The 143,041-nt window shown below is 33.5% G+C and overlaps 7 protein-coding genes, 1 long non-coding RNA gene and 2 pseudogenes across 14 annotated transcripts; 3 read left to right on the forward strand and 7 right to left on the reverse strand.

Annotated features, from left to right (window-relative positions):
- Nucleotides 1–1,330: 1,330 nt before the first annotated feature.
- On the reverse strand, nucleotides 1,331–7,053 carry LOC132045295 (agamous-like MADS-box protein AGL15). The gene is made up of 8 exons (XM_059435854.1): nucleotides 6,507–7,053; nucleotides 4,727–4,793; nucleotides 4,542–4,594; nucleotides 3,220–3,319; nucleotides 3,044–3,085; nucleotides 2,553–2,594; nucleotides 2,352–2,427; nucleotides 1,331–1,542 (listed from the first exon to the last, which is right to left on the reverse strand). Exons 1-7 carry the CDS (start codon nucleotides 6,686–6,688, stop codon nucleotides 2,386–2,388), a joined length of 528 nt encoding a protein of 175 aa, XP_059291837.1. The 5' UTR covers nucleotides 6,689–7,053; the 3' UTR covers nucleotides 1,331–1,542; nucleotides 2,352–2,385.
- A 10,265-nt stretch (nucleotides 7,054–17,318) lies between these two features.
- Nucleotides 17,319–37,878, reverse strand: LOC132045297 (uncharacterized). 2 transcript variants are annotated; one of them, XR_009412394.1, is made up of 7 exons: nucleotides 37,482–37,878; nucleotides 22,298–22,350; nucleotides 18,894–18,992; nucleotides 18,729–18,770; nucleotides 18,275–18,316; nucleotides 18,111–18,193; nucleotides 17,319–17,600 (listed from the first exon to the last, which is right to left on the reverse strand). It is a non-coding gene; the product is annotated as an uncharacterized LOC132045297 (long non-coding RNA). The 2 variants fall into 2 exon arrangements; XR_009412393.1 differs by lacking the exon at nucleotides 37,482–37,878 and adding an exon at nucleotides 22,489–22,553.
- Nucleotides 37,879–42,726: 4,848 nt separating this feature from the next.
- LOC132045290 (kinesin-like protein KIN-14L) lies at nucleotides 42,727–52,926 on the forward strand. Of its 2 annotated transcripts, none has more exons than XM_059435846.1 (20): nucleotides 42,727–42,823; nucleotides 44,065–44,152; nucleotides 44,581–44,738; nucleotides 44,825–44,971; nucleotides 45,076–45,331; nucleotides 45,897–45,988; nucleotides 46,071–46,142; nucleotides 46,644–46,736; nucleotides 47,122–47,196; nucleotides 47,873–47,954; nucleotides 48,078–48,173; nucleotides 48,860–49,033; nucleotides 49,125–49,231; nucleotides 49,375–49,553; nucleotides 49,661–49,825; nucleotides 49,933–50,183; nucleotides 50,349–50,512; nucleotides 50,889–51,892; nucleotides 52,316–52,491; nucleotides 52,579–52,926. In XM_059435846.1, exons 2-20 carry the CDS (start codon nucleotides 44,086–44,088, stop codon nucleotides 52,644–52,646), a joined length of 3,426 nt encoding a protein of 1,141 aa, XP_059291829.1. In that variant the 5' UTR covers nucleotides 42,727–42,823; nucleotides 44,065–44,085; the 3' UTR covers nucleotides 52,647–52,926. The 2 variants fall into 2 exon arrangements, with proteins under 2 accessions (XP_059291829.1, XP_059291830.1); XM_059435847.1 differs by lacking the exon at nucleotides 42,727–42,823 and adding an exon at nucleotides 43,278–43,378.
- Nucleotides 52,927–53,928: 1,002 nt separating this feature from the next.
- LOC132045275 (F-box/LRR-repeat protein At5g63520) lies at nucleotides 53,929–61,192 on the reverse strand. Its single transcript, XM_059435829.1, has 10 exons — nucleotides 60,936–61,192; nucleotides 58,626–58,733; nucleotides 57,703–57,795; nucleotides 57,484–57,609; nucleotides 57,160–57,258; nucleotides 56,808–56,847; nucleotides 56,521–56,673; nucleotides 56,252–56,433; nucleotides 55,015–55,133; nucleotides 53,929–54,759 (listed from the first exon to the last, which is right to left on the reverse strand). The coding sequence occupies exons 1-10, from the start codon at nucleotides 61,128–61,130 to the stop codon at nucleotides 54,300–54,302; spliced, it is 1,575 nt and encodes a 524-aa protein (XP_059291812.1). The 5' UTR covers nucleotides 61,131–61,192; the 3' UTR covers nucleotides 53,929–54,299.
- Nucleotides 61,193–64,452: 3,260 nt separating this feature from the next.
- Nucleotides 64,453–77,547, reverse strand: LOC132045303 (F-box/LRR-repeat protein At5g63520-like). Its single transcript, XM_059435858.1, has 13 exons — nucleotides 77,391–77,547; nucleotides 76,258–76,548; nucleotides 74,460–75,088; nucleotides 73,191–73,325; nucleotides 72,352–72,459; nucleotides 70,357–70,449; nucleotides 70,140–70,268; nucleotides 69,833–69,922; nucleotides 69,032–69,071; nucleotides 68,744–68,896; nucleotides 66,604–66,788; nucleotides 65,758–65,876; nucleotides 64,453–65,208 (listed from the first exon to the last, which is right to left on the reverse strand). Exons 1-13 carry the CDS (start codon nucleotides 77,545–77,547, stop codon nucleotides 64,749–64,751), a joined length of 2,589 nt encoding a protein of 862 aa, XP_059291841.1. The 3' UTR covers nucleotides 64,453–64,748.
- Nucleotides 77,548–83,157: 5,610 nt separating this feature from the next.
- On the reverse strand, nucleotides 83,158–86,189 carry LOC132045288 (xylan glycosyltransferase MUCI21-like). Its single transcript, XM_059435845.1, has 3 exons — nucleotides 85,546–86,189; nucleotides 85,377–85,448; nucleotides 83,158–84,595 (listed from the first exon to the last, which is right to left on the reverse strand). The coding sequence occupies exons 1-3, from the start codon at nucleotides 85,775–85,777 to the stop codon at nucleotides 83,340–83,342; spliced, it is 1,560 nt and encodes a 519-aa protein (XP_059291828.1). The 5' UTR covers nucleotides 85,778–86,189; the 3' UTR covers nucleotides 83,158–83,339.
- An 18,747-nt stretch (nucleotides 86,190–104,936) lies between these two features.
- Nucleotides 104,937–107,716, forward strand: LOC132045281 (glycine-rich RNA-binding protein 4, mitochondrial). 5 transcript variants are annotated; one of them, XM_059435836.1, is made up of 5 exons: nucleotides 104,937–105,139; nucleotides 106,453–106,521; nucleotides 106,601–106,707; nucleotides 106,763–106,862; nucleotides 107,148–107,716. In XM_059435836.1, the coding sequence occupies exons 1-5, from the start codon at nucleotides 105,046–105,048 to the stop codon at nucleotides 107,162–107,164; spliced, it is 387 nt and encodes a 128-aa protein (XP_059291819.1). In that variant the 5' UTR covers nucleotides 104,937–105,045; the 3' UTR covers nucleotides 107,165–107,716. The 5 variants fall into 5 exon arrangements, with proteins under 5 accessions (XP_059291819.1, XP_059291821.1, XP_059291820.1 ...); XM_059435838.1 differs by having other exon boundaries at nucleotides 104,942–105,139; nucleotides 106,799–106,862; nucleotides 107,129–107,716; XM_059435837.1 differs by having other exon boundaries at nucleotides 104,942–105,139; nucleotides 106,799–106,862.
- A 7,095-nt stretch (nucleotides 107,717–114,811) lies between these two features.
- On the reverse strand, nucleotides 114,812–116,457 carry LOC132045280 (zeatin O-glucosyltransferase-like). Its single transcript, XM_059435835.1, has one exon. The coding sequence runs from the start codon at nucleotides 116,449–116,451 to the stop codon at nucleotides 115,024–115,026; it is 1,428 nt and encodes a 475-aa protein (XP_059291818.1). The 5' UTR covers nucleotides 116,452–116,457; the 3' UTR covers nucleotides 114,812–115,023.
- Nucleotides 116,458–134,430: 17,973 nt separating this feature from the next.
- Nucleotides 134,431–136,546, forward strand: LOC132045278 (zeatin O-glucosyltransferase-like; annotated as a pseudogene).
- Nucleotides 136,547–137,399: 853 nt separating this feature from the next.
- Nucleotides 137,400–141,492, reverse strand: LOC132045283 (uncharacterized; annotated as a pseudogene).
- Between the last annotated feature and the right edge of the window lie 1,549 nt (nucleotides 141,493–143,041).

The raw sequence follows: 143,041 nt of genomic DNA on the forward strand, positions 1-143,041 counted from the left end.
CCAAGAAATGAGAGTCTAATAAAAAGAATGGTAATCTCCGATTGAATTAACTAAGTCTCTGTTTATTCAAAATAATAATATCATAAGTAATGTAATTAAGAAAAACTTGGATATATTTGAATTGCAAAGTTTTTGTTAAAAAAAAACAGGGATCAATATAATAAAGTGGGCATGCAACCATTATAAGAGAATTATTATTAAATTAGTGAACAATTGTATGGAACGTTTCGTCATTTGTTTGACTAACAAAGTTATGATTAGACTAATGCATGCTAATTCTTAATTTAGAAAATAATCGTTACTAAAGGGTGATATGTCTTAAAAAGAACGGGAGACCACAAAAATAACATTGTTTTGGGGGTGTTCTTTTTTCTAAAAAAAGTTTATAAATACAACGTCAAGCTAATAGGAGAAAGATGACACTTATTAGACCAACTCACAATATTAAGCCATCTAAAGATGACATAAATTGTGGATTAGTTAATAAAATGACGTCCTTTTATTATTTTATATTTGTTTTATGAATATATTTCCGTGTAAAAATAGGATTTGATTGGTAAGAGATGGGGTAATTTTATTTGGAATCCACATATTATTTATTAAGTTCCATATTTTCTTAAATGATGACTAATAATATGGAGAAAGTATATAATCTACAAAACAAAATATAAACTTATTTTATCCAACACCTTTTACAATACTTTCAATTAACATGAAATTATAAAATGGATAAGCTGCCTCAATTGAAAAGTAAATTCTCTAAGCAAGAAAGACCTTAAATCCTTAATAGGTGGATTGTATTATATCAAAATTGTTGAACCTTTATAAACTAAAAATCATATATTAAACGGTGATTTTTTTTTTCACTTGACCATTCGGTATCCAAAACTCATTGACAAACTATCCGAATTCGCTTCAAAGCATATTAAAGGAATAACATGCTCTATACCAAGAAGTTGTTCATTCCCAATATTGAATAAGTGGCCTCGAATTCAAGCCTTGTGTGTATGGTAAAATTCTTAATAGGGAGCGCTTTTCCTTTTAATAGATCTTATAAATGAGACACAATTCCGATAAGTGTGGGTCCCAATACAGCACGGAACATCGATAGGGACAAAAAAAGTGACCATTGCACAACCACAAAGATCATTTCAAACATAAGGCAAAAAAGTTGACTTGAAAGAGTCAAAAAATTAAAAACAAGAAGATTAATTTAAGTCCAATTTAAGTCCTTTCAATTCTTTATAGGTTCGAAACCAAACCAGCTTCTACAACAAGATGAAGTCATACATTGACTTTGCATAAGAAGAAATGAGTGAAAGACAAAACAAAATCATCGTTTGACTTGATAAAAAGTTAGCTAAATCTAAGCTAAGCAAACATTAATATAATGTAAAAATTAAAGAGTCTCGATTTCAAAATCTGATAACGAAATGTCTTATGCAAGAAAATATATCACTCCAAAACCATTGGATTTTGAGCATCATTGGAAGTGATTTCCACTTTTGGTATTATCATCTCCTGACTTGTATCAACTGGTAGCTGTAAGGAAAAAAAATAATGTTAAATATGTCCTCTAAGTTAATTTTCATTTAAGGAGGAAATCATATTTTATGAAGTTTTTACAAATTTTAGTTCAACATGATAATTTGGAGTAGAAAATTTAGAAATGAGTAACATTAAGGGTCGTTTAGTTCATAGACTAGTTATACAGAAATTACTACAGTAATTGCTAGACGAAGATTAACCCGTAATATAACTAGGTTGAGGTATATTAGTTATACAATATTAGTTATACAGGAAACAATGATGTTATGTTGTCAGGACTCTCTAAAAATATTACAGCTCCTGAGTTGAATCCTCCAAAATTTTAGTACTTTTGGAAGATCCGACGCACATCCATCTACATTTTTTAAAAGTCCGAGCAACATAACATAAATGACCACGGGACAAAGCAGAAAAATTATCAATTCTTGAATTTAATATGGGGGTTTAGGAAAAAAGGGATGTGTTTTTAGTAGGTGTTTGGACATAATTAGAAAAGATAACATTTGAAAAAAAATATGAAAAAGGGTATTTGGAAATCGGGTTGTGTTTGAATATGTATTTAACTTGAAAAAAAGGTGAAATTCTGTGAGTGGAAAAAAAACAAAACATGCTTGAAAAACTGGTCAAGATCATATTTTTAAATTTGAAACTCATCTTCAATAAAAACAAGTCAGTCCAATATATAACCAAACGTTTTTTTTTTTTGAGGGGGGGGGGGGGGTTGGAGTGGGGGAAGGTGAAAAATTTGAAAGATAATAATTCAATTAAATAAAAAAAATTAATTGCAGTTTATAATTTCTTACCCTAAGCGCAAGCGTCTGAGTCACGATCACCAACTCAATTCATCTTCAAAGCGGAGCTGCGTTTTAGTTCATCAATCTGAACAAACAAAAATAATTTTGAATATTTTAATAAATAATAAGGTAAATCTTATACCAAAATTAGGAAAAACAATTATAATACTGGAATACAATTATTAAAGAATTGGATTTAAGGCTACTTACTTGTTCACGTAGGGCTTCATTTTCAAGCCTGACCTTTTCCACCTGCCCAAAAAAAAAAAAAAAAAACCAAAGCGCCAGCTTTAATTGACAAAATTTAGGTTTCTCTGTTTCAATGGAGAACTATTTCTTTCACTAGATTAGAAAAACATTTGTTATTAGTTGAGAAGCAAATGAGAATTTCCATTCATTTCCTCAAAACTCACTTTAGATATTTTGAAAGAATTTTCCTCTCAGAGGCTAGGGCGTGTTACAGCCAACAAACGATGATCAACTAAATATCCTTCGAAGAAAATAATGTTGTATAAAATATTCTTAGCGAAATTCATGGCTTTGTCATAGTAAAGCTCACAAGCTAGAGATAAGCGGACTTGAACCTTTACCTTCATAGAAAATTGGTGAAAATTATTTGTGAAAAATACACTTATATTGGTAATAAAGGATTTTTATAACAATAAAAAAGGAGGATTTTTAACAAAAAATTAATAATATACCTGCAGCAGTGATTTTTCAAGTTTTTGCATCAGTTCTTGTTCCTAAAATAAAAAAATAAAAATAAAAAAACAGCTTAGTAATAACGATCAGGAAAATGCTTCCTTTTTTCTTTCTAAATTTTAAATAGGTATTTAACTACATGTACTAATAACTAATTAGCAAAAGTAATATATACCTTTCTATCCTTCACAGCTAAAATGGCTTCAGTCATTTGATGTTCTAAGTGCTGCAACTCTTTGAAGTTCAAGCCTTCAAGTTCCTCCCCCATCAATCGACTTCACATTATATTATAGCATGCAAAAACATATAACATATCATTAAATTCTTTACCAATATCATCAATAATAAATCTTTTCAATAATACTTATTAGATATTTTAGTAAATATGGTTTATAAGTAAATTCGATAACATATAAGTTCTTTAAAATGTCAGTGTGTATAATTAACCCTTTTTGTTAGGATTAGAAAAGCACATTTAAGAATATATGCTTGCTCTCCTTCTATGACACCCTAAGCAAGAAAATTTCATACCAGTAAACATAGGGGATGTTGAATATATAAGAAGGAAGCTTCAGAGCCTGACGTGTTTTAAACGGAATTTGTTTTCACCAAGAGCCACTTTTAACTAATTGAAAAATAATCAGTATCTTGGAGTTTCAAATTAGACAAGTGAAACTCAAGGATAATGCCATGGAGTTTCACTTGGGGACTGACTATGGCTATTGAAGACCGGGCTGAAAAGTAATTACTATTTCTATGTTTTAATGGTAGAAATAGCATTTACCGGCCACTTTTCGGCCCTATAATTGAAAAATAACGGGCAATCTGCAGGATTGCCCTTCGCTGGGGGTGGTCTTTTTGTCCCTCAAAATGGTGGTCTTTAACTTTTGCCCTTCAGACAGAATTTCGCTAAAATTCTAAGGCAGAATTTGGCCCTTACATACAGAATTTGCACATGGATAGAATTTGCAAATTTCTGCCGTAAGGCTCAAATTCTGCCTTGCATGGTAGATTTGTAAAATTCTGCCTTGCGATTTTTTTTTTTTAACTGAGCTGGGGTTCGAACCCGCAACCTCGGGGTATTAGGCGAAGGGCAAAACTTAAAGACCACCAATTTAAAGGGAAAAAAATTAAAGACCAACCTAAATGAAGGCCAATCCGCGCAAAAAAAAAAAAAAAAATGACTAATCATCTCTGTGATAAAGTCTTGGAGTATAAATTCTGGACAGTGGCTATTTTTCAATTATGGAAGCTGAAAAATAAGCCATATATTGAGCCTAGACCCAAGGCGGATGTACAATATCAATAATAGGTTAGGCTCGTGTATGTGTCTACGGTTGTTGAACATATCCGTTTCTATTATCAAATCTGTACATTTAGATTAATTTAAAGCTTATATGTATTTAATCAGATATTCACAATTTATTGATATTTTAGAGTAAAAGCGTAAATCATCTATTTATTTTTGTTTTGACAAGAATCAAAATAAAGACTTACCGTTGCAACTGACGTAGCATTGCAATTTCAACTCTGAAAGCATTCACTTCAAGCTGCAACTCATGAATGTTTAACAAAATCAAGATCTTTAAATTATTAATTAAAATTAAATAAATTGGAAATGTTTTACTTAAATAAAGAATTAATGCAATCAATTGATTTATGTGAAACAAGTGTTTAATTACTACCGCTGCTGCACCATTTTCGATTGATTCTGGAGCCCTATTGTACCTTGCCAATGTGTGTTCCATGCTTCATTAAAAAAAAAATGAACTTGAATAAAAGAAGATGCAATAAAATCAATAATACTAAAATAATTTAACTTCTATGCATTGATAACGCAAGAAGGAAAAAAAAAAAAAGTTAACCCTATTAGATCATTTAAGAAATAATTATGACTAACCATTGATAATCAGGGGCAGAGGTAGGCTTTAAATTACGAGTTCGACATAAACCAGTAGTTTTAGCTCAAATATATATTCTTGAAAAGTTACACACCTTCATCGGCGTTGTTTTTTCTCTTTTTACGAAAGGCCGAGAGCTACTTATCGAAGCTTTGGACTAATAAACACACTTAAATAATTTTAAGTTATTAGACACCTAGTAATTAAGAATGACAAACACAAATTAGAAATGATACAAGCAAATTCATCTAACAGGGAACATCCACTAAAACCTTAATCTTTCTCAATTCTCAACTTCTTTTATTAAACAAATCATGAAAACCCTTCAAATTAATCAAATATACCACCCAACAAAGAAAAAAACAAAAGAAATCAAATAAAAGAAACAAAATAACAAATTAGAATCCATCTATCTATTTCTACCATCAGGTATTCAAACCTATTTGTCCGACTAATTTAAATGAATGACAGGGCAGCGTAGGGGCAATTTAAGGAAAAAATACTTCATACTAGAAATTTCTCCATTCCAATCATTCGATCCGGAAGGATCTATCCATCTACTAACAAAATTTTACAAACAGTCATACATAAATGAGAACAATAGAAATTTCTGCCCCATAGGGTTTATTCAAGAGAAAAGCGCTCCTTCAAAGAAAATTCTTCATTCTCAGGGTTCAAACCCAAAGAATTTATCTACGGAAAAGGGTCAAAGGTTTCGAACTTTGAAAAATACATCGCACTTAAATATTTTTATACTTTAGGGCCACACACACATGAAATACTATGGGGTCAATTAACCACTTCATCTAATTAAGCCACGTGATCATCCGGCCCTTCAAAATTATTTTACCCTCAAATAATTTTTTTACCCACTAAAATAACTCAATCCGACCCAAATTTTTTTTTTCAAAGAAAAATAATATGGATAATTTTTTCAAAGAAAAAATAATAATAATAATTTCGTATTAGTTTGGGCTGGAAAAAATAATAATTTCGTATTAGTGGGTAAAAAATTATTTGAGGGTAAAATAATTTTGAAGGGCTGGGATGATGCCACGTGGCAATAGTTACACAGAAGGGTATAATTGACCCCATAGTATAACTGTAAGGGTATAATTGGCCCTAAAGTATAACGAAGGGTATGAATGAACTATTTTTCAAAGTTCAGGGGTAATTTTGGCCCTTTTCCGATTTATCTATCTACTAACAAGATTTTAAACAAAAAAGAATACACATATCAAAACAACACAAAGGCAAAAAGAGTATACAAGTACACATCAATAACCAATCTTACAACAACAATAACAACATATATAGTATAATCTCACAAGTGGGGTATGTGAGAGTAGGATGTACGCAGACCTTACCCCTATCTTCATGGGGTAGACAGATTGTTTCCGATAGACCCACGACTTAAAAGCAGTGAAATTAAAGCAAGATAGGGACAACAAAATAACTATCCAATCTAAAAGAAAATTAAACAAGAACAAATACACATAGAGGTAAAACAAGTCTTATTTATTAAAAATAATAATAAAAAGATGAAATAATTAAATTTTACCTGTTACTAGAAAATTCATATTGCTTGCCGTTGTTGGAGAACACAATAACTCCAACCTCTGCATCACAGAGGATAGCCAATTCATTGGCTTTCTTAAACAATCCGTGCCTTCTCTTTGAAAATGTAACTTGCCTACTATTTGTGTTCTCAATTCTCTTGATCTCAACTTTTCCTCTCCCCATTTTTCCCTCTTTTCCGTTCCTCTCAATCTCTAAAAATGGGGTGATTGGAGTCAGGAGTCAGGAGTCAGGAGTCATGTGTTATATATAGTCATGTTGGATTCTTGAGGATGGAAAGTATTACTTCATTGGGAAGGGAACAATGGAAAGAAAATAAAGGGTTTTCCATATGTTGCAAGGTACTCTTGGTATGAAGTTTTCTATAAAAAGGTATGTTTGGATATTAGCATTTAGGTTGGACAATAAAAACTTTTCTCATTCGGTGTCTTCACCAGATCATTCTATTTTGTCATGGTTAAGGTATGCATATTAATTTACTATGGTTTAGCAATAAATATAAGTTAAACACGTGTCATATCTTAATTGGATTGGTGTAAACACTGAATTTGATAGAGAGCACGTGTAGACACACGTGCGTAGAGTCCAATTCCAATTCCATATTGTTTAGGATTTAAACATTGACATAGCCTAGGATTATTTGTATTACTAAGAAGTGGGATTGCAAGAGTCTAATCCCAATATATATAGAGAAGATATAGCTACATAGTCATTGCCTCACGTAGAGAAGCAAGAAGAGAAAACATATAGAATTATATTTTTACACTCAATATTATTCTATAATCTTTTTTCAATGGGTACGTTTTTACCTAGGTTAGACCTCTATTGTCCAATTTGGTACATTTTCATTTATTTTTCTAAATTGATTTTAGGATGTGTTTAGTATGACGAAAAACATTTTTTGAAAAATAATTCATTTTCTATTATTTGATTGTCGGAAAATAGTTTGTGACTTTCGTATTACTTAGATGGAGTTGACTGACTTTTTCAATGCAAAAATAAAAATGACAATCCAGTTCACAAAACATCCTGCATTAGCAGAGTCCTAAGAAGGACCGCACCCCAAAGAGTGTGATTAGATATCCTAACCCTAATTGTTGTTTGATCTCAAATTTCACTCTATCCATTTTCCCTTCCTTTCCTTTGTTTTGTTTTCTTCACCTCTTAGATCCTGTTATCTATAAGGGGTGTTTGGTAATTGAGGAAGGGGTCATTTTTTATATAGTTGTTTTCACGCCCCGAATCATGGCCTGGAGCGTAATGCATAACACTGGAATACTGAACATAACTATATTGATACATGTATTCATGAATTGATTATGGAGTTAAAAACATTAACTGTTCCTAAGAAAACTGAGTTTTCATGACTGAGACTCATGGGATATCAAACACGAGTCTATACTGATTACGTACTGAGTTCCCGATATTCGAAATGACAATCATGAACGAATTACAAAACTATATCGTTTAGAGAATAGAAGTTCTAAAGCTTTTCATGAAACTAGGGCTTAACTCTATTTCTGAAGCAATCTGTAGTAATCGTAAAAGAACATGGTATGGGGAAGACCAATGACATTCCTGCACGTAGAAAGTTAGCCTTACATACCCTAATCGCTCTAAAATTTGAATAAAAGGGTCTGAACATTTGAAGAAGAAACCCAAAATCCTGAACTTGAAATCTTGATAAGGGTTTTCTTGAATACCCTATGATTGTAGTGTAGAATCTTGTTAAGAATCCATATATAAGTGTTAGAATAACTTAGGAATACATGGGAGAGACTTACCTTGATGTGGAAAGATGAAGAGAGGAGAGAAAAGTCATGAAAGGGCTTGGAGAACTGAAAAATGGAATAAAAATTAAAAAAAAAACGACTTTAAATGAATATCGGGTGCATCTGCGTTTGGCGCTTGTGCCGTAGATGCTAATGCATATCAAGACAGAATCCTGGAAACTTCGAGACAGATATTTGGCCCAAAGTGCATTAGGAAATATGTCGCAGAATGCCTTCTGTGTCGCAGATGCTTGTCCGACGGACTGCTCTTCGCCCGTTGAGTAAAAGGTCATAACGTTGTGTACAGATGTCTGTTTGACCTCCACTATATATCGATAGAAAGGTATTCCAAAGGTACACAACTTTCATATTTTAAGTCTTCTAATTTCCCAACGAATTTTCATGTAAATAGGCTGGAAAGGTACCTACCATAAACTTAGTCGATTCTCTAGAATCTTATGCACCTCACTATTCATCTTAATTTCAAAACAACTATTTCCACCCAAACTCATCCCGATAGGAATTCACATATCTAATGTCACATTAATACTCATTTAAAATATTCACACCTAATCCAGATTAATGGAGTGTTACATTATCTACCCTTGGGATCATTTGTCCTCGAATGATTGTCCTGGTTGTAACTACGGGGGCACTAAATCCAACGCAAGTCCCTGAGCACTGGTGCGAACTCCCTGAGTCTGAGAGTCCACTTTTCAGGCAGCATCAACAGTAGCCCTTTTGCTAGTGGCTGACGTTCTCTTGGTGTACCTTTTTTTTTCCAAGCATTTTCTAAAATTCGTAATACGCATGACTTAGAAGAATTCCTAAAGGTACTGCTCTAACTGCGCGATCTAGAGTATGAAAGAAGTGAGACAATCCTGAATGTCTTGGTGGTTCGTTCACATGTATGGCGCGTACACACACATAAAATTGACCCCACTGGACACGTCTTCATAGACTCCTTAGGACACTTGAACCTATTGCTTTGATACCAAGCTTTGTCACGCCCCGAATCATGGACTGGGCGTAACATGGCACTCAGTGTCTGGCTATATATGAGCGAGTGAACCAATTAGCTGGCTGAATCAACATGAGATATATACCGAATGAGGAAATATAACTTAACACATGTTGATCTACCAAAATGTCTTACTGAAATAATCCTAAATGCGGAATATTGAGATAAGCATGAAAGTAGGAAGACGTAGCCAACATAATAATTTGCAAAACTCTAACTGAATGTCACTCTAGTCTATGAAGCCTCTAATGAATAATGCCTTTTCGATCTTGACTGATTACCGGGATAAGGCCTCCGCATACCTAACCGTCTATAATAAGTGAATGACTTAAAGATAGATAATTGCCCGAAGAAAATCGGGGCTCACCAAGCAGCTGATACGAGAATCCTAGCGAGCAGATACGTCATCCTGTAAATCAGTACTTACATCGTGAAATGCAGGCCCCGAGCAAAAGAGACGTAAATACATTTGAATTATACTTGTAGGTAAAATCAATTAGAATAAGCAATTAGTTTTGGGGTGCTCGGGAAATGGCAGCCCAAATCAATAAAGATGAACATGCTGAAACTGAAATTGAAACATACTGATTGTTAAACTGAACAAGAGAAGTATAGTCACAAGTATTCCCTGTTCTGATTGTGAAATCACCTGTTTTAACTAAGTTATATTCTGTGGCCTCAGATCCAAAAGTAAGGGCACAAATTTATAGCCTCGAGCCCAAGTATACGTATACATAAACTGTGGCCTCAGGCCCAGATACAAGTGTTCAATATTCAATAATTTATATTAAGAAACTGAGAATCATACTATAATGCATAAAACTGGAATACTGAACATTACTATGTTAAGACATGTATTGATGGATTGATTATGGAGTTTAAAGCATTAACTGTTCATAAGCATACTGAGTTTTCATGACTGAGACTCATGAGATATCAAACGTGAGTCTATACTGACTACGTACTGAGTTCACGATATTCGGAATGGTAATCATGAACGAATTACGAAACTATATCGTTTAGAGAATAGAAGTTCTAAAGCTTTTCATGAAATTAGGGCTTAACTCTATTTCTGAAGCAATCTTACAGTAATTGTAAAAGAACGTGGCATGGGGAAGACCAATAACATTACAATACGTAGAGAGTTAGCCTTACCTACCTTAATCACTCCATACCTCGAAGAAAATGGTCTGAACTTTGGAAGAAGAAACCCAAAAGTCTGAACTTAAAAATCTTAATATGGTTTTCTTGAAAACCCTATGATTGTAGCATAGAATCTTGTTAATAATCCATATATAAGTGTTAGAATAACTTAGGAATACATGAGAGAGACTTACCTTGATATGGGAAGATAAGAAGAGGGGAGAAAAGTCATGCTAGGGCTTGGATAACTGAAAAAAATTGAATAAGAATTCGGAAAACGCGACTTTAAACGAATCTGGGGTGCATCTCCATTTGGTGCTAATGCATATCAAAACAGAATGTTGGAAACATCGGGATAAAAATTTGACCCAAAATGCGTTGGGAAATGCATCACAGATGTATCTCCGGCGGACTGCTCTGTGACCCTTCGGTGAAACGGTCATAACTTTGTATACAGGCGTCCATTTAACCTCTACCATATATCGAAACAGAATGCTGGAAACTTCGGGATGAAAATTTAACCCAAAATGCGTTAGGAAATGCATCACAAATGCATGTCCGGTGGACTGCTCTGTGACCCTTCGATAAAACGGTCATAAGTTTGTGTACAAACGTCCATTTGACCTCCACCATATATCGATGGAAAGGTATTTCAAAGGATACAACTTTCATGTTTTAAGTTTTCTCATTCCCAACGGATATTTAGTCGATTCTATCGAGTTTTATGCACCTCACCATTCATCTTGATTTCAAAATAACTATTTCCACCTAAACTCATCCCGATAGGACTTCACATGTGTAATGTCACATAATACTCATTTAACACGTTCACACCTAATCCGGATTTACGGGGTGTTACAATTGTGTTGAATTCTTGAAGAGTATAAGCATGGAAAATGTTGCTATATTTGGAAACGAAAACATAAAAAAAGGGAGATTTTTGGCAAGGTACTCTTAATATGGATTTTTCTATAAAAAGGCATGTTTGGGTTAGCATTTAGGTTGGGCCTCTATTTGTCAAATTTGGTAATTATCATTTAGGGTGTGTTTGGTGTGGGCGAAATATTTTCTTTTTCGAAAATTTGATTGTTAACTAAGTTGCTCATATAAGAATATTAACGTAATAAAATGTGTTCAAATATAATATTAGGACACATAAAATATATTTAGATTAGCAAGGATAATAGCGCACCTTTTGAGTTATATCGCGGATCGATGAAGGATAGGTTTTCCTCTCTATTATCATTTCATAAGATGCCAGCATCAATGAGATAGCTACCACACACAATAGATAATGTGAAATAACCCTGATAGTGTGCTTATACAAGGGCTTTAGAGGGACCTAGCTGCAATTAATGAAAACTTGATAGATCATCTCATTATGAGCCTCACTGGGTTGAGCCTACACTTACCGCCACTCTAGACCCACAAAGCAGTTAAAGTTCACAACCCAATAACCAATTATCACACTTATAATTACGCAAATGTTTATGCACTATCATCACACCAAAACGTTTAAAATATATATAAAATATTCTTAATAATGTAAGCCCGTTTTTCTTACAGCTTGGACTTCTCAAAAATACTGTCGAGAGCGAGTTGGATCCTCCAAATGCAGTTCATTTTGGGGGACCGAAGACGGATGCTCCAACTTTATCAGAAAGTCTGAGCAACATTTGTCGCCAGAAAATATTTAATGACTTTTCTTGATACCTAGATAAAGTTGACTTGTTTTACGTTGCAAAAAAGTAGTTTAGTAATTCTAGTGCAATAAAGAAAAACCTTAATCATCCTTTGATCTCAAATTTTCCTCTCTCCATTTTTCCTTCCATTTTTTTCCTGACTCTTTCTTTATCTCTAAAAAGGGGTAATGTAATGGAGGAAGGATTCATAACTTATTGAAGTGTCTTGGGATGGAAAGTGTTACCTCATTTGGAAGCAAATAATCCTAAAATATAAGGAAAATAATCCTACAATATAAATAATTTCTTTTAATAAAGATCAAGAAAATGCTTCTTTTTTTCTTTCTAAATATTCAATAGGAGTGATTTTTTAAATACATGTACTAATAACCAGTTAGTAAAACTATACCTTTTTCTCCTTCACAACTAAAATGACTTCTGTTAACTTATGAAATGGGTGAATTGATTAAATGACCCTCTACAAAATATAATAGATCGCCTCGTCTCTGTGTTATGTCACGATTGCCCATGTATACATAGGGTCATGTACATCTATTTATTATTGTAAAGACCCCTTTTAACTAATTTCCTCAATGAAACTGACACAACCCTTCGTACAAGATGCCACTAGGTCTCCATTGCAGATCTGCCTCATCCGGGCACGGTACATACTAGGGATTCTTCAACCAAAATATCCATCAATCCTTAGACGAGGAAGATGATGATCAAAGTAGTAATACCTAGTTGTCCCAACTTCCACCCATAAGTTGTTGTGCGTTTTCTCTACCAGCAAGAGGGAGGTGATGGTTAATACGTAACAAGGAGAACAAGTAGGAAGGATCACCAACATTTTACTTTTTGTGAGGCCAAGCAAAATGGGCATCTGGTCGAAATCTTGGTAGTCGGGTTTAGGGAAACGGTCTCCAAGAAATTGTGATTTGATCCATGTTTTCTGGATACTACCATAGCCATACAAGTGAATGTCTTGGTTAAACCAATAGAATGTACTCTCAATTTCCCAGGAGTCAATTTTTTCTTCATCATCATCTATGTCATGCTTACACAACTTGATATTTGTATCTAAGATATTGAGTTAACTTAATCAAATTTAGTTTCAAAATTTAGTCAAATTGACTCTCGAAAAGCGAAATGTATCACATAACTTGAGACACAGAGAGTAATAAAGTACAAATGTAAACCTATCAAAAAAATTTGAAAAAAAAAAATTGTCAAATAAAATGTAAAATAGAACTATGTCCATCGACAAAATTTGTTTGGCGTATGGTGTTTACACTCGACATCTAAAGCAAGACAGAATAATCAAGGCACGTAAACTAAAATACGTATAAATTACAAAAGTGATTCTATTACAATAACAGTAAAATAGTAAGAATCAAAAACAAAAGTAATGCATAAATAGAGAAACGTACCATTTGATACACTTGAATCTATCAAATAGGAACAAAAAAAAAAAATATTGATTTGAATAGATTGGTTTCTTTGTCGTTGATGCGTATATCAAGATAGACGGCAATTATTGAATATGTTAATAAAGCGTCGCTTATTAGGTTTGGGTGTTAGGTTTTATTAAAGAATGATATTTAGGTTATTTAAAAAGGGTATTTAGGTAGTTGAATTTTGTAACTTTAAGGTTCCCACTTTAACATTTCTTCCGGTCCAAAATAATTGAGGATTTAGCCTCTAAAAGTTGGTCCAAAATAATTGAGATTTCACAAAATCAAGAACGTATTTAGTTTCTCTTTCCTAATTTGCCCTTAATACATTCCCATATCCCTATAATAATTATGTCAACCTAAAATGTAAAGAAAACCATAATTAATGGTATTTTAGTCAAATCATCTCTTAATTTTTAGGAGTTAATGAATTCCTCAATCCATGTGCCCAAGCTTAAAACCTCAATTATTTTTTACTAGAGGTAGTAGTATTTTTGGTCCCTAAATTATAGGTACATTCTGATTTTTGTCATTGTAGTATCTGATGAAGAACATTTAACCTGTAATTAATTGAACTGTGTTTTTTGTCCTTTTTATGTAAAAATTAGGTTGTATTTGAACTACACGATATTGCCGTCAAATATGGAATAACCATATAAACTTAACATCTTACATGGGTAATTAAGTGATGAAACGACTAATAATTATGACAAATTTGAAATGTCAACAAGCAAAAGCCCAAAGGAATCAAAAGTGCACATTTCAATCAATTGAAAGTTAAATATGCTTAGCAAGATATCACAAAGATCATATTAGAAGTTACCAATAATTGAAGGACCAAAATTCTATTAATCCTTTAAGCCCGATATTTCTTTTAACGCCGTTCTTTCAGACGTAAATATGCTATTTCTAAAGGGACGAATGTGCCAAGCCAAATCCAAATTAATTAGATCATGCTACGTGGTGAAGTATATAAATGACATATGTTCCAGTTAATTTAATGTAACTTTATGGTACAGCCAAATTTGTTCATTTATTCGGTTTGATAACTCAAATAAGCTAATTGAACTAAGTAGAAGAGTTCACCTACAATGTAACTGCATTTTACAATATTAATAAGGTGTTGAAAAGAAAAAGGAGCTATTTATAAGGTGTTGGATACTCTTAATGATGTGAGGCCTTTTGGAGAAAACCGTGGGGCTTGGCCCAAGTCGGACAATATTACATCATGTTAAGAGTACCTTTGGGCCGTTTTAGCCCAACAACTGGTATCAGAGCCAATGGTTTGGCGGGACGAGTATGAAGATGATAGAGTGTGGGAGCCCGGCTTAGTGTCTTTTCCCGTCTAGGGCCGGTTAACGACTTTTACCCGTAGCTTTGAAGACACATACACAGCCTTTAGGCTTCGGTGACCGTAAAACACTCTGACGATGTGGGTGGCACACAGACATATTGAATCTTTGACCCGTGAATTATGGTAATGAGCCATGTGGAACTTAGTTCGAGGAGGAGATTGTTTGGGTGTGCGAACAAAGTACCACATAGGTAGCTGAAAAGAAAAAGGAGCTACTTATAAGGTGTTAGATACTCTTAATGATGTGAGGCCTTTTGGAGAAAACAGTGCGGGCTTGGCTCAAAGCGGACAATACCATATCATGTTAAGAATATCTTTGGACCGTTTAGCCCAATAACTGGTATCAGAGCCAATGGTTTGGCGGGACGAGACAGTGAAGATGGCGGAGTGTGGCATAGGGCCCGAGTTAGTGCCTTTGCCCGCCTATAGGCCTATTTACGACATTTACCCACAGCTTTGAAGACACATATGTGGCCTTTGGGCTTGATGTGACCGTAATTACTCTGATGATGTGGATAGCATTACAGTACATGTCAATCTCCCGACCTGCGGAATTATGGTAATGAGCTGTGTAACTTAGGTTCGAGAGGGAGATTGTTTGGGTGTGCGAATTAAGATCACATTGGTAGTAAGAAAAGAAAAAGCGAGCTACTTACAAAGCGTTGGATACTATGTATGTTTTTAAGAAAAACTGCATAAGGGTTTGGCCAAAGGGGACAATATCGCATCATGTTAAGAGTATCTTTAGGCCGTTTTAGCCCAACACTTTCACCATGGCTGAGATCAAGACTTTAACTCGTATGTAATATTTTCCGAAAAGACAGAAGAGATCGATTGAGATAAGTCTTTTTGAGAAAGACACTACAAGAAAATATAGAAATCGCAACAAATTTTTTTATATTTGGCAACAATTTAGTTTTATTGTTGGCAAATGATTTTTTTGTTGCCAGAGAATTTAATTTTGTTGCAATAGTATTGATTATTGTTGCAAAAAGTACTTTTGGCAACAAACAAAAAAGTTGTTGCACGTTGTTGCAATAACAGCCGCTGGGAAAAATTCATGCAACAAAATATTTTTTTTTTTTTTTTTGTCAAAAGTACTTTTTGCTACAATAATCAATCTATAGCAACAAAAAAAATCTTTGTTGCCAAATATATTTTTTCTTGTAGTGAGAACATAATTAGTTGGAGAAGGGTTCAAATTTTGCATGAGTAATTTATATAGAAAGTTGAAACTAGAAAAAGATAATTAATGTTTTTAGGATAAATAATCTGTACATGGTTACGAATATATTTGGAAACAAAAAAGCATGTTATGCTGAAAATGGAAAAGATTCCTTTTCACTTATGATTGATGTAACCTATGAAAGTTATTATTCAAATGTAAAAATGAAGATCCCAGTATGTTAGTCAAAGAGAAGTTAGTTTCTCAATGAACTCCAATTCAGTGGATGTGATTACTCCACGTAAGAACAATCAACGGCCTAGATCAAAGACCACACCGATTGAATTCAAATTCGGAAGTAACGTTACGATTCCTAAGGTTCGGATCCAAACCTAAAGCATAGAGTAAAATTCGAGTACTTTCACCCACATTTCTTCTTGCATAAGATATACAGTCAGACATCTCTATAACGGCATCCGCGTATGACAACACCTCTCCCTAACAAGATTGGATTTTGTGCTAAAAATCCTATGAAATTAAATGGTGATTCATTTTTCTTTCATTTAGCATTTGAACATAGATTTGGTTGAAACTTAAAAAAAAAAAAAAAAAAAAAAAAAAAAAAAAAAAGGAGTTTTTTAAAATGAGATGAAAAATGATTTTTAGAAGTTGAAATTATGTTTGGACATGCATGTTACTTAAAAAAAAAGTTGAAGTTTTGTGAGTAGAAAACTTCAAAAACTTGAAAAACTACTCTAAACCATCTTTTGAAACTTGAAAAATTCATCTTAAAAAACTGCCCAAAAATTGGTCATTTTTTATAACCAACAATGTTTTCAAAATAATTTTGACAAAAAGTGAAAAAAATTATGGCCTAGTACGGGAATAACGAGGTCTCTACCAAAAAACTGTTCATTTTCGACAAGTGGCCTTAACCATTTGTTTCAGGTCCGAGTTCTGCGTATGGAAAAAGTCTTGAGAGAGAATGTCTTTTTCATTAACGGATCTTATGCAGTGAAATTCAGATTAGTCCGAACTCTAATACGGATATCGAACATCAAATGAAAAAACAAAAGACATAGCCATTGCACAACCATAAAAATCATTTCAAACATAACAAACAAAAAAGTTGACATGAAAGAGTCAAAAAAATTAGAAACAAGAAGATTAAATTAAGTTCTTTCAATTCTTGATAGGTTCGTAATACCAGCTTCAACAACAAGATGTAGTCATAAATTGACTTAGCATAAGAGAAGAAATATGGTGAAAAATAAAACAAAAATCATCTTTTGACTTGATAAAAACTTAGCTAAATCTAAGCTAAGCAAACATAAATATAATGTAAAAACTAAAGAGAGTCTTAATTTCAAATTGTGATAAAGAAATATCTTCTTATGCAAGATATTATTACTCCAATAGTATTGGATTTTGAGCATCATTTCCCACTTTGGGTGTTATCATCTTCTCACTTGTATCAACTGGTTTCCTGTAAGAAAAAAAAAAGTGTTAAATTTGTCATCTAAATTAGTTTTTCATATACAAAAACAATAATCGTGCCTCAACCTCAAATAAATCAAGTTGACTTTACGAAATCATTACTAATTATATCGGTTCATTTAAACTCATCTGAAGTCAATATGAGAAGTTCTCTATGTATTAATAACAACAGTTGTACATCAATATCAAATAAGTCAAGTCGACTATATGAAATCATCATTGATCGTATCCCTCTATTTACAGGTCAATATTATATAAAAACAAGCTGCTTTTTTATTCTCTCCCTATATATATAGTCTAAATCTGTGCGTGTTTCAAAAGATTGTAGATCTTTTAAGACAAGTTCCCATATTTAGTCTTCAAATAACAATAGGCTCATAGGGGTGTGTTTTCTGTTTTGTTCTAAAAGAGAATAGCTATTAATAGGAATTTAGAAAGACAAAAAGTAAATAATAGTAATGTAATTAAACAAAAAAAGTAATTATAGTTTATAACTTACCCTAAACGCAAGCGTCTGAATCACCAACTGAATTCTTCAGAACCAAAATGATTAATCCTTGAGCTGCGTTTCAGTTCCTCAATCTTATTTTAAATAAATAAAAAGGTAAATACTATGCCAAAATTAAGAAAAAAGAAATTATAAATAGACTTAAGACTACTTACTTCTTCACGCATGGCTGCATTTTCTACCATAACCTTTTCCATCTGCCAGGAAAAAAAAAACTCAATTAAGAGAATATAACAACAAAAATGACTATGTCCAATATCAGCAAGTTAAGATTGACTATATGAATCTTCACTGAATACTCTAGAGGTCACTTTAGAAAATGTTAAGATTAAAATCAAGTGTAATAAAGCATTAAACGACGTTAAACATAATGTAAGAGGCTCCGAAACTTTTTCTAAACGACTAAATTGTCCTCTGGTTTTAAAGGACAAAATAATTGATCTTTGAAATATTTTCTCCCTATGAAATCTTTCTTTCTTTATCCACCATTAAGTAGTAAATCGGTAAAAAGTATTACTAAAAATTTCATTATATATAAAAGAAGATGAAATAAGTCAATATACAATCAAGATAAAAGTGGGGGCTCTAACACAAAATTAATTAGTATACCTGCAGCAATGATTTTTCAAGTTTCTCCAATAGTGCTTGTTCCTAAAAAATAAAGAAAAATTTAATAAAGATCAGGAAAATGCTTCCTTTTTTTCTTTCTAAATTTTAAACATGAGTGATTTTAAATACATGTACTAATAACTAATTAGTAAAGTTAATATATACCTTTGTCTTATTCACAGCTAAAATGCATTGCTTAACTGATGCTCCACTAGCTGCAACTCTTTGAAGTTCAAGCCTTCAAGTTCCATCCTCATCATCCGACTTTACATTATAGTATAGTATGTAAAAACATAAAAAATACCATTAAATTCATTATCAATATCATTAATAATAAATCTTGTCAACAATACTTATTAGATATTTTAGTAAATATGGTTTATAAGTAAATTCGATAGCATAAAAGTTCTTTAAAATGTTAGTATGAAAAACATAAAAGTTCTTTAAATGTTAGTATGAAAAATTAAACATAGCGAATGCCATATCGGTTAAACACGGAAGAGATGTTGAATATATATGAAAGCAAGCTTCAGGCCTTAATGACGCGGTTTACAAGGAAATATTTTCACAAAGAGCCACGTTTAAGTTTTTGCTCATGTAACTGAAAAATTATCACTATCTTGGAGATTCAATTACAAGTCCAAGATATTCAAATAGTAAAGTGAAATTCCAGGATAATGCCATGAAATATCACTTGTGGAATCAGGGGCGGATCCACTCTTTAGGGTGGGGGTGGCATGGCACCCCCTCGATTAATAATTTTTTATATACTTATGTTGTAATTTGCTTAAACTAGGTTAATTATTTGATCTGCTACTGTTTTTTTTTTTTTTTTTTTTTTTTTTTTTTTTTTTTTTTTTTTTTTTTTTTTTTTTTTTTTTTTTTTTTTTTTTTTTTTTTTTTTTTTTTTTTTTTTTTTTTTTTTTTTTTTTTTTTTTTTTTTTTTTTTTTTTTTTTTTTTTTTTTTTTTTTTTTTTTTTTTTTTTTTTTTTTTTTTTTTTTTTTTTTTTTTTTTTTTTTTTTTTTTTTTTTTTTTTTTTTTTTTTTTTTTTTTTTTTTTTTTTTTTTTTTTTTTTTTTTTTTTTTTTTTTTTTTTTTTTTTTTTTTTTTTTTTTTTTTTTTTTTTTTTTTTTTTTTTTTTTTTTTTTTTTTTTTTTTTTTTTTTTTTTTTTTTTTTTTTTTTTTTTTTTTTTTTTTTTTTTTTTTTTTTTTTTTTTTTTTTTTTTTTTTTTTTTTTTTTTTTTTTTTTTTTTTTTTTTTTTTTTTTTTTTTTTTTTTTTTTTTTTTTTTTTTTTTTTTTTTTTTTTTTTTTTTTTTTTTTTTTTTTTTTTTTTTTTTTTTTTTTTTTTTTTTTTTTTTTTTTTTTTTTTTTTTTTTTTTTTTTTTTTTTTTTTTTTTTTTTTTTTTTTTTTTTTTTTTTTTAAGACATTTAAAAAAAAAAAAAAAAAAATTTGTCGCCTAAATTATTTTTTCATATACAAAAACAATAACCGTGCCTCAATCTCAAATAAATCAAGTTGACTTTATGAAATCATTACTAATCATATCGGTTCATTTAAACTCATCTGAAGTCAATCAAAAAACAAAACAAAAAAAGCAACATGAAAAGTTCTCTCTCTCTCTCTCTCTCTCTCTCTATATATATATATATATATATATATATATATATTAACAACTACAGTTGTACATCAATATCAAATAAGTCAAGTTGACTATATGAAATAATCATTGATCGTATCACTCTATTTAGAGGTCAATATTATATTAAAATAAGCTGCTTTTTGTATTCTATATATATTTTTAGCTAATTCTGTGCGTGTTTCAAAAGATTGTAGGTCTTTTAAGATAAGTTCCCAGATTTAGTTTTCAAATAATAACAGGCTCATAGAGGTGTGTTTTTTGTTTTTGTTCTAAAAGAGAAAAGCTATTAATGGGAATTTAAAAAGTCAAAATTAAATAATAGTAATGTAGTTAAATAAAATAGGAATTATAGTTTATAATTACCCTAAACGCAAGCGTCTGAATCACCAACTAAATTCTTCTTCAGAGACAAAACATTCTCATGATTAATCCTTGAGCCGTGTTTTAGTTCCTTAATCTGAATAAACAAAAATAATTGTGCATATTTTAAATAAATAAAAAGGTAAACACTATGCCAAAATTAGGGAAAAAAATTTATAAATCACAATTACAATATTGGAATACTATTAGACTTAAGACTACTTACTTCTTCACGCAGGGCTGCATTTTCTGCCGTAACCTTTTCCTTCTGCCATGCAGGAAAAAAAAAAAAAAAAAAGAAGAAGAAGAAGAAGCTAACTTAATTAAGAGAATATAACAACAAAAATAACTATGTCCAGCATCAAACAAGTTAACATCGACTATATGAATTTTCATTAAATACTCTAGAGGTCAATTTAGAAAATGTTAAGATTAAAATCAAGTGTAATAAAACATTAAACAATGTTAAACACAATGTAACAGGCTCTGAAACTTTTTCTAAACGACTAAATTTTCCGCTGGTTTTTAAGGGAAAAAACATTTGATCTTTGCAATATTTTCTTCCCGATAGAATCTTCCTTTCTTTATCCAGCTCTTCCGTATTAAATCGGTAAAAAATATTACTAAAATTTTCTTTGTAAGGGGGGAGTTAACACAAAATTAATTAGAATACCTGCAGCAATGATTTTTCAAGTTTCTCCAACATAGCTTGTTCCTAAAATATAAAGAAGAAAAAAAAAAGATCAGGAAAATGCTTCCATTTTTTGTTTCTAAATTTTAAATAGGGATGATTTTTAAAATACATGTCTCATTGTAAAATTAATATATACCTTCTTCTTTTTCTTCACAGCTAAAAAACCCTCAGCTAACTGATGCTCCAATCGCTGCAACTCGTTGAAGTTCAAGCCTTCACGTTCCATCCCCATCAACCGACTTTACATTATATTATAGTATGTTAAAATATATAAAATATCATTAAATTCATTATCAATATCATCAATAATAAGTCTTATCAATAGAACTTATAGACATTTTAGTAAATACGGTTTATAAGTAAATTCGATAGCATAAAAGTTCTTTAAATTGTTAGTGTGACCCTAGTGACGTGTTTTAAAAGGAAATTATTTTCACAAAGTGCCACTTTCAACTCAAGTAATTGAAAAATAACTACTATCATGGAGCGTCAAATTCTATAAGGGAAACTTCAGGATAATGCCATGAAATTTCACTTGTGAATGTGATACTCCAGGGCAGTGGCTATATTCTAAAAACTGGACTGGAAAGTAGTTAGTAGACGCTATTTCTACGTTTTAAAGGTAGAAATAGCATGCACAAGCCACTTTTGACTCTATAATGGAAAAACAACTAATCTTCTCCATAATAATGTCTTGGAGTATAAATTCTTGACAATGACTATATTTCAATTATATATAGAAGATAATGAAGTTCAAAATATGTTTAATAAGATATTATATAAATTAAAATCAAAATTTATCGATATTTTTTAGACTAAAAGTGTAAATCTCCTATTTATTTTTCTTTTAACAAAGATTAAAATAAAGACATACCGTTGCAAATGACGTAGCATTGCAATTTCAGCTCGGAAAGCATTCACTTCAGGCTGCAACTCATGATTGTTTGACAAAACCAAGATCTTTAAATTAATTAAGTGAAAATAATTAAATTGGAAATGTTTTACTTATAAAAATAATTAATGCAATCAATTGATTTATGTGAGTAAGAAGTGTTTAATTACTACCTCTGTTGCAACATCTTCGATTGATACTGGAGCCCTATTGTGCCTTGCCAAAATGTGTTCCATGCTTCACAAAAAGAAAAAAAGAAAAAAAAAAAGAAGAGAGATAAGATAACTGAAGATGTGATAAAAACAATAATATTAAAAAAAAAAAAATTAACTTCTATACATTGATAACTGAAGACAAAAAAGGTTACACCATCAGATCATCTAAGAAATAATTATGGGTAACAATTGATAATCAGGGACGGAGGCAGGCTTTAAATTAATAAGGGGTTCGACATAAACCAGTAGCTTTGTTCAAATCCTATATTCTTGAAAAGTTACACTCGATGCTTTTATTTCTTTTTACGGAAGGCTTATCGAAGCTTTGGATTATTCGGACACATAATCCAATGAATGATTCAGGTATGTTTCTTGGTAGGAGCAACAAAACCAAGCTGATAAAAATTAACGCTTCATTTCTATTCTATAGTTGATGATCGCAGAAGCCCCTATGTAGATTGATTTGGGCCTATTTTTAAAGTAAAATTGACAAAAATAGTCGCCCACTCAAAAAAAAAACCGGAAAATGAATATAGCATACATATTGACTAAATATGTAACTGTCCCTCGTAAATATGTAACCGAAAAATAAATATTTTTGGTCCAACAACTAAATATGTAACTATCCCTCGTGAAACTGATTCTTAGCCCATATTTTTGTTAAGGCTATTTCATTACTTTACTTTGTAAACCCAGCCTACTGTTTGAGGCCCATCCCAACAACAATTTCATTCTTTTAATGGAATAGCCTAACAACTTTTCAGATTTAATACATAGAAATATAAGTATTTCATCTCATTTTTTAACTCTATAACATATCATCACTATAAATATACTACTTGTTAAACATTTTTAAAATATTCCACTCCTAAAACACTTTCTGTTTGTTCAATTCTAATCAACCTCTTTAGTTCATTAGGATGAATAAAATCAATCCTTTTGGATCATAATCTATGTATTTCTTTGATCCTTTCCGTTTCCTTTTTCTTTCATAAAGCTACAAATAAATATTGGAAAAAGTATTTGCTTTTGAAAAATATGTTTTTTCTAAAAATTCAAAAACTGAATTTACAAACTCTAACAAACGCACTTAAATATTTTTAAGTTATTAGACACCTAATAATTAAGAATGACAAGCACAAATAAGAAATGATACAACCACTTCATCTGATTAAGAGTGAACATCCACTAAAACCTTAATCTTTCTCAATTCTCAACTTCTTTTTTATTAAATAAATCATGAAAACCCTTCAAATTAATCGAACAGGCCATACAACCAGGAAAAAACAAAAGAAATTTAAAAAAATAAGGACAAAGCATCTATCTATGTTTTTCTATCATATGGTATTCGGAACTCATTTGCCCGACTATTTTAGATGTGTTGCATGGCGGCATAGGGCCTATTTAAGGAAAAAATACTTCATATCAGAAATTTCTCCATTCCCGTCATTCGATCTAGAAGGATCTATCTGTCTACTAATAAAATTTTACAAAACAGTCACACGTGCCTGAGAACAACAGAAATTCACGCCGCATAGGGTTTATTCAAGAGAAAAGCGCTCCTTATAAGAAAATTATTCAATACAAAGACCAAAGGAGTATACAGATACACATAAATAACCAATCCAACAACAACAATAACAACATACCCAGTATAATCCCACAAGTGGAGTCTGGGGAGGATAAGATGTGCAACCCTACCTTTATGGGGCAAAGAGTTTATTTCCGATAGATCCCCGGCTCAAAAGCAGTGAAATCAAAGCAATATCAAGAAATATAGCGACAACAAAATAAATAATCAATCTAAAAAAATTAAACAACAACAAATACACATAGAGGTAAAACAAGTCTTATTTATTGAAAATAATAATAATAAAAATATGAAATAATTAATTTTACCTGGAACTAGCAAATTCATAACATTTTCCCGTGTTGGAGAAAACAATGACGCCAACCTCAGCTTCACAGAGAACAGCCAATGCATTAGCTTTCCTTATTAACCCTTGCCTTCTTTTGGAGAAAGTAACTTGCCTACTATTTGTGTTCTCAATTCTCTTGATCTCAATTTTTCGTCTACCCATTTTGCCCTCTTTTCCTTTCCTCTCAATCTCTAAAAGGGGATGATTGGTAATGGAGGAAGGAGTAAGGAGTTATGTGTTATATATAGTCATGGTGAATTCTTGAGGATGGAAAGTATTATTACATTGGGAAGGGAACTATGGAAAGAAAATAATGGTTTTTCCTTTGTTGCAAGGTGATCTTAGTATGAGTTTTGTATAAAAGTGTATGTTTGGATATTAACATTCAGGTTGGACAATAAAAACTTTTGGCGTTCAGTGTCTACACCAGATCATACTTTTACTATGGTCTAACAATACAAGTATCAGTTAAACACGTGTCATATCTTAATTGGATTGGTATAAACACCGAGTGTGATAGAGAGTATGTGTAGACACATGTGTAGAGTCGAATTCCAATTTCATATATTGTTTAGGATTTAAACATTGATATAGTCTAGGATTATTTGTATTACTAAGGACATTAGAAAGTAAAGAAGACAATGATTGGGAAATTTTTCTGTGTGTATTTCTTGTATAAACATCCTCTACTTATACTAGCTATAAAGGACTAAAATGCAATAATCAAAAATGCCCTAACAAACCTATGAGCTGTAAAAAAATTCTGTACAAAATTTCCAGAATGTAATTTGGAATCTTATACACCTATATACATTTCTAGAATGATCTAAATAAATATCTTGTACTATTTCTTATACGTATGCCATGTGTATATTGTACTATGCTTTAGGTTTTGTAGAATTTGTTCATGAAGGCTTTCTATGGGAAAGTCATCTGAGGCCCAATTCTAATAAAAGGCCCAGTTGGTTTGTGGTCCAAGTCTGGTTTAGAAGACCCAATGTGAGGGTTGGACATAACAGATCACTTTCCCTTTTTGTTGTTCTTCATACCATCGATGCCTTTGTCTTCTTGTTGTCAAATTCATCACTTCTGAGTAGATCATCATTTGATTGTATAGGATGTATTTCAACACCCCCCCCCCCCCCCCGCTCTCAAGTTGGAGGGGAGGGAACCGACTCCCAACTTGTAGAGAATTAAATGATGCGATGGTCCAGATAAGGGCTTTGTAAATAGATCGGCAAGTTGAGCACTTGAAGGGACGAATGAGAGAGAAATCAGCCCGGAAAGAAATTGTTGCCGGACAAAATGGCAATCCAGTTCCACGTGCTTGGTTCTTTCGTGGAAAACTGGATTGCGAGCTATATAAATTGCCGCTTTGCTATCGGAGAACACCGGAACTGGTAATTTGGGCTTTAGAGTGAGATCTTCAAGAAGTCAAGTTAGCCAAGTGAGCTCTGCCGTGACTCTTCACATAGAGCGGTACTCCGATTCAGCGGAGGAAAGTGATATTGATGGTTGTTTCTTGGATTTATGAAATTGGAGATCCTCCAAGACTTATGAAAAATCCACTCACGGATCTTTGAGTTTCCTTGCAAGATGCCCAATCGGCATCGCAAAAGGCAATAAGTGACATAGATGGGTCATAATTCAATAGTATATCTTGACTAGGATTCGTTCTCAAATATCTAAGTACCCGTAGTCCAGCAATGAAGTGATGCATCCGAGGTGTTTGCATGTATTGACTCAAACAAAGAATAGCATAAGAGAGATCTGGTCGAGTGTTGGTGAGGTAATTAAGTTTATCAACGAGTCGTCGATAAATTGTAGGATCAGTAAGGAGTGCACCAGCTTGATTAGATAAATCTGTAGAAGGATTAATGGGAGAAGAAACAGATAGCAAATTGGAGCAATTGAACTCATCCAAGAGTTCTAAGGTAAACTTTCTTTGATTAAGGATAATTCCTTGTTTTTCTCTGAGCACTTCCATGCCTAGGAAGTAATGTAGTTCACCTAGATCCTTAATATAGAATTCTGAATCCAAGAAAGATTTAATTTGGATGAATTCAGAAGGATCATTCCCTGTGAGTAGAATATCATCACCATAGACTGCTATAATGGAGATAGAATCACCTGATTTTTTGAAAAATAATGAGTAGTCATTCAATGAAGCAGTGTATCCTTTGAATTGTAATGCCCCTGCTAACTTAGCATACCATGCTCTTGATGCTTGCTTTAATCCATAAATAGATTTCTGCAATTTGCACACAAAATTGGGGTATGGAGGAGTTAAACCTGAGGGATACTTCATGTACACCTCCTCTTGTAAATCCCCATGTAAAATTACATTATTTACATCAAGTTGAGATATTGACCATCCTCTTTTGACTGCGATGGCTAGAAGACACCTGATAGTGGTCATTTTGACCACCGGAGAGAAGGTTTCATTGTAATCAATGCCTTCTCTCTGTATATCACCTCGAATGACAAGCCTTGCCTTTAATCTTTCAATTGTTCCATCAGAGTGTTGCTTTACCTTGTATACCCATTTACAAGGTAAAGCTTTCATACCAAGTGGTAATGGAACTTCCTCCCATGTATGATTATCTTTTAGTGCCTTAATTTCCTTATCCATTGCTTCTCTCCATCCAAGATGTGAATTAACTTGAGAGTAGCTTCTAGGTTCAGTAATTGCACTGAGAGAATCCTAGTAATTGTTGATTCTGCATAGATAAGGCAGCAAAAGAGAAGGTGGAAGGTTGTAAAGAATGAGATAAACAATTATCAGTGATTTGTGATAGGAAAATGTTGTTGCAATAAAAATCTTCCAAATATCCAGGTCTGTTTTTCACTCTTTCTGACTTTCTAGTGGGTATAACTGGTGTAGATGAATGTGGAGGAGAAAAATCAGGATTTGGAGGAGAAAAATCAGGTGATATGTTGGTGTTAGTGGTGTTAGATGGTTCAGGTGATATGTTGGTGTTAGTGGTGTTAGATGGAAGGGAAGAAGTATCGGGGATTTGGAGGGAAAGGAGAAGGATAGGCGAAGGGAAGATTCAGGGATTTGATCAGGAAAGGAAGAGGTTATATTAGGAATGGGAAAAATAGGTTCTGATGTGTTGGTAGTAGATGAATAAGGAAAAATAGTCTCATGGAATTTAACATCTCTAGAAACTATAATATTTTTGGTTTCTAAATCAAGTAATTTGTATCCTTTTTGTCCCTGTGGATAGCCTATAAATACACAAGGCTTAGCTCTAGGCTCAAATTTACTTCTATTATGTACAAGAACAGAAGCATAACATAAGGAACCAAAACTCCTCAATAGATTGTAATCAGGCAGCTTCCCATATAGGACTTGAAAAGGAGATTTCCCTCTGAGAACTCTAGATGGTATTCTGGTAATCAAATATGTTGTTGTTAACACACATTCACCCCAAAAAGATGTAGGCAACTTAGATTGAAACAATAGTGTCCTTGCAATTTCCAACAAATGCCTATGCTTCCTCTCAACAATTCCATTTTGTTGAGGGGTAGCAACACAGGATGTCTCATGAATTATCCCTTGTGATTTAAGAAAAGATGCCTCTTGTAATCCCTTTTCTAACTCTAGTGCATTATCTGATCTCATCCTTTGAACTTTGACATTGAATTGCCTTTCAACCATGGCAAAAAAATCCTTTAAAATTGGGAATGCATTACTCTTAACTGTTAGCAAAAAAGTCCAGGTTCCCCTGCTAAAATCATCAACTATTGTTAAAAAATATTTGTAACCATCATGTGTTGCAACTTTGTATGGTCCCCAAGTATCCACATGAATTTGTTGAAAAATTCTTTTCGTTTTGATGTGACTTAAAAGAAAAGGACTTCTAGTTTGTCTTGCAAGAGGACAAATGTCATAAGATCAGTTAGAAGAAGGAGGAAAATTGCCTAAATTGAGATATTTCATTCTTTGGAAAAGGCAAATGCCCCAATCTTACATGCCAAAGAGTTACATCAGATGTAGCATTTGCTGAAACAGGAAAAACAGAAATTGAATTGAAATTACTAGCTGAAAAAACAGATAAATTGCTATGACATTTTTGCTTAGACCTAAGATTACTAGGCTTCAATAGATAAAGTCCATCCCTTGATTCACCAAAAACTTGTACCCTCCTCAGATGGTCCTGCATCATACACTTAGTTGAGTTAAAAAAAAAAGAGTACAATGAATTTGTACACACAATTTTTAAACAGATAAGATGTTATACCTAAAAGAAGGAACTAGAAGCACATTGTTTAATGTGAGAGTAGGCTTTATCTTAACACTACCTATATGTGTAACAGTGACTCTATTAGAGTTAGGAAGATTTATGTGTATAGGACTAGGAAGAGGAATTAATTTTTGAAAAGAATTTTGATCAAAACACATGTGCTCAGATGCACGTAATCTATTATCCATGCATCAGTGTTAAAAACAGCAAAACAAGAACCAGAATACTTTATCATAGTACCAGCCACAGCATTGGCATTGATCTCTGAATTTTTGGTTCTTGATGGTCCTGCTTGGCTCTGTTTGAAAATGTTGAAGATTTGTGACATTTGTTCCTTGCTTAGTTGCTGACTGAGACTGTTCATATCAAATTCACTATAATTATTGTCAATGGTCTCATTTTCTTCCCCTGCTACTGCTGCATTTCCTTTCACTTCATTGTTGTATTCCCTCTGATTTGTGAACTGAAAGTCATCTGGGAACCCAATCAACCTAAAGCAATTGTCTACCACATGCCCTGTCTTGAGACAATGTGTGCAACTCAGGTTGGGATTGAACTTTGTTTTCCTTGGTTTGAAACCAAATTTCTGTGACTGGTTTGAGTTCCTTAGTACTCCATATCTAAATTTATTTCATTGCATTTGATTTCCGGTCTTGAACTTTTGTGTGTTATTACCTAACCTTGGGTTTTGCTTTATGAATTTCTGGGGATTAGAGTTGTAGTTTCCTGCCATAAAGGATGAATAGTTAGAAACTTGAGGGTTTATATACACCTCCCTCTAATTCTTATCTTGAAGAAGAAGAGAATAGGCCTGATTGATTCCTGGCAAAGGATTCATCATGAGGATATTTCCTCTTGCCTGAGAATAGACATCATTCAGTCCCATGAGGTACTGCATGAGTCTCTGATCCTCCATTGACTTAGTTATCTTTTGTTTTCCCTCACAAGTGCACACACACATACAGTTTATGTGTGAGTTGAGGGAATCTATTTCATCCCAAAGCCTTTTCAGTTTAGTGAAATAACCAGCCATATCAGTAGAACCTTGTGCCAAACCATTAATTTCCTTTTGTAAATGGTACAGCTTGGCCCCATTAGACTGGCCAAATTTTTGTTCCAGATCTGTCCATAGTTCCTTTGCAGTTCTTGAATAAATGACTGAATCTGCAATGTTTTTTGACAAAGAGTTATTCAACCAAGAAGTGACCATATCATTGCACCTGCTTGATATTCCTGGTCCTCAAGTCCTGGTTGTGCAAGAGTTCCATTGATAAAGCTGAGTTTGTTTTTTGCAGATAATGCAATGAGTACAGACCTCCTCCAACCTTGGTATCCTTTTCCATTGAAGATGTTATTCACCAAGCTCATTCCTGGTGCATCTGAAGAGTGAAGAAAAAGAGGGTTGCTAAAATCAAAAGAAGCTACATTTGGTGTTGTCATTGTTTGTGAAACTGAACCTGAGGTGTTTTCAGTGTTTCCAGTCATGTTTCAAGCTTGAAGGAAGAATGAGACAAATGCAGCAAAGTGAAGTATGAGACAGAGAAAGATTTGAAGAAAATGAGTCAAGAAAGCTTTACTGATTCAGAGTTTTTGTCACTGCTCTGATACCATATTAGAAAGTAAAGAAGACAATGATTGGGAAATTTTTCTGTGTGTATTTCTTGTATAAACATCCTCTACTTATACTAGCTATAAAGGACTAAAATGCAATAATCAAAAATGCTCCTAACAAACCTATGAATTTGTACAAAAATTACGTACAAAATTTCCGAATGTAATTTGGAATCTTATACACCTATATACATTTCTAGAATGATCTAAATAAATATCTTGTACTATTTCTTATACGTATGCCATGTGTATATTGTACTATGCTTTAGGTTTTGTAGAATTTGTTCATGAAGGCTTTCCATGGGAAAGTCATCTGAGGCCCAATTCTAATAAAAGGCCCAGTTGGTTTGTGGTCCAAGTCTGGTTTAGAAGGCCCAATGTGAGAGATGGACATAACAGATGACTTTCCCTTTTTGTTCTTCATACCATCGATGCCTTTGTCTTCTTGTTGTCTTCTTCCTTAACAATTCATCACTTCTGAGTAGATCATCATTTGATTGTATAGGATGTATTTCAACAAAGGATTGGGATTGTAACACTCCAATTCCAATCTAAATAGAGAAGGCATTGCTATATAATGAAGTCACAGCCTGATCACGTAGAGAAGCAAGAAGGATGTAGTGGTTGCAGTCTATGGTGCAATAATCTATCATACATGAATAGCTGGAAACAACAAATTTTCCAAGGAAAAGAGTTAATAGTAATTTTGTAATGAATCGGATTCAAATTGTAATTAGAGAGAGGATAAATATATTTAGAAACTCCAAGAGGTAGAAAAAATAGTTCTTTTATACAAGTTGTTTGTAATTAGAGGATATTCAGAGATCTGTTAGTTCTTGACGCCCTTCCTAGAAGATGGTTAAGACTACGGATGTTCTCTTAGGTGTATTGGTGCTTTATTTTGTTGGTATGGTAATATTTCACATTTTATTGCCAAAATAACTTATGGTGAAATAAAGCAAAATCCTAGCTGCTGTTTGATCTCATTTTTCCCTCTCCCCATTTTCCCTTCCTTTCTTTTCTTTTCTTTTCATTATCTATAAGGGCGTGATTGAGTCATCTCCTATATTGTTGTGTTGAATTCTTGAAGGGTATACGGACGGAATGCCATACTACATTTGAAAAGGGAAATATATATGAAAAAAAAAAAAAGGTTTCCATGTGTGGCAAGGTATCTTAATAAGAATTTTTCTATGGAATGGCATGTTCTGATTAGCATTTTGCTGGGCATCTATTGTCCAATTTCATAATTTTCGTTTAGGGTGTGTTTTTGGCGAGATGACAATATTTTTCAAAATTTTTTTTTTTTTCTGGGGTTTGATTGTCTGCAAAGTTGCTCGTATAAAAATATTATAATAATAAAATTAGGATCAAATATGATATTAGGACACAAAAATATATTTAGATTAGCAAGGATAGTTGCATACCTTTTGAGTCATAATGTGGATCGATGAAGGTAGGTTTTTCTATCCATTACTATTTCATAAAATGTCGGCATCAATGAGACAGCTACCACACACAGCAGATGATGTGAAATAACCTGAATAGTGTGTTTATAAATGGACAATAGAGGAATCTAGCTGCAATCAATGAAGACTTGATGGGTTGTCTCATTATGAGCCTCATCGGGTTGACCGTTGAGCCTACCGCCACACTAGACCCACAAAACACATAAAATGCACAACCCAATAATCAATTATCACACTTATAATTAGCCTCACGTTAATGCACTTTCATCAAACCAGAACATTTAAGACATAAATAAAATATTTTAATAATGTAACCCCATTTTTCTTACAGCTCGGGCTTCTAAAAAATATCATTAGTTACGTATCAGATCCCTCAAAAGTAGTTCATTTTTTGAGGATCCGATATGAATGTGACATCATTTTTAGAAAATCCTAGCAACATAGGTTGCCAAAAAATATTTAGCGACTTTCTTGATATTTTGGTAAATTTGACTGATTTTACATTGCAAAAAATAAATTTAGTAATTCTGGTGCAATAAAGAAAAACCTTCACCATTCTTTGATCTTAAATTTTCCTCTCTCCATTTTCTCTTCCTTTCTTTTCTTTTCCTCACTTTCTTTATCTCTAAAAAAGGGTGATTGGTAATGGAGGAGGAAGGATTCATCACTTGTTGAAGGGTCTTGAGATGGAAAGTATTACCTCATTTGGAAGGGAATATGGAATATTTTTTAATAAAGATCAAGAAAATGCTTCCTTTGTTTCTTTTTAAATTTTAAATAAGAGTGAATTTTAAAAACTAATTAGTAAAATTAATATCTTAATATGTTTCTCCTTCATAGCTAAATGCCTTCCGTTAATTGAAGCTCCAACTGCTGCAACTCTTACCTTGAGTGGCACTTGGACTGAAAATACGGTTGAACTAGAAAATTTTCTCCTGATCTTTTGAGGATCTTAGTGGATCAATAACAGCCAAAGAACTATCTTCTCCAATGAACTTCAAAGAGTTGCAGCAATTGGAGCATCAGCTAACTGAATGCTATTTAGTTATGAAAGAGAAAAAAGGATTTATTAATTTTACATATTAGTTATTAGTACATGTATTTAAAAAATCACTCCTATTTAAACTACATAAAGATGTATTATAACGTTAATACTTAAAAGAAATTAGAAAAGTAATAATCAAGGAAAATAACTATTTGACTCACTTAATTAAAAGTAAAATAGAACTCTATCGACTGAATTTCTCAAGCCGATGGTCCATCAAAAACAACCTCTCTATCTTTGGGATAAGGTCTGCATACAATCTAACCTCCCAAATCTCACTTTGTGAATTACATTGGTTATGTTGTTGTTGTATGTTAATTGGACCTAAAATTTATGAAAGAAAGACTAAAAGCACCCAAAATAAAATATGAATAAAGTACAAATGTTAACCTATCAACAAAAAGTTTGAAAAAAAAAAATGTAAATCATCAAATGTAAAATGACTATGTCGATCGACAAAATTTGAGTGGCATATGATGTTTAGACGCAACAATAAAGCAAGACAGAATAATTAAGGCACATATACTAAAATACGAATATATTACAAAAGTGATTCTATCGCAAAAACAGTAGTAAAATAGTAGGATCTAAAACAACAAAATAATGCATAAATATAGAAACGTACCATTTGATACTCTTGAATCTATCAAATACGATTAAACAATATTGATTTGAATTAGATTGGTTTCTTTCTCGTTGATGCATATCAAGATAGACGGCAATTATTGAATATGTTAATGAATTAAGCGTCGCTTATTAGGTTTGAGTATTAGGTTTTATTAAAGAATGATATCTAGGGTATTTAAAATGGTATTTAGGTAGTTTAATTCTTAAGTTTTGGTCCCTAAGTTATAGGTATATTCTGATTTTTATGCTTGTGATATCTGATGAAGTACATTTAATCTTTAATTAATTGAAATGTGTGTATTTAGTCCTTTTATATTAGAATTACATTGTATTGAACTACTTTTAGACTGATTCAGATAGACCCTCGACTCAAGGAAAAACATTTCAAAGCAATTCGTAAAAAGGAAAATAACATAAGTGAAGAAAGCATGATAAAATATTTTGAAAAGGAATAGTAGCTACAACAAAATAATACGATAATCGAAGTACAAGAATCAATAAATAGTAGCAGAAATCGAAGAACAAGAAACTACAAGAGTATTACTACGACCACTAGTACGGAAGGATAAGCGAGACAACCCTCAACTACTTATTAACCTTCTACCTTAATCCGTGTCCCGCATAATCTCCTATCTGAGGTCATTTGTTAAGCTTAACATAATACCTGGGTAATTAAGTGATGGAACGATTAATAATTATGGTAAATTTGTGAATATTCACAAGCAGAAGGGATTGAAAGTGCGCATTTAAATTATTTGAAGGTTAAATGTGCTTAATAAGACATCACAAAAATCGAAATTAGAAGTTACCAATAATTGAAGGACCAAAAATGCTATTAATCCTCTAAGCCCGAGGTTTATTTTAGCGTCGCTATTTTAGACCTAAAAATATTATGTTAAAGTGATGTAATGTGCCAAGCCGAATCCAAATTAATTAGATCATCTTTGCATGGTTAGAGGGGTCAAAATGGTGGCTCAAACCCCAACCCAACCCGGCCAAATTACTTAAAGGGCCAAAGAATTAAATGGGTTAGGACGGGCTGGCCCTTTTAATTGAAGGGCCTGCAAAATGGCAGCCCAACCCAACCCTAAGCGGGCCGCGAGCTAGGATGTGCTAACCTTTTAAGTTTTTTCGTCTTCTGAAATAACATTTTCTAAGTGATTTTTGGTACAATTTGAACATGAAACTTTTGCAATATGAAATAGAATCTTCTACCACCCATTTCTTGCGCAAATCCATATCATAGAATAAAAAAATTCAAGAGAACAAATATAAATTATTATTTTTAATCACTAATTCAGATCATGTTCAAAAGAAATTAAACATAATATAAACTCTAAGACTAAAAAGTATTACTCCAGTTTCTAATTACTATTTAGTAGTAAGTACATTCTTTTTTCTCATTACGTTTTATCTTTTTGTTTAATTTACTTATATTTTTTTTAAATTAATTAATTTATTATTCTTTTCTGGCCTCAAGGGCTGGCCTCAACCCAATCCTTGAGGCTGGGCTTTTGAGCCTCACTTCTATATGGGCCAAAGAAATTTTAGCCCAACCCTACTTAAACAAAGGGTTGGGTTGGGCCGGCCTTGCGTGCCAAGCCCATATTGACAGCTCTGCATGGTTAGTTAATGCGATACGTATAGCCAAACTAATGGCCAATCAAAACACGTAAAGTATATAAATGATATTTGTTCCAACTAACTTAATGTAATTTTTATCGTAGACCCAAATTTGTTCGGTTTGATAACTCAAATGAGTCAATTGAACTACGTAGAAGAGTTAATCTATAATGTAACTGCATTTTGCATAATTATTAGTAAGGTCATTTATTGCTGAGATCGAGATTTTAACATATAATATTTTTCGAAAAGACAAAAGAGATTAATTGACATAAGTCTTTTTTGAGAAAGAAAAAAATTAGCTGGAGAAGTGAGCTCATTTGGCGCGATTTTAAATTAGTCAAATCAACTGTATTTTAAATACCGAATACATAAAAAAGACAAGAAAACTAGCTATAATTAATTTTCATATTTCGTTTTGTGATAAGATAAAATTGATTTAATGTTTTATTACCATTTTCATATGTGGGGTGCTTCCCCAGTCACACCAAATTACCTCCAGTAAAAGTGGATTTGATCACTTCATGGTCAAACATGGATTAAATGTTGATTATACTAATTGGTAGATAGAAGATTTGTTCAATTACATGAATTGTCTTTATCTTCCCCAGTTATAATATTAACATTTCTCTTAAAATTAACGTAATGGTTCAAATTACACCACTCTCTAATTTACTGACCTCGTTAATCATACAGTTAGAAAAGAACGTAGTGTGTCACATTAGAGTTATCTCCTTATTTATGACACGAGTGCCCTTATTATTTGTAACGGCTTAATTACTAAAAACCCATTTTTCCTTCTAACTAGTGGAGTACTAATTTGTATTCGAATTTTACATGATTAATTAATGTATATATGCATTCTTGAAATAATAAAGTTGAAATTAGAAAAAGATAATTAATGTTTTTATGATAAATATTTTGTACATGATCACTAATATTTTTGGAAAGAGGAAACATGTTACATACACAAATCAATGCTAAAAATGGAAAAGATCCCTTTTCACTTTTGATTGGTGTAACTTTTAAAAGTTACTTTTTTGGCATAATACATAAATAAGCCCTCAAACTTGACATCAACTGACAAGTATGCCCTCCAACGTTAGATGTGCACAAGTAGGTACCTCACCTCAAAGATAATCAGTTGAACACTTCAACTAACAAAATGATCATGTAGACACCTCCAAAATTTATGTGTCACGTTGGTGCACATCAGCATTTGCATTTACGTGTTCAACTTTATACAAGTTAAGGTGTCTACTTGTGCACACTCAAAGTTTGAGGGTCCGTTTATGTATTATGTCATTTTATATATATGTAAACAAAAGATTTGAAATTGAGATTGAAGTTGCTCCTGATTTGATGAGCATGTAACTTTTCCTGATGTGATCCTGAAGTTATTACGCCTTCAAAAGACGAAATTGCAATCCTGAAGTTAGTACGTCAGTTGCAACGGTAAGTCTTTATTTTATTTTTTGTCAAAAGAGAAAAAAAATAGGGGATTTACAACCAAAAAAAAAAAAAAAAAGAAAGAAAGAAAAAAAGTCTCTAAAATATCGTTAAATTGTGATTTTGATTTTTATGATATCTGATTAAACATATATAACTTTAAATTAATAAAAATGCACAATTTTGATCAAAAGAAACAGATATATTTTGAACCCAACCTATTATTGGTATTGTCCGTCTTTGATCTAGGCTCGATAAATTCTACAAGTGAAATAGGATAATGCCATGGAGTTTCAACCATGGAATCTGATGCACCAGGAGAATGGCTATATTTAAAGACCGAGCTGAAAAGTAATTAGTGAGTTATTTCTATGTTTGAAAGGTAGAAATATCGTGCACCCGTCACTTTTGACACTATAATTGAAAAACAACTACTCGTGGAGGTCTCCATGATAATGTTTTAGAGTATAAATTTTTTAGTGGCTATTTTTTAGTTAAAGAAGCTGGAAAATGAGCCATCTATCGAGCCTAGACCCAAGGTGAACATTATCAATAATAGGTTGGGCTCGTGTTTAGAAGGGTTTGTATGTGTAAGGTTCAAAATATATCCGTCTATTGTGATCAAAACTGTACATTTTAATTAATTTAAAGTTATATGTGTTTAATCAGATATTATAAAAATCAAAATCAGAGTTTATCGAAATTTTAGAGACTAAAAGCGTAAATCCCCTATTTATTTTTCTTTTGACAAAAATTAAAATAAAGACTTTATCGTTGCAACTGACATAGCATTACAATTCCAGCTCAGAAAACATTCACTTCAGGCTGCAACTCATGATTGTTTAACAAAATCAAGATCTTTAACTTAACTAATTGAAAATAATTAAATTGGAAATGTTTTTTTTTAATAAACAATAAAAACAACCAATAAATTGAGAAACAAGTGTTTAATTACTACCTTTGCTGCAACATTTTCAATTGATTCTGGAGCCCTGTTGTACCTTGCCAATACGTGTTCCATGCTTCACAAAAACACAATAAAATTGAGCCTTAATGAATGAAAATGCTATAAAAACAATTATAATTAACCTCTTTAGTTCATAATCAAGTTTGATCGCGCAAACGATGAATAAAATCAGTCATTTTTATTTATAATTTATGTATTTCTTTTTTCCTTCCCCTTTCCTTTTTGTATCACAAAGCTACAAATAATTATTGGAGAGAGTATTTGCTTTAGAAAAATACGTATTTTCTAAAAATTCAAGACTGAATTTTCAAACACTAACAGATGCATTTAAGTACTTTAAAGTTATTAGACACGTAGTATTTAAGAAGGTATTAGGAGTCACTACATTTGGGAAAAAAAAAAAAAAGAGGTTTCCATGTGTGACAAGATACACTTAATAAGGTTTTTATTTTTATTTTTGTAGAAAGGCATGTTTGGATTAGCATTTAGGTTGGGCCCTATTGTCCAATTTGCTAATTTTCATTTAGGGTGTGTTTGGTGTGATGAAATTTACTTTTAGAAAATAAGTTATTTTATGGGGTTTGGTTGTCAACAAAGTTGCTCATATAAGAACACTAACATAATAAAATAAGGATAAAATATGATATTAGGAGACAAAAATATATTTAGATTAGCAAGGATAATTGCGTACCTTTTGAGCCATATCGCGGATTGATGAAGGACTAGGGTTTCCTATCTATTACCATTTCATAAGATGCCGACATCAATGAAACAACTACTATACCACACAGATGATGTGAAATAACCTTAATAGAGTGTTTATACAAGGACAATAGAGGGGACCTATCTGCTTAATCAATGAAGACCTGATGGGTTGTCTCATTATGAGCCTCATCGGGTTGACTGTTGAGCCTACTGCCATACTAGACCCACCAAACACATAAAATGTACACCCAATAACCAATTATCACACTTATAATTAGCCTCACATTTACGCACTTTCATTAAATCATAACGTTAAATATAAATAAAAATTCATAATAATGTAAGCCCATTTTTCTTACAGCTCGGACTTCTCAAAAATAACATTAGCTACGTGTCGGATCCTTCAAAAGTAGTTCATTTTTTGAGGATCCGATATGAATGCGACATCATTTTTAGAAAATCCTAGCAACATAGGTTGCCAAAAAATATTTAGTGACTTTCTTGATATTTGGGTAAATTTGACTGACTTTACATTGCAAAAAATAATTTAGTAATTTTGGTGCAATAAAGAGAAACCTTAACCATTCTTTGATCTCAAATTTCTCTCTCTCCATTTTTCCTTCCTTTATTTTTCTTTCTTTTCCTCTCACTTTCTTTATCTCTAAAAAGGGGTGATTGGTAATGGAGGAGGAAGGATTCATCATTTGTTGAAGGGTCTTGAGATGGAAAGTATTACCTCATTTGGAAGGGAAATATGAAAAAATATTTAATAAAGATCAAGAAAATGCTTACTTTGTTTCTTTCCAAATTTTAAATAAGAGTGATTCTTAAAAACATGTACTAATAACTAATTAGTAAAATTAATATCTTAATATGTTTCTCCTTCATAGCTAAATGCTTCAGTTAACTGAAGCTCCAGCTGCTGCAACTCTTACCTTGAGTGGCACTTGGACTGAAAATATTGTTGAACTGGAAAATTTTCTCCCCATCTTTTGAGGATCTTAGTGGATCAATAACAACTAAAGAACTATCTTCTCCAATGAACTTCAAAGAGTTACAGCAATTGGAACATCAGTTAACTGAATGCAATTGAGTTGTGAAAGAGAAAAAGGGATATATTAATTTTACTAATTAGTTATTGATACATGTATTTAAAAAATCACTCCTATTTAAACTACATAAAGATGTATTATAACGTTAATCCTTAAAGAAACTAGAAAAACAATAATCAATAAATAACTATTTGACTCACTTAATTAAAAGTAAAATAGAACCTATCGACTCAATTACTCGAGCCGATGGTCTATCGGAAACAACCTCTATATCTTGGGATAAGGTCTGCAAACAATCTAACCTCCCAAATCCCACTTTGTGAATTAGACTTGGAATGTTGATGTTGTATGTTAATTGGACCAAAAATATATGAAAGAAAGACTAAAAGCACACAAAATAAATTATGCATAGAGTACAAATATGAACCTGTCAAAAAAAAAGTTTGAAAAAAATATTGTGAATCATAAAATGTAACAGGACTATGTCGATCTACAAAATTTGAGTGGCATATGATGTTTAGACTCGACAATAAAGCAAGACAGAATAATTAAGGCACATATATTAAAACACGAATATATTACAAAAGTGATTCTCACAACAACAGTAAAATAGTAGGATCTAAAACAACAAAATAATGCATAAATATAGAAACGTACCATTTGATACTCTTGAATCTATCAAATACGACTAAACAATATTGATTTGAATTAGATTGGTTTCTTTCTCGTTGATGCATATCAAGATAGACGGCAATTATTGAATATGTAAATAAATGAAGAGTCGCTTATGAGGTTTGGGTATTAGGTTTTATTAAAGAATGATATCTAGGTTATTTAAAAGGGTATTTAGGTAGTTTAATTTTTAAATTTTAGGGTTCCCACTTTAATGACATTTTTGATCGCTAAATTATAGGTATATTCTGATTTTTATCCTTGTGATATCTGACCAAGTACATTTAATCTTTAATTAATTGAAATGTGTATATTTAGTCCTTTTATATGAGAATTACGTTGAACTTTGAACTACTTTTAGAACTATATTGCCGACAAATATGGAGTAACAGTATACGCTTGACATAAACAACAACAACAACAAAAAATACCTAGTGTAATTCATAAGTGGGGTCTGAGAAGGGTAGTGTATACGCAGACCTTACTCATACCTTGGAGGTGGAGAGGCTGATTCCGATAGACCCTCTGAAGGAAAAGCTTTTCAAAGCAATTTAGAAAAAGAAAATAACGGAAGTAAAGAAGTCATGACAAAATACTAAGAAAGCATGACAAAGTATTTTGAAAATTGAACAGTAACTATAACAAAATAATACGATAATCGAAGTACAAGAATCAATAAATAGTAACAAAAATCGAAGAACAAGAAACTACAAGAGTAATACTACGACCACTAGTATGGAAGGATAATTGAGACAACCCTCAACTACCTACTAACCTTCTACCTTAATTCATGTCCTCCATAATCTCCTACCTAAGGTCATTTTGTTAAGCTTAACATAATACATGGGTAATTAAGTGATTGAACGACTAATAATTATGGTAAATTTGTGAATATGCACAAGCAAAAGCTATAAAAAGCCCATATTTCAATTAGTTGAAGGTTAAATGTACTTAGTGTGATATCACAAAGATAAAAATTATAAGTTACCAATAATTGAAGGACCAAAAATGATATTAATCCTCTAAGCCCGAGATTTATTTTAACGTCGCTATTTCAGACCTAAAATATTATGTCTAAAGTGACGTAATGTGCCAAGCCGAATCCAAAGTAATTAGATCATGCTACATGGTTAGTTAATGCGACATGTCTAGCCAAACTAAAGGCCAATCAAAACATGTGAAGTATATAAACGACATATGTTCCAACTAATTACCAAACGACATATATCCCAACTAATTTAAGGTAATTTTATCGAACTGCAAGTTTGTTCGGTTTGATAACTCAAAAGAGCCAATATCGAACTAAGTAGAAGAGTTCAAATATAATGTAACCACATTGTACACTATTAGTAAGGTCAGTTACTACCATAGCTGAGATCGAGACTTTAACTATATATACTCTCTCTTCTGTCTCATTTTATGTGGCACTTTTCGTTTCTCGAGATTCAAATTGTACGAATTTTGACCAGCATTTTAAGATATATTTTTTCACCAAATTGATATGAGAAAAGTTGCAAATTATTAGAATTTTCATGTAATTTTCAAATATATAAATTTTAATCAAATCTATAAATTTTAATCTTAAAATATTAAGTTAATCTAATCCAATTTAGCTTCAAAGTTTAATCAAATTGACTCTCGAAAAACGAAAAGTGCCACATAAATTGAGACGAAGGGAATAGTATTTTTCGAAAAGACAGAAGAGATAAATTGAGATACCTCTTTTTTGACAAAGAAAAGAATTAGTTGGACAAGTAAGCTTATTTGGCTTGATATCAAATTAGTAGTTGGACAAGTAAGCTTATTTGGCTTGATATCAAATTAGTCGAACAACTGTATTTTGAATACCGAATAAATAAAAAAGACAAGAACATTGGCTACAATTGATATTCTTTTTTCCTTTTGAGATAAGATAAACTTGATTTAATGTTTTAATACCATTTTCATATGTGGGTGCTTCCAAAGCCATACGCCAAATCACCATCCAGTAAAATGTGGATTTGATCACATCATGGTCAAACATGGATTAAATGTAGATTATAGTAATAGGTAGATTGAAGATATGTTCAATTACATAAATTATCTTTATCTTCCACAATTATAATATGCATTATTGGAATAACAAAGTTGAAAGTAGAAAAATGATACTTTCTCCGTCCCAAAATAAGTATCGCTTTAGCTCATTTCATGCTCATTAAAAAATAAAAATATATGAGGTATAATTTACTAACTTACCCCTATTTATTAGATTTTTTAAAATTAAGCAGTATTAAAAAGCATCTTAATAAGAGTATAGTTGAAAACAATTACTATCTTTTGCCTTGAATTCTTAAAACACTTATTTTGAGATAATCCTTTTTGCTAAACCGACATTTATTTTGAGACGAAGGGAGTAATTAATTTTTTTATGATTAATATTTTGTACATGGTCATTAATATTTTTGGAAAGAAAAAACGTGTTACAAACACAAATCTAGCTAAAAATGGTAAAGATCCCTTTTCACTTTTGATTGATGTAACTTTTGAAAGTTACATTATTTAAATATGTAAAAAGAAGATACCAATATCTGAGTCCAAAAAAGTTACTTTTTCAATGAACTCCAATCTAACGTCTCTGATTAGTCCACGTGTCCACAATTAACGGCTTAGATCCAAGACCCCACCTATTTGAATTCAAATTGAGCGTAACGTTACCGTTGCGGAGCCTTTAGTTTCGGATTCAAACCTAAACTATAGAGTAAAAAAATTCTATAACATTCACTCTCATTTTTTTCAACTAAAAAAAAAAAATTCTAACTTTGATTTCCAAAAAAAAAAAATCCCATTTTATATAAATGCTCTCTTTTATCTCTTCATAAATTGTTAAAATTTTGTGGGGTTCATTTCTTTTTACCATTCTTGAAAGTAAGTATATTGTTCAGCTATATAATGTTGAAGCTACTGTATATATTGAATATTTCCTAGTAATTTTTTTTTAAAAAAAAAAATTCCCATTTTATATAAATGCTCTCTTTTATCTCTCCATAAATAAATTTGAAAATTTTTGTGGGGTTCATTTTTTTTTTTTTTTTTAAAGATTCAAGATTCTTGAAAGTAAGTGTAATTGTTGAGCTATATAAATGTTGAAGCTACTGTATATATTGAATTTTTTCTAGTAATTTTTTTTAAAAAAAAAAAATTCCCATTTTATATAAATGCTCTCTTTTATCTCTCCATAAATAAATTTGAAAATTTTTGTGGGGTTCATTTTTTTTTTTTTTTTTTTAACATTCAAGATTCTTGAAAGTAAGTATAATTGTTCTGCTATATAAATGTTGAAGCTAATATATATATATTGAATTTTTTATAGTAATTTTTTTTTTATTAAAAAAAAACCCATTTTATATAAATGCTCTCTTTTATCTCTCCATAAACTGTTAAAAAATTTGTGGTGTTCATTTCTTTTTACCATTCTTGAAAGTAAGTGTAATTTGTCCACCTACTGTATACTAATGATTTTTTTCTTGTAATATTTTTTTTTTTTTTTTTTTTTTAAATTGAAAGATTCTTGAGGTTATGTTCATTTGGGTAAAATTTTCTTGATTGACATGATTTTTTTTTTTCTTGAAAAATGTTAAAGGTGTAATTTATTTATTTTGAACTATGAGTTGAGTATTTGTGAACTAAGTGAGTGTTAGGATTGATTCATTTCTGTGTTGCAAATGAAAAACATAATCTTGTTTCTTTTTTTCTTTTTTTTTTTTTTGGGCTTGAATTTTCTTATTTTTTTTTTTTTTTTTGACTTACTGATTGATTGGTTAATTTGTGACTTAAGGGTTTTAGGATACATTTCTTGATGTAAATGTTTTCTTGAATTTCTTTATGTAGTGTTGAAGCTTCTTATCTTTTGATTTTTTTTTTTTTTTGTTAAATTTTTTCTAGAGTGATTCTTGCATTATGTTCATTTGGGGTTTAAGGGGTTTTAGGATTGATTTATTTTTCTGGGAAAAATGCTTTCTTGAAATGTGGTAGATATACTATCAATTGATTTACACTTTTGTGTTACCTATGTATATGCCTTAGTTACTCAAAGTGTCTTTTACACTTACGGGTTGTGAATGATATGTTCTAATTTTTAACTTTTTTCTTTTTTCTGTTGATGATAGAGTTAAAAGATTAGATTGTAAATGGAAAATCAAACAAGAGGAAGGGGACATGAGTACAACTTGGCTTGGAGGAAAGCTGAAGAAGCAGGTTTAATTTTTTTTTCCCTTTATTATTTTCACTCTCCATATTTTGTTAACTGTTTGATTGAAGTAGTATACTATGACAAAAAAAAGGGGGGGGGGGGGGGGATTTGAACTACTATTGACATGGACGTAGAATTTTGAGTTTATGTGTTCTGGATTCTAGAAAATGCAGCTTACTAGGTTCTTGATATTTATTACATTGGTGTGTATCCAGTAGGAATTGAACCTACGAGTTCGCCGATTATGAGTTGGGCGCTATACATGTTAAGTGGTAAAGCTACTATGTTCTGCCGAAGCTCTAGCTCGGCCCCCCCCCCCCCCTCCCTCCCCCATGCGGTGGTCAATTACGAGGTGTTAGTTTTTGGTATTGGTGTATTATTTTCTCCTTTCGGGATAAATGAGATTCATTTGGGGTTTTCGTTGTATTTGTAGCTTTGAGGCGATATCAAGCAACCCACTGGTTGGAATGTTTCGTCGGGCCATTAGGTATATCAAGCCAACCTTCTGAGAGAGAGTTTGTTTCTTGCTTGAGAAGTGGTTTGGTACTTTGCAATTTAATTAACAAAGTTCAACCAGGATCAGTCCCGAAGGTATATATATCGCTCTCTAGTATGTAAAAAGCCACATTTTTATACAACATTCGTTTTACACTCGTTGTTGTTTTTTATTTTATTAGGTTGTAGAAATCCACACACCTTCACAGTCAATCATGTGGGATTCTCAGCCATTGCCAGCGTATCAATATTTTGAGAACATTCGGAACTTTTTGGTAGCTGTGGAAGATTTAAAGTTACCAGCTTTTGAGGCATCTGTTTTTGAAAGGGTAAAATTATATATAACTAATGTTGACTTGTTTTAAATTTTATAATCTATGGAGATAGGCTGGAAAGAGATACTAACTTCACAATTCATTCTGTGCTTTCTTAGGATAATATAGAGGCAGGTTCATCAACCAAGGTTGTGGACTGCATTTTGGAACTAAAAGCATACCATGAGTGGAAGCAAATGACTGGAGGAGTCGGATTTTATAAGCCTATAAGGTCTCCTCTTTTGTCCCCTTCGAGGGGAAGGATCCAAGGACGAACACATGTGACAATCAATTCCGATAGTTGCAGGCGATTGGAAATGTCTGCTAGCTTTCCAAAACAATCTCCGGGAGATGATGAAATTCAGAAACTCGAAGGTCTTTAGCTTCTTTTCATTCTTTTATATATGCATGCAATTGAACAAACATTCTTGTGCTAAAGAAAGTACTGCGTATTTAATAATTGAAACTTTGTTGAGAGTATAGTCAATATCATAAGGTTTAATTTTGAGTTGCTGAGAAAACTAGTACTCTAGAGAGAGGATATTGAATTAGATGTGCAATTAACTTTTGTTGAGCTATTAATCTTGAAATGGAAAAGGGTCAAATTTGCCCCTACACTATGCAAATGAAACAGAACTGCCCTCCGTTTTTTTTTTTTTAACGGAAGATTAAGGAGAAGGGTCAAATATGCCCTTGAATTATCCTTAATTCCAAAACATGTGGCATCATCGGGTGCTAAGCTTGCGGAGTTGAAAAAAGGGCAAATATAACCCATTACAGTAACGGCAAGGGCAAATTTGGCCCATTCACCATCTTGAAATGTTTTTTAACATGAACAAACGTGTCTTTTAATCTTATTTCGTAGTTAGTTCCACTTCCTGTTGACCTTTTGCCCATCTTGAAATTCATGCTTATTCTGGTTTCTTGCTGGTTTTCTTAGGCATAATTGTCAAGGCTCTAGCTGAAAGAATGGTGGACATGAAGGAAAACATGGGCAATAACTTCTTTGCTTCTTTCCGGAACGGTAACACGGTATGCATAGTCTTGACTATTTTTAGCTTTGCGTAGAGTCAAGGGTCGCTGGTATATCTGAAGATTTTTTTCTCCAAAACAGAACCAAGTTGAATCATTCAGCAGGATTTTCTCTAGTTGCGTCAAGGAACAACTTCAAAACAAGTCCCTGAAGGTAATTGGATTACTTCTTTGCATGAAAATTTGCCTCTTTTTCATTGCTTCTCTTTCCAAAATTTGCATGGCATTCTCTTTCAGTCTTTTGGTCTTTAGAGATGAAGAGGAAGGAAAGAACAGAAGAAAAAAAGACATCGTGATTTTGATGAATTGATGATCTATTAGTCTTAGTTTTATTTGACTATTGCAGACAAACGTATGTTAGTCACTCATGTATTAGCTTGAAACAGTTCCCTCCTATTTTCCATGAGAATCCCTCCTTCCTACATCATTGGCTCGGCAGACTACGCAACTTCATAATTTGAAAGTAAATGTTTAAGAAAAGGGCTGCTTTGTAGTGAAGCTTAGACAAAAGATGCATGAAACCTAAGTGAAATATTAAGTGGAATAATTTTAAGTTGTTATTGATTTGCTTCTATATTAATGTCAAATCTGGATATTGTTTTCCGGCTGTCCTTTTTTATATGATTCATATAGCTTGTATATTCTCCACGTGCAGTTGAAATCAGATCCATTAAAAGAGATTAGCTGCTCAGAGGACAACTCCACATGCATACCCCTACAAAATTTATATAATCTTAGAAACCGCAAGGTAAGCTTAGTTCACCTTTTAAGCATTTTTCCCTGTTTGTCGATCTTGCTATTATGAAAGTACTTGTTAAGAATCTGAGTCTTTTACTTCTGAATTGATGAGACGAAATGCAATCAAGTCATGGAAACTCTATGGAAAGGATTTTGTCGATTTTTCTATTATAAAACTATTATACATGTTTTTACTTTTCTTGATACAAGGATTTTGTCAATAGATTTCAGTATTGTAGTATCTGGATACTATTTGGACCGAACAAAGGCTAATCTGAATTTAGTGTTAGTATCTTCAGTTTCAGTGTAGTTAGAAAAGGTCAAATGAGTAGGACCTTGCCATTAGATAGCATTGTACTTCAACTTCACGGTGACAGGTAAATTTTGGTTTTCAGTGTTGCAGGGCTTGCATAAAGAAGGGCAAATGCAACCACTGGACTCTAGTTATGGTGCAAGAAAAGGAACTGTCAGTAAGTGTTCTTTGAACTAGATTAAAATCTACTATTTACTTTCTGTTAGGGCTCTCTATCAGTAACTTGTCCTAGTAAGAATGTTAAAAAGATGTGTCAATTGGGTAAATTTCGTCCTCAAGTATATACTACCACACATGTTCTCTCTGATCAGCATAAGAAGAAGAGTTGATCTTGTAAGATATTGAATTAACATAGATGATTTATAGTTTTATACCCCTCTTCCCACGAGTTTCAGAAAAACATGTCAGGTATCTCCTGTCCTTGTGAATAACTTATTTCTTGACAAAACAAAAGTGGTGGATGGTATAAGAGATGAACAAAGACTAGCATCAATTGAAGGCCTGTTATGCACTTGAATCTTGATGGTTCGCTTCGAGCATATTTTGATGGTCCGCAAAATCTAACTGCAGTAGATGAAAGTTTTTGAATCTGTCAGTGCATCAGCCATCTAAGAACCTTTATCCTATATAAGTGAAGTGCAGTGAACTTTTGAATCTGTTCCTGTTTTTGAGTTTTAGTGACTGTTAATCATGAGTGGTCTGCCAGCAAATTAGTTGTAATGCTTTGATTTGCATAAGATGCTTTCCAGTTCAACACATGGCTTATTTGCTAAAATATCTTCCTGATTTACTAAAGATCACTGTCATGGATGACTAATACTTTAAGCTGGCAGAATCTTAAGGACCTATTATCAAGTACAAAGAAAGAGTTTGAAGATCTGCAGTCTCAGCTACAAAGCGATCTCAAACAACTTGGTAGGCTTTCTCTGTAAACAAACCTAGATTCCTTTTATTTCAAGGTCACATTTCACATATTAATATCATTTATCATTCCTATATTTGAAAGCTAAATTGAAACTTGATTTAACATGCTTTCAGGAGATCAAGTACTGGAAATGTCTAATGCGGCTCTTGGATATCATAAGGTTATGAAAGAAAACAGAACATTGCATAACATGGTTCAGGATCTAAAAGGTACTTCGACAACAATTTCATTGACAAAACGTAACATTATGAAAGACCTTGATGAATTTATAGTGTCAAAATCGGTTCCAAAATAACAAAAACCAAGATAAATGGCTTAATCTCTTTTTATCTCTCTCCCTTTCCACTGTTTTGGGACGGAGGCAACAGAAAATGATAAATCACAGAGGGTGTGTTTGGTACGAAGGAAAATGTTTCTTGGAAAGCAAGTTGGTTTGTTACTTATTTCCGAGTGGTACGTAAGCAAGCAAGAAAATATTATCCCAAGAGCATTTATATGTAATCTAGCAAAATACTATAGGGATGGGATGGGGTGGGGAGTGGGGTTCGGGGGTGGTGAGGGGATGAGATGGTCAAGGGGTGGCCGTTGGGGGCTTTGGGTGGGTGAGGAGGAGACAATGAACTTGGAATGTCACTTATGGAACTTGTTTCCCCTACTTCCATTACGGAAGTCATTTTCCTCATTTTTAAGAAAATCGTTTTCCAAGACATTTTGACCAACCGAACATAGGAAAATTGGAAACGAACACATGCAGAATAAAAGATGATGAAACAAAAAAAGAGTCTAAAAAGTCCAACTGAAAGTAAAAGGTTGAGTTGCTACCCCTGTTGGAATCAAGTTTTGTTCCACTAAAGGTCTCTAAAGTCTAAGCCTGCTGTGTTAATTTATTCTTCAGGGAATATTAGAGTTTACTGCAGAATAAGGCCTGCCTTCAATGCAGAAGCGAAAACTGCAATAGATTTCATCGGAGAAGATGGTACATTGGTTGTTATTGACCCACTAAAATCTTGGAAAGATGGGAAGAAAATTTTCCCGTTCAACCGTGTTTTTGGTCCAAGTGCCACACAGGGTAAGGATACTGTAACATAGTACAGTTGAAGATACATCCAATTTTTTTAAAAAGCTTTATCGTATAACGCGAACGCTGCTTAATTATACAGAAGATGTATTTCGAGACACTAAACCGCTTGTAAGATCAGTGATGGACGGTTACAATGTATGCATTTTTGCTTATGGTCAAACCGGATCAGGGAAAACGTATACTATGGTAAGAACTTTATGAGGCATGCAAGATAAATAAAATCTTTATATTGCTGTAAATTGCATTGCTGTTAGCTAGTATATTTTCCTTCATTCAATTTGCGCTAGATGCATGCAAAAGTTTCATATCTGATATTTCTCTCTTGGCAGTCCGGCCCTGGAGGTGGAACAACAAAGGAATTCGGAATCAATCAATTGGCTCTGAATGATCTATTCCTACTGTCTGATGAAAGAAAGGACATCATGAGTTATAAGATCCACGCTCAAATGGTCGAGATATACAATGAACAAATTCATGATCTTCTTGCAGACGATGCTTCACTTACCAAATATCCTTTCATTGTGATTATTCCTTAGTTTATTCCAGATTTCATGAGTTAATTTAAGATGCAGCAACCGTGAAAGTGAAATAATTTGCACCCTTAACTGTTCATACGTTAGAGATTCGAAGATGCATGAGTGGCAACGGTCTACCTCTGCCTGATGCTAGCATGCATTCAGTAAATTGTGCTACAGATGTTATAAACCTGATGAAACTTGGTGACTTGAACCGTGCTGTTGGCTGTACTGCCATGAACAACTGCAGTAGCCGTTCACACAGGTGAGGCTAGACAGTTTTCAAGTTACATACCTTCAAACATAAGGGACGATTTTTATTATTTTCTCAAATTTGTCAAGTGTACTTATGTTCACATAAAATACGTGCAGTGTGCTGACTGTACATGTGCATGGTGAAGATACATCTGGAAACATAATCCATAGTTGCCTTCATTTGGTGGATCTTGCTGGTAGTGAACGAATTGACAAGTCAGAAGTTACTGGAGACGGCCTCAAAGAGGCTCAACATATTAATAAATCTCTATCTTGCTTGGGCGATGTGATCACAGCATTGGCACAGAAGAATTCCCATATCCCTTACAGAAACAGCAAACTCACATTACTCTTGCAGAACTCCTTAGGTTCGTTCCTCCAGATATATGAACTTATATGACTGATCTAAATGATTATTTGGCCAAATAGAAACTTAGGCTTTGAAACATTTTTGGAAGAATTTTTTTAACGCAAGTGTTTATCTGCAGTAAAACTGTTTATAGTTTACTAATCCGTTTTATGGTGTATTTCAGGTGGACATGCAAAAACTTTGATGTTTGCTCATGTCAGTCCTGAAGGGGATTCCTTTGGAGAAACAATTAGTACTCTGAAGTTTGCACAGAGGGTTTCAAGTGTGGAACTTGGTGCAGCTCGTTTAAATAAAGAGAGCACTGAAGTTTTAGAGCTCAAAGCGGAGGTAAAATACAATTCATTTTATGATATATGGTTATAAGTATACAGTTGCTTAAAAGTTCTTGAGAATTATTCACTTTTTTCTGGAATAATTTTTCACTTTATTTCAAAATCAGATTTAAAGTTGGATTCCTAAATTGGAGAAGTGCTCCAAACCTGTTTTCGAACTCCATCTTCATAAATTCCAAATAAAATGCTCTCTTCTCTCCGTTGCAAAAAGTCAACCAAACACAACTCCAACTTTCATAAATTCCAAATAAAGTGCAAAATATTTGAAATCTATGGCCAAACGCCTACTAAGACAATATAAAGAATACTTTCTTAGGCTTACAATGTTGGATTCTCATCTCATTACCTATCAACGGCTCAAATCATTGTAGATTGAGACCCTCAAAAAGGCGTTGGCTAACAAGGAAACACTAACTCCTCAAATTAACAAACCAAAGGAAGCATCTAGGACACCTTTCCAGAAGCCTAAAGCAATAGTTGAGAGACCCACTCCACGAGCTCGAAGATTAAGCATCGAGAATTGCACCAATGCCACTCCACGAGCTCGAAGATTAAGCATCGAGAATTGCACTACCGTGAGGACAGAAAAGGCCAACCTTGATGAAGAAAAGGGATCCAAAACTCCAGCTGTGAAAACTCGCTCGAGAAGATTAAGTTTAGAAGGGCCAAGATTATTAGCCAGCAAGAATCTTGAACATACTAAATCATTGGAAGCCACAAGCAAGAACGATCAGCCAGAAGTTGTGTGCTTACAACAATCTACTGAGCTTCAGGAGGGAGATGATGTCACAAAATTATATGATCGAGCCGATAATAATAGTTGCCTGAAGGCTCCTCAGAGTTCAACTTTTTCTTTTAAGAACCAGCACGCTCCTCGGAGTCCAACTTCTGGTTTTAAAAGCCAACAGCCTCCTCGGAGTCCAACTTCTGCTTTTAAAAGCCAGCAGCCTCCTCGGAGTCCAATTTCTCCCTATAAAAGTCAGCAGCCTCCTCGGAGTCCAACTTCTGCTTTTAAGAGTTGTAATGCACCTAAGAGTCCAACAAGTGCTGCCATTAAAATCCAGGCACCTCGGAGTCCAACTTCTGCTTTTACGAGCTGCAATGCACCTAGGAGTCCAACAAGTGCTGCCATTAAAAGCCGGGGGTTGAAAACAACAGACAACAGAACAAGGATTCCTTCTCTTCAACTACCCAAAACACCGGAGCCACCGATGATAACGTCTATAAATGAGAACAAGGGAGGAATGCAAAGTGAGCGTACAGTTTCATCCGAATTCCAGACGCCTACTTTGGTTAGCAGTACTCATGGAAAGGGATCTCAAATACGAAGATCACTTCGGACAATTGGGAAACTGATTAATGGTTCCGAAAGAAAGTAAGTGTTCCATTGCCTGATCGATTTTAAGTTGGTTTCTATGTATATAATCAGAGAAAATGACAAAAATGGTCCCTTATATTTGAGGGTAGGTTCAAAATTATCCCTCAAGGTTGCACCAAACAATTTTGGTCCTTTAAGTTTGCCAAAAGTTAACACTTCTTTTTTCCACGGTTTCCGTCAAATCTGACGGACATAAATCATTAATTATATTTGACGGAGACTAAAAGTTCTAACGTTTGGCAAACTTAAGGGACCATTTTTGTCATTTTCTCTATATACTCAATCCATTTAACCATATCAAAGCTATAGCTTTTTGGAAGTTCTACAATGTCGTTTTTTTTGCCTGATATAACACTGTCAGCTTCTTGTCTATTTCATGGACGCGGAATTGTGTTTTATTTACTTGTGAAAAACTTACAGGAACCAACAGAAAAGGGCCGAAGCAGCCCTGCTATCGCCTTTTAAATGCCAAAATGAGGAGAAGTCACCAATGGCATCTAATGCAAGGACACTAAGAAGACAATCCCTAACTGGCATTCCACCACCAACCATTTCGAGGAGATCTTCACTTGGAGGAGGGAGCTTGCCTGATTCTTGTAAGCAAAATGAATGTCAAGTTTCACTTTAAAAAAAAAATGCTGACCCTAAAGGTAGCCTTTACAGAATCGCCGTTCGTTTTACAGGTGCAAATGAAAGTAGAAATTCCAAAACTCCTGGCGCTTCAGCCAAGTTAACGAAGAGGTGGCTATAAGGAACTCTAAGTAGTTAACATCAACAAGTAGTGCTTTGGCTTTGGGATACTGAATACTGACTACTTGACATCGAGTTGGGACAGACATCGATGACACATTTATGCTGCAGATACTCGCTGCAAGTTTAGATGTAGTTAGGCTGTTGACATTGATATTTTTGTACAAATTACTGAGGCAGAAAATAGGCACTGAGGGACCAAAAGGAAACAATGTCACATTGTTGTATGCCAACCACAAACATGACATTTGAATGAAAGTTCTTTTCATCAATAACTTCTATAGATGTTGTATACAAGTTCACAACTTCTTCCCTTAGTAAGTTCCCGTGACCATCTGAGTCTACATTGGCTTGTGGCGAAAAGCAAAATTTAGAAGAGACAGAAACTGCAACAAAGCATGTCTAAAATGCTCAACTTTTCAGACAACCTAAATGCTAAATATAAGAAAAAGATTAGTTACCTTTAACAAAAAGGTACATATGTTCATTCTTTGGATGACTATTATACAGCTATCTCTTCTTGAATTTATCAGTATCACCAGTAATTTTCTTCAAATTTAAGAACTTAGATCAACTTTGTACACATAAGACAAAGACTATAACCTTAGCAATTACTTAATTTTTTTTCTTCCTATTCTCTATATTTGTCCGCCTATATGTTTAGTTTTTTTAGAAGACTAATAAACGTAAAGCACAAACTTTATACTATAGACTTTTTTACTTTGTTCGATTGGGATAAAAGCCCATAAGTTTCTTAAAGTAACAGTCTCAGCTTAATAAAAGTTCAAAATTTTAGAAGTAATGTTGATTTTCATGTCAACGTGTGTTTAAAAGATACAGTTTGACTCGAGTTCAATATGTACAACCCTTAGTTCAGGCGTCTAAATAAACAAATCGAGCAAGTTCGAGTAGCAGTAAATGTATTCAGCCTTTGTATTTCCTGTAGTTTTAACCCTTGAAACTATGCTCTATATTTACCAAGGGTTTAGAGACTTTTTTTTTTTTTTTTTTGGTATAGAACGGATCATTCTTAAAATGCTCTTAGAGGTCACTTGCTTTACTGCAGCCACAAAAATAATCCCCGCATAAAATTCTACATAAGTAATACTGTGTTTGGTAGGTCATAGAAGAAAAATAATTGCCATATAACTTAATAGGCCGGTCATTTCTAATATCTGCATAACTACAAAATGTGTGTGATTGTAAGAGATATAGAATGTGAACTAAAAATATGTGCAGTTGCAATACACAGAAGAGTTACTAAAGAGAACAAGAAGCTCGCCTCACAGTAATCCCTACATTATTATTCAACGCATAATACCAATTTATCCATGCATTGTTATTCACCGTATAACCGATACATGCAATATATGCATTATAAAACCCTGCATAACTAGTTCCTAAACCAGAAGATGGAGCTCAATGTAGGTATATAAAAAGCAGTACAATTCTTGCAGAAATGTCATTTACAAACACAAAAAAGCTACTAAATTAGAAGTAAAACTTCCAGAATGGCTTTTGAAATATCTACAAGAGACATAATCCTTTTGCTAAGCTATTAGCTCGTCGTTAGTACAGAGCAGTACCCTATTCAAACAACTAAATTTTTTTTTGCCATTACCCACCACATCGCCAATGGCAAAACCAGCCGTCTCTAATGCTGTGGCAATGCAGGGGTACATGACATAACCAGATAGACAGTGCTAAATACGTGCAAACAGCAGCGTGCATCAATGTGTTCCTGAGAATCCTGTTCGTATGAGCTTAAATCTGCACGTGCAATTTCTCCGGCACAATAGGTTCCTGAGAAAGTAACCCCAGGGAAGTTCTCCAAGAAAGGGGAGCCGTCTACATTAGGTTCACCGAAAAGTAACTTGCCACGACCACAGCAAGCAAACATTATACCACCAAATACAGACTTCTTATTCATATCCACACCATTGCTATTTGTATGATGATCACCTTGATAGTTAAGATCTTGCTTCAAATGTCTGAAGCTGTTTGCAGTAGTGTTGCACGAAGCACGTGCCAACTCAGAATTTGAATGGTAAAACCGGAAGGAGTCTCCACTTCTGATACCAACACCATGGACATACAGATACTCCTCATCACCTCTGAAAATTCTTATAATTAGTTACAGAAGTAAAGAGGACAGCGAGAAGCATACAAGACTATCAGCATAGTGATTTCAACTAAACATTAACATGCTTTTCCGCGTCAGCAGAAACGAACTTAGGTGAAGAGGGCTCCCTATCAGCATGTGCAAACAATCACCTTCGGACACAAAAAGGTAGTAATAACGGAGAGGAGAACATTCAAACATCATAAGTGAAGACCAGAAAATCAAGCGCAAAGGTGCATTAAATTACCTTAGAACCTCATGGAATTCATGCATACTTATCCAGCTTGGTTTTTCCAGCCCAATAGAGCATTTCCTCCTCTTCGTAACTCCGACATAGAGAGCTGGACAATGGTTAGGACCTCCCAGCTGGTGAAATCAAATCATAGAAAAGAAACATCTCAAATCAGAGAAGAGTGTGAATTATGTTTGTAAAGAAATGGACCTTGGGCCTAACTCAAACCCAAAAGCTAGCTCATGGGCTGAGGATTGTCCAAGAACATATAAAGAGACCAATTTCCCATCCCCACATAGATGTGGAAACTCAACACCTCATCACAAGCCCAAGACAAGATATCAGGAGCGTGGACAATATAAGATAGGGGCCCAACACAGAGTAAATCATGAATTGGGATAAGCCTGGCTCTAATACTACGTAAAGAAGACCTTGGCCTAACTCAACCCTAAAAGCTAGCTCACTGGGCAAGCATTACCCAATGATCATATAAAGAGACGAAATTCCCATCCCCACACCGATGTGGAAACTCAACAATGTTTATGGGTTGACACACACACATGACGGAAGATGTACGCTAGGAGAGCAAAATATTTCATCACTTACAGCTTCTAAGTTCTAAATAAGCATGGCCAGTAAAAAAAAGAATCTCCAACCACAGGAAACCTTCACTTTCAGATTAGCCTTTATAGCAGATTACCAAACCACTAAGGAACCTGATTAACAAAAACAATTTTAGTATTATTATTTCTTTATAAGAATAGTTTTTCTCAGAAGTTTTATTATTCTTATCTTATTATATACCTTTTGCAATTGTGCATGCGCCAATAGATCGATCATTAACATATTCTGTAAAGTCTTTCTTTGAAAAAGGGTAGTCACGTGTTCTGTAAACTCTTTTATAGCCTTGATTTGTAATGATCAGATTTTTTGAGATTTAACAATGGAATTTGAAAATAAGCAAAGACAGAATGATAGACTCTAATCATCCAAATATCTCCAATCTGCCATAATGCATCGAGTATTCTGGCATTTGCTGCCCCCCCCGCCCCCGAACATAAAAGGCTACACTATGTTGGAAGGAATCAAAGGAAGAAGAAACGAGACTAGTTACACTACAAAATCTTGTACACATTTGATAGTCTCCTTTCTGAACAAACCAGTTGTAAATTACTTCCTTCAGAAACTAGCTAGTTAAACTTTGGTGCTGAAACATTAACTCCAATGTACTTCACAAGATGTACTACCTTACCTCATCATAAATCTGATCTAAAATAGTCTGACCATCAAGATTCTCACGAACTGCATGTCTTTTCGCAGTGAGCCAAGTGGAATAGTCTTTGGGTCTCTCCTTAACAGAAACAGCTTTGTATGTAGGCCCAATCCGTGAAATGCCAGAGGATAACATTACATGAAACTGAGTTTCGCCAACACCTATTCGCAGGGTCCCAGAAAATGATTGCCACAATAAACTCTCTTGATATGAAACCGTAATATTTCAGTTAATGAGGCAACACGTACCAGGAGGTTTGCCTCTATCCCTTGAAAATGAAAGAGCAACAGCAGCGGTACTCGAAGCTTTGTTATTAGAAGGGTTAATTACAGTTTCACCTCGGTATAAAAACTGAGAACCCCCATCACCCACAATGACTGTCTCAGCGGAAAAGGCATAATCTACAAACATGAAAATGGGCACTAAAAATATTACTTGTTTCTCACAGAATCAAATAAAAAGACAAATCTGCATCCATAAAAGTATATGTGAACAAAGAAAGTTTTGTGTGATGAAAATTATGAAGCTTACTCACCCAACTTTTCAAGGACAGGTTTGATGTCAGTGCCCTCGTCCTAGAACAACATTCAAATGATTTTTATTACATTTAAATTAAAAAGAAAAAAGGTTGACACAGATATTGAAAAAACAAAAACTGCAAGTGTCCCTCAAAGCTCATTCCAGCTTTTTAATCCGACTCACTCAAAGTCTAAATTGATTAGTCCGGGCACTCAAACAGAACCTGTTGCATGAGGATTAACTTTATCCCCTTCATCCACAGTTTAATGAATATTTAGGCATCATCACTTTGACAAGTAGGGAATAAACTGTGTCGCCATGGAGCAAGAAATAACAAAATGATAGGTCTTAAGAGACTTAGGACTTACAGAAAATAACAAAATCCCCATCGGTGAAGCTGATCCAGAATGAGAGGATGAACGATCCCTGATACTGAGCACGAGATCATCAATCATGAGTTGATTTCCCTGAAATTTTTTCTCCCCAAGTTAGCGCAGCCCATTTTAAATCAAGTTAGCACAACTTTTTTAGTAGATATAAACTAGTCATCCCCTTCGAAATTCCAAGTAGGAACTTCATAAATTTGAAATGAAAATCAAGCTATAAAGTGGAGTTTCAACTTTCTCTCAACAAGGCAGACATCCATATTTTTTTAGATATGTTACTAGGATTGTACTGGAGTAAGGAATTACCCGAGTTTTTGATAATGGAATTAAATCAACTGTCAATCCTGGCAAGAAACCCACAGTCAGTAAAGCACCCTGGTTCTCATTACCAAGATCGCCATGAGCCTCGTCATCCTCAAATTCCCACTGAACCTGGAGAAACACCATTTTTCCCACTTAAATTCTTGTTAAAAGCCGTCAGAATGCAGTCACAAATAGATTCTAGTCTATAGCCACTAGATTCACCTCTTCAAATTCATTAGTGGTAACATCTTGCCCAAAAATTCCTTGGGAAATCGAAGTAATTACTGGAATTTGGGAGCCAAATCTACCAGTAATCTGCAGAAATAATTCATATTTTGAGTGGAAAATGATGTTATTAAAGTCACTACTGTAACAAAGTACAATATTTCAATTGAAACAACAAAAAAGGGGAGCCCATAACTACGCTAAAATTTAGGTAAAACGTTCGTAGGTTATTATAGATACCCTATCACAAACTACATCAGTCACTATGTAACCAGTTGATCTCTCCTTTCCTATAAGTCTTAAGCCAAAAGATGTTCCCAACAATCCTACAACTAACTTCAACAATTATAGAGTGAAACTGGTCTTTTACAAAAAAATTCTTTACCATCTTTTACTACCCATCACGCTCCTAATCTTTTGCACATTATCTCATCCTTTTCAGTTCTTCTATTTCATTTTAAACCTCTTCAAAAAGGTCATAAACTATTATATTATACAATAGAATAATACTCTCTTAGTCCCAATTTATGCGACACTTTTAACTTGGTGATGTACCAAAATGTGTGCGACCATTCTATTAATGGCATTATTATATACAATTTTCACAACTTCTAGGAGTTCTATTTCGATAGGCAAGGTTAGATTTTATAAATATATTTTTTTCATAAGAAATCGGTTTCTTATAAGTAGATTTATAAATATATACCTAGTCAAACTAAGGCCTAAGCCATATAAAGTGAAACAGAGAGAGTACGAAAGTCAAATTAATACCTTAATCTCCGAGAAACGAAGTATTCAGATTTATCAGAATCATAAGAAAAATGTTTCCTTTTCGATTTAGACAGTTTAGCAAACAGATTCATCGACTGCGTCAAGATATAGTGCACATAAATGCCAAATTGAGAGAGAAGAGCGTCTACCAGCCTCTGAGCTTCGTCCAAGTCAAAAGCAGGACCAATGGAAGCAATGACAAACTGGGGCCGAATCGGACTAGCTAAAACCTTTTCAACAACATCATTCACAGCAACCTACATCAAAAAAATTGAATTCCAGCCCAATAAGTTCATGTAATAAATTAAACAAGAACTGTCTTTGTTCCAAAGTAGTTCTCCCATTTGGTTCTCTGAATTCCAGCAAACTGATTTTGTAATCAAATTTTAACTATTTTTTTTATCACTTCTCTTTTTTTTAAATACCCGTGGTGTCCAAGCCAGTTTGCCCGCACCTCGACTAATTCCATGAAATACCTTCCACCTCCCACCAGCACAGGTACCGGGTAAAGGTCCACCAAGGCTTGGACAGAAGGGGAAAAAACACCTAATGTTTTGCCTCCCCTAGGATTTATATCACTTCTTATCTTATCTTCTTCTTCTTCTTTTTTTTTTTTTTTTCTTTTTTTTGGAAAATGGTAATTTCTTATCTAGTGTTTTGATATCTAAATTCAAATTCCTAAACATAAATTACTCCCCTCTCTCCCAGAAAAAGGGCGGGGTTTGGAGTACAATGGACAATTTGTACTACTATTTGTGTGTATTCAGACACCTATTTCTTCACTTTTCAAATACACTCCCTCCGTCCCAATTTATGTGATACGTTCGGATATTGAGAGTCAAACTTATTTATTTTGCAAGTGAAATCGGACATACAATCTTTATATTGTTCGGAAATAACTTACATATTTAGAAACTACATAAAAATTAATATAAGTCACAATAATTAATAATTTAAAATATTTAGAGGGCATACGAATAAATCGAGTGAGAAGCCGAGTGATGATGAGGTTCCAATAATGGCTAACACATGCAGGAGATGCACATGATAATGCAGCTAATTTACAGAATATGTTGTATAAAAGATCTTCTCCGATCATGTCAATCGTTGCCGCTGATAACTCCGCGGCTGTGTCGCCGATTTCTGCCTTTGTTTCTCCATTTTCTCAGCTGAAAAGCCCCACATATTGATTTTGTGTGCTTCAGTGTTTGGGTGCATTTTTTTTTCCTTTAATTATTGGAAAGGGTCAAAATACCCTTAAACTATGCGAAATTGAACAAAAATGCCTCCGTTAATAGTTTGGTCCAAAAATACCCCTGCCGTTAATACTTTGGTCTAAAAATGTCCCTATTGTTACTTAGATCCCATTTGAATTAGCCCAAAAAAAAAAAAGTACATTTTAAGTGCTGAAAGTTATTTTATAAATAAGCAGTTACGTGTTCAGATAAAAGTGCTGAAGCTGCTAAAAAGAAGTTGATGTGTTTGATACTCAAGTGTTGTTAAGCACCTTTTTTTTTTTTTTTTTTTTTTTTTTTTTTTTTTTTTTTGGAGTAGTGAGGTAATTTTGGAATTAGAAGAAAATATAAGGGATAAAAGAGTAAAATTATTGATCAAACCAAAATGGCTTTTAAGCCAAAAAGGAAAAGGTTGGGGTTCCCCAAGCTCTTGTTCTTGGCTTATTTTAAGCACTCTTCTGTTTTGCCAACACCCAAAAAAGTTTAAAATGGCTTATAAGCTGGTCAAACCAGCTTATAAGTCAATCCAAACGGGCTCTTAATTGGGTAAAAAATGTCTTTTTCCTAATAAACAAACCTCGCACATTTGTGTGACTATATATCCTTTCATTAAGGGTAAAAGGGAAATTTTAAAATTAAATTATTTCTAATTATATAAAAAAAATGATATTCTTTTTCGGACAGAGTAAAAAAGAAGATATGTCACATAAATTGAGACATAGGGAGTAGCATTTTTTGTAGTGCACATCAGTGTTTGTTTGTTCTTTTTCTTACTCATTCGTCCCAAAAAGATCGTCCTCCTTTCCTTTTTAGCCTATCCCAAAAAAATTATCTCCTTTCTATATTTAGAAATAATTTAACTTTATAAAATGATTTACAGCCATACAAATATCTAAAATTTATTTTGAATCATGTATTTTGAAAAGTATTTCTTTATTTCTTAAACTTTGTGTCAAAGGCTTATTTTCTCAGGTTCGATTGGTTGGTGGAAACAGTTTTTGAAAAATATCCACCCCACCTCATCCCACCCACCCCCTGCCTCACAACCCACCAACACCACCCTATCCCAACCTCACCCACCCACCCACACCACCCACCAACACCACCCTATCCCAACCTCACCCACCCACCCCCACCACCACCCACTGATAGAAACTTTCTTTTCAGATAAAGGGAGTTAAAAAAAAAAAACTATATGCTTAAATTGGGGAATTAGAAGTGTACCTTGAGATTAGGGTTTCTGGAAAGAGAAGAAGAGAGTTTTGGTAGAGAAAGGAGCCGAGTAATTATAAGTTTCCAAGAACGGCTAACACATGAGGCAGATGCACATTCTAATGCTGGTAATTTACTGAATATGTTGTATAATAGATCTTCTCCTATCATATCAATTGGAGAAGTTTTCTGCCTTTGTTTCTCCATTTTCTCAGCTGAAAATGTTGTATCTGTTTTTTTGTGTGTGTTTCAGTGTTTGGGTTTCACCACTTATGTTCTTTAATTATTATCGGTAAAGAGTCAAAAATGTCCTTAGGTTATAATTGGTCTAAAAATGTCCCTATTGTTACTCGATTGGGTAAGAAAATACCATTTTTCTAATAAACAAGACCAAAGTCATATTTGGATCCATGAACTTATCCTGATTTTTCATTTAGACCCCTTAACTAAAATATTAATCATCTGGACCCTCAAACATAAGATAAAATGTGTCAGGCCAACCCTCGACAATGAGCACACGCATGAACTGCACTGCTTTAAACAGAGGTGAGTTACCAAATTTTTTCTCTTTTTTGAAATTTTTAATCATTAAAAATTAATTTTAACAAAAATTTTATTTTAAAATCTATTTAAATAAATCTCCGACAAAAAATAGCACCATTTTTTTTAATTATTTAAATAGATTTTGAAGCGGCGACGGTGGTGGGGGCGGCGGAGGCAGCAGCGGCGGTGAAGTGGGCTATCAGAGAGGATGGGTTGGGTTTTTCAGATTTTTTTAAATTATTTAAATAGATTTTAAAATTAATTTTTCTTAAATTAATTTTTTTTGTTATACGCTTATTTTTATTGGTCGGATATTCCATGTCATCCGGTTTATTTTTCCATGTCAACTGTAGTGGATTGCACGCATGTGCCATTTGCACGAGGGTTCAAATGACACATTTTATCTTATGTTTGAGGGTCCGGATGGTCAACGTTTCGATTAAAGTGTCTAAATGAAAAATCGTGATAAAAGTTCAAATTAAAATATATGACTTTGGCCAATAAACAAACCTCGCACATTTGTATCGCTACATACATTAGAAGGGAGAACTTTAAAACTAAGATGTTTACAGTGCTTTATTCAAATTGAGAGGGAGGGAGTAACATATATCACTTATGTAATTAAAGGTTAAATGTGCTTAATCAGATATCATAAGGATAGAAATATTTAATTATATGCACATGATAATGCTGGTAATTGATTTTGTGTGTTTCTTTCTTTCGTTCTTTTCTTTTGTGTTTTAGCATTTTTGGCCTTTAATTATTGATAAATCTAATTCTAGTCCTTGTGATAGTATAGTTTAACATATTAACCCTTAACTAGATTTGTATGTTTTTTGGTGCTCCGGACATAGCGGCTTAACATAATTAGAGGCCTAAAGCTAAAATTTAATTAGAGGTCTAAAGCTAAATTTTAATTAGAGGCCTAAAATCTAAGCAAACTTGTATAAGTCTATTTTTCTAACTTTTTTTAAATGCAAAAGTTTTTTACCTCTTTAAAATAACATTTTCCAATTTGCTTACCTAAAATGAGTAGAAAAATACCTTATTTTCTGAAGAAAAAAAAAGTTCCATCGTACCAAACACACCACCCCAACTAAGTAACAAATTTTCTACTTAGGTCTACAAAACTGTTACCCAAGGAAAACAAAAAAATTTACTTAAATTTTGAGATACCTTCACATTAGGTCATTTGTGTTTGCTGCTTCTTTTTTTCTTTTTTCTTTTTGGGACATATCATTTTTTTTTATCCCTTAATAATTAGAAATTGTAATTCTGGTCCTTATATTATATTATCTTAAGTATATTTAATCTGTAATTAATAAAATTTATGTGTCTTTTGGGTCCTCTGGGTATGAAAAATGTTACTCCTTCCGTCCCAAAATACTTGTCACGTTTCGCTTCTCAAAAGTCAATTTGATTAATCGTCGAAACTAAATTGAATTAGATAATCTAATATACAAAACTAAAAATTTAAGTATTCATAAACTATACGAAAAGTGCTACAATTTGCAATTTAATTTAATATGAAATGAATATGGTGCATGTCAAAATGTTAGTCAAAATTTTTGTAGTTTGACTCTCAATAAGCTAAACGTGACAAATATTTTAAGACAGAGCAAATATATGTTCATAGTATTGAGCATATATGCTACTGCCGGTTTCTGCCTTTGTTTCTCCATTTTCTCAGCTGAAAAAGCCCCCATGTACTGGTTTTTGTGTGTTTCCATGTTTGTTTCCTCCTCTTTTTTCCCTTGTTCTTTTGGGTTTTAGCATTTTCGTCCTTTTATTTATTAGTTTATCTAATTCTAGTCCTTTAAATAATTAAGTAGGCGTTTGGCCATAGATTTCAAATATTTTTCACTTTATTTGAAATTTATGGATATGTGTGTGTTTATACTTTTTGCAAAGAATATTTGGAATGAGGTTCATGTTTGAATTTACTTTGAAAATGAGTTAAAAAACAAGTTATAAGTTGTTTTTCAAATTTGAAATATATCTTCAAGTTAGATTTGGAATTTTCATGGCCAAACAGCAATTTTCAAACAAAGTGATTTTTTTTTTTTTACCCCTCCCATTGGAGCTCCCCCATTTATTCCCTTAGTGATTCGAACTCGCAATTTTCGGGTTAAAAGTGGAAGACGCTTACCATCTGAGCAATCTCCTCTTATCACAAAGTGAAAAATTATTCCGAAAAGAAGAAATAATTTGTATAGCCAAACAGATCCTAAATTGTATGGTGTTTGACTGTTTGGTCCTCGAAATGCAAACTTATCTACCTTGTCACAATGTATAGTAAGCAGTGGCGGATTTGAATATAAATAATTGCTATTTGTGAGATGAATTTTGAAATGTATATTTATATTCCAAGGGAGATTCAGTATTTTAACTTGATGCATTCAACAGTATTTTTCCGTGTTAAACATACCGATATCAGTTGAACTAGTGGCAAAGCTAAGTGAAGGAAAGGGGATTCAATTGTTTTGTTGAAAATTATACTATACAAATAGAGGGAAAATATAGTTCTTGTTTTACATGAGCTATTGAATCTCTTGATATAAAAGAAGGTCTAGTGAAGTGATAATGGATAACAAAAATTACTTCAGATCACGTGTTCAAATCTAGCGTGCGACATTCTATTTTTTTTTATCTCCTTATATGAATTCCCACCCATCATATGACTATATCCACACTTATTTTTCGAGCATATATATAGAATTTGACTTCAAAATACTAGGTTCTACAAAACCCATAGATAGATCAACTTTCAGCTCTGTTGGCCTGAATAATTAAAAAGGTTCAAATATACCCTTAAACAATTAAAAAGATTCAATATGCTCTCCTGGCTTCCACTGTTAATGGAAGGGGAATATTTGAACTTTTTCAATTGTTCAGAAGTATATTTGAGATAAAAGATGATGTTTAGAGCATTTATGAGCCGATAAATTAACAAAGGGCAAATATGAGACGAAGCACAAACGTTAAAGAGCATTTTACCCTTTTCCGAATTTAAAGATACAAAAAATAGTACAATTCTTGCAGGCATGTCATTTACAGCACAAACATGCTAATACTGAAAAACAGCAACAAGGTAGTAATAAAAATAGTCCAAAATGGCTTTTGAAATATCTACAGCAGACATTTGCCCTCTGCTAAGCTACAATATTAGCCAGATTCCACCAAATTCCAGCACCAAAAAGTACAGAGCAATATACTATTCAAACCACAAAAAATCTTTTGTCAATACCGACCAGATTATCGAAGGCAGCACCAGCTATATCTCTAATGTTGTGGCAATGCAGGAGTATATGACATAACCAGGTAGACGGTGCTATTTTCGTAAAAACTGCAACGTACATAGCTGTGTTCTTTAGACCTGTCTTCATATGAGCTTAAATCTCCATGTGCAATTTCTCCGTTGCAATAGGTTCCTGAGAAGGTAACCCCGGGGAAGTTTTCCAAAAAAGGCGAGGCATCTACATTAGGTTCACCGAATAATAACTTGCCACGACCATAGTCAGCGAACATCATACCACCAAAAACAGACTTCTTATGCATATCTATGTCATTGCTATTAGTATGATCATGAGTTAGGTGGTTTAGATCCTGCTTCAGACTTCTCAAGTTGTTCGAAACATTGTTGCAAGAAGCATGTGCCAAATCAGAATTTCGATGGTAAAACCGGAAGGAGTCGTAATTTCTGATACCATCACCATGGACAGAAAGATCCTCGTACTCACCTCTGCAAATTCTTATAATTAGTTACAGAAGTGAAGAGAGGAAGAGGAAAGGCATAACAGGTTGGAAGATAGCAGTTTCAACTACAACATGTTAAGTGTGATCCCACAAGTGGGGTTACGCAGACCTTACACCTACATTGTGTGAGGTATAGAGGTTGTTTCCAATAGACCCTCTGCTCAAGAAAAGCATTTTCAAAAACAGATTTGACAAATACTAAAGTAAAAACTATGGACAAAATACTGTAAAAAGAAAAGTGCTGACAGTAAAAATAGTAACAATAACCCGAGTAAAAGAAACACCAGTAGTAATACAATTTAAATGTCCTTCCACGTTTGCAGAGGCAAATTCAGTGAGGAGGACTCCCCATTCTCGCCATGACCCATGGAAACTTCCCAGAGAATAAACCCTCTACCTGCATACTTTTGCACATCAAATACCTTCGGACACAAAAAAGGTAGTAAACTGGAGAGCAGAATATGACACCGTAGAACATTCAAATATCATAAGTGAAGACCATTAGGATTACCAAGCTCAATGGTGCATTAATCACCTTAAAACGACATGGAATTCATGCATAGTTATCCAGCTTGGGTGGTCACGCTGAGAAGTGCATTTCCTTCTCGGGGTAACTCCAACATAGAGAGCTTGAGAATGGGTATGATATCCCAGCTGGTGAAATCAAATCATAGAAAAGAAACATGTCAAGTCAGAGAGAAAAGTGTGAATTATGTTCATGTGTTTCACACACACGCATGATTGTAAACAAAAATTCATCTGACAGCTTCTAAGTTCTAAATAAGTATATGATTAAGTAAAAAACATCTCCAACTCACAGGAAACCTTCACTTTCAGATTATCCTTTATAGCAGATTACTAAGGATAAAAATACCAGTTTAACAAAGGTGATTTTATTACCATTTCTTATTATAACATACCGTAGGTAATTGTGCATGTGACAAAACATCAATCAAGAACATTATTCTGTAAAATCTTTTACAACCTTAATTTGTACTGGTCAGACTTTTTTGGAGTTACCAATAGAATTTGAAAATCAGTCAGACAGCATGATGTCAACTCTAATCATCCAAATATGTCCAATCTGCCATAATGCGTCTCGCTAAACCCATTGCATGCTCTTCCCTGCTAAAGTGAGGCAAGAGCAACAGAGTTCTGACATTTGAAGAACCCCACATTTCTGAACTAAAAAGGCTTCACTATGGTGGAAGGAATCAAAGGAAAAAGAAACGAGACTAGTTACATCACAAAATCTTGAAAGTATTTGGTAGTTGCCTTTCTAAACAAACCAGCTCTAAATTACTTCTTTCAGAAACTAGCTACTTAAACTTTGGTGCTGAAACATTAAAACCAATTTACTTCACAAGATGTACTACCTTACCTCATCATAAATCTGATCTAAAAGAGTGTCACCATCCAGATTCATGTCAATATCTTCTGTTGTTCCCATGAGCTGAGTAGAATATTCACGAGGCATCATCGCCTTAACATAAACAGCTTTGTATGTAGGCCCAATCGGTGAAATGCCAGTGGATAACATTACATGAAACTGAGTTTCCCCAACACCTGTTTACAGGGTCCCAGAAAATGATTGCCTCAATAAACTCCCTGGAAATATAATATACTAAATTACCTAAAGATACGAAAATATTAAGTAGAAGACAAGGATTCTAATACTTTTAACTATTTACTGATATAACTACAAAAGAAGCAGCAGCATAACTTTAACAATACTGACAATTTTAAAAAATGCTAACGATATGCATCTAAAAGATCATGCATAACTACAAAGTTTACAGAGAATGAAATTTCATTTGGGAAAGCACATCAGATGTGCTGAAGTTATTCAGACAAATACAGGTCAAATGAACTACACAGCGCTCAAGCTATAAATAATCATATAATTCCATACAAGCTAACTAAACAACTCGAGTCAGTTAAGCTTGTATAGTCATCATTTGATGACTAAATAAATAGTTCTACTAATACAAGAGAAACCAAATAATAGACGCCCAATTCTCTCTCTCTCTCTCTCTCTTTCTCTCGGTCACACACACACATACATAAGAGGTCCCCAAATTTCGGAAAATATCCAACATTTATAACCTTTCAAACCATTTTTGAACTTGTCATCCGCAGTTTACTTAGTTTCTACACCAATGCCCCCAATGTGTTCCTGAGGTGTATTAGCTAACCAAGAAAATCTCTTCTTATCCAGACCTCCCTTTCTCTATATCCCAGTCAAAAGGGAAGCTCGGTGCCTAAGCTCCTGCTATGCATGCCACGGGTCCTTGTTTGGCTCAAGTGCCTATTAAGACAGCAGAGAAACCAAATAATAAACAAGCCCAATGTCTCTCTTAAACACACTATTGCTTGGGAAAGTATACACTTTGTCCCAATTTATGTGATGGTGTTTGACTAGGCATGGAGTTTAAGAATAAAAGAGAGACTTCTGAAACTTGTAGGCTAAAACAAATCATAGGAATTTGTGGCTATAAATCATCAATTAACGGTAAAATGGGAAGTTTAAAATTAAATTGTTACTTAAATATAGAAAGGCGTCATTCTTTTTGGGACTAAATAAAAGGAAAGAGTGTCACATAAATAGGGACATAGGGACTAATTCTTTTAAGGATTCTGTAGGAGAAGCAGTTCATTATTCACTTATGTCGATAAACTTAGAATGTGTGGTCAGAAGGAAAAAATGCTTTCGGGCAGAATTATCGAGGCCTTTTAACTGTTAACCTTTTGTAGCCGTGAAACTGCTTACCGACGTCGGGGATTATGGATTCCAAGTTTTTCCTCAATCATTTCTTTTATTTTAGTGATTGATTTCAATTAAGTTTCTTTAGTTGGGATGGATAATAGAACGGGCTGCTGATGGGACTGAACACGCGCCTATAGAACATGGGTCTTGCAGAGTGTTATTCAAAGTTTAATAGGGTGGAAGAAGGGGAGACATCGACACGTGGAGGAGCTGATACGAAGGGAGGGGTTAAAAATATTCTATGGCCACAAGTGAGCTGGAAAACCAATCAATTTTATCCATAGTTGGTTGGCTCTGCAGTTCTCGATGGCAAACACTAATAGGGAACCACCATTCTAAATGGAGTTCTTTACTACGGTTTTCTTCCTTCCTCTCTCTCTTTCTATTTTATAATTAAGTTGAGGAATAGAACTAGCAAATGCTTGAGTTGTACTTGAATTGGTAATTTCATATTCTCCCACAATGAAGTTCAACAGATCTCGGATTTTCATAGATGTTAGCACCAAGCTGATCAAAAGTTGAGACCATAACATTTTTAATGAGCCAAAATTTGGGAGAGTTTTGACAACTTCACAACTTAGTTGATATTAAAGATGTGCGCCAAATATTGTGGAATCAAACCCCACTAAATCCGACTAGCATTGGTGGCAAGGTTCTCTCCGACACGAATGCCTTATAAAACAGTGCACTTTTTATTGAACAAACAGGATCACAATTTGAAATCAAAAAGTTTCCGTCAAGAAGCAATGCGTACCAGGAGGCTTGCCTATATCCCTTGAAAATGAAAGAGCAACAGCAGCTGAACTGGACGCTTTGTTATTAGATCGGTTAATTGCTGTTCCACCTCGGTAGAAAAACTTAGAACCTCCGTTACCCACAATGGCAGTCTCACTGGAAAAAGCATAATCTACAAACACGAAATGTGCCACTGAAAATATAAGTTCTTTCTCACAGAATCAAGTAAGAAGAGAAATCTGCATCCACAAAAGTAAATGGGAACAAATGAAGTTTTGCACAAATGAGAACTATGAAGCTCACTCACCCAACTTTGCAAGGACCGGTTTGATGTCAATGTCCTCGTCCTAGAACAACGTTCAAATGATTTTTATTATATTTAAAGTAAGAAAAAAGAAGGTTGTTCCTAGACAAGCAAAAACTTCAAGTGTACTTCAAAGTTCATTCAGCTTTTCGAAGACAGAATTAAATAAATAAAAGTGTGCTCTCTCTAACAGCTTAAGCTTTTAGATGAATTGGTCGCACACTTCAATATGGTATTAGAGCAGGCATAGGCAGTGGGGGAGCCAGGATTTTCTTCTAGGGGGTTCAAATATATGAAGAAGTAAATACACGAAGAAGCCAAGGGGGTTCAACATCTACTATATATTACATAAAAAATAATTTTAACCTTGTATATATGGTGTAATTTTTCGCTACCTAACTCCGCCCCTGGGCATAGGTCCTAGGTTCGAGTCTCACTGCCACCCATTATCAAAAAGAATATCCACGCGTTTGGCCCATCAAAAAGAATCTGGCCTGCACGTGAAGGGCCGTGTTGAAGACAAAATAAATAAATAAAAGTGTACTTTCTCTAACAACTTAAGCTTTTAGTGATGAGTTGGCCAAACACTTCAACACAGCTTTTTAATCTGTCTCACTCGAAATCTAAATTGATTAGTCCCGGCACTCATACAGAATCTGAATTGCATGAGGATTGATTTTATCCCCTTCATCCACAATTTAAGGAATATAAGGCATCATCACTTTGACAAGTAGGGAATAAACTGCTTTGCCACAGGGTGCTAGAAATAACAAAATGATTGGTCTCAAGAGACTTAAGACTTACCGAAAATAACAAAATCCCAATTGGTGGTGATCCAGAACGAGAGAACGAGCATTCCCTGATACTGCGCATGAAATCCTTAGTCATGAGTCCCTGAAGTTTGTTCTCCCCAAGTTAGTGTAGCCCAATTTAAATCAGGTTAGCACAAATTTTCTACTAGATATAAACTATTCAACCCCTTCAAAATTCCAAGTAGGAACTTCATGAATTCGAAATGAGAACCGAGCTAAAAAGGTGGAAGTTCAAATTTCTCTCAACAAGGCAGACATACCTGTAAACATGTTAGGATTGTACAGGAGTACAGAATTACCCGAGATTTTTTTAATGGGATTAAATCAACTGTTAATCCTGGTAATAAACCAACAGTTATTAAAACACCCTTGTCCTCATCAACAAGATCGTCATGAGCGTCGTTATCTTCAAAGGTGTCCCACTGAACCTGGAAAAACATCATTTTCTCCACTTAGATTCTTGTTAAGTCAGAATGCAATCCCAAGCCGATTCTAGTCTATAGCCACTAGATTCACCTCTTCAAACTCATTAGTGTTAGCATCTTGCCCAAAAATTCTATGGGATGTCGAAGTGATTACTGGAATTTGGCAACCGAATCTACCAGTAATCTGCAGAACAATATATCCACCATAAGCAGCACATATATCTTATTCCAATGTGCGATTACTCATACTCTGAATGGATGGTTTTAATAATATCACTAGTCTAACTGTAACAAAGTATAACATTTCAATTGAAAAAACAAAAAAGGACGCCTTTCATTCTCATTGTTTCTCGTATTTTAACTTTCTAATCTTCATAGTGATTGCCTCAAGATATCGAATAGTTCACATTGATCGATCATAGGCTTGCGTGTGCCTAAAATGATGTTGTGTATGAATCACTCAATAACTAATGCTAAAAAAACTAGGTAAAATGTTCATAGATTATTTACTATAGATACAATACTCTAACAAACTTAAATAACTGTGTCAGTCACTATGTAACTACTTGATCTCTCCTAAAGGTCTTAAGTCAAAAAATTAACAAAATTCTACAACTAACTTCAATAATTATAGGGCTAAACTGATCTTTAACTACACTTCACTCTCCTAGTCTCTTGCACATCAGCTCATACACAACCCATTAGGTATCTAATTTGGTTCAGAAACAGCTATTAAGATAAGATTTCAAGTTATTATACTAAATTGAAAGTGGATCCAAGTTGATATTTGAACAATTTAAATATTGTTTAGAACAAAACTGAGGTCCGAAATTATTCTTTTATATAATAGAATAATACACTCTCTATTACAATTTATATGACACCTCTTTTAAATTTGGCACAACAACAACTATCCCTCAATCCCAAACAAGCTCATGTTTGGCTATATGAATCCTCAGTGACCACGTTACTCCATTTAAATTCATCTTATGCCAATAGTATGCAAACTCTTTTTAATTTGGTGATGTTCTATAAAACTTTCACTAACTTTTAAGAGTTCAAGTTCATTTAAATATTCAGATTTAGACTTCAATGTGAAGTTTTGTTTCTATCAAACAAATATTTCAGCCATTACTTGTAATATTTTCTCTTATTGTCACCAATATAATACAAAACTCAAATTAATATCTTAAAAGTCTGAGTGAAAAAGTATTCAGAATCATAAGAAACGTTTCCTTTTCGAGAAGGAGACATATTTTAGACAACTTAAAATAAAAAGTAAGATGGTTAATTCAATTTCATTTTAAATATATCGATTTAGACCATTTAACAAACGGAAAAAGGTAAAATTACCCTTGAACTTTAGAATAGTTATCCATACCCTTCAAGAGGAAGTAGATTATCATGCTACAATTATACTGGGGTCGATTATACGAAAAGCTTATGTCTAACAATTTCCGCAATTGTGCGCATCATCCCGGCCCCCTTCAAAATTATTTTCCCTCAAATAATTTTTTACCCACTAAAATAACCCAACCTTGACCCGATTTTTTTTTCCACCTAACGTGACGGACCCAACCCATTACCCCTTAGCCGGAAAAAATTAAATCGTCTCCAGTTGGGTTATTTTAGTGGATAAAAAATTATTTGAGGGGAAAATAATTTTGAAGGGTCAGATGATGCACGGGTGTTCGTTAGACATAAAGATAATTGACCCCATAATATAACGGTAAGGGTTTAATTGGCCCTAAAGTATAACGAAGGGTATGGATGAACTATTTCTCAAAGTTCAGGGGTAATTTTGGCCCTTTTCCGTTTAACAAATAGATTCATTGACTATGCCACAATTTCTAGTACACAACAACAACATACCCGGTGTAATCCCATAAGTGGGGTCTGGGGAGGTTAAAGTGTACGCAGACCTTACCCCTACCTTGGGAGGTAGAGAGGTTGTTTCCGATATACCCTCGGCTCACAATAAAGTAATAATAAAGCAGGTCAAATAGGAAAAATGAACAGTAACTACAACAAAAACAATATCTAGTACACATATATGCCAAATAGAGAGTGAAAAAGGATCACATACGAGACAGTGAGCTTCCTCCAAGCAAAAAGAAGGACCAATGGAAGCAATGACAAACTGGGGCCGAATCGGCCTAGCTAAAACCTTGTCAACAACCTCATCAACAGCATCCTGCACCAAAAATTCAATTTCAACTCAATAAACTCTTGTAATAAACTAAACAAGATACTCCCTTTGTCCCGAAATAGTTCTTCCATTTTGTTCCATAAAGTGCAACAAACTACAGTATTTTTTCTGTTACATTTAAATGTATTTTTTCATCACTTCTCATCTTGTGTTTAATAGCTAAATTCAAATTCTTAAACAAAAATCATTCTTCCAGTCCCAAAAAGAATGGCGAGGTTTGGAGTACAAAGGTCTTTTTGTGTGTATTCAAACGCCCATTTCTTCAATTTTCCGAAATAATACTTACATATCCAAATATTCTGTAAAGGCACTCCAAAATCATACTATCTCCCATTTTATGTGGCACACTTGTCCTTTTAATTTTTCCCAAAACACCCTCCTATATCTATAAACCATTTAACTTTAAACTTTCCAATTTACCATTAATGAGATGTTTTATAGCCACGAACATGTCTATCGCTTGCTTTAGACCACTAGTTTACACAGTCTTTCTTTCTTTCTTAAACTTTGTGCACAGATAAACAGTGGCATATACATTGGAGCGGTGGGAGTAATTCTTAAGCTAATGCTCCATATTTTGATAATATCTTTTTTATAATAGTTAATACTGTAGGAGTTACTTATGGTCTGGGTCTGGTACTATCACTAAAAAGGCGCTTGTCGCATGGGAGAGAGTCTGCATGCCTAAGAGTGTAGGTGGCTTGAATATTACTAACCTGTACTTGTGGAATAGAGCAGCAATAGCTAAACAATGGTGGGATATTGAGCACAAGCAAGATAAGTTGTGGATTAGATGGATCCACACATACTACATAAAGAACCAATCTCTCCAAAGTGTACCAGTGCCAAAACTGTTGGGAATAAAATAGACCCGCAAAAATAATATTCACGGTATTAGTGATAAACGCGGAACACTAAGTTATGGTTAAATCAACAAGAATAAAATGCAAAGAATAATGACACCAAGATTTTACGTGGAAACCCTTCCGGTCAGCGGAAAAAACCACAAGCCAAGAGGAAGCCGATTTCACTATAGTAAGGAATTTTACATCGTGTATTAACGAGTATAAATACTCTAAGACCACTACACCCACAAAAGAAAAACACTCTTTTGATTTTCCCACCTTACTACAAGATACCACACTCTATTTTTCTTCATGACTTTTTCTTTCATTTATGGAATACCTCACTTTGCTCTCACTTTGGTGTATAGCAAATGATTTTGGTGTTTGGTGTGTTTACAAATGAACCATAAGTTCGCCTATTTATAGGAATGAATTTCCTATGATTTGGGTAAGCGCTTACATCACGACTATGATGAGGTAAGCGCTTACATCACGTATGTAGTCCACAATTGTTGCCAATGTATAATTTGTCAAAGGAAGAAAAATCTTCCTTCCTTAAATTATGGAATAGGGACCGGACCCCACAAATCTCCCCTCCACCCCATACACACAAGGAGGGTACACCGGCTTCTAGTCGATTGCATGCCGACAAGTTCTTTGCACAGCTTCGAACTTGTCTCTCGATACCACCTTGGTCGCATATCCGCAGATTTTCACTCGTGTGAATCTTCTTGACTCGAAATGATTCGTTCTCCACTTGTTCACGAATCCAATGATATCCGACATCAATGTGTTTTGTTCTCGCATGGTACATGGAGTTCTTGCTCAAGTCTATTGCACTCGATCGTCACAATAGACAACATACTCCATTTGCCGCAATCCAAGTTCTTGAAGGAATCTCTTCGAGCCATATCATTTCTTTGCCGGCTTCGTAGCCGCAATATACCGCTTCCGTCAGTAGGCGTGCGACACACTCGCAACTTCGACCGCCATGATATAGCTCCCCGAAAAGTAAACAAATATCCAAGAAGTGGATTTTCCGTTATCAAGGTCACCCGCCATATCGAATCAGATAGCCCTTCAAAAATTGGATTTGATCCTCCAAAACACAAGCATTCATCCGAGCTTCCTCTTAGATACCCGAGTATCCACTTCACAGCCTTCCCAATGCTCTTTCCCTGGATTTTCGAGAAATCTGCTAACAACACCGACTGCATGAGCAATATCTGGTCGAGTGCATACCATTGCATACATTAAACTTCCGACGGCAGAGGAATAAGGAATCTTGGCCATTCTCTCTTTTTCCTCTGTTGTTGTAGGACACATCTTTTTGCTCAATTTCAGATGACCAGGAAGAGGTGTGCTAACCCTCTTAGCATTCTTCATGTTGAAGCGCTCCAGTACACGTTCTATGTACTTTTTCTGTGACAAATAAAGCTTCTTTTCATCTCTTGAACGAGTAATACTCATGCCCAAAATCTGCTTAGCATGACCCAAGTCTTTCATTGCAAAAGACTTACTCAACTGTTTCTTCAACTCGCCAATCCTGGAAGCATTCTTGCCTACAATTAACATATCATCCACATATAGCAGAAGGATGATAAAGTCATCATCATGAGAAAATCTTTGTACAAACACACAGTGATCTGAAGAAGTCTTCTTGTAGCCTTGCTCCCCATCCTGAGACTCAAACTTCTTGTACCCTTTGTCGGGAGCTTGCTTCAATCCATATAGACTCTTCTTAAGTTTGCATACAAAATTTTCTTTACCTTTTGCCACGAAGCCCTCAAAGTTGTTCCATATAAATCTCCTCTTCTAAGTCACCGTGAAGAAAGGCGGTCTTACATCCGCTCAATCTCCAAATCAAGACTAGCGATCAAAACCAAGAAGCGTCCGAATGGAGGACATTTTCACGACAGAGAAAATATTTCGTCAAAGTCAATACCTTTCCTTTGACCAAATCCCTTAACAACCAATCTAGCTTTGACGGGCTTAAAATTCGTGTTCTTCGGCTTTAACTTTGAACACCCATTTGTTCTTCAAAGCTCTCATGCCCTTAGGCAATTTCACCAACTCATAAGTATGGTTCTCGTACAGAGAGATTTCATCTCATCTTGCATGGCTTCGATCCATTGATCCTTGTGCTCATCTTCCATGGCCCCCTCATAACATTCGGAGTTCTCCCCGTGAGTAATACATACTCATTAGGTGAATAACGGGAAGAAGGAACATCTTGTCTAGTAGACCTTCTAAGTGGAATATACGGCTCATCCACGACTTCATAAGTAGAAGCATCTACCTCATCAATAGCGCATCGTTATCATCATCAACATCTTGATCCGGAACATCATTCGGGCATCACCATCGTCATCGAGCCCACCAACTTCATCAACATTTGTTTGAGGAACTTGATCAAGATTAACTAAGCCTTGTAACACGAAGATTTTTTCTTCTCCGCTTTGTTAATATCTTCAATGGTTTGATCCTCCACGAAGATAACATCACGGCTTCTCACGACCTTCTTCTCAATTGGATCATATAGCCTGTAACCAAACTCATCAAGGCCATAACCAATGAAGATGCACTGCCTTGTCTTGGGTTAATTTTGACCTCTCGTCTTTAGGCACATGTACAAAAGCTTTGCAACCAAACACTTTCAAGTGGTCATAGGAAACATCCTTGCCATACCGGACTCCGTTTGGAACATCACTTTGCAAAGCAACCGCGGGGGATAGATTAATAACATGTGCGGCGGTCAACAAAGCCTCGCCCAAAAGGAATTCGGCGGCTTTGCTTCGAAAGCAAACATCCGACTCTTTCCATCAAGGTCCCGTTCATCCTCTCTAAACCATTAAGCCGAGGAGTCTTAGGAGGAGTCTTCTTCGGTGTCGATACCCCCGTTGCTTGCGGTATTCGTCAAACGGTCCACAATATTCACCGTTATCAGTACGAATACACTTCAGTTTCTTTCCAGTTTCTCTTTCAACTGAAGCCTGAAACTGCTTAAAGACACCCAACACTTGGTCTTTAGTCTTCAAGACGTAGACCCAAAGTTTCCTTGAGCAATCATCAATAAAGGTAGCAAAGTAAAGTGCACCGCCGCAGTCCTCGTCTTCGTTGGACCATAAATGCGAATGCACCAACTCAAGCAACTCTGTCTTTCTTGAAGGAAGATGAGACTTGAAAGAGACTCTATTTTGTTTTCCAGCCAAGCAGTGCTCACACTTTTCTAGTTTAGCACTTTCGAAATTTGACAATAACTTCTTTTTGGCTAGAACATTTAGTCCTTTCTCTCGATGTGGCTAAGCCTCTTATGCCATAATGTTGAAGAGTTATTGCTCTCTGTTTGCATTCACCATATCAACACGGAAGGAGGCCGTAGTCCGGTATGAGACCACGACGCTTTTCGCCACGAGCCAATCATGGAACCTTTAGTAAGCTTCCATTTTCCGGCACCGTTGGAGGCCCGATATATCCCCATCATCCAAAACACCAACGAGAGATCAAGTGCGAACGAACATCGGTGCATGCTTTACATTGTTTAAAACTAGTTTAGTTCCAATACTAGTTTTCAAACAAATCGTTCCAACTTACCACCACCCTAGATACGGTCTCATTACCCATACTCAAAGATCCAAAGTTACCGGAGTATAGGATGAGAAAAATTCCTTCCTTGATGTCACATGAGATGCGGCACTTGTCGTCCACGGCCCGACTTGACTCATCACAAGCAATATTTATCAGATCCGCATCAAGGACAGTAACAAGATCTTCAGTAGTGACGGTGGCCACACGATTGCCATCTTCTTTCTTTTCCTCCTTATCTTTGTTCTCCTTTTTCAAAATTCGGCGGACACTTAACTTTGTGTGCCCTTTTTCCCGCAATGATAGCACTCAATATCTTTAAGTACGCTTCTGGATTTGCTTTGATGTTCTCTATTTTGAGAACCACGATTCTTGCCTCCTGGGGGTGTCGGTCACCAAGACATCGATGAGGAGGAACCTTGAGATTTTCTTCTCATCTCTTCATTTAAAAGAGGCCTTTCTTGGCAAGATCCATAGAGATCACACCATTCGGAGCAGAATTTGATAATGAAGTTCTAATAATTTCCCAAGAATCTGGTAGGGAACCAAGTAGAAACAAGCCTTGAATTTCTTCATCAAAATTAATACCCATAGCGGACAACTGGTTCATGATCCCCTGAAAAATATTCAGATGATCTGTCATTGCGGAACCATCGTGGTATTTTAAACCCAGCATTTGCTTTATCAAAAACATCTTGTTGTTACCGGATTTTCCGAGCATACAAATTTTCAAGATGCTCCCATAGGGTCCGAGCGTGTGTCTCCCCGCAAATATGGTTCAACACATTATCGTCAACCCGGCTGTCTAATAAAGCCGCAAACCTGCTTCGTCATGCAACAAATTCCACTCTTGTCGATTTATTATCGGGCTTTTTTATTAGCAAAGACGGGTTCATGAAAATTCTTGACATAAGAGCAAATCTTCCATTTTGCCCTTCCAAATGGCATAATTTACGCCACTCAAAGTAACCGTTCTACTAGTGTTGGCTTCCCATCGTTTATCACAAATACAAATACTATTTTATTCGAAGACCAAAGTAATTCTTTTCGATGTGGAAGTTCGGTGCCCTGCGCAACCACGAGCATACTCGGACGGAACCTTGGCTCTGATACCACTTGATGGGAATAAAATAGACCCGCAAAAATAATATTCACGGTATTAGTGATAAACGCGGAACACTAAGTTATGGTTAAATCAACAAGAATAAAATGCAGCAATAATGACACCAAGATTTTACGTGGAAACCCTTCTGAATAAGGGAAAAACCACGGCAAGAGGGCATTTGATTTCACTATAGTAAGGAATTTTACACTTGTGTATTAACGAGTATAAATACTCACCAAGACCACTACACCCACAAAAGAAAAACACTCTTTTGATTTTCCCACCTTACTACAGTATCACTCACACTCTATTTTTCTTCACAGACTTTTTTCTTTCAGTCTATGGAATACCTCACTTTGCTCTCACTTTGGTGTATAGCAAATGATTTTGGTGTTTGGTGTGTTTACAAATGAACCATAAGCTGCCTATTTATAGGAATGAATTTCCTATGATGAGGTAAGCGCTTACATCACGACTATGATGAGGTAAGCGCGCTTACATCACGTATGTAGTCCACAATTGTTGCCAATGTATAATTTGTCAAAGGAAGAAAAATCTTCCTTCCTTAAATTATGGAATAGGGGACTGGACCCCACAAAAACAAGCCTGTTAGATGATCAGGAAGATGTTTGAAGCTAGGGAACTAGTTAATCAGATGCAGCTTCACCCCGATAAAAGTCTGATCAGGCAAATTTATCATCATTCTCTGCAAACCAGGCCCCCTGTTCCTTGGAAATGCTTGGTGTTCCAAAACGCAGCATTTATTTCACAATCTTATATTCTAGCCTAGCTCTTGTGTTTAGTTAAAGACTGTTAGCAAGATGTGTATAACTTGCTACTGATTTGTAATGTTCAGCTTTGGTGATTAATGGAAAGTTTAATTACCAAAAAAAAAAAAAAAATAGTTAATACTCCATATGTACCAATTTAGTTATTTATAGCTATAAAAATATCTATGGTCTGTTTTAGATAACAAGTTTCAAAAGTTGTCTTTTTTTCTTGTATTGCGTGTTTGGGAAAGAATTCCATTGTCATTCTTTTTTAGACAAACTAAGAGCCTATTTAGATTGGCTTATTTTAGGTGCTTTTAAGCCAAAATAAGCTTTAAGCACTTGTGTAGTGTTTGGGCAAAAAAATATTTAAAAAATGACTTTTAAGCATTTGCTTTTACGCCAAAATAATAAAAATAAGTCAAAAGTCCTAAGTTAGGAAATATAATGGATTATGCATATTTTAAGCTATAAGCTCACCCATACAGGCTCTAAAAAGGAAAGTGCGTCACATAAATTAGGGTTTATACTTACGTAGACTAAAGTGTAAGCCAAAGGAAACAAAGATTACAATGAACAGATTATTAGATGCTTAAAATTCAGAGATACCTGAAGTTTGAGACAAACTAAGGGTGTGCTTGGTATGACGGAAAATGTTTTCCTTACAAATTTGAGAAAAAACATTTTCCGATCAATAAAAACACACAAACGCATTCTCAAACCACCGCGCTCTATCCACCCACCCTAACCCACCCTACCCCCACCCCCTAAACCCCCCCTCTCCCGTAGCCTACCACAAGAAGTTGCACTACGAATTCAAAACTTTGATATTATTTTGCTTTAAATATTTGCACATGTTCTTAAAATGACATTTTCCAACTTGCGTACCAAACATAAGAAAATGAGTAGAAACATCACACATATTTCCTAAAAAAACATTTTCCGGCATACCAAACACACCCTAAAAAAGAAAAATGTGTCCTCTATAGAATATAACAGATCGCTTATTTGTTATGTCAGAATCGCCCATGTATACAGAGGCTATATGAGGGTCATATAACTCTATTTTATTTTCGTAAAGACCCCTTTTAACCATAAATTAGGGCGCAACAAAAATTAAACTTAATAGAAACAAAAAATCACGAGACAGAATGTTGTGAAGAAGATCTTCTCCAATCATATCAATCTCTAAGGGTTTATGCCTTTGTTTCGCCGCCATTTTTTCAAAACGTATTGGTTGTGTGTATGTTTGCTTCCTTTTTCTCCTTTTTAAATTTTATTTCAACAGTATGTTGCTAAATTAGGTGCCGTTTGGCCATAAAAATTATTTATTTTTTTCTGGAATTTTTTTTTACTTTTTTCACTTTTGGACGTTTGGCCATAAATATTTCAAATACAACTTGAAGTTGTATTTTGAAATATCAAAAATTCAAAAAACTTATTTTTCAAAAAAAAATTTACTTTTTTACAATTACATTTCACCAAAAATTACAATTTTAAAAACTATGGTCAAACACAACTCCAACTCCAACTCCAACTTCAAAAATTCCAAAAAAAGTGAATTTGTTTTTGGTATCTATGGCCAAACGCCTACTTAGTACACTAGAGGTACGGAGTGTTCTAAAACAAATCATACATAGTTGTGTGACTGTAAATCATTTCTTTAAGGGTAAAAGAGTAAGTTTCAAGTTAAATTATTTCTAAATATAGAAATATTTTTTTTTTTAAGACAGATTAAAAAAAAGTGTATTAGATAAATTGAGACAGGCAGAGTATAATTTTTGGCCAAATACATACTGGCCCACAAACTTCGAACTAATTATCATATTACACCTATAACATCTCAATTTGACAAATGTATGTGAAATTGTGAGTAGACAAGTCAGCCAAAGTACCAAACTAAGAGCATGTTTGACCAAGCTTGTAAAAATAGCTTATTTTAAAAAGTGTGTTTGTCAAAATAGTTTTTTCAGAGAAGTAATTTTAGAGAAAAGCAGTTTATGTTTAGTCGTTCATTTGATAAGTATTTTTTTAATATTTGAAAAAAAAAATTGTGTTTTCTCAATCGTTCCAAAAAGCATTTTTTCATGTCAAATTACGAAAAAAGACAGTATTAATTAAGGTTTGCTAGTACTAGTACCCATGAACCATAGTTGGATAAATTTCTAGCTTCCTCATGGGTTGACCCCGTTGGCACTAAGGCTACATCCTCTATTGACTATATTTGTATGCATTTTTTGCACATATATATAGAGTTTAACTTCAAACCACTGGGTTCCGCGGAATCCATGAACCCATTGTTAGATAAATTTCTAGCTCTGTGTTGAACCCGTAATGCTAAAGCTATATTCGTTACTGACTATATACATATTTCTTCACAGATATAAATTTGAATTCAAAACACTGGATTCTACATAATTAACTCGTAACTCATAGTTGGATAAATTCCTAGCTCCGACATTGGGTTCAACCATAACACTACTGTTACATCCACCACTAACTATATATATAGATATTTATTTTTCGTGCATATATATATATATATATACAGAGTTTGACTTCAAAGCACTGGGTTTTACAGAACCCGTAAACTCATAGTTGAATCCGTTGCTGACAACCAGATTAATCAATTTCTACTGTAAGCATCACCATTGGGAAATGTGAATAAGATGGAACATCTCAAAAAAAACCTGCAGCAGAATTGCAGTGTTTGATCACGAGCAATGCAATCGAAGTCACGTGCCATCAACGGTCACAGCATTTAATAACAAGGTTAGCTGGATAGTATAAGTGATTAAGATAATGTAATCATGTATTTGACTATTGAGTAGTGTAATTAACAAAGTAGATCAGTGGTCTTTGAGTGCCAATAAAGAAATTAGTTTCGTGCCATTTCACTTAGATTCAACCATGCAGATAGTGCAAGATCCCTGACTGTACATGTGCATATATCGATGTAGATCAGCTTAGGACCATCAAGTGATGAATAAAAAATAATTTAGCACTATCAAGTTGTACTGTGAGAATTGTCCTGTTTTACAATGTTGATCAAAGAACAGACATATAATCATGGAGTAGAAGTCCATGTTGTAATACAAACTTCATTGGAATATGGATTTACTTGAAATCCAATCAGAGATGGGAACCAAACTTTGAAGTCAGTATATCCAGAATGAGCCTCAAAGTACAGAAAAAATTATCAATCTGTACTTAAAACATCACCATTGGGAAACACAAATAAGGAGGAACATTTTAATAAACATGCTGCAGTGTAGTAGTGTTGACTACTAGCAAAGCAATCGAAATCACATGCATCAACGATCATAACACTTAATAAGAAGTGAAGATGGAATAAGTAATCATTATTTAAGGAAATGTATAATGTATAGGCAATATATAGTTAAATAAAAGTAGATTATTGGTCTACGAGTGCCAGCAAAGAAACTAGATGCAACTATATGATCGCAATAATGTAAGAACCTGGGACTAGTACTATTTTGTACAGAAAATTATTAGTAATAAGTTATTAACATGTTGCAGAGAAGATGATCTAGTGAGAACAGAAATACAATCATGTTAGCACTAGAAGTTCTGTTTTAGAAACATAAACATCAGAGGCATATGGAAAAGTCAACAGATGGGCAGATCCTAGATGTGTGGGATATGGTTGTGATTTATTAGACATACATGTGTTCTAATTTTATCAAAAATATTTGGTTTGTGTTGCTCGGTTGAGGAGTGGAGATACCCTCGAGCGATGTATGGGTTGTGTTATTTGTGAGAGCGAGGCTATGACTCGGAAGGCTAGCCAAGGTTGTGTCCTTCCAAGAGGATCAGGTCGACTTTGATTTCTCATCCCTTATTTCTATAATTGATTGAAGGTGTCTTGAAAGACGGGTCAAAATCAAATATCGGTTGAAGATTCGTCGATGCTCATGCGTGAAATTTCTTTGTTGAATGGAGGTGAGTTTGGAAAGCAATGGATGTATTTGCATGCAGTACTCTAGCATGTTGCCTTGCACCTTCGAGAACTATGGCTGGATGACAGGATACCTGCACCCGAATTCGAACCCTACAAATGGAGTCGAACACTAGAAATGGAGAAATTCTTGATAAGAAGTGTTTCCCCTTTACTGAACTATATGTGGTCAAATCCGGATAAGTTGGCCGTGAGTTTCAGATAGGGGATTGAAAAAACGCAGTGAACATGTTCAAGGGCACATATGCCATGCCAACAAACATGGAAAATAAGTTACATAATGAATTACAACCACCCTGCCAATTTTCAAAAAAAAGTACCAACACCAAATTTATAGGCAAAATCACAAATATAGTTAGTGCCTTGATGAATGAATGGTATAAGAACCACAGATAAAAATCTCAGAAAGCAGAGCAATTCTTTTTTCTTAGTAACCAAGGAGCAACTTACCATTTTCCTACATAATGTACACAAAAGGCATTGCCACACATCTCTACAGGAATGTTTTATTTCTTTTATTCTGAATAATGATGTACAACTGAGACTAAGTATGTTTCATAAACCACAAAAAGGCAAAACAATTACCGACTTTGACGATGAAGACGTGCGCTTTCATTAGCAACAGAATGATAATAGGCACGAACCAATCTTTTACGAAACCTTCCAAGATTCAACCTAACATTTTGACGATCAAGGTAAATCTTTTTCGTGAATTCCCAACCTCTATCATTCACACTGTTAGGGTCAGCTAGAACGGGATCATTTTTATTGTATTCATCATACAAAGAGCTCTCTTTCGGAAGAATTTTATATCCAATATACTTGAGACCTAGTTTAACTGCCGGTTCTCCATAATAAGTTCCTGCTGCCCAATCCGTTCCAAGCGGAATGATTTGGATGAAAACAGAACCAGGCCTCATGAAGAGGAAATGAGTCATGGCAGCACCGTGAACTCCTATCATAACATCACTTGAATTAAGGACTCGATAGATCCTTGCGAGCTCTGTCGTCCGTTGTGGCCTCAAAACTTTGATGGAGAACCCGATATCTTTGATCATTTTAACCAATGAATCTTCATTCAGTATAGCTCTAGAATCATTTCTTGCTATTATAACCACTTTAGGTTTCTTCAAATCCTGCTTCACGAGCTTTTCCGTGTGCATATGAGCTTCACGTTCCTCATCTCGGATCAAACCTTTAATCCGAGGCCAATAAGCTCGGTCGAGAAGCTCTCTAAAGTCTTGAATGGACTTATTATTTCCCATCAATGAAGAATTAACACTTAGTTCGTCGTGGATTCTTAAACCAACTATGGCTTCAGGAAAGCAATGAGTCCTTTTATCTCCGGTAAAATCTATAATAGGATACTTGGTGAGGCGAGAAAGGACGTTTTCATACTTCATTATCCACCAATTATGGTACTCAAGAATTACAAACACAACCTTTTTGTTAAACTTCTGTGAAGTGATGTAAAGGGGAATGAGTCCGTCATTGAACTCGTGGTAAAGATTACCGGTGTAACCTCCAGTAGAGAAAAACACAGCCGGGACATCATGTTTAACATCACACTTTTGGTGAACGCCAGAATGCTCCGGTTTCACAACAAGGTCTAATTCATCGATCGTGTCCATAACGTGTTTTTCCCATTTTCGAGTATATGGCCTAATTTTTTCATGCTGAAATACCTCACTATTCTCATCAAGATTTCGCAAAATGTAATTGCTATGATCATTGTTTCTGTAGAGGGTAATTGTAGAGGAAGCAGAATCCGTCCTAACGTCCCCTTTCATTACGCATATATCAGATCGAATACTGCTTCTTTCACAACAAATTGACCCTGCAGTTCAAATGAAAAGGATCTATCAAAAGTTGGAAAGATAAAGAACCATGTTGATATATTTCTCTTGTTGTTACTGTTACATTAAGACCAACAACCTTAACAAGGAAAATTGTAATACCAACAAGAAACTTTTTTTTTTTGGCTTCCTTTGTCAACAAAAGACTATTAATTAATCAAGAAACAAACATTTAGCATTTATACTCTTCTCCAACCTGATTAATATTACTACCATAAAAGGATTACAATTAAGCAATAAAAAATAGTAGCTCTTTCACCTCTCTGTACACAATTTTTCACTATTACCACAAAGAACCTTCAGAAAAGAAATTAGAATCTTCATCACTTGCATAGATATTACAAAACCAGCAATGACTTATTTTGCTTTTCACAAGCCAAAAACCAACTCTAGTTCCATAACCATGTCATGATCATAATACAAGATAACATCCAAAACAGAGTTCATTACCCCCAAAAAAACATATTTTTCAACAATATATCAACACAGATTGATATAGAAGCATTTGGAGAAAATACAAAAATGGTCCCTTATCTTTGGTAGAAGTTCAAATTAGCCCCTTAAGTATCACCTAAGCAATTTTGGTCCTTTAAGTTTACCAAAAATAAACACTTTTAGTCTATGCCCGATATACACCAAAAATAAACACTTTTAGTCTATGCCCGATATTTACCAAACTCTAATTATTAAACTATCCTCTATAAAAAAGGACTCAATAGACCAGAAAAACAGTAGTACACAGAAAAATACTGAGAAACTAACCATTAGATACAGAGGAACAAGCATTTACATCTGTTTTAGAAATAAGTCCTCCTTCTTCAGAACTAAATGAATCTGCACACATGCAAAACAAAACAAAAACAAAATCAGGAAAAAAAAATCCCATAAGCCAAAAAGACAAAAACAGATACAAAAATAGAGAGCAACTTACACAAAAGAGAAAAACTATGAGGAGAAGTGAAGAGCTGTGGAGCTAAAATAAAGCTAAAAGAGATTAAAGAAAGAAATAAAAGGTATAAAAGTTTTGGTTTAATTCTTTTATGATTGTTTCCACATACTAAACCAAGAGGTGTAGTTTCTTCATCTACACAAACTACAAGTACATCTCCTCCTTTCTTACTCCAGTTATGATATCTCTTGTAATGATTCATTTTCTTGCACATAATATACACTAAATAAGCTTCAAAAGGTGGGGAAAAAAAAACTTTAAGTGTATATATGTTTGAAAGAAGAAAAATGGTGTATGAAGAAGGGGAAAGATAAGAGTTTTTTTTGTTTATTTTTTCAAAATGAAGACACCAAGGACTGAAAGAAGAGAACCTTTTTTTGTATGTATATATGCTTTGAAAGAAGAAAAAGGGTGTTTGGTGTATGCACTAAATAGCTTAAAAACACACACAAACAAGCTTCATATGAAGGAGAAAGATAAGAACTTTTTTTTTTTTTCAAGAATGAAGACACCAAATAAGAGAACTATGTTATGTATATATGTGTTTGAAAGAAGAAAAAAGGGTGTTTGAGATATGCTTAAGGGAAGTTTTTTATGGGGTTGAAGAAGAAGAAGAGAATAATAGTAAGAAGGGTGTTTATGAATTTGCTTAATGGAAGGTTTTTCTTTGGTTTGAAGGCTTGAAAAAGAGATTCTTGAAGGGTAGTAGGGTGGGGGATTTTTTGGGGGGTGGTGAGGTATGAAGAATCACGAGAAAACGCCATAAATAGTCCTTGAACTATGGGAGTAGGTCTAAAATGGTCCCTGAACTATACACTTACCGGATTTAGTCCTTTAACTATTCAAAAACTTATCAAATTTGTCTCCGTCTATTTTTTTTATACAAACAACGTACAAACTCATAAACCATCGTGAGATTAATCGTTAAACCATTTCTCGGACATATTTCTCTCCCCTGCTTTCTTTTCCTCAAGTTCGTTATCTAACCTCAACTTTTTTCCTCAAGATCTCTCTCGCGTTTCGTAACCGACGGACTGCGTCGGTTAAAATCGACGAAAAACCGACCCAGTAGATCGGTTTTGTTAAAAAAAAAAAATTTAAAAACCGATGGTGTCATTTTAAAAAACCGACGGTCTCATAAACTCATGAAGGTTTATGAGTTTGTACGCTGTTTGTATAAAAAAATAGACGGAGACCAAATTTGATAAGTTTTTAAATAGTTAAAGGACTAAATCCGGTAAGTGTATAGTTCAGGGACCATTTTAGACCTACTCCCATAGTTCAGGGACTATTTATGGCCTTTTCTCGAAGAATCACCTTAAGAGCTGTCAATGAAAAGAAGCCAAGTCAGCTGTGTGTGTGTGTGTGTATTTTTACTGGCCTAAGTCTCTAAGAAGTACAAAAAGTTAGTACATGTATAAAATTCCTACAATAATTACCAAATGGTACGTGACAAGTGGGCGTGGGGTTGAATAAGATCTCTATTTTTTAACAAGATATTTTGAATTCGGGTTTGGAAAAAATATACTCTCTCAGTTTCAATTTATGTGAATTTATTATTATACAGGAGACTTCCAGTTAGTTCTTTGATCATGTTTTTTTTTTTTACATTTTTTCTAAATTATTTGAATTATAAATTATCATGACTTATAGTACTTTTTATATAATTTCTAAATATATAAATTTTATTTTTACAAACTTGAAAAATCTATGTCAAAATTTAAGGTCAAAGTTATAGAGTTTGACCCTCGTACTCCGAAAAGGTTCACATAAATTGAAACAGAGGGAGTATTATTTTCTTATTTAATTTACTTGTTTACTATATTAAAAACATTTTTTCACTTTAGCATATTAAGGAAATATTTTACCCTTACATTAACTACTCATTCAACAAATCACTTCTCAAATCTATTAGAATTATACATCAATTAATAAGGGTATTGTTATACCCCATTTAAACGGGTTAAATTAGGTACAACATATTGGTGATTCCTATTTTTTGCTTTATTTTAAGGAGTCGCCACCTAATTAATTTTACGGTGAATTAGGGCACCTATTTATTAACTAAGGTAAAATCTAACTATACCTCCGTTAATGGTCTGCTTAATTTCAATTCTAGGTAAGGGTTCTAATTATCCTAAAGGGAAGGGGTTAGGCATTCTCTAGGATCCGTTAACTACGGTTTACCGACCAAACTTAGGTTAATTAATTAAGACTAAAAGTAATGATTAAATTTCAAGAAAATGACTTATAATTATTGCTGAGATTGTAAAGGAAAGTATAAATATACTATTTAAACTAACTTATAAAAATTATAATGATTTAGCATAAAGGCAAATTTTAAATGCTTTTACAAATAAGATTTATAAATGCAGTTAAGATTTTGAATAAAACAAAATAATACATTTTAATATAGAATAATTCGCATGAAAGAGGATTTTAAATGCTATTTTAAAATAAACTTATGAATGTAATAAAGCTTTAAATACTAATGCTATTTAAATAAGGCCCAAAAATATTACTAGGGCTTTAAATGAAGATGTAATAATGCTATTTAAAAAAAAAAAAAAAAAAATTGCAAAAACTATATACTAATTTGCATATAAGCAAAAGAAAACGCGGATTTATGCAGCGTCCTTATAAATATTTGAAATCACTCAAATGACGCGATATTAACTGGTTTTACATTTTAGGAGTATGAACAGAAATTCTCTTTATCCTTTTATTACTTACTATATTTGGCTAAGAAAGAAAATATGTACAGTTGGATAAGTCTCGAAAATATTTATAGAATATATTTGACTTTATTATTTTGCACATTAATGATGTTTCGAAAATCAATACAATAAGTATAAAATATAATTCCTTTAATTTGAAAACATGAATTAATATTATCAATTATTCTAGGGGTGAACATTATGGATACTATAAATAACTTAAATATAAAAGAAGAAGATGAATCTTATGGGATTAAGTATTAATTTTTCTTAGGTTAACTACCCATTACTAAAACTAAACCCACTAATTTACTAAAATTCACTTAAGCTAAAGAAAACAAACAAACAAAGAGTTAGTCAAATAACACAAGTTAAATGCATAAAACAAAGTAGAGTCTGAGATAGAATCAAATGGGCTCAGCCCATTTTTAAAATTTCTTCGGGATCCACGATCTTTGTTGAGAATGGGCTCGATCTATTTTAATTTGTTGATGCTGCTTCTTTGTCGATGGGCCACGGCCCAATATTTCTTATTCCGTTTTTTTGCTATGCGGACAGAGCTGGACACGAGGGGAGTCATGTTGGGCTTTTAGCCCAACGCCAAATGCGGAAGAGAACGAGTCCTCGGACTCGTATGCGATAATCCTTCTTCGGGTGCAGCGAAGTGAGGCTTTGGATCTCCAATCTGCCTCGAAACACCACAAATTCCTTAGTTGGTACCACTCGAGTTCGAGAAAGCGAAAAAGGAGAATGTTTAGTATTTTTTGGAATCGATATTAGGCGATATGGTGACTGCTAAAAAAACAACTAATACTTTAGAGGGATTGTTAGACAACTTAAGAGAACTCTTTTTTAGAGGAATTTTGGTGCGGCTAAAAGCTAATATGCTGAGGATTCAAGGCGACTCAAAATCTCCCCAAAAATCCGATGCCCTTTTCAAATGACTCAAGCGATTATATATAGGAATCAACTAGGGTTTTGCTGGGCTTCAAAAATTGGAAATTAGGCGGGATTTTTGGTCAACAACCTCGATGACAATGATCAGAAACCCCAGGAAAAAAAACAAAATTCATTAAACCCCTTCGTACCCGAAAGTAAAAAAAAAGCTGATCAACAAACAATTTGGTTCATGAACGGACAAAAACCCATTAAAGCTTTCAGATGCGAACAGAATAAGAAGAAGAAGCAAACAAAACTTAACCCCTTTTTCATGGTTGAATCCGGACAGGGGTGTACAGGGTATTAATTTCCCTTCCCCTAATCGACCATGCACGGTCTGGGGAAGGTGAAAGTCGACTGAGACTTTGCTATTTTGGCCGAGAGTCGCAGAGGAGAGGGAGAGAGAGACGCGTGGGAGAGAGAAGGAGGCGAAAGAGAAGAGTGAAGAGAGAGAACAGGGGAAACGGCGCTGAGGAGAAAGGAAACCCTAGTGGTTTCCTTTGCTTTGAAACGAATTGGGTCGGGTCATAGGGTCGTTGGGCTGATTATTTGAAAATATGGGCTGGTCATTAATGGACTGGTCCAAAATACTTGTAAATTGCTTGGGACGGATGGTCCACAAAATATATTTTCTTATACTGCTTTGGCCTCTAATTTAAATAAAAGATCCCTTTTAATTAATGGTATATATTAGTATATGCTAAATGCTATTTAGTAAGTATTTATTAATGCCCGGATAAATAAAATCATACGACGTCGTAATAGCCGTACAATAATATTTTGAAAGTCAACAGTAAATAAATGCTATTATTTAATTATGCGAAGGTAAATGCGATGCGTGTGCATAAGATGGTAAAAAATCTTTGAAATGATAAATGCGAATAATAATAATCTTTTGGTGGTAAATAATAGTAACAAAATAATAGTAATAATAATAATAATAATGATAATAATATAATAATAATAGTGATAATAAAAATAATAATAATAATAATAATAATAGTAATAGTGATAATAGCGGTAGTAGCAACGGTAATAAGATATGGAGACAATAACGATAATGACTACAACAAGACAATAAAATGTCAGTATTAGTAAAAGTCAATAATTATAATAAAAATATAAATAATCAGTTCTTAAATTGCCAAAATTACTATAAATGTTTATGGAAGGCGGGACAAAATTGGGTGTCAACAGGTATTACTGCCTCTTTTTCGTCGTTCTTTGAGCTAAAGGCCTATCAAAAACACTCTTTCTACCTTCTCAAGATCGAAGTAAGGTCCGCGTACACTCTACTCTCTCCGGATCCCACTTGTGGGAGTACACTGGGTTTGTTGTTGTTTGTATGCACTTTGTTTATTATTTTTAAGTGGAGTACAAAGCTCATTATAAACAAGTAAAAGTGAATTGACAGAGCAGTAGGCAACGTTAATTCCTTTAATAAGTCTTATGTTGCTCAAATTCAGACTAATCAAGACCTAATATGAATGCTAGACGCCAAAAGAAAACCCCAAAACTTTATGGTCAAATTATTTATAAATATTAAAATTAAAATAGTTTTATTTTAAAAATAAATTTTAATAATATAATGATGTTAAATATCAAACTCAACGAGTATTTAGCATAAAATAACTCGCAACAGAATAGGGAATTGGCTGATGAAGACAGCTTCATATGCAAGTTATTAACTTGGTGTTGAAGTTTGTTAAAAAGACAAATAAGATCTTGCTAATTGGGCAGGATTATCTAAGTATATATAGTACTATAAAAGATGAAACATATTTTAATCACAATATTATCGTCAGATGATGAGGATCTCAACATTATAAAATGTGGTCTAAAAAGGGATGAATAGAGAAAAAGGTGTGATACTGTGAAAAGTAGCACTAACTAGAATTCCAAGACTTTCACTACTTGGGGAAAGGTGAAGCAACATTTTTCAAAATAAAATGAATAAATACATATACAAACAGAATTTTACAGGTTGGTACCAGATCATGAAAGTAAACTTAAATTCTCAAGTTAGGTTCAAACGGATAATATCATCAGTGGATTGAATATCACATTACAAATATTTTTGAATTTTTCCAAAATGTGTACTTTTGATCGAAAAATATGTAGTTTTTCTCTTTTAGAATACCGAGAATATGTAAAACCCATAGATGAAATGTGATTTGCATGCGTCTTAAATGAACGAGCTATTTACTAGTGATCTTGGCTCAAATCGCACTTTAGAAATGAGACTCATAAAACAATTTGAGCTAACATCACTACTAGATTGCTCGTTACCTCAGTTAACTTAGGACAGAAAATTGCTTGCTCGTATCGTATGCATTTTGCATATTTTTTATATTCTTCAAAAACTACACATTCCTGGAATTTTGTGGTGAAAAATACATGTTTAAAAATATAAAATTCTCTTTGACACTCAATAATTTATTTCCAGAAAAGAGAATAGAAGCCTATAAATACTTTGAAAGTTCATGTACACATTCATTATAATTAAAATAGTCTACAAAACGGATTCATTAGTCAAAAGTCTTTTGTATGACGAATGAAGAGTGTAGTTTGAGTAATGAAAATATAAAAAGTTGTTTTTGACATTGGCATAAATTAAAACAAAGGGGATGAAATCATGAAATCTTTAGCTTGTTTCACCAGAAAAGTAGATCATATTAATTGAAATTAAAAATTCATTGTGTAAATACGGTGAGCGAGAAAGAAATAAATCGCAGTCTTTGTCATAAAAAATAGTGCTTTGGGACAAAGGAATAGATTGTAAACTTTGTAATAAATAATTCTTTAGGGAAATTATCTGAAAATAATAGAATTATAGTATAAGGAGAATTACTTTTTTTTTCTAACTTAATTTATAATTTGTCAATTATATTATTGAATGTAAAATAAGAAATTTATAATCATGAAACTCATTCAGCCCTTTTGCCTTTTTAATTATCATATAAAGGGAACTAAAGTAAAATGGGAATTTATTTATAATTTATCAAGAAAGAAACCATATATGCCAAAAAGGGAAAGGAAAAGAGAAATTTCCAGCTCAGAAAAAATAAAACAGTGTTGTCATACTTTATCCACTCAAAAAGAGAGTCTTTAAAATAGATTAGCACTGCACTAATCAAGGTCTCGAAAAGCTAAGCTTGTAGGCTTTTTGTGCACTGATACCTTTTCCCACATTATACTTAAACCATTTTATACTTCTTTCTTTATGTTGTCATTTTAATTAACTAATAAGGTACATTAAACTACTCTATTTCAAGTTGCAACCCATTTTTTGTTTTCACTTGGTGTTCGTTACTTATTTTGATGTTTGATTAATTTGAATTCATATCCGAAACTCTTACTTTGGAGGGTCTTTTTACCAGGCGACTCCATTCCCAATGGTCAAAGCCGAGTGTGACGACCATGATAAAGGAAGGACCAACGAAGGCAAGTCAAACAGAAGTTGGTAAGCTTTCAGAGAAGGGATGCATGTTACATCTTAGATAAAACCACAACTCGATGATCGATGGTGTAATTTGAAGGACAAATTCACGAGCTCTGTCGGGCAAAATTGATTAGTGTGTGCTATAGGTGTAAGTCGTGATACCGACACTTTTTATTAAGGATGAAATAATACTTATCCTCTCAATACAATCTTTAGTGGTGGATATCAGGGAGTGTTCCAACTTGTTGGGCATTGTCTTCAATTTAAAGTACAAATTAAGAAAGAATGTCCAAAAGGTAATTGGGACACTGATAGATCATAGACATCAGGTTCTTGGGATAAAAGAATCAACTAACTTTTTTCATTTTTATATATTTAAAAAAGAGTTCATTTAAAGGATCTCAGCACATGCCAATCATGTGCAGGCTTGGCAGACCGAAACCCATATGGGCAATATTAATTTATTTATTTATTTTACTTTTTTTACACCTTTACTTAATCTCCAATTTGCTTTTATATTTTTCCATAAATGTGATTTTTCTATAATAATACATAAGTCCATAAAATAAATTTCAAGAAAAACGTCCTGTGCCCAATGAGGCCTTGCTCAAATCACAAAAGTGTAAATCCCTTGATGTTTAAAATTTTGTTCTTATAATAATCTATTCCAACACGATTAATACATCAAATCATATCATTTTTTATAATTGAGTGATAAATTGAATTAAGCATACATGCTCGAACACAAAATTTCTGGTTAAGCCGCGTATGTAGTATTCCCTTGATAATGAAAAAGAATGATTTATTTCTATGTCATGTATGAACACTTGAAGAAAAAATATTCAAAATTAATTAATACTGCAAATATTTTTCTAAGTATATATTCAAGGCCCTATACTCTAATTAGGTTATGTTAAAAAAAAACCCTGACAAGGAGTCGGAAAAGCTGAATAAGAACAAGTTGTGAAACTGATATGTTAATGTGGAATATACCAAGGACAATAATTAATTATTTTTTGGTTGCATTATCAATGAGATACTCCATACTTCAGCACAATTTGCAACTTATCCATTCCATAAAAATCTCAATTCACAAGTCCCAACCAATCAATTTCACCTATCACATCTTTTCTCTCTTTGTTTATTTTTATTTTTACCAAAATTCATTTTTTTTTGTTTGGTGTACTTTAAGACTGATAAAACTGTCAAAGCCCCACTTCTGGAAATAGGACCATTTGGCGACAATAGTCACATGAAGCTTTCGAGAAAAAATTGCTCAAAATTTCAATTCCTCATTTTTTTTCTATGGAGAGAGAAAAAAAAGTTGAATTTATTCATGCTTTATTTGAAATTATTTATTATCCTCCATTTTGGTCTAATAGTACATGTGCCGTTAGGAAAAAAATCGTTTTTTACCTTGATCCTGTTGGTGCTTTAACTTTAAATAATAATCAAAAGTTAAGGTAAATTTGAACATTTGTTTTGAAGAATTTGGGAGCATGGAATTCATTCATTTCACGCCGAAGCTCGTTAAAAACAATGGCAAATACAAGATGATTTGTTAACGATTAAGGTATGAAAGACACATGTCTTGCATTCATTGACGTTGGTGTAATCATCGGACGAGGACTAGTATTTATCTACATGTTACCTACCTCTTTTCACCATGGGATGAGTTATGGTACCGGAAGAGGGTTTAACCCAACCCCCTTTGTCGAAAAGTTACACTATATATACAAGGTCAAATTTATTTTTTACGTATACATAGTGGGTTTTGCGTCCTCTTGGCTTCTCGTATGTTTGCTTCTTTATATTTTAAATACTCTTAGTGAAAATTCTTGCTCCCCATTATCAGTATATGTACTGAGTAATTCTATCCACCAATATTTATGCGAACAGGAAGAACCATCTAGTATTTTTTTTTTTTTTTGTCGCCGCACAAATATCAGATAAGCTACACACATTAAATGATATTTTGAAAATAAAGTTCATGAACAAATTGAACTAACTTCATTGATAACACCCAATTGTTTGGTGAAGAATAGCTAGCCTTCAATTTGTCAACCATGGAAACCGTCTAATAATGCGTAAATAAGGATCAATTAAAATTTATACTCAACGTACAATAAATGTCCCAAGTTCAAGAAATTTTCAATGTTCAAGAAATGGTATTATAAGACTTTGAAGAAGCAAAAAGATACAATGGGAAATTTCAACTACACGATATTAATTTGTCCAGCACCTTTAGAATAGGCACCTTTAAATGTTGCCAAATTTTGACATTTTATTATATAAACTTATAGTTATCTTAATGTTTCTTCCCGTATAAAACTTCCGTCTATTGTAAGGCGTTTTAACTATGATATCTTCTAAATGTAGTGATCATAAGTATCAAACAACGCCACAGCAGGATGAGTTAATTAATCTATGGGTGAAAATCATTTACACCCCCAATTATGCATTAAAAATTAAACTCCTCCTTAACGTTAAATAATAGACATTCTCCCCCCTTTATCCTATTTGACTTTTTAAATACCTATTTTACCCTTACATTATAACTTTTGTCTTATTTTTTACTTCTTTATAATCATGATATTTTTCATTTTCTTAATTTATGTAACAAATTTCCTATAAAAAATAAATATTATCTTCTAGGCGAAGAAAAAAGTGAGAAATACTAATTGAATATATAAGTTAATGATGTTCTTAGTAAAATAAATTAGGAGAATAAATAAAAAATTAATTTTATTAAAAATAATCATAACTTTAATATTTATTTATACAAGTGCAAAATAACAGGTCATAATAACTTTATAAACATATATCTATGCAGGTAATTCAAAAACAACTAAAAATAGAGGCAAATTTTTAAAAATAATTTATTTATACTGTAAATGAATTTTATTATAATTTAAGAAATATTCCATTAGTGACAAACAAAACTTGTTTATATATATGAACAAGACAATAAGAGAGAAGTGAAATTTAAATATACACACATGCATCTACATACATAGATACAAACTTACAGCATATGATATTAAAATAATAATCATAAAAAATAGCATTAGATTTTGTTACAAATTCATAAAAATATTATTCTACTTATAATGTTAATGAACTTAAAAAGGAATTTATAAATACCTAGACTAAAAAATAAATATCATATATAATATAAAAATGTATTACGTAAAATGTATGATTGAAAAAAGCAAGGCTGAAATAGTCATTGCATTGGATAAAGGGGGAGAATGTCTATTGTTCAAAGTTAAGGGGTGAATTTGATTTTTAAAGCAAAAGGGGGAGGTGAAAATGATTTTTACCCATTAAGCTATTAAGCTAAGTTACTATTGAAAAACTCTGATATAAGCAATTTTTGCTTCCGCCCTTCTAGACATCACAATAGCTTCTCCTTTTCTTTTCCAAAATTCATTTTGTTGTTCTACTAATTAGGACATATAGAAGTACTAGTTGCAGGAAGTCCGTGCTAATTAGCCCGAGTCCAAACTCAAGATGTAAAACTAATTTTCATTAAATTAAAAAAGTATAATATATGTTATAATTTTTTTACTGCATAATTAATTTAATGTAGTATCACATTAATCATGTTTTGCTTACAATTTTTCATAATTATTAAAGTCTCTTAGTCAAATAATTAGATAAGTTTTAAGGAAACAATTATTATGAGGAAGCAAGTTTAGCAGGAAAATTAACAAATTCCAAAGAGACACAAGTGATTCAATATTATATAAACTAAAATGATAAAATACGATAGTTGCAACTCAACATTTTTATAAAATTGTGAGCATGTGAGTTTTAGTTATAGATAGAGAAATAGATTTTTATATATCTATTAAGTTTTCACTCATTATTTTATGTGTCAAGGGTTTAGGCTAGATTTGGTGATTTAAGCTTAGTTTTAAAAAAAATCCTAAAGTCATTAAAATGAACCTTAAGAATCAATTTAATTAGTTCCTCATATATACTTTATGCTTAACAAAATTAATTCTTAGCGAACCAAACAAAAAATTCTAAGGTCAATTCGATCTGGACTGATGATGGTACCTTTATTTTCAAAGCTATATGACATCATCCAATAATTTCTATCTTTAGTGTTTGTAATGCACTATAGATATTGTAAAGCCAACAAATAAATTGTCCATAAAATATTCTATTCAGTTCATGAAAATAAAATAAAAAAGAACTAATTACACGAGGATTATTATACTTGATTCAACACGAAAAATATATAACCTCATACAAATATGCAATTACCAACATTATTTTTATAGTATAACCTCTTCTCCTATTCCCTCTTCTTCATCCCCTAATGTAATTGCTCAAAACAAATTTTAAAAGAAAATTAAAGGTTCTTGTCCTTTTTTTCTTTAAAAGATGTTAATTGATTAATTCTTAAAAATATTTTATACACTAATCTACTAAAAGTCATTGCACTAACCTCTTTCATAGAAAGAAAAAAAAAAGATAAAAAAAGATTTAATACAAATTATACGAAAGAACTTTTTTTTTTTATAACAAAATGGCTTGTGCGTGCAAAGGAATTAAAGTTCAAATCAAAATTGGAATTGAAATAAATCTTCTTTTGAAGAAAAATCATATCCATAAAAATACCTTAATTAAGTGATTTTAAATATTTCGTACCACTTTTTTTAACTAAACACATAAAAAAGTAGGTTTGATTTTCTTTAAAGAAAAACATGATGTAAGGTGCATCAACAAATTAACGGTGGATGAGATAAATACCTTAAAATATTTAAAGTAGCAATCACACACAATAATTATAAGTAGTGGTGGAAAATAAGTGATTTTTTATTTGTTTTTAATATTGATAAGTAGGCAAAAAGATGCAATCCCAAAAATATTTAAACATAATATAGGAAAACATTATAGAGATGGGGTGGGGTAGAGAGGTGAGGTCTGGGGGTGATCTAGGGGTGGGGGTTAGGGACATTAGAAGGTGGGAAGGAGAGAACGAACTTAAAATGTCACTTATGAAACTTATTTTTCCTATTCCCATTACGAAAGTCATCTTCCTTATTTTATTTTACTTTGGGTAATTAAAGATATTTTATTTACCAAAGTGTAACTTTACAGCTCAGAATAAAGAAAAACCAGAACCAGACATGCCTGTAGTTCTGTTATAATCCAACTATATTTTTACTCCTAACATCTTGACTAAGCATAGCAGTTTAGCATTTGTAACATTAGTCTATTACTTGGCTTCATATTTGCTCTGTAAAACACCTCTTGTGTAATTTGTTTCAAGATCCCTTCAATACTCCTGGTTTGTTGTTGGAAGAATATGTTGTTTCTTTCTTTCCATACATCGTAAATAGTGGTAGCAAGTGCTACTTTGTATACCTCAGCTTGACTGCTCCTTCCCTTACACCAAGATTCTGCCCACTTGAGTTCCTTAGTTCATTCCATGTTGCTTCTGTTAATGTGTAGCCATTGTAGCATCCTGCACCATATGCTCCTAGAGTAAGTACACTTAAAGAAGAGATGGCTAACTGCTTCTGGCTCACTATCATAGTTTGCACTGATCATTGATATCCATACCCCGTCCTTTGAGTCTGTCACAAGTATATAGTCTCTTCAAGGCAGCTAATCTCAATATAAATATTCACTTAGTAGATCCCTGATTGCCACATATAACCCCTTTCCAATTGACTTTCTCAAATTGTCCCTGAAATCTCTAACAGATACTGTTGGTGGTGATGTGGGGTAGTTGGTGAACCTCTTCTTTTGAATACCCATCTTCCTTATTTTTAAGAAATTTATTGTCCAAGAGAAAATGCTTTCTAAAATTTTTAACCAACAAAACATGAGAAAATTAAAGAATATTTTTCTCCATACCAAACACACCCCTTCAACTAAAAAACAAAAATAATTTGGCTCCAAAGTTTAAATTTTACTGAAAAACACAAGAACAAATAATATAAAATATAACCAAATAGGGGGCAAGAAAAAATTCTTTAAATAAGTACAATGCACTTTAATAATAAAGGCTGCAACAGTAATCTTAAGAAAATGAACAAAGTACAAAGTTGAGAAAAGGGGGAAAAGCCAATCAGAGCATGTAGGCAAGTGTAAGCATAGATGTTGAAATTTCTATGGTGCTCTTTGTGAAGTGGAGCAGCTTCATTGGTCAAAAAATGATGTGAAGACGACAAAAGCTCCATATTGGCACTTATATATAGTAGTAAAGTACACATGAGAGCAAACACAACAAAGAAATCTATCTGTGACACTTATAGAGCGTTATTGGAGTTTTAATATGATCATGTTTATTAGTCATAATGTTAAGAGTCTCACATCGGCTATTTAAAGATGAGTGGTTTCTTTAATATGACTTAGGCAATTTTCCCTTCATGAGCTATCTTTTGAGGTTAAATTAGATCCAAAATTCATTTTTTACATGGTATCAGAGCAAGACTCATCTCAATACTCAATTATGATGTTGGGTCCCCCGTAATAAATTGCCTACACACCAGATGTTCAGTCCAGAGCGTGAGGCAAGGAGTTAAGATTCCAACATCGGTTATTCAAAGGATGAGTGATTTCTTTAATATGGCTTGGGCAATCCTCCCCTCACGAGCTAGCTCTTATGGTTGAGTTAGACACAAAATTCATTCTTTACACAAAAAAGGCCGCAACTTAATTGGTAATATATACGTAAAGAACTTAATTTATACTATATAGTATTAAATTTTTTTTATGCTCTATCATCAGTCAATAGAATTACGTGCAAGAGATGGGCATTAAGGGAAAATCAAAAGCGTGATGATGAAAGGTCCAAATCAAGAGAATTGAATGTAAGAGATAGAATTAACTTAGTCAAACTTGTTATTAAAGGGGAAAGAAATAGAGTGACGATGGAAAGATCAAGTCAATAGAATTAAATGATGAGATAGAATTAAGTAGGTCAAACGTGTTGCTTCAATTGCCAAAAAGTAAATAATTAGAAGAAAGTAAATTAGGTGTTTAGGATGGCGATATATCATAGGTAGCAGCCTCTATCTCTATGCTAAGAATCAACTGACTTTCTACTAGATTAATTAATTATCTTAACATATAACAGTTCATTTAAAGCATTTGAATCATAGCACATGACAAAGACATGCAGAAAATCTATATTTACAAAAACAAATTACAAAAAAAAAAAAAAATCATTAAGAAAATATTCTGCTAAATCATCGATGCCTGTAGTAGGATGAACGAGGTCTCTCTATCTTCAAATTGGAATTGGTTTTGAGCCCTGGAAATAGAGAAGTTTCTGGTAAAGACTGTTTTCTCTTTTTATGGGTCTGTTACAATACAAATTTGAATTAATCAGATAACGAATACCGAATCCAAATGGCTATACCAAAGAAAAAAATATCCAAGAAAGCATTGGATAAAAACTTACCTAAATTCAATGACACCTGAGGATGGGACCTACTAGGTCAATGAATTAAATTGAAAATCATGAAGTCTCGGGTTTAAATTTCAGTACTGAGAATAATACTAGATGATTTCTTTCTATCTATCTAAATTTTGATGGATAAGGTCACCCAAACCTGTGCTAATGAGAGATAGTAAGGTATCCCGTAAAATTAGTACAGCTGCGTACAAATTTACTGAGATACCATGATTATAAAACAGTTTATTTGAACATAATACTTACAACATATCAATAAATGACAATATACATAGTTTATTTATCACTAATATAAGTATGTATTTTCCCTTAAGTGATTGATGAATTTCTGATTTCTTTTTATAAGTATTCTCAGAACGAATAAAAAACTGACAAAGGTGTCAGGTTTTGTCAGCAAACCTCAGTAAGAAGCAATCTCAGAAAGAGCCGTTGGAGTATACAATTGGATTTGTTTGGTTTGAGTGATAATAATGTTTATTTGCAGCATTATATGTTATGTTCATTATCCAATCTTCTACATTAATATTTCACATCACCAATAGTATAACCATACGTATAGCTGATCATATAGTGATTAATTCTAGTGTTTATGCAGAGTTTTACTATTAAAAGCCCCCAAAACTTATTAGTAGTAGTGGTATAATTTCAACAAAAATACATGAGTTATTTTATACAGGATAAAAATGTAAAATATTAATACGTGAATAACTGTATGTAAAGACAAAATTTCTAAAAGTAGACGATAATACCTAATAATCTCCAATACAATAATTGATTGCATTATTATTCACCTTATAATAAATATTTTTAAAATTTGTTCACTCGGAATTTCACACCGATTTTGGAATCCGACTAATTCAGATTCACATTTGGAAATTCTATTTTGGGAGGTTAAGTGTTACCTATCAAAGGCAATTTAATTTTCAAAGTTCAAACATGTGACTTTCAGTTAATGATGGATGAGTACTTACCTCTGTATCATTACCTTTCACGATAAAAATTCTTACATTACGCCTCGACATAATATGTTAGAAACTGTTTAGATGCTATACTACTATCACAAAACATTATCTATATAGTTTAAAATTTTCAGTTCCCAAATCCCTAAACAATTGCCTATTTACTCTCTCTCTATAAAGTTCTTTTTTTTTTTTTTGGGGGGGGGGAGGATGGGGGGGGGGATACATTATTATGAGAGTGACAAAGCCTACTTCTTGAAGTTGGACCAGTGGGTGACAAAAAGTCACATGATGGCTTGGCATATTTACATGTGATAAAACTACTCACCCATCGCTCATAAATTCCCCTTTCCATTTTTCCTTTTCTATTTCCATGTATTCTTCATCTAAAACTTTTTTACCTCGATATTCATTTCAGAGTTCGATTACTTGAAATTTGTATTGTGTAAGATTCATTAAAGGCGTATGTGCTGCCTGACATTTATTCTCAGAACTTCAACCCGAGACTTTGATTGCTTAAAAAGATCCTATCAACTATTCCCCACAACTTTGATGGTAAAACATCAAAACTTAATACCATGCACATAAAACAGTAATATTTTATAAGTATGTTTGGAAGAATCGTTAATTTAGCTGAAAGTCTTATCCGTCGAGATTTTTACAACTCAATAGACTCAAGACGCTCCCCAAAGGTTCTCACTATAAAAAAGATGCGAATTTTTAAAGGACGTTCCCACCGGAACGCCGTCCAAAATATGAGATTTTCGTCAAAAACGTTTTGGACAAGACAATTTCCGACGAACACCACCTAATTAATTGCATAAACACATTGATTAACACCTTGAATAGTATTGTTCGGTAGCAAAGTCGTGATGAACAAATATAATTAGGTACTTTGGTAACACTCAATTCTTAGGTCATGAATAGTAACTTTCAACTATGGAAACACTCTAATCACATGTAACAATCGAAGTACTAATTCTCCACGCATTGTTCAATGTACATATCTAAGAATGGTCCTAAAAGTTAGGAGAACAATTTTTCAATGTTGATGAAAATGGGAACCAAGGGATTAGTACAGATAAAAAGATCCAAAATAGGGAAGTTTCAACAAGGACAAAGGGAGGTCCCAATATTGATGAATTCAGATTAATCTTGTTGTCAAATACTGAAACTTTACATATGCAGGAAAAGCAAATATATAAATACAATCAATAACATAATGATTATTCTTTTAACATTACATAACATGCCAAATATTTTTTACCTTAAGACCTCAAGTTTATCTCATTGCAAGTTGATTGATGGAATCCTAATCAAGTTGATGTTAGAGGCCGATTCAGACTTTGAAGTTTGTAAGTTCTAAATATAACTATTAAATGGATTTAGAGACAAATGCAAGATTTAAGCCAAAATTGTTGAGTTTTGCTCATCCCTAAATGGTGTATCCGCCTATGGTTGATGTGATGATCCAATATGAGTGAAGTATGCTACTTAGCCAAGCGGAACCCTCTTGGAAGGGAAGACAATCCCTCACTAATTATATATGTTCCTAACACTTGGTGATTTATTTCTATCTGTTCAAGCCTTTGTGTACAAAGTTATTCAATATTTGTGTTGGTGGGAGGTGGTAGATACCTCATAAAATTAGTCGAGGTGAGCAAAAGCTGACCGAACACAACGGTTATAAAGAGAATACAAATATTCCTGATGAAGTGTTAAGTGGATGAAATATTGTATTCGTGTGATCTCTGTGGTAAGAGGTATATTTACAGAACATGACAATATTTTTCAGTTTACAAAATATATTAATAGACTTGTTACAAAATCTATACGAATTAGGTAAATTAAGAAGAAGCAAATAAAAAACATTAAATAAGGTAAGGAAATCGTTTTACTTATTTTATCCACTTTTCTCTCTCAATTCAAAATTTAGAGATAGTTCCTTGATTTTCTCCAACTTTTGCTTCCTTATTTCATCCACTTTTCTGTCCCCATTCAAAATTAAGAGATATTGTTACCTAATTTTCTCCAACTTTTACTCAAAAAGTCCATTATAATCGGTAATTTTTATGTACAAAGTTCATACACCAAAAAACATATATGTATAATTTTCATATGCAATATGTATAACTGTAAGATTCTTATAATTTTTTATATATGAAATATGTATAAAAAATTTATGTGTATTTTGATTATTATAAAGTACATATAAATTGTATAAAATCTAATTAAAGTAATGTATAAATTTTGAGAAAAATATGTATAATAAACTTGCAATTGATACAAACCAGGTTCCATACAAAGTTCATACTCCGTAAAAATAAATATATATTAATTTTTGTATGCAATATGTATAAATTCGTTATAATTTCTACATATGAAATATGTATAAAAGTTGTATGTATATTGTGATTATGATAAAGTACATATAAATTGTATAAAATCTGATTAAAGTATGTATAGATTATGAGAAAGTATATATGTATAATAAGTTTTCTGATTGATACAAACCAAATTCCATCAGTGTTTCTTACACATATCAGTTTTCAACATTTTTAAGACTAATTGATATCGAATTTGTTCGCATTTCGTACAGATTGTGGCGCATATATCTAAAAAATAACATATAGCAGACTCAATACACATTTCATACATATATTAGTTTTCAACATTTTTTAAAACTACAGCTTATATAATTTATACAGATTTTCAAAACACACAATGATCATATATATCTCAAAACGATACAAATCAATTTTTATATACAATTAATACACAAGCTAGTAATCAAAAATACTTTGTAATATTGCTTTGAAAATTTATACTAGGAGAGAAGATGAATTTTAGGTATGAAAATGGTATCTCTCATAGAGGGGGAGAGAGAGAGAGAGAGAGAGAGAGAGAGAGAGATATTTTTAAAAAGCAGAAGAAGTTGAATGGTAACAATCTTTCGAATTAGTTCACATTTAAAATCCATTTTCCTCTTAAAAAAAAAAGCTCAAAATCGTGGGTATCCTATTTGCCCCAAATCAGATATCTTTGTAATTTTCTTGGTATGTTTTGTAAATAAGAAAAAGTATCCTTATGTTTTGTAATATAGAGTATTAAATAGGTATTATTAGGTCATTTTCCCTTAAAACAAAGTGGTGAGTAAAGGGAAAAAAAGTAGACTGAGTCAGTGTAGTGAACAAAAATTCACCCCCTGTGACGAGAAGGACATGTGAATTGTTATTCTTTTCAGTAATATGACTTCCAACAGGCCAATCTCCCTTGGGCTTCTTGTCTCTTCTACTAATGGACCTGCAAATAACATAATAGATCTTGGCATTTACATTTTTTCCCTATTTTGTGCTGGTCTTTCATTTTTGTTCCACAAGACAAATATTTTTTTTCGCAGGCATAAATTTATATTTTTGCATTATAATATCTCACAAGTTCTGCTCCATGCTTTTAATGAACTTATGCCCCTCTATGCATAAGTTCGATTGCCAAGGGAAAAAAAATTAAAGACCAGCCCATTTGCAAGGCAAACCATGCAATTTGTAGGAAATGACCCGTGGTGTCCTCAAAAGTGACGGGTCTTTATTTTTTGTTCCCGCTCAATCAAATCCTTAAAAAATGACCTTAACTTGAAAAGATTTGCTAGGAAGAACTTCTGTTGCCCATCAGTTTCACTGTCTTGAAATATCTCCAACTTTTGTTTTATTGATAAAAGCTAGAACTTATTCCTGACGGGAAGCAAAAACTTTGCCTAGCGAATTTTCTGAGATGGAGGCTATTTTTTTAAATTTTTATTAAACGGACCAAAAAATCAAGACTACCAAACACGTATGGATTGGGCTTCGAATCAATTTGCAAAATCGCCAATGTTATAACCCCAAAGAATAGAAAGAACACTTTTTTAACACCTGAAAATACAGTTCAAGAACACAGCTTATTGCCAGGGCAAAACGAGATTTTCATTCTTTGTGGTGGCTTTCAATGCAGCGTTTCAATGGATTCTTTGTAAATAATCAAACCCCACTTGCTAGATTTGTCATTTCTCGCCATTCTTGCAGCAAATTGTTCGTTGGAGGTCCCTATTCTTTTCATTTTTTACTCATAACTATGTGTTTTTGAGTCTCTAATTGATTTGTATTTATGACTTCTATGACTCTGTTTCTTTACTTAATATCATGATGGACATATAGATTCAGTGAAATAAAACACTTCTGGTAGTTTTAGTCTCTTGTTTCTACTAAAGGTGCATGAATTTTTTGTCCACTATGTGTTAATTTCTGCAACAGTGTGCAAATCCTCTTAATGATGTAGGAGATAAATTTGCTTCTGATAAGGGATGGTGGAGGAGGGGTAGTGCGGGACGAGGATTTTTACAAAGGAGAATCCATATAAATATGTAAACACAGGAAGAAACCGAGGGAATTCAACATTTCCTACAATACAACAACAACATACCTAGTGTAATCCAACAGAGTGGGGTCTGGGGAGGGTAGAGTGTACGCAGACTATAATATACACAAAAAGTATTTTGACTTTGGCACCCAGGGTGTGGCCTAGTCGTGAGTTGATAACCATGAGGTCTCATGTTCAAATCCCAGAGGCACAATCACTAGGTAATTTCTTCCCATATGTCCAAGCCTCGGTGGATAGAGTTATTCGGTACCAGTGTTGGTGGGAGGTAGCAGAGGTATATCGTGAAATTAGTCAAGGTGCGTGCTAGGTGACCCGGACACCACAGTTATAAAAAAGAAAACTTTGTTGACCTTATATATGTACAATGTTATTTTTCAGCGACGAACCCCATTGCGCCCCTACCTCTGCTCCTTGGGGGGGGGGGGGGGGGGGGGGGGTTCAACCAATGACATGAGGGAGAGTGCTCCTTGGATGACACAGTTGCAAGTTAGCAAAAGCAGAGCCAGAATTGGGGTTGATGATGAATTGGCAGTCACATATTATTACATGGATATTTCCTGTCAAATGTTTATCACTGTTGGATGCAGTGGCGAATTCAGAAATTTTGCCAAGTGTGTGTTCAAGATTAAATATATATGTATAAAAATTAGCTTTGACCTGTATATGCAATATAATTTTTGGAGCATACATTGTAATTCTCCGAAGAAGGGTGTTCAGTTGACCAACCTTCAATCTATGTTGGATGAGTGTCTTGCTGTTGCTTGCTTGGAGATATGTGCAAAATTCATGTGCAGAGAAACAAAAACTCAATTATGATTACATTTAAGATTAAATCGAATTGAGCATTTCATTCTAAACTGAATGACAATATCAAGGAGCAGTAATTTTGGATATATGTTAACAAGATATCTCGGGTAAAAACTAGTCAGTTTGAGTTATAACCCCAGTCATTTCATGAATTTCTTTTTCTTTCAGGGCTTTGTTATGATACCAATGAACCTGTTCTCAAACAAGCTTTTGAGCAACATGGTGAAACAATTGAAGGTAATTACAGATGACAATTTTTCTCTTTGTTCTTTTGACTTTGTTTTTTCAATGGAGGTATAAGCTCACCCTTTTTCAGTGAAAGTAATATGTAATCATAAAAGTGGAAAATCCAAAGGATATGGGTTCGTGAAGTTCACTTCTGAAACTGCAGCTACCAAGGCCTTGAAGGAAATGGACGGTCAAGTAAGTGTAGAAATGGTTCTAAATGCTACTTATATTCTTATATTCACTCTTGCAGTTTTGTTTATTATGCTTCTTAGTTATTGGATGGCAGAAATATTCGCATCAGTTATGCCCACAAAGAATGATGTTGAGGGTTTCAACTCTTATCTTTCCTCGTAAGTTTCTAGATTGTTCACTCCTTAGTCGTTATCATATTTGTTTCTTGCATATTTGCACACAAATTGACTTCTTCTTCTTCTTTTTTTTTTTTTTTTTTTTTTTTTTAAAAAAAAGTTTAAAAGAAGTTGCTGATTGTGTTCTTACTGAGAAGTTTCATCATGATATCATAATCTATGTTCCATTGCAATATTAAATACCTTAAGCTATGGTCTTTCATTTAAACTAAGCAGAACTACCCTAACAATTCTTAAATGACTTGAAGGTTTCATCTTATGACTTAGGTGTGTGCAAGAACTAGCGATTTCAGCCATGAAAGTTGTGTTGAAGATTCTTCAAGTTTATTCTTCAAGTTGTTTTTGATGTTGCATGAGCTTGCTCACATTCCTTGTCCCAAACATGGTTAAGGGTTTTAGTAGACTGAAATCCAATGTAAAACTAGCCAAATCATGATGAATTAGTACAGAACGACTTGGTTTTGCTAAGGAAATCTTTTGACTGATCAAAGTAAGTACAAAACTGAAAGCCCATGTCCTCGCTCCTCACCATCTGAACATGAAAGACAAAAGAATAGAAAAAAAAAAGAAAAGAAGAAGATGAATAAACCAAAAGAAAATCAAAGGGTAGGGCTGAAGGAATGAAGCAAAGAAGAGAGATGGATTTATTGAAAATTTACAGCTTTACAAGATGAAACCACAACAATGTACTATCCAGAAGACATTCTTATTATTCAAATGACGTATCTGTCTCAAGCAGAAACTTTTACCTTAAATATTTGAAACAGAACGAAATGCCTTTTGACTGTGTATCAACTCAAAGTAAATTTAACCATCTGGATTATAGTTTTTCAGCTTCTCAGCTTCAAACTTTCTCAAAGCAGTAGAACTCAGTTTGTCTCTGCTTGATTCTTCTAGTAGTAAATCCACAACTTCTATCTGCCCAACACTATTCCATAAAATATTGTGATCCCGGATTAATTCGTGCAAGAAAATAAGCCCTTTTTATTCTGATGGCGGACAATAGAAAAGATAGCACTAACATAGTTTGAGAACGAAGAATCACATTTTAGGCCTGCGTTATACCTTAAGCTGTGAGAGACCTTTCTCAACCCTCCTCCTATTGACAGAGAGTCCACCAGATAACGTCTCCTTGCTATCACACAATCAGTTTAATTAGATAACCTTCAATTACCAGAAAAAAGATATTGATAAATGAATAACTTGTTTGGAGCCTTAAATCTTTACTTCGCGGAATCTTGTATTGTTACAAACTATAACTGCAGGAAGTATTTTCTCAAGACTGAGATGCTCTTTTTGGAGGATCCAACATGGGTGCACCGAGCAATTTGGAGGATCCTAGTAAACATGGACCAAATAAATAATAGAGGAAGGAAGAGTTGACAAAGAACCTGACAACAATTGCCTCCAAATTCTCATTGATGATCAACGGACCATAGGGATCAACAATAGGTTCCACTTGTACAACCAACTCCGGCTTTATAGACTGGATTTAAGGTTGAAAACAAGGAACATTCATTAGCCTTACAACAAATATAGCAAAAGCCTTCTGTATGAACATAATGACGTGAGGGAAATGCTCGACTGTAACCCAAGGGGATTGAAAATATAAAGAAGTAAACATATGAAGAAGTCAAGGGATTCAACATCTGCAATATATACATAAAAATAATTTTGACCGTAAGCTGATTCCCCAGTAAAGAAGGCTCCTTCCAGTGACACTGAGAATCAAAATTATTAATCATACCAGTTGAAAGATGTATATCAAGGAACATAATATTTGAGCTTCAAGTACCTTTATGTAATCTTCAACATTTTGCATTCTTATAGTGAGTGCACTAATGTATTCTTCATGAGGTAGGACAATATCTGAGAGTGTAAAGAGAGGATGAATACTTGGGATTCCCAACAACGAACACAAAGTCAAATCTCTTGAAGAGTAACAATCACAAGAGAGTTCAAGCTTGCAGTTTGGTTGCCCTTAAGATGCATGACCATCGCATGCTGCGCGATTTATTATAACGTTAATAAAGAAACTATTCTGCAGATCTACTAACATTAAGGGCAAAATTTTAACTGCACGTTTTGTAAGGCAAAAACTGACAGACGGATTTGAGTATATATGAAGAATCAGTTGCAGACTGAACACAAAGTTGTAACCATCTGCTTAATTTTGTCAATACAAGATCATCAAGGTAGCCTCAACAGCTCATCTACCTCACATATGTACAAGTATAAGCAAAAGTCCAAAATGAATTATCTTAATCAAAATTAAACTTCCTAAAACAGAACGAAAAAATATAAGCCATCAAAAGGATGTGATAAAAACTTCATGCTAGGATAAAGTATCTATCAAAATTAATCTCAATGCAGGTCAATTTCTAAGCATGTAAAACAAAAACATAAAAGAACAAAGAATTTGAAGAAATCTGCTTACTCCCTTTCTTCCGATTTATGTGACACTATTTCCTTTTTAGTCTGTTCGCAAGAAAATGACAACTTTCTATATTTGGAAACTATCAGCTTTATACTTTTCATTTTGCCCTTTTCTTATTACCATGATGCAAGGGTTTGCTTGTGAGCACCTCGACTAATTCCACATGTAGTTGCTACCTCCCATCAGCAAAATAGGGACGGAGCTAGGTAGGTTGAGGGGGTTTATCCGAACCCTCTTCAACGAAAAATTACACTGTATATAAAAGGTTAAAATTGTTTTTATGTATATATATAGTAGAGGTTAAATCCCCTTGGTTTCTTCGTGTATTTACTTTTTTATATCTTTGACCCCCTTAATGAAAATCCTGGCTCCGCCACTGCAGCAAAGGTACCGTGTAACTCTGCCAATTGAGGCTTGACATGATTAATAATGCTATGATATATGATATATTTAAGACCAAACGCTCCAAAGTCTCTTTCTTTCTTTCTTAAATATTGTATCCAGTAAATAATTTCACAAAAAATAATGAGCGTTATTATTTTTGTCTTGGGGTTGTCTTTTAAGCTAACAGAAACTAACAGCCTTCCGGAAACAAACCATAATAATCATAAATTCATAACAATGCACAAAGAAACAAATTGAAACTGAGCTGCAAACCTGTTTGTTAATCAACATTGGACCATCTCAAACACCAACTACAACTCTATTCTTCGCCAAATCTGCTGCCTTATACAAAAACCAAAAACAACAACTATAAGCTTTTTATTCATCAACAAAAGACTCAGTAACAATCCATCAAAAAAAGAGGAAAAAACTCAATCTTTTCATCTATAAGTCGCAAAAGGGCAAGGAAAAATCAAAACGGGAAGTGGGAAAATGAGGGGAAAATAGAAAAGGGAAACTTATCGATATGTACAGTTCGACTAAACTTATTTACCAATATGGCTGAAATATACAAAACCTATACACTGATTATATAAATTATAGGTATAGGTACGTTCGGGCCTGAATGCAGGTACATCGGGTGGGAAACCAAAAAAAGCATATATGCATAGGTATGTATATCCTATGTATAATATATGTATATTATACATTTAAATAATACATTTGGTCATATTTTGTAAACTAGATCACCCAAAGGCATCAGACGGTAATTTTCCCAATGAAAAAAACCCTAATAGCCTGACATTTACGTTGAAGGGAAAATAACACTCTATGTCTATTTGGAGAAAATATTACCGAAATGGCCCATATTTCTAATCTTACCGAAATGGCCCTCTCATATATTATTATACGCTTTTATACAAGGTTGATACATTGTCTACAATAAGTGTATAATGTGTATATCGTGTGTATAAACACTGTTGAAAAAAATTGGCTATGCGAATGTAAATTAAAAATATGGGTACGTGGATGTAATGTTTTATATTGAATAAACCCATTAAAAAAAAAAAAAAGGACGATTCTAAGCTTTTTGTTCATCAACAGAAAAAACTTAGTAACAAAAAAAAAAAAAAAAAAAAAAAAAAAAAAGAGGAAAAAAATTCATCTTTTCATATATAAGTTGTAACAGGGGAAGGAAAAATGAAAAGGATAAGTGGGAAATGAAAAAATAAAAATAAAAATTGAAACCTTGAGAAAGAGAAGATGACGATTGTGTAAAAGATCAGAGGTGCCACCAAGAACCAAAGCTGTGTAAGTATTAGTGATTTGTTCTTCAATTATTGCCATTACAGGAACTTTGATTTGTATTTATTAGAAATTTTATAATGAAGTGTATTATTAGATCAAATTTATTTGAAAAAGAAAGATCAAGTCTTATGAACGAATATTAGGATACTCCATTTCATTTAACTCAGGCATTTAGATTAATATGTTAATATTAGCTTAATTTAAATTTGCAAATAGATGGAGTCAATCAAACACATAAAATAATTTAAATTCACTTTACACTGAATTGATTAAATGACCCTCTATAAAATATAACAAATCCCTTCTATATTATTTCAGAATCGCTCATGTATACAGAGTGTCACATACCTCTATTCATTTTGTAAAGACCCTTTTAACTAATTTCCTCTTTTTTCATGCCTTTGTTCCTCAAATTAGTGGATCTTTTATTTGTTATTTTTTTTAATTGTTAAGTAAGTTTTACCGGGTAAATGAGAGACTAATTTACTTGGTAAAAAAAATAAAAAAAATATTAATTGGTAACAGAATTTATCTACCGAGTAAATATTATTGATCCCTTCTCTTGCTCTCTGGGAATAAAATTGTTTTATGTTCATGTTAGCGATTTCTGATATGAAATTTGGTTTTCAGTAAAGGGAAGGAGTTGTTTTTTATGTCACACTTATATGGTGAAGAGTGTACGTAGACTGACTCTTTTTATTGGGATTTTCCTCGGATTTCCACTTCTTTCAAGTAAGGATAAGTCCTTATCGTTGACAAGAATGTAACATCTGAAGTGTCTGTTTAAGCGCATATCATGAGTTCAAACTTTACAACTGAGTTGATACCTAGCTAGTACTTAAGTCAGAGTAGGGTAAAGGGACAAGTTCATGCTCCCCGAATTATAAAACTTATGCAGAATTGAAATTTAGCCAAATAAATCCAATTTCTCGAAAAAAAAAAAAAAATCAAGAATCAAGATTTACTCTTTGGTCAATTTTGGACAACAATTGATGGTATAGGAAAGGCAAGGATGTCTGTGGCCTTATTGTTCTGCCTGCTTAGTAGAATATGATGTTGTAGGGGAAGAGGACATGAGACAAGTGGAAAATCACGAAGAGGGTGTCCTTTTTCTTGAATAGATAAATATGAATATGATCATAATAATATGGTTAAATGTATCTCTTTAATTAGAGGCAACTGGTGAAGTGTGATTTAGGCATACATTACGAGTTTGAACTCTGTCAAGGACTAAAACCAAGAATTTAAGTGGGAGCAGGGTAAAGGAGCGGTTTCATACTCCCCTGAATGTCGAACTTGTGAGCATGATTATGGGTTGTGCTAGCAAATTCACATGTCTGTACTCTGCTAAACTTCACGGTGAAAATTGTGTCTCCGCCACTGGTAATTCCAATTTAGTAGAATGAGATGTTGTAGGAGGAGACAACCATGAGACAAGTTGGAAAACATGTTGAGGATGTCCGTTTTCTTGAATAGATAACATGAATCTAATCATAAAATATAGTCCATAGGACCATGAATTCATCTTTTTCATATATAAGTTGTAAAAGTTGAAGGAAAAATGAAAAAGGTAAGTGGAAAATGGAGGAAAAATAAAAAACCCACAATCAAAAGGACAATTCTACGCTTCTTGTTGATTAACAAAAAAACTCAGTTACAACCCACCAAAAAAAAGAGAAGAAATTCAATCTTTTTTATTTTAAGTTGCAAAAGAGAAGGAAAAAATAAAAGGGGAAGTGGAAAAATGGGGGGAAAAAAATAAAAACCCACGAAAAAGGACAATCCTAAGTTTTTTGTTCATCAACCAAAAAAAAAAAAAGTAACAACCCACAAAAAAAAAAAAAAAAAAAAAAAAAAAAAAAAAAAAAGAGAGAGAGAGAGAGAAAAATTCAATCTTTTTTATTTTAAGTTGCAAAAAAGAAGGGAAAATCAAGAAGCGGAAAAATGATTTTTTGTTTTGGTTGGGGGGGAGGGGACCACAGAAAAGGACAATTCTAAGTTTTTGGTTCATCAAAAAAAAAAAAAAAAAAAAAAAAAAGTAACCACCACCAAAAAAAGAGAAAAAATTCAATCTTTTTTATTTTAATTTGCAAAAAAAGAAGCGGGAAATGAAAAGGGTAAGTGGGAAAATGAATAAAAATAAATTGAAACCTTGAAAAATAGATGATGGCCATTGTGTAAACGATCAAAGGTGCCACCAAGAACCAAAGCTGTGTAAGTATTAGTGATTTGTTCTTCATTTATTGCCATTAAAAGTTTTATGAAGGAAAATTAGGATATTTAACCTTTAAATTAATATTTTAATATTTTGCTTAAAATTCAAATGATAAAATTTACATTTGCAAATAATTGTTGTCAACCAAATATTTATAATTATTTAGATTCACTTTATACCATTTTTTTCACGTCTTTGTTCCTCAAATCAGTGGATATTTTATTTAGTTAATCTTGTATTTATTAAGTTTTATTGGGTAAATGATAGAACATTTTACCTGGTAAAATGTAAAGAAGAAATATAATTTGGTAAAAGAAAATATTTATCGAGTAAATATTATTGATCCCTTCCCTTGCTCTCCAGGAATAGAGTTGGTTTGTTCTGTTTCTATACGCTTATGTAGACATTGAAATTTTGTGAGACTCTACAAGATGAGTCCATTCCATCTTCAAACTTTAATATTCATTTTTGGAGCTACTATACCCTGAACTCTAGCTCACGCCTATATAAATGGAAACATTCACTTGAAAAGTCATCTCGAAAATTCCATAAATCTCTGGGATATGATCAATGCATCAAATATTGCCTTTATCATACCGCCCGACATTCTTGGAGATCGAATATATCACAAGGAGGTCATCATACGTTCGAGAAATACGCTACTAACAACCCTCGAATTACGGAGAAAAACACTACTAACAACCCTCAAATTACGGAGAAAATTCGAGAATAAACAGAATTGTGCTCGCACTATTTATCAATAAAATATTTTTGTTTCTTCATATTTTGTTACGCGTTGGTCAATTTTGGATGTTGTAGGGGAACTGGGAAGAGGACATGGGACAAGTGGAATATCATGTTGAGGATGTCCTTTTTCTTGAATAGATAATATAAATCTGATCATAATAATATGGTCAAATGTATCTCTTTAGTTAGACACAACTCGTGAAGCGTGAGTTAGACATATGTCACGAGTTTGAACTCTGTCACGGACTAAAAAAAAGTATTTAAGTGGGAGCAAGATAGAGGAGCAGGTTCATACTCCCCTGAATTTTGAACTTGTGAGCACGATTATGAGTTGTGCCAGCAAATTCACGTCTGTACTCTAGTTGTTGTGGGTGGCAACTGGCAGGGGTGAATTGACCCCTTCGCCTGAAAATTACACTTTATATAAAAGATTAATTGTTCTTTATGTGTATATATTAGATACTGAATTTTATGGTGAAAATCATGCATCTGCCACTATGGATGATTATTCTAATTTAGTAGACTGAGGTGTTGTAGGAGGAGACAACATGGGACAAGTTGGAAAACATGTTGAGGATGTCCTTTTTCTTGAATAGATAACAAGACTCTTTCATAAAATATAGTCCATGAATCTATTCAGTTAGTGGAAAATAGTTACTCTCATAAAATAACTCATTTTAAAATATCCATTTGCATAACCAATCATTGATATAAAATAATTTTCCAAAAAGCTGCTCCTCTGTTCCTTCCTTTCTCTTTTTGGCTTCCTTTTGGAACAATTTTTAACTTCTTAACCAACTTATGGGACCATAATGGCACTTCTCTGTGTTTGAAGACATATTGAAAGATCTTGACCATTGATTTTAGACGAGTATACGTTATATAATTGACATTAGAGGTCATCTAAAAGATAGTAACTACATGCAAAAGCCTATGATAAATGAGAATAGTAATATGAAAAAATAAGGCAGATGATCTGCTACAAAGACTTGTTGCACAACGACTAACATCGAAATGGAGAGAGCCCATCAATGAAATTGATCTAGGATTGATCAAATTTGCCTTGTTATGTGAGAAATGAATGAATCCAACTCCATAGTCTTAATGCCACCTTCTGCTACTGATTTCTTAAGAGCTGCACTTAAATCCATTGCTGTGTTCCTCATCTCCTCTCCTTCTTTAGACACCATTAATTTTTCAACTGCTGCTTGCACCACGCCACGTGTCACCACCTCGTGCCTGCGGGTCCAATCCTTAACAACTACGCCAACTTTCAAAACCTTTGTGACCAATACGGTGTTTCGGGGTTGATCCGAATGCATTGGCCATGCTGCTATTGGCACGCCCATCGAAATGCTTTCCATGCACGAATTCCATCCACAATGACTCATGAAACCGCCAACAGAAGAATGTGCCAATATTTCCAACTGAGGTGCCCAATCTCTCAACACAATCCCCTTATCTTTAACTCTCTCCTCAAACCCTTTTGGCAATTCGATCTTTCTTGCTTCATCCTTCGCGAAAACATTACCTTTATCGGCATCCCTCAGCACCCAAATGAACTTCTGCTCGCTCTTCTCCAATCCGGTTGCAATCTCTTTGATCTGTTCATCCGAGAATGAAGTTGTGGTCCCAAATGACACGAAAATGACCGAGTTTGTTTCGTGTTTGTCTAGCCAAGTTAAACATTTATGGTGCTTGTGACAACTTTTGGTCCCATGTTGGACTAAAACAGGATTAAATGGTCCAAGTGCCCATTGCTTCTTGTTATTGCTGATTTGTTCCTTTGACAGCAAATCAAGAAAAGGACCTTCTATAACTCTACATGTGTTGTAAATTTTCCCTGAATTGAACTTCATATAATCATATTCTCTTTTGATGAACTTTTCAAATTCAGGAGTAAAACAACCATCAAGTGTTGGAACATCATTTAACATTTTTGCATCAATGTCAAAAGGTTTGCCCATGTTCTCCCACATGAACAAGAAGAGTGTAAATGCTGACACACTATGGAAAGCATAGGCCTCAGCATTAGGCAAGTACACGAAATCTTGAACGACGGATCCCATCAACGAGTCATGGATGATGACAACTCTCTGTGCTTTAGACGAGAGGTCTCGCAGGATTTTGTCCAAAGGCTTACGCAGATAAGAAGATGACTCGAACAAGGGTTGCAGATGGCTCGGGAATTTGATCGAGGAATTCGGATTAGGAGGGGGAGATTTGAAGAATGGTGTTGATAGTTCATGAAAATGGATGTTGTTGTTGATGAATGAAAATGGATCATGAACTCTTAATTTAGCTTGATGAGTGTGTGTCATGGTTGTAACATAATGGACTTGTATGTTGTGTGATGCAATCAGTCTACATAGTTGGAGAAGTTGATTTAGATGGCCTTGTGCTGGAAAAGGGACAACAACTACTGCGATTTCATGATGATTCTTTTGGCTATGGTTTTGGAAATGGAGATTGGAAGCCATTATAGAACTAACTATATGAGTGTTTTATTTCTAAGCTATATATGCTTTACATATATATATATATATAGAAAGATATATGGGAAGTTTTTTTTTTTTTTTTTTTTTTTTTTTTTTTAGGTTCAGTGTTTGGGCTAGCAACTTGTCCCAACTTACCCTATTTTATTGTGTGTTTGGGAGACTAGTTGTTGAACATTCTCTGTTTGTGTTGTTTTATGTGTTACTATTTTCTTAGTAGTTTGTTTAGAAAAGAATGACATCTCTCTATATGTGGTGACTATATAATTTAAAAATTTTCATTTTACCCTTGATGACATGCTTTTATAGCCACAGAGAAGTGTCATGGTAGGTTTAAGACTACAAGTTTTGGAACATTTTCTTTCTTTCTTGAATTCTGCCCAAATCTAATTCCACCGCAACAATTGGAATGAATGGTGTACATACTAACACGGGATATTTACATCAAATATTAATTTCAAGAGTCACAAATTAAAGTGATAGTATATTGATCAGTCTTGGAACACACTGACCTGATTAATTTAAATTTGTATCGCGTAGGACTCATGCAAGGGGAATCGCTCCCCGTTAAGAATTTCTCAACTCCATGACTCGAACAGAGACTTCTGATTAAGAATGGACAGATTCATCAATCCAACTAATTGATAGCTTATATGTGTGCAAGACACCCATCTTATCCTCATTGGTTTAGCGTAAACAACGAATGTGAGTAATTATTATTTTTTACTCCGCTGTAATGCAGACGATATTGGAACAGGGTAAAATGAAATTGTTCCTTTTAGCAATTAAAAATTACATTAAGTCATACCATATGAATTAACAGATGTAGTGGAGGAATAAAATACTAGCAAATTCACACAAAAAGTCTAGTAATATGATAGAAAGATTTGAAGGTAGGACAGGGTTCTTAGTTTGCCACGTGCTTCTTTCTTATCTACTTTTGTGACGTTTGTTTGATAGCGATTGCGTTTTAAAATGTTAGTTTGACGTACTCTTATATAAAAAATAGGAGTAAAAAATATATCAAAATTGATATTCACAAAAAATTTGTTCGATGAAAAAAGAATTACATATCAAATTCCAGACATATTACCATTTTAAACACGACGTTTAAGAAAAATATAGATTTTTAGAAGTTGTAATCTTAAATAAGTTATGATATATATCTATACTATATTAAAAGTACGAAGGGCTTTAGAAATGTTGATTGAACTTTTTACCTTTCATTAAAAGATTCTGCAATAGACAAAATAGACATTTACTATTTTTCTAATATTTAATCACTAATTAATTAATTAATTTACTGTCGTATATAGCCTTTGATTAGGTCTAGGATTCTTTAGCTTTTCTTTGTTTAGATCTAGAACTCTTTAGGCGGCTTTCCTTTAGGTTTAGGCTTCTGTAGGTTTTTCTTTGTCTATGATGATTTGTTGTTTGTTGTAGCTTTAGGATTCTTTTATTGCCATTGTTAATGTTAATTAATGTATACTTTTCTTATGCGTTAAAATTTATATAAATGTATTTGTGATTTAAGAATTTTCTCTGCTTTTGACTTCTTTTTTATCCTTTAAGTAGCTGTCACGATTGGAAAAACTATGTTTCATTCTAATGACAGGTTTGCAGAGACCGACGGATTTGGCGATGTGCGAAGATAATAACATGGTTAATTTTCGAAACTTGATATGTTAAAGTAGTTATTTTGATTCTTGATGTATTTATTTTGGATAAAACTCATAAATTCATTATATATAAACAAAACTAAGGTGATGACGTGGGGATATGCTAAGGACGTGTTTCTCTCAGTAACTTCTGATTATCATTGACGGTTTTGAATTGTCAATGGGTAGTAGCTTTTGTTCTCTTGCATAATTCTCCTTGAAGATGACTATGGCAATTGAAAGCATGCACAATATTACTTTACTCTGTAGTAAAGGTGCAATTTTTATTTTTGAATTGATTTCTGCATAAAGTTGTATTGAATCATATAAATATATATATTTATTTTATATTGTTCTGGGGGTTATAGCTGATTATTTTTAGCTTGAAGTGGAATTCTTATTTCATGTTTATTGTTAACTTGCAGAACAATCCTTTATTAGAGATAGATTATTTTATTTAATCGAGTTGCGCAAGTACTTTGCATTGGAGCGGTAAGGTAATGCAATGGGCTAATCACATTGGATACCTAATAGACTACATCACATATTCTGATTAGCCTATTCGATTTACGGTACGTAAATTTTCGAAACTTGACATGTTAAATCGTTATTTTGGTTCTTGATATGTATTTATTTTGGATAAAACTCATAATTTGATTATGTTGTAAGGTTCATGTCGATTAATTTGTAGACCACACTATTTTCTTCAATCATCTATTGTTGTTAAGACTTATTGGATAAATCAACATGCAGTTAGTTTTTTAATTCAAAACTGTAACTCGGAACATCAACATATGAAATTAGCAGTGTTGTATTCCTGGTACCATACTTCGAGAAGGATTGAAACATGGGATAATACAATCAATCTAAAGACGATTATTACTTTTGCTTACGATGTGATGAACAGCTCCAACTCTCCCTATGAATCTCTCGATATAACTTTGATTTGAGTTTTTTCTTTAGAGTTCTATTTCAATTGAACAGCCAGCAGGATATTGTAAATTTTATTGGTTATTAATTTATTACTTGTGGTTGACTTTAGAATGACATAATATTTTCCAAAAAAAAAAAAATCACCATTTCTATATTAATGTTAGACTCTTAGAGGGGATCTATAATGTTGGTAACAGATTCGCATAGACTCAATAACTTTTACCCAATTCATGTATATACTACATATGGTTAAGATCTGAATAAAGTAGCTATAAAAGTAGGAGCAAAAGCTGGAGCTTCTTTTTTAATTTCACCACACCAAGAAATTCATAGTAAAATAGTGAATATGAAAATTTGCTGCTTGAGAAAAAGGTGAGATAAATAAGGCGCAGAGCCCCGGTTAAAAATAAATCCCAAAATTATTCTTGCGTCAAAATATATGGTTGATGTATGAACCTTTCATAAAATAGTAACCAAATTCACCAAAGAAACAATCTTCTCTTAATTATAAGATTTGACCTACATTCAAATTAATAATAAGGAAGACATCAAGTTCACAGGAACTGATAGAAAAATAATTTGAAATAGTACTTTTGTTATACTAACCATATATTCTAAGTTACTTGCCTATATTTAATAGAGTTAGTTACCAGTAATTAATTTTTAACTTACATATTTTGTGCAAATATTTTTCAAATATATAAAATTAATTACATTCAGCTAAAACTTATATATCTGTGACAACCAGACTGCATACCTAGCAAGGGATGAGGAAAGTTGGAGGTTTTGAATATATATTTTTTTATGCATCTTGCGTTCTTGAAAATCTATTTATTTCCACAAGAAGAGTAGGTGGTGAAAAATAGAACGTAAAGAGAAACCGATAATAATATAAAATTAAGAGTTAAATTGGTCCAAACAAACTTGAATTAAGCATGGGATGAAACAATAGAAGACAAAATGTATTCTAAGAGTTTTTATTAATTACTTTTTATAAATTTTATTTTCTTTCATTTCAAAAAATGATTCCACATAGTTTTTATACAGTAAGTTATTTGTTTTGGAATATTGTATTAACATTAATAGGCGTTTATCACATATGATTTATTTTTATTCAATATACTTTATAACAGATATATATATATATATATATATATATATATATATGTGTGTGTGTGTGTGTGTGTGTGTGTGTTGCTATACAAGCATGTCAGGGGCAAAATAAAAAATTTTAAGTTTAAACCAGTCGTGACATGTTTATAGCAATGCACATGGGATACAAAGAATAATTAAACACTTCGAAGTTTTGCCATAATAGTTTGAGCATCGACTTATTTTGATCACTCTAATTTACTCCAATATAACAACTTTGAGACCATGACACGACTAATTAAAGCTGGAGCCCATAACAAAGAGGACGAGACGACTAATGCATGTTTAAGATAAGACATTCAAATAATTACGAGCTTTTCAACTCATATATTTTTAACAAGTTACTCTTCAACAAGTTGAACGTACTCTTGTTTCACACTCATTCAAGTTTGCAACTAAGATTATGAATTGGATTTAAAAAAATTCACATGATTGACAGATATAAATAAAATATAAAACATATTGCGGCTAAAAGTTATCATTATGACTAGGGAAAGCATGGCTTATAATTTTTTATTTGCAAATTGCAACTAGAAAACAAAAAAGGTAAAAAAAAAAGTAATGTCGGTAAGGCCAGAGAGTTCTTATATTAATACTGTGGTCGGCAGTAGCTAGATGATAATATTGCTGATTTTCTACATATTATATATCTTTCAGCTAAAAATTATAAAATATAATTAACCATAATCTATATGATCCGAGGTCTTTTTATTTGTTTGTAAAATGTAGTTGTCTTTTCTTTTTTCTGTGGTGGAGGCGCTTGGTGCTAAATGCTAGTACTCCCCCATTACAATTTATGTGACATCATTTAACTACGCACGGAGTTTAAGAAAAAAAGAAAGACTTCTGAAATTTAGGTCCAAAACAAGATTTAGATATTTGTATGACTGTAAATCATTTCATAAAATTAAATTTTTTGTAAATATAAAAAGGTGACACTTTATTGGGACAGACTTAAAAGAAAATGGTGATAGATAAATTGGGATAGGGAAAGTAATAGTTTCCTTACTTCTTTTTTTTGGGTTAATGGTAGCAGGAAAAGTGGATTCAAGATATACACCATACCAAGAAAAAAAGTGATACAATAATTTTCAAAAAGTATTGCAGAAATTTTTAGTGTTAGGTAACTTAATTTTTTTTTGCATAATATTAGACTGGGAACGAACTTAAATAAAACGATAGAAATAATAAAAAGAGTTAGATAATCAACCTCAATTTACTCGAATGTAAAGCATACTAGTTAGTAATCGTCTGATTGAATCCTCAATGTCATAAATATTATGTTTGCATTGTTCGGATCAAATATCAACAAAATCTATGTTATGTGGATTTATCATGGAATGACAAGTTTCACATTGGTTATCAACCTACTGCAAACCCTCCACCTTTATCTGAGCTTAATTAGGACCAACAATCGGCTATTTGAATCCTCAATGGCATAAATGCTCTCTTTGGATCAATTCCTAACAAAATATGTGTATTAAGAATTTACGAAATGACAAATTCTATGCTAATTGTTTGAACCCTTAATATCATAATATGTCTATTCAGTTTGGGTCAATTCTCAATAAAATCTATATTATGAGGATTTTATCGTGGAATGACAGGTTTCACGTTAGTTATCAACCTATCACGAACCCTCTTCTTTATCCGAGCTTAGGACCAAAAATCGGCTTTTTGAATCTTCAACCGCATAAGTGCTCTCCTTGGATCAATTCCTAACAAAATCTGTATAATAAGAATTTGTGAAATAACAAATTCTACGCTAACTATCATCCTCTTTTTATGATTCGGGACCGATAATGTAAGCAAGTTCACGTGGACGAAGGTCCAAAGGGGGAGGGCGACAGGGAACTATATATGCCCTACCAGATGTTTCAATAATAAAAGCATAAAAGAAAAATGAGTCCATGTATAAGGAATATATGGAGGCATTTATTATTATATTACCTGTTGAAGAAACCATCACAGGGAAACGTGACCAATTTTGAGTTCTTTCTTAGCCTTAAATAGCGGTAGCTCAGACATAGTATTCCTGATTTAATAGAATCATTAAAGGTGATAAGTTATAAGCAGCATGTGTTATTTATGGGGATAATTCATAAATTGACCTCGTACACTTCTTTTAAATTTTCAATTATACACTTAAATTTTATCAACGATCTACTATTCTCATGTACTTGTTACCCATTTTTTCCTTAAAGATGTATTTTATATATAAACTGTTGCCTCAATTGAAAGAAGTTTTTCAGAATTAAAATTGATAAAATCTTATCCAAGATCAATAATGTCTCAAGAGAGATTGAATGGATTAGCTATATTATCAATTGAAAAGGAATTGTTAGAACAGACCGATTATAAAACAGTAATTAATGACTTCGTATCTCAAAAAGTTAGAAAATTAGATTGTAAATAAAAAGGGAGAATGACGTATGTATACATAATTTTAGGGTATATTTACAAAATATGACGATACTTTTCAGTTTACAAAATATACCAATAGGTTTCTTACAAACATATATGAAAATTTTTGCTCAAGGCTTAAAATTTTCGCTCAAATTTTGTTTATAAAATGTGTATATCTCACTCAAGGCTTGAAAACTTCGCTCAATTTTTTGTGTATGAAAATTGTATGACAAGACTTAAAAATTTCGCTTAAAATTTTGTGTATGCAAACTGTATGAAATATGTCTATCTCGCTCAAGGTTTAGAATTCTCACATTTTTCGTGTATGAAAACTGTATGTAAAACAAAGATTTTTTGGAAATTTAATATAACTACAATAACATTGTATACAACTTTCATACAAATTTAATATAATTTTGAATCTCGCTTCGAAATTGGGATGCAATTTAATACAACTACAACAACATTGTATACAACTTTCATACAATATTACTACAAATTTTTCTTCTTGTTAAATGTACAAAGCAAGAAAGTAGATCAAGAAAAAGAGTAGCTATCGATTCGGGAGAAGGAGGTGAACAATCAACAATGGCTTCTTGCCGTTGGGAAAAGCTCCTTGAGAGCAGCCATCTTTGAATTAATCCCAAAATTTAAAGTTCCTCCACCTAAACTCGATTTACGCCGTGTAAACTAAAACATTAATACAATTTTAATCTATCTATTATGTTGGAGCATCTTCATCGACTTCCCCAATCTATCACAATACCATCCAGTCTCGTCAACTCGAATTCATCTGGACTAACTAAACACAATCTTCCACTATTTTATTTTTTAATCACACCACCAGATCTTCACTAAGAGTTCCGCTCTTGCCAACAACAACGTCTGCGAGTGTCTTGTGAACTCTCCACTCCGACCCACCAAAAATCAGTCTTAAAAGATGACCCAGCAAACATAATCGAACCAGATCTGTAGCGTGAAGAATAAGGGGGAAGGGAAGGGTGTTTCCAGATCTGTGGCGTAAAGGAGAAGGGGAAGAGATGTGCTTTTAATTTTCTAGAGGCGGCTCTGTTCTCAATGAAATAAAGAATGGAAAAAGGGGAAAGAGAAGGGCGGCTTTTTATTTTTTTCAGATCTGGTATGTTTTGTAATTTTATTGGTATTTTTGTAAATAAGAAAAAGTATCATTATGTTTTGTAATATAGAATCTTAAGTAGTATTTTTAGGTCATTTTTTCAAATAAAAATATATATGACGATCTTTCCTTTTAAAAAGTTAGCTAGGACTTTTTTTTTAAAGTTTGGCTTTAGGCCCCCAATATTGTTGAGACGTCCTGTTGTTACCATTATGATATGCATACCACGTGTGACGTGACAGAGTCATCAACTTTCAAGAAGCACGCAAGAACCTAAATTAAAAAAAAGAAATAAAAAATTAATATGCATAGGAAAATATGTCGTCTCTCTATCATGAATGATTAAGATTCATATCTTTATTATTTGCAAATAAATGATGTCTTAGTAGTCTTAATCATACGAATATCTATTTAAAAAACGGCTCCTTATATTATTTAAACGTCTCGCTTAATTAATTAACACTTCTAATTGAAGCAGTAAGCGTCAATTTGAAGAAAAAGAATGAAATGACTTCTTTCTAAAATGATAAATTTTTTTGTAAAACAATTAATATTTGACTTAAAAAGGAGTATCAGATGAGAAGTATTGTGCAAAACTGCAAATCATTAATTCTTGAAGTGGCAAAAATACAGTTGTCAGTGTCAGAAGAGATCCAAATCGATAATTTTCGACACGTGTTTACTTTCCTGTAAAGATTATGACAAAAGAGTTGGTCCTACCCTTATGATCTTACATTCAGTGATATTAATTATGGTGGGACGATAAGTACCACTTTACCGTCAATTAAAGGCCTTGAGTTTGACCTTGAAATGAAATTCTTTTTTTTTTTTTTGATAGTGTGATGCCGTAAAGGAGGGAATTAACGCTGACGAGGATGGATTAAAGAGAAAGACTATCATGCTTTTAGGCCGACAAGATTCTGAGCAAAAAATGCACATGATATTTTAGACGAATTAATTATCGAAATAACAAAGAAATTCAAGAGTTTAATAACGCATATATAGTATAAGTTCACATAATACACGCGCTATTTTGGCTCGAGTATGACATAACCCGAGAGATAAATCTGTGAGATATATTGACCCAAAATAGATAATACATGCGATGAGCTTGGATTGTGACAAATAAGGAGCACCTTCCCCCCCCCGGCCAGGCGCCCCCCACCTCCCACTCAAGAAGGTACATAAGGAGAATTATATATATGTTGTGCTGACAAATGACTTGTAATAAAGCGTATCTACCTAAAAACATTGGCCACGCTAGTTGTTTGATATTGCAATCAATGAAAATCAAATTAAATATAATCAAAAGTACGATACATAAAACAGAGTCTATATTCATGTATGCAAATTAAGTTGCCAAACTAATAAACTTGTGATAAGATGCATAGGATCCTCTTCTATTTTTCGAGTTTGAATTTTGTATATAAATATTTTTTGATACGGAACATTTTCCTTTTTTAGTAAATTTTACGCCGATACAATTTCAAATTAATCGATATTTTAATACAGTATCAGATACCAAATTAAATAAAAATAAAAATAAAAAAAGAGTTAACAATCAAGGTTATATAACTAATGTGTGTTCCTGCCGACAACTTTGTCGAGACATTTCTGTGGGTAAGGTTTTTGAAACTGACAAACAGATTTAAACTACCACCAAACAGGAAAATTAGGCACATGTCTGAAAAAAAGGAGGTGGGGGTTGGTCCATGTATTCATGTTTTATCAAGTATCCGAACTACAAAGAGTTATCCTATTTGTTTGTTTATTCTTTTTTCTCTGTATCTTAGTAGTGATAGAGATGTACATGATGTTGGTTAGTTAATGACAACTAAACTAATCCTAGAATTACTAAGTCAAAGCAGTGTATAAGAGTCCTTGTATATTGTCAATTGTATACTAGATAGGAGAACACAGTGCTTGTGTTACCACTTCACATAGAGATAGTATTATTCCAGTTTGGACTCTAGTAGCGGCAATGTATATATCTCCCTATCCTGTGTAACGAAAATACACAAGAAAAGCCACAGTTTTCTATCTATATTTTTTGTTGAATAATTCTTCACAGTGGTATTAGGCAGTGATTCATCCATTTGTCGATGTTGCATTAAATTGTTCGCGCATCGGATGTCAAATTTTTACGTGAGGTGGGATGTTGAAAAATGAAAAAAGTACTACCTCGGTGGTTAATGAGATAGACGGTTTCCTTATATATGCACCGAGAAACTAGCTTTTGGGATGAGTTAGGATACTAGTGAACATCTCACTTATATAAGTTCTTCAAATTTTTCTAGATACTAATGAACATCTCACTTATATTGAAATTGCGTCAATTTAACACGTATTTCACAACGTACGTGAATACCACTTGCTATGACATAGCAAATATAACCAATGAGAAAAAGCCAAAAAAGTAAAAACTAAGCACATTTTAAAAATAAATTTTCCGGCAAAACGCCAAGACCTTCTCATTAGACGCACTACTTCATTAAGTGAGATACATGATATGTGCCATCTACGATTTTTTTGAGCCAAAGGTCTATCGGAAACAGCCTCTCTACTCCATAAAAGGTAGATGTGAGGTCTGCGTACATCTTACCCTTTCAGACCCACTTATGGGATTACACTGGGTATGTTGTTGTTTGTAACAAATTTTGATATGCGGAAAGTAAACTGCAACCACAAACAAAATATAAAGAAATAGGAATATTTTATTAATAAACGGTGCGGATACAAATCTGTTTATTCCCTTGATTCTTCTCTCCTAATATTTCTCCATAATTCGAGGGTTGTTAGTAGCGTATTTCTCGAACGTAGGATGATTTGGACCTCCTTGAGATATATTTGATCACCAAGAACGTCAGACAACACTTTGGTATTTCGTGATAATATTTGATGTCTTGATCTCTTTGTTAATACCCATGAGTTTATGGGGTATTTGAGATGCCTTTTCAAGAGAATATGTGTTCCTTTATATAGGCGTGGGCTAGGGTTTAGGGTAGAGTAGCCTCCAAGAACCCTAACAGAGATTGGACTCGTCTTCTAGAGTCCCACAAAATTTCGATGTCTACAAATGCCCCCTACTTCAAGGTTTGTTGGGGTGTATTCTTGCCGAAACTCAAAGACGAGACTTGAAGTATCCATTACAATGGAGCTTCCATCTTTCACTGCGGATTTGATTTGTGAGAGAAGAGATGAAGGGCAGCTTGGTCTCACTGGGCGTGTCAATTTGTTTGTAACAAATTTTAATATGCAGTAATAAATTACAACCACAAACAAAATATGTTGAAATAGAGATTTTATTGATGAATATTGCTGGTACAAGATCTGCTTACTCTCTTGATTCTTCTCTCCTAATATTTCTCCGTAATTCAAGGGCCGTTAGTAGCTTATTTCTCGAACGTAGGATGATTTGGATTTGGATATGTGGACTTTCTTGGGATGTATTTGATCCATGAAAGAATATTGTGGATCTTCTTGAAGTATTTGGTTGTCATGAAATATCCGGCCACATATTGACCTCTTTCTCGAATACCCATGAGTTTATGGGATATTTGAGATGTCTTTCTTAGGGAATATGTATCCATTTATATAGGCGTAAGCTAGGGTTTAGAGTAGAGGAGCTTCCAAGAAACCCTAACAGATATTGGGCTCAAGTTGTAGAGTCCCACAAAATTTCGATGTCTACAGTTGTTCTTGTACACGATACGTGACACGCCAATGAGTTATGTCCGACGGGCACACTAGTGAACAAGGTTAGGGTTGGAACAAGGTTTGTTACATGTATCTCTATGAAAAATTCGGACAAATTTAAAGTGCCACAAATTTATTCATCCTTAAAATTAAATTATTTTTAGATATAAAAATGTATTATTTTTTAAGACAAACAAAAAAAATAAAAGTACATTATGTAAATTGGAAAAGAAATACGCTAAAAAAAAGAATATAAAAGAATAAAAGAAATACTATAGGTGATTTTGTAAAGAATCCACATACGACGTGTAGATAGTGTAATTTTCTAGGTAGTTATGGATTTAATGAAATCTAATTTCACCACATGATTTGGTGACGTTGCTCTGTGCAATACTTACATGTACAAAATTGGACATGTGCAACAATTATGGTCAACATTTTGGCCCACTTTGTTTAAAGAGGCCACGAGTAGGAGGACCAATCTGCAGAATCATGAGCTTGCCCGCGGAATAAAAGTCAATCCTAGGACAACTCATACATCCAACCACTTGGAATACTTCGATTAAACACGCATTCAGAATTTAAATTTAATTTAACACATTCTACTTTTGAAATCGTGAATTCATATATATTGAAATTGTAGTGATTTCATTATACTTTATCAAAAATATTGAGTTTTGTTGAACACCCAGCGCAAAATCTGTACGTGTAACTACCTTGTAAGGCAGCTGAAGACTGAATAAAACAGCTCAAGCCTGCTTGAGATTTGTCAAGACCTGGCCTTAGCAACATAACTGCGCCTACGTCAGATTTCATACTTCCTCATTTTTAGCTAAGATTTTAATAACATTGTCTCTTCTCAACTACCAAACCATGTAGAGTCAAATCGAACGGTCTTATTCTTTCAACTAGATCTAGAAATAGATTTAGAAGTCTCACCAACTATCTTTCACAGTTGCAAGAGAATGAAAATAAGAGACTACATCATCTTCGACAAGAGGCTATATATCATTACCGGCAAGCTTTCAAAGAATATTCTCAGTGTATGTCAGCTAAAATCATATATATAATTATTTCGATCTACTAATTTAATCATAACAAATTAATGTAATTTCATATAAATAAAAATGTAAATTTTTGGCTCGAAATCAAAGGTTAATAAAGTGAGAAAAACTTTAATTATGCTAAAGAGGAGGTTAAAATCGAGACAAGGACGAGAATTTAGAGAGACAAGAATAATGAGAGAATTTTTTCTGCTTTGTATTCAGCATAATGACCTCCTTAGATACAAGTAAGGTCCTCCTTACCCTAGTCTAATAAGGTAACTCTATTTTAATAGAACTACACATCTTATATTACTATAATTACAATTTCACCATAAATAAACCAAAACTATTACAATTTGACTAGAATAGAGTTCCACCGACGTAGAGTTCCAACGACTAGAATAGAGTTCCACCGACGTGAACGGGATCGGACAAATTGGTCCGGTCACATCCGGTCTCAATACCCCCCTTCAAGTTGGAGCACGGAGGTCTCGAATGCCCAACTTGCCAAATAAATATTCATGTTGCGATTTGTCCAAAGCCTTTGTAAACACATTGGCCAATTGCTCACGAGTTGACACATGAATGGGTGTATTATACCAGATTGGAGTGCGTCCAAGACATAGTGAAAGTCCACTTCAATGTGTTTAGTCTGTTCATGAAACACCGGATTTCGTGCAATATACAACGCTGCTTGACTATCACAGTATATTTTCACCGGAGATTTATGATCAATGTCCAAACCATGCAAAATTCCTTTTAACCGTTTCAATTCACAGACTGTCATTGCCATTGATCAGTATTCAACTTCCACTGACAAGCAAGAGACAATGTGTTGCTTCTTGGTTTTCCATGATTGGGGTGAATTCAATAAGGAGATAAACCAACCGGTAAGTGATTTTCGAGTCAATAGACATCCTGCTCTGAATCACACCATCCCTACAACTTGAGACCACAATCTTTCTTCATCACAATGCCTTGTCCTGGGTTCTTCTTCAAGTTACACACCACACGGAGAACCGCGTTCCAGTGTGCTTCCTTCGGTTGCTGTATGAATTGGGACAGAACATGCACGCAATATGACAACTCAGGTCGCGTAAAACTGAGGTATATCAATCTACCGAACTATAACCTTAGAATTGTGGTGACACAAGTCCAATTGAAAGGTGAAAATTATGAAGAATGGGATAGATCCATGAGGACAGCCCTAAGAGCAACGAAGAAATTCGGCTTCGTTGACGGTAAGAAGCTAGATGAAGAGTCGCCGGACTTGAAAGATTGATGGACTATAAACTCACTGTTGGTGTCATGGATTCGCAACACCATAGAACCGACACTTCGCTCAACGATTTTACATAAAAGAGAAGGCGAAGAATTATAGACATCCGAGAACTGCCGCCATTATTAACGGCCTCGGATGCAACAATAAAGGCGAGCTTGTCGAGTGCAAGCGAGAAAGGAAGGACCATAGTAGATTACTATGGAAAACTCACTATGCCGTGGGAGGAGTTGGCGAATTACGAACATATTCTAACTTGTACATGCGGAAAGTGCACGTGTAATCTAGGAATGGTCCTACAAGCCAAAAGAGAAGAAGAAAAAGTGCATCTTTTCCTCATGGAATTGGATGAGGAAATGTATGGGACGGTGAGGTCGAACATAGTGGCCCAGAAACGTGACCATCATTTGAACAAGGTCTATTCAAAGCTAGTGCAAGAAGAGTACGTGAGAGGAATCACACGAAAAACGGAGGACCGGAGTGAAACCATGGCTTTTGCTATGCAAGGGAGAAACCCTTGCTGTGACTAAGGGGTGAAGGGAAAAACGATGCTGAATTCTGCACACATTGCAGGAGATCTGGACATGTTGTGGATGAATGTTTTCGACTCATTGATTGGACGGATGTTTTCGACTCATTGGTTATCCGGATGGGTGGTCGAGAAATAAATAAATAAAAAAAGATAAAAAAATCGGAGGAAGAGGACGCGGACAACAACAACAGCAGAGGGGTGGACCAAGATCCGGTCCTGGAAGAGGTAACTACCGGGCTAACGCCGTGGTTGCCAAAGAAGGAACTCAGACAGAGACAGAGACAAGAATTTAGAGAGACAAGAATAATGGGAGAATTTTTTCTGCTTTGTATTCATCATAATGAACTCCTTATATATAAATAAGGTCTCCTTATCCTAGTCTAATAAGGTTACCCTATTTTAATAGAACTACACATCCTATATTACCATAATTACAATTTCACCATAAGAAGACCAAAACGGTTCCACCGACGTAGGATTTCACCGACTTACCGACGCGACCGGACAGGTCCAGTCACATCCGGTTTCAATAGAGGATATTCCTACTTTCAGAGAAGCATAATAATTAGAAGGAAAAAAAAGTAAGTGATGAGCAGAAAAGAGGATATACATAATTCGATGTTGTCCAAACGATCACGTTTAGACAAATAATCTTCTGCTAATAAACAGATCATAGTTTAGTTAAATATATAATGATCATTTCTTTTAAATAGAGGGAATCATTTTTTTTAAACAGAGGGAATCATTTTTTTAAAATCAAACCTAAATCAAGAATAGTTGTTTTATTTTGGTAGATGGATGTTGGATGAGTAGGACTGTAGGAGAAGTAAGGAACATCGCTGGTCCCTTATTAATAGATTATTAGTCACGTTTTGTTTTGTTCCGTTTGGTCATTACCTTATAGCGGTAAAAGTTTATTCACATCCAATCTTTATATTAAATGCAAGATGTACGTTTTTCATATACAAATTTATTACTTAAACCAAAGTTAAATAATGTGTATTCTTATTTTAATTTTAACTGCGAAAATTATCTTGTTTGATTAAAATATAAACACGGAATGCAAATAAATATATACTCCATATTACATAGCATCATTCACAATTATGCATGTGATCAAATTCAAATAGATGTCACCATCAATTTGCCCTACATCTTTCTACTTCGCCATTAATGTTTTATTAAGGTCATAGTATTATAGACTTTTACTTGATATTTTGAGTTAATAGCATGATTGGTCCCTCAGTTATTGGTTGTTTTAATTTTAAATCTTGTGCAATTTGACTAAGCATACTTACTTTTCAATTATTTAAAATGTGCACTTGAGATCTATTTGCTCGTAAATATTCATCAGTTTTCAGATTTAATAATCATTTCACTATTTAGTTAATCATATGTCATGCTAAGATGTACTATTACCGTATTATATCATATTTGAGGGTAATATATTTTTAAAAATAGTCTAAATATAACATAATTCCTAAATAAAGGTATCAAAGCGACACAATAATGAATTGAAAATTAAATGTGATGAGTCATATAATACAATTTACAAGGATCAAATTAATATTTTTCAATAACTAAAGTACCAAAAATACGAAATACGATTTTTCCTTATATTTTTTTATAACAACGTTGTCCGAGTCAGTTTGCACATATCGTAGCTAAATTCATGGGCAGGTTACACATTTGGCCGGTCGGCAAACATAATTATATTCGCGAGCCAAATATACACTGTTAAGTATTAAAAATGTATATTTCATGTATATTATACGTTAGCATACAAAAAATATACATTTGCTGGCTATTAGTATGATGAGTGACTATTTATGTCAATTTCTCTAAATTTCATTGGACAGCTTTTTCAATCACAAGCGCAGTTGCAGAGTAGTCATGTCTTAGCATATGGGTTGGATAGGCCCGTGAGCGATCCACAAGTAACTATTGCTGGTTTGGGCTGGCCCATTGCCCCACTGTATTTGGCATGAAGAAAATCATTTTCAAATTATGTTTTTCGGGAGAAAGTTACTTTCTGATATTTGATTATCGAAAAAGAAAAACATTTCCCATGAAAGTGAGAAAAATGACTTTTCTTACTGTGGGCGGAGTTTATTTTCTCCTTACTTGATATAGTTTACTTCAACCAACGCTTACATTATTGTCAATCTTTAGTAGTAAAATTTTTCATCAAAACACTCTTCGATCTCTTTAATATTATTATTTATATATTTTTTTAAAATTGAATTTCACTCGCTAATCAAACACCGGAATTTCGAATTCTGTTTCATGTTTATTTTTACTTTTTAAGTTTAGAAAAAATTCTTAGTATGTTTTATTGAGTAATAGAAGATAAAAGTGAAACACTAAGAAAGGAAGAATGACTGCATGGGATTCCTTGATATGATAATGTTAATTTAGTCATGTGGCATGGAGTTAATTTTTAGGTCCATTATTTCGAGGTATCATATCTTAATATATCAAATTATAAGAATCTGAAGAACAAATTTCAGCGGAGAATTCAATTTAGCAATTGAAAGGTACTTGGTTGTAATTTGTATGATGCATTTGGGAGTTACATAATAAAACAATCATAAAATGTTGGTTTTTTCCTTCTTCTATTTTCGACTATTTTTAGTTGAGGAATATACCAACAACAACAACAACAACAACAACATATCCGAGTGGGTCACAATGATGTGGTTAAGGAGGGTAGATTTATGCAGCGCTACTTTCTATCTTGGGTAGGAATTTTGTTCAGGAAAAGCTCGAACTCAAGAAAAAGCATAGGAAAGGTTAGATACGGGTAAACAATTATGAAAATGAAAACAACGAAAGTGAATAAGCCATGATAAACCATTCTGTGCAAATAGATACTCGCAGAAATCAAGGGAGTTGAGGAATATACCATCTAAGAGAATTATACTAGTTTTAAATTTTCTTTTCTATTCTCTTGTTACTGATTTACGCAAATGTCTCTTTTTAGGTTACCATTTAAATTTTATCCCTATTTATAAAAATTGCGAGAATGTAGTCTTTGGGGAATTAACATTGCGAACAATATTAGACTGATTATAATGTTTGCTTATGTTATGTTCAACTTATAGACAAAAGATTAGACCATCGTCCTACGTTTGCAATAACTTACAAAAGTTTAGATCGTGATCTAACGGTTTATAATAAGATTTTGAGTTCGCTCAAAAGAGATATTTAGACCGTGGTCTAAAAGGTTCATAACAAATAAAAAGAAGTCATTTACTAACTAACTATCCAAAAAAGGACAACCGACAAAAAGTTCACATATTCTGACCAGTAAGTAATATAAGGAGTCCACATATTGTCCACTTTGTCCGAAACTTTAGGGCCTCACGGTTTTGTTTAACCCCAATGCTTCAATGATTGAATCCTGAACTTGCTCTTACATGATATCTAACTTTCTTCTATTCGGATGTGAGGTTTGCCTAAGATAAATTTCAAAATGAACTTCCTTCCGAGCTTTAAAAAAAAAAAAAAAAAAAGAGTTCAACCACCAGCTATTTGTAGGCAGTTACATACATTAAGGACTCCACACTAAGATTTGCCTCGCTATCGTACTTATAAATATCCAATTTCTTTTAAAACTGTCAATGTATATAAGCTAAACTTATCTTTATAATTATATCATATGGAGTAACATTTAAGTTTTCAAATTGTATATATCAAAGTATTGAGAATTTACTATATTTTGTCGAATAGTCTTTCCCCTTCCCTCCCCGCAGCTAGCTTAAGACGTTAGGCAGAAATAAATTTGGCTATATATAGGTGTTCACCTTGGTTTAATACCACACACTGTCTAATATTTTGAATAAATTAAAACTAGTGGCTACTTACTAAAGAAACAATCTCACGTCATTTTTGTTCCCCAAAAATTAGGTGGACGGGAAGAAATGACCAAATACTTTTTGTCTTTTCATTGATTCATCAACCTAATTTCAAAATTTGCACCACTGCATTATTGAATATATGTGTGAAAACCTTTTATGATTGCCAAATTTGTCTAGCTAAATTTATCATATTTGTTTCTTGTCACTAGCTATATATATGTATGACAAACATATATGGAGCTGGTTCTTGTCACTAGCTATGTATATGACAAACATCTATAGAGCTCCGTTTACTCCACGTTGCATGTGTATGAAATTTAAAATGCCTCGTTATGGTTGGCTCTACTTCATTTGTCGTCTTAGAACAATCAAAGATATAACATTTGTTGAAAAATCATCAAGATAGTTCCTTATAAAAGGATCTGTTTTTGTTCATCATCAAAATATAACTCACTTCATAAGAGTACTTCTCAAATTGTGTATCACTAGAGATCTTTCTAATATATATAGCTCAATGGCAGAAAATTTTAGCTCAAAAACACATGGACAAAATGGTGTGCATGAATCCAAGGGCGGAGCTACAGCCTGCGAAGAGTCGTCAGTTGGCCAAAATGGTACGCAACACGCCAGGGGGGGAGCTACAACCAGCGAAGGGTTGTCAATTGGCCAAAATGGCGCGCAAAACATCAGGGGCGGAGTTACAGTCGGCGAAGAGTTGTCACTTGGACAAAATAGTGTGCGAGACGTTAGGGGCAGAGCTACAACTGGCGAACGATCTTCAGTTGAACACCCTTCATCGAAAAATTATAATACTGTAGCGAAATTCCTGACTCTGCCACTGCAAGACGACGCCCGAGTAGCTGTGGTCATGGTGCCACTGCCAGCACAAGGCCATCTCAACCAACTCCTTCATCTCTCTAGGCTCATTTCCATGTATAATATCCAAGTCCATTACATTGGATCCACAACTCACATTAAACAAGCAAAAATTAGAGCTCATGGCTTTGATCCACTCACCATAACAAAACTTCATTTCCATGAATTTCATCAAACACCATCTTTTGAAACTCCCCTGCCTAATCCTAATGCTTCTCACAAATTTCCAAACCAACTTATGCCTTCATTTTACGCTACATCCCATCTCCGCGAGCCAGTTTGCTCGCAAGTAAGGAAACTTCTTAGCGCGAATATTGGCAAAGTTGTTGTTATTTATGATAGTTTGATGAAATGGGTAGTTCAAGATTTGCCACAAATGCCAAATACAGAATGCTACTCTTTCAATAGTACCTCAGCCTTCATGATATATTCATTTTTCTGGGAACTCAAAGGAAAGCCTTTCATCCTGGAACTGAAAATTATGAGGATATTCCAACAATTGGAGATTGTTTTCCTCCAGAGTTTTGGGAATTTTTGAAGATACAAGAACAATTTGATGGGAAGATCGATTGTGGGGAACTTTACAATTCATCAAGAGTAATAGAAAGTTTGTACCTTGATTTAATGGCCAAAGAATATGATGGCATGAAGCAATGGGCTATAGGTCCATTCAATCCATTGAAGAAAAATGAGAAGAGCAAAGACTCAAACAAACGCCACGAGTCCCTCGATTGGCTTGACAAACAAAAACCAAACTCTGTTATTTTCGTGTCATTTGGTACGACTACTTCGTTGTGTGATGAAGAAGTTAAAGAGCTTGCGGTTGGACTAGAGAAGAGTCATCAAAAGTTCGTTTGGGTACTCAGAGATGCTGACAAAGGAGATGTTTTTATAAGTGAGGTTAGAAAAGTACAATTGCCTGAAGGATTTGAAGAGGGAATAAAAGAAAGAGGGATTATAGTAAGAGATTGGGCACCCCAGTTGGAAATTTTAGCACATAGTTCAACGGGCGGTTTTATGAGTCATTGCGGATGGAATTCACGCATGGAGAGTATGTCCTTTGGAGTTCCTATAGCAGCATGGCCAATGCATTCGGATCAGCCAAGGAATTCTCAACTTGTAACGAAGTACTTGAAAATTGGACTAATCGTTAGGCCATGGACAAGTCGTGATGAATATGTTACATCAGAGATGGTTGAAAATGCTGTGAAAACATTGATGGCTTCAAAAGAGGGAGATGAGATGAGGAAAAGAGCAGCAGATTTGAGCAATGCTATTAAAAAATCAGTGGCTGATGGGGGCATCAACCGCGCTGAGATGGATTCTTTCATTGCTCGCATTACTCGCTAATTTTTCTTCAATGGAAATTTAATGGAATGGCATCCTTGAAAGTTCAGTTCATTTTTCAAAAATGTCCTATTGTATCAGCAGTTGCAACAATATTTAACTGTTTATAGCGAGTATAATTTGGAGACCTAGAATAAAGTAAATAACGTGTTATAATACACTGATGGTAATAATTCTTTACACTGTCAATACATATAAAGTGAATCTGAAAAGAAATAATCATTTTAGTCCTTTTATGTGTCCAAGGAGATATAATAATATTAAGCCTTTGATTTCTTTCGTACGCTAGCAAGTTGCAGCAACTAAAATTTAACATTCATAAAGTAAGGCATGTAACACCTTAGAGGGTGATGAGAGACATGAATTTTAAAACCTCAAATATGGTGATGTAACTTGAAGTAGACAGAGGAATGTTATCCAAATTAATTAGCTAGACTGGATTTCACATTTGTATCACATTTATACTTTTAAATAATTCACATTATATAGATTTGTAATAAATTTCATCAGCAATGGCTGAAAGTTAGGATCTTGCATGTCATATGTGTTTTAAATTTAGCGTTGAACTTTATATTAAATGCATAGTTTCTAATTGGTGACAGCAAATTAAATAATATCATGAGCAGGCTAGCATTATAAATATTCAACTGTTAAAGGCTTGTTATAAGTGAGCATTTAACATAACACCTAGCTAGCTATACTTCACTCTGAAAACATCAGCCTGCCAAAAAAAAAACCTATAGTTGTTTTCATGATTATAGCCTTTTTCGTTTGTCATATCGACTCTACATTTGTTTCTGTGCTGCCATGGGAATCGGATGAATCACGGTTACATATTATAATGGCAAGAGAGATTGTGCTTCAATATGTATGTGGTGATATAGCTATTTCTATGTAATTCTGATGGTATCTTCTTCTCCAGCTATGCATAAATACAACAGATGTTGTAGCTATAAATATATAGCTGAGTTCTTGAATATCTGAAGCATCTCTACACATCAAAGTTTGCCATCTTTAAGAAGGTTACTTCCCCACTACACCATAACAACAATAAAAGATAGCAATGACATTACATGCTTAATCTACTATTGATATAATTTCATATATTATACCACTCTTGAGAGACTAGCAATTTTTTGATTTCATATACTAATTGTTATCAATAAGTCTAATTTCAACCAGTAATGTGAGAGATGAAAGAATCCATCTCAGCACGGTTGACGACCCCATCCATAACTGATTTTTTAATAGCATTGCTCAAATCTGCTGCTCTTTTCCTCATCTCATTTCCCTCTTTTGAAGTCATCAAAGTTATCACAGCATTTTCCCATTTCTGATGTAACATGTTCATCTCAACGGGCCCATGGCCTAACAGTTAGTCCAATTTTCAACAGTCAGTCCAATTTTCAAGTACTTTGTTACAAGTTGAGAATTCCTTCTGATCCGAATGCATTGGCCATGCCGCAATAGGAACTCCAAAGGACATACTCTCCATACACTAATTCCATCCGCAATGACTCATAAAACCGCCCTTTGAACTATGTGCTAAAATTTCGAATTGTGGTGCCCAATCTCTTACCATTATCCATTTTCCTTTTATTCTCTCTTCATATCCTTCAGGCAAATGAATTTTTCGAACTTCACTTGCAAGTACATTTCCTTTATCAGCATCTCTGAGTACCCAAATGAACTTTTGCTGGCTTTTCTTTAGTCTGAGTGCAATCTCTTCGATTTCTTCATCACACAACGAAGTAGTGGTTCCAAATGACACGAAAATACCGAGTTTTCCTCTTGTTTGTCAAGCCAATCAAGGGACTCGTGGCATTGGTTGGAGCCTTTTTTCATCTCCGTTAGCACCAGTGGACTGAATGGACCTATAGCCCATAATTTCGTGTCATCGAATTCTTTAACCATTAAATCAAGGTACAAACTTTCGATCACTCTAGATGAATTGAAAAGTTCACCACAGCTGATTTTCCCAACAAAGGGCACAAATTTTTTCTTCAAATAGTCCCAAAAGTCAGAAGAAAAAACAGTCTTTAACTGATGGAATGTCCTCACAATGTTCAGTTCCAGGCAAAACAGGATTTCCTTTAACTTCCCAAAAGTACGAATACCGGTGAAAAGCTGAGATAGGATTGAAACAGTAGCATTCAGTATTAGGCATTTCAGGCAAATCTTGAACCGACTCATCAAATTATCATAAATAACAACCACTTTTTATGATTTGTACTAAAAAAGTTCGTGTACTAGAGAGCAAAGGGGGTCACGGAGATGGGATGCTGCGAAGAATGAAGTTATTACTTGGTTAGAAAATTTGTGAGAGGCATTAGGATTTGGAAGGGAAGTTTCAAAGGAAGGCCTGTGTTTGAAATTCATGGAATTGAATGTTTGTTATGGTGTGAGGATCAAGACCGTGAACTCAAGCTTTCGCTTGTTGAATGTGAGCAGTGGTTCCAACATAATGGACAGGGATATTGTACGAGGAAACAAGTCGAGAGAGATGGAGAAATTGGTTGAGATGGACTTGTGCTGGAAATGGCACCATCACTATAGCAACTTTTGAAATGCATTCATCAGCCATTGGAAATTTTTTGGAAAAGTGAAATCATGGAATTGCATGTCTGAATATTAAACAGTACAAGTGTATATATAGGTACAAGAAAGTCTTTGCATTAATGTTACTAACAGAATCAATTTAATTTTATGGATTAACTACAAGTCATATGCACATATAGCAATGAACTTTGAACACATAGATAATGTGAAAGTCAAAATGCAGAAAATCTGAAATTAATGTTATACAAAATCTTGTACAGTTTCTGCAGCACTTGAAGTGTGTTACTGCCCCCTTCCCATGTTAACTATCTCTTTAGCTCAAAATAATTGTCACCTTACGATTTCAAGATTAAAGTTGGCAACAACAAAAGTAGTTCTTTCTATATTATCCAATTCTCAAAAAGCATATGACAAATAGGGGTCACTTTGTAAATTACCTTATATTTATTGTTTTCTTAATGGACGTGAAAAGAACTAAAGCGACAATTAAATTTGGACGGAAAGAGTATATTCCATGTTCATCAGTTATTGTAGTTGATGATCCAAAAGAAAGATAAATAACAGAAGTATATGGGGTATGTAAAAGAGATTTTGGCAAAGCTTAAAGGCAAACATTTATTCATGTTAAAACTAGATTAATCATCTGTCAAGAAGCAGACTAGTGACAGGTTAATTTAAAGGAAAATGAGAAGTAACCAAAATACTTGAAAAACTTCTGGTAGAAAAACAAGTCTATCTTGTGATATGCGCGATAAAAGAATCCAACTCCAATTGAGAAGCACCCCCTTTCTCTGCGGAACGCCTTACGGCTTCTCCCAATTCTTCTGCTCTTTTCCTAATCGCATCACCTTCTTCCGATGCCATCAACTTCCTCACGACATTCTCGATGGTAGATGCACTCACTAGCTCTTTGCGTTTCTCCCACTCCCTCACAATTAGGCCTATTTTCAACAATTCCGTTACCAAGAAACCATTTTTTGGTTGATCAGAATGCATAGGCCAAGCAGCTATTGGAACCCCCATAGTGATACTTTCTATGCAAGAATTCCATCCACAATGACTCATGAACCCGCCTGTGGACGAATGAGCCAAGATTTCTGGTTGTGGGGCCCATTCTCTTACCACTAACCCGACCCCTTTTACTCTTTCTTCAAACCCTTCTAGCAACTCAACTTTTCTAGCTTCCCCCGTAAATATATCTCCTCTATCAGCATCTCTCAACACCCATATAAACCTCTGTTTGCTCTGTTCTAATCCCATCGCGAGCTCCTTGATTTCCTTATCGGAAAATGAAGTTGTTGTTCCGAAAGATACGTAAAGAACTGATCTTGGAGGTTGTTTGTTAAGCCACTCCAAACATATATTCTCCCTATTCGAGACACAATCTAGTTTAGGAGGCAAAATCGGTCCAATAGCCCATTGTTTCTTGTTCTGTTTACTTGCTATTTGTGCAACCAAATCAAGAAACTCACCTTCGATTACTTTGCTTATATTATGGATATCACCTGATCTAATATCCATATATGGAGTGTGAAGAGATCCAAGATCCTTCATTCCATCTGTCATAATTCCTTCAGAGGAAGGTAACTTTTTAAGCAATTCCTCTTCAAGTTGGATATACATTCCACTGTTTAAACATGTAAAACAGTACAAACTGAAAGCTGATGTGCAATTAAGCATATAGGACTCCGCGTTGTGCAATGAAGAAACATCCTGAACGTTGTAGGACATTAAAAAATCATGAACAACGACCACTCGTCTTGATTTTGAGGAAATATCGCGTAAGAAGGAAGCAATGGAATCTCGAAGAAGCATAGAAGCATCCCATGATGGTTGAAGATGTGATGGAAATTTGCTTAAGGCATTAAAGTCAGGTGAAGGTGAGGCAAATTCAGGAGTTGGGATGTCATGGAAATGGATTTTGGCTATGTCTGAAGGATTTAAGGCGTTGGCTCGAACCCGAGCTTGAAGATTATGTGTAGCTGAGCCAACATAGTAGACAGGAAGATTATATGATGAGGAGATTAAACAGGCAAGTTGAAGAAGTTGATTTAGATGGCCTTGAGCTGGAAATGGAGCCATGACTATAGCAACTTCATTTTCTTGTTTTTTCAAGTTGCTAAATTCATGGTTTGGTAAATTCTCATAGCTACACATGTTAGTGGAAATATAGGAATATCGGACCCTTCCTATCTCTCTCGATAGAGCTTGTATTTCTTCAAATGACTTTGAAGTCTATGAGAATTGAACAAAAGTAAAGAGAAGTAAGACTTTTGTGTTAAAAAAATAAAGACTAAACTAAAATTACAAGGCAAAAGTTACAGGAGAAGGGAAACAGAAGTACTATTATTGTTTCTAATAACGTTTGTTGTATATTGCTTCTTTCTGTGTTTTACAATACATACGCATTCCTATATATAATATCAAAAATACATGCTGGCCAAGTCATAATAATTTGTGATCAAATTAACTTTGTGGGCAAGATATCTACTTGGTGGCCAAGTTATCAACTTGGTCTCAAAGTAAACCAAAATGGACATACATAAATATACTATTTATAACATTTTGAAAATTTTGAGTACATTTCATAAAGTTGTTGTTGAAGTGTTAATAAATATACACAAGAAAGAAAAAATTTAGTCTCACGGTGCCTTTCGCTTTCAATGGGGCAATGATTAATAATATGTACAAATAAAATGTCGTATGCCATTACGTCACACAGCTATTTACCTTATACCTTTGAGTATTGCAATAAAACTATTTTGTTGACAATTGAGTTCTAGAAGCACGCATTTTTTTCAGGAAAAAACACAGACGTCAATAATCAGAGATTTTCAACAAAAAACTGATAGAACTTACTCTGCTGTAAATAACTACGTTGGTAAAAATAACCTACCGATCCTATCTTCGTTTCAACCTCGCCCTTTACTTTTAAGGCTATGTCATCCTAAGGTGTTACTAAATGAATGAATCTTATCAACATCCGTAATTTCAGATAGTTTCAGTCGGTTGACTAAATTAAAAACTTTGCAGCATTTTCTGACAATCTCCTGGAAAATGAAGGTTAAATAACTGATGGAGTCCGTCACCGGTCAGCACTCATAAATGAAAAATCCATGACTATAGCTACTTCATGATCTTGTTTTCTCAAGTTGTCAAGTTCATGGTTTGTTAAATTCTCATAGCTAGACATGGAAGAAGTCGAAATATCGGAATTTCGTACTTCTGTTGGATCCTCGTTGTCTCCTGTTTGAGTTTGTGTCATGGAAGATTTAGAAAACTCAGAATTTTGTGCTTTTCTTGGATTCTCGCTATCTCCTGATTGAGCTTGTGTCATGGAAGATTTAGAAAAATTGGAATTTCGTACTTCTTGTCAGATCCTCCCTGTCACCTGATTGAGCCTGTATTTCTTCAGTGTAATGACTTTGAAGTCTCTGAGAATTGAACAAAAGTAAACAGAAGTAAGACTTGAAAATATTGAGTACCTTTCCTAAAGTAGTTGTTGAGGTGTGTATATATACACAAGAAAGAAAAAATTTACTCTCAGAACTCTGTTCCTTTAGCTTTCAATAGGAGGCAATGATTAATAATATGTACAAAAAATATATCGTATATCATTACGTCATGAAACTTGTTTTATCTTGTGAGACACAATGTCCATTTGTTTGAGTGGGGATTTTTTTTTTTTTTTTTTTTTTTTTTTTGACGTTGTTGAGTTCTAGAAGCACACAATTTTTCGAGGATTAGCCTCTATCGATTAATTAAATTAAAAATTCAGCAGTATTTTCTGAAAACCTACTGGAAAAAGAAGGTTAAATAACAAACAGAGTCGGTCGGGGGTTACTCAGATGGTAAGTGCCCTTCATTTTCAAGCCGAAAGGTTGCGAGTTCGAGAAAAAAAAAAAAAAAAAAAAAAAAAAAGAGTCAGCCAACACGACTAAACAAGAAAATATTTTTTTAAAAGAAAAAATCGATGGTAATTGTCATTTATTTCAACATAATTAATCAGTATTATAAAATAACCGACAGACACATTGGTTATAAAAATTAGTTACGAGATTGACATGAAAGTTTTATGACGTTATACATTAAATAT

The sequence above is a fragment of the Lycium ferocissimum genome, unplaced genomic scaffold (assembly GCF_029784015.1).
Source record: "Lycium ferocissimum isolate CSIRO_LF1 unplaced genomic scaffold, AGI_CSIRO_Lferr_CH_V1 ctg640, whole genome shotgun sequence".
In the NCBI taxonomy this organism is placed as follows: Eukaryota; Viridiplantae; Streptophyta; class Magnoliopsida; order Solanales; family Solanaceae; genus Lycium; species Lycium ferocissimum.

What these genes read in the sequence shown, in the direction of transcription:
- LOC132045295 (XM_059435854.1), bottom strand. Translation starts at nt 6,688, where the DNA reads ATGGGGAGAGGAAAAGTTGAGATCAAGAGAATTGAGAACACAAATAGT. An exon ending in ATGCTACGTCAGTTGCAACG is followed by an intron (nt 3,320 to 4,541) that starts GTAAGTCTTTAT and finishes TATAATGTGAAG; the next exon opens with TCGATTGATGGGGGAGGAAC. An exon ending in TAGCTGTGAAGGATAGAAAG is followed by an intron (nt 3,086 to 3,219) that starts GTATATATTACT and finishes TTTTTATTTTAG; the next exon opens with GAACAAGAACTGATGCAAAA.
- LOC132045290 (XM_059435846.1), top strand. Translation starts at nt 44,086, where the DNA reads ATGGAAAATCAAACAAGAGGAAGGGGACATGAGTACAACTTGGCTTGG. An exon ending in TGAAATTCAGAAACTCGAAG is followed by an intron (nt 45,332 to 45,896) that starts GTCTTTAGCTTC and finishes TGGTTTTCTTAG; the next exon opens with GCATAATTGTCAAGGCTCTA. An exon ending in TTCAAAACAAGTCCCTGAAG is followed by an intron (nt 46,143 to 46,643) that starts GTAATTGGATTA and finishes CTCCACGTGCAG; the next exon opens with TTGAAATCAGATCCATTAAA.
- LOC132045275 (XM_059435829.1), bottom strand. Translation starts at nt 61,130, where the DNA reads ATGGAGAAACAAAGGCAGAAAACTTCTCCAATTGATATGATAGGAGAA. An exon ending in CCAGAAACCCTAATCTCAAG is followed by an intron (nt 58,734 to 60,935) that starts GTACACTTCTAA and finishes TTTTTGATGTAG; the next exon opens with GTTGCTGTGAATGATGTTGT. An exon ending in CCACTAATGAATTTGAAGAG is followed by an intron (nt 57,610 to 57,702) that starts GTGAATCTAGTG and finishes GTGTTTCTCCAG; the next exon opens with GTTCAGTGGGAATTTGAGGA.
- LOC132045303 (XM_059435858.1), bottom strand. Translation starts at nt 77,547, where the DNA reads ATGACAGATCATCTGAATATTTTTCAGGGGATCATGAACCAGTTGTCC. An exon ending in ATCAAATTCTGCTCCGAATG is followed by an intron (nt 76,549 to 77,390) that starts GTGTGATCTCTA and finishes GTGCTAAACTAG; the next exon opens with AAAAGTGTGAGCACTGCTTG. An exon ending in TAGATCAGATTTATGATGAG is followed by an intron (nt 65,877 to 66,603) that starts GTAAGGTAGTAC and finishes TGATTTCACCAG; the next exon opens with CTGGGATATCATACCCATTC.
- LOC132045288 (XM_059435845.1), bottom strand. Translation starts at nt 85,777, where the DNA reads ATGTGCAAGAAAATGAATCATTACAAGAGATATCATAACTGGAGTAAG. An exon ending in TCATAGTTTTTCTCTTTTGT is followed by an intron (nt 85,449 to 85,545) that starts GTAAGTTGCTCT and finishes GCATGTGTGCAG; the next exon opens with ATTCATTTAGTTCTGAAGAA. An exon ending in TTGTTCCTCTGTATCTAATG is followed by an intron (nt 84,596 to 85,376) that starts GTTAGTTTCTCA and finishes TTTGAACTGCAG; the next exon opens with GGTCAATTTGTTGTGAAAGA.
- LOC132045281 (XM_059435836.1), top strand. Translation starts at nt 105,046, where the DNA reads ATGCAGCGTTTCAATGGATTCTTTGTAAATAATCAAACCCCACTTGCT. An exon ending in CAGCAAATTGTTCGTTGGAG is followed by an intron (nt 105,140 to 106,452) that starts GTCCCTATTCTT and finishes TTTTTCTTTCAG; the next exon opens with GGCTTTGTTATGATACCAAT. An exon ending in ACATGGTGAAACAATTGAAG is followed by an intron (nt 106,522 to 106,600) that starts GTAATTACAGAT and finishes ACCCTTTTTCAG; the next exon opens with TGAAAGTAATATGTAATCAT.
- LOC132045280 (XM_059435835.1), bottom strand. Translation starts at nt 116,451, where the DNA reads ATGGCTTCCAATCTCCATTTCCAAAACCATAGCCAAAAGAATCATCAT.